The sequence below is a fragment of the Sinohyriopsis cumingii genome, chromosome 1 (assembly GCF_028554795.1).
Source record: "Sinohyriopsis cumingii isolate HCF-2022 chromosome 1, ASM2855479v2, whole genome shotgun sequence".
Classification (NCBI taxonomy): Eukaryota; Metazoa; Mollusca; class Bivalvia; order Unionida; family Unionidae; genus Sinohyriopsis; species Sinohyriopsis cumingii.
In genome coordinates this window covers 82,401,699-82,516,728 of record NC_142961.1, presented here as the reverse complement: position 1 = coordinate 82,516,728, position 115,030 = coordinate 82,401,699, and the positions used below count along the sequence as shown (strand labels likewise).

General features: G+C 35.5%; 1 protein-coding gene across 2 annotated transcripts; it reads right to left on the bottom strand.

The window, feature by feature from the left end:
* Positions 1–22,695: 22,695 nt before the first annotated feature.
* LOC149807240 (uncharacterized) lies at positions 22,696–105,171 on the bottom strand. 2 transcript variants are annotated; one of them, XM_089963945.1, is made up of 15 exons: positions 105,064–105,171; positions 98,762–99,018; positions 97,434–97,569; positions 90,220–90,407; positions 80,851–80,977; positions 74,050–74,194; positions 71,762–71,922; positions 64,350–64,491; positions 62,262–62,474; positions 54,636–54,837; positions 52,297–52,345; positions 48,432–48,580; positions 40,108–40,573; positions 37,242–37,354; positions 22,696–28,102 (listed from the first exon to the last, which is right to left on the bottom strand). In XM_089963945.1, exons 1-15 carry the CDS (start codon positions 105,125–105,127, stop codon positions 26,960–26,962), a joined length of 3,555 nt encoding a protein of 1,184 aa, XP_089820071.1. In that variant the 5' UTR covers positions 105,128–105,171; the 3' UTR covers positions 22,696–26,959. The 2 variants fall into 2 exon arrangements, with proteins under 2 accessions (XP_089820071.1, XP_089820074.1); XM_089963948.1 differs by having other exon boundaries at positions 54,636–54,780.
* Between the last annotated feature and the right edge of the window lie 9,859 nt (positions 105,172–115,030).

Below are 115,030 nucleotides of genomic sequence, written 5' to 3'. Positions count from 1 at the left end.
CACATATGGGATAAATCAAATGTTATGTAAGAACTAGGTCAAAGGTCAATGTACCAAATAGTGTGTACCTCTCCTACTTCAAAAAGTACAATTCACCTAAAATAAAGGACTTTATATTTGTTTGGTAGATGCAGAACTTAACATCAGAGACAGGTGGATATGACCCAGTCTTATTATAAAGTATAAGCTTTGAACACTTTACACTGTCTGCAGATACATGAGGTCACTAACCCCCAGTCCTCACACAAAGGTCTACCTACCCATCCTCTGTGTAACACAAATAGAAAGTTTCCCTCCTTTGTGTTGTGAATAAAATTGATGCAGTAAGCCAATCAGTCACCAAATATAGTAGATCACAGCTTCTAAGTGGTTATGTTGAATTGGGGGTGAAATCTGGAGAACAAAATACAGAAAAATGCCAAATTTAAACAATAAGTATAGTGAGTCAAATGGAGTTAAAAGCAGGAGGAAAGTGTTTATCTAAAAGGGAGATAAAGCTTATGATAAATGAATTAAAGGAGACAAAAGCAGCAATGAGAAAAATGAGAAGTGAAAGTTTGATGACCTTACCTTTGACAAATATATGGGTGCAGGCCCCATAGGTCCAAGGACAGTCCAAAGGCACCTGTAATATAGCATCCCTTACAGGTGCCAAAATTTCAGGTGAAGTAGTGTTCATTCCCATCTAATATGAAAGGGTGAATAATTTAGATAAGATAGATACATATAATGTATATTTCTTCTACATAAGAAATTAACAATAATGGGCTTAAGTTTGGCAGATAAATACCTAGACTAAACAAAAACATACTTTATCAGTTTTTAAACTTGTAAACTTTACTGTGAGAAATTATTGAATTGATTCTACTTACATTTGCATCAAGATTGAGGGCTAATAGTATAATTCACAAATCTCCTCTTTATTTTCATAACCAATCACTGAAAATGTGAGTTTTTATTTCTTGAAATGTTATGTCTGGTGTAAGGGAGTTAACTGAATGATATACATAAGGTGTGTTATTTTTATTTCCTCCAATATATTATCCATATATAATAGATGAGTTCATGAAATACATATATTAATTTCAGTGCAATTAAATTATCCAAAAATGCATTATTGATAAAGTGAGAACCTAACATTCAGACTTCTAGATGTAGTGGAGACCTCAAGAGTGATGAAATTTTGTTTTTCTGAGATGAGGTGGCTGTTTTATATCACATATATCAACTGGGCTTGTACAACTGGTACTGTGTTATACCATGTATAGAGACATGCAGAAAATAACAGAATTACATGTAGGACCACAAGGGGTCTTTATGAAAACAAATAAGAGTTTCCGTCCGTGAAAGAGGGCTGGTGGGATCCAACTTGCATTAGTGTTATATTGTTACAGGTTGGAAAACACCCCCAGCTGTCAATTCATTGATGTATACTCTTTAATTTTCTTGGTAATGAACCCCAGTGTGTAGGGATAATGGAAATCTGATTTTAATGAGACTGTCGGAAATCAGTGGTTTGAAATGGTGATGGGTCAGAAAGGACTGGTATGGAAAAGTCCTGGGTTAAAAAAGGCCCAGTCCTGACAGGCTGGTAACAGTTCAGAAAGTGCCAGGATGGAAAAGGCCTGGGTTAAGAAGATAATAATAATAAATGAATACAATTTTACAATTGTGACCTTGTTTTTAAAGAAGCGTCTAAGCACTTTTTATTTCCATTTTTTTAACTGTACCTGCAGTTGGTCCTGAGTTTTCAAAGCCATATTAGCAATCAGTAGTCAGTCATTTACCTTCTTCCAACACTTCCTTATCATGTTCTCCTTGTCATATTAATGAAAACTTTCCCATATCTATTCCCTTCTTAGTCCCTGCCATTTTTATATACATATATTGCTAAAACATCAGGCAGCAAAAAAAGAAGCATGGTCAGTGAGAATTAACACAAAGACTCAAACAGACCACTGATAGCAAACAGTAGACTTGTGCAGATTTTACAGATTGCAGTACTGGTGAAAGAAAAGTATTGGTGATCACATTTCACACTTCCTTCACCTGTTTTCTGTCTCAGAAATTTAATAATTCATGAAACTTCGATAGTCACAATTGAGACATGAATGCAAGTCTGTGCAATCACAACTCCTTCCCATTCCTACAGTCTCAACCATGCTTGATGTGTCATGCAATTTTAACAGTTTTTGTAGCGATTACTGAGACACTTCTGACTGAACTATCACAGGCGATTATTGGTTAACTTCAGATTTCGGTTTGAAACTGTTAACTCCAGTGGCATTCTTTGTTTAAAAAAGAGTACTCAAGAATCTTTCAATTCTAATGACAGGAACTCTGATTCTAGTGAGCAGTGAAAACATAACGCATTTTCTCCAGCTGAATCTGTTCTCTGAAATTTGTTGCTAAAGATAGACAGTGAATATTACAATTACACCTTTTCTTGTCTTTCTATCCCAACATAACAAAATATTTTAATAACCCTTTAAATCTCATCCATATGTATGGATGTGATGTATTGTGCAGTGATAAGTTAGTGCACATTATTCACAATAAAAAGTAAGGATTTTGATATTTATGTATTGTTTATTTTTTTTAGTGTACATGATCATAGTAATTAGTATTGCATACAGAAATGGGCCTTTTTGGACCGAGCCTTTTAAGTACTAGTCTGTTTTGACACTGGGCCTTTTTTGTACAGGTCTGTTTTGACCCTGAACCATTTCTATCTATCTATCTATCTATCTTATATCTAACTATCTATCTAAAATTGCTGTCAAAAGATATGTTGATTTTAAGAGGGAGGCAATAACTTCATGTGGAATACGAATAAATAATTCAGAATTATGAGCAGTGTTTGGACCATGACAGGTATATATTATAATTATCTGTGTGTGTGCACCTTATACAGGGCCCTGAGTGTCAGAGGGGTCCAAAGCACTATAAGTCTTTGCTGATAACTGCCATCTTACCTCACCTCTCTCTATGTGGGTTTGAGTATTGAACTTGGCCTATGTGGGTATGTGAAAAACTTGCCAATAGCTTCCAGTGGATTGGTGGTTCTACCTGTTTTTATCTGGGTTCTTCCTCTACAAGTTATACTGATTGCCATGTATAGCCTATCATTTGCATAATAATGTTGTTAAGCCTACAACAACAACAATAGCAACTTGTGAATCTCCACTGAGCTGAATTGTGAGATATCAAATGAACATGTACATGTAATTTTGTTGCCATGCCTCTCAACGTTTTATGAAGTACTCAGAAACTTTGAAGTCTTTTTGACATCAGGTGAATATGTGCATTTTGTTTTTGTCCTGCTTTGATTATTTTTCCATAGATTATACCCCATTTTCATATTATAAATACCTAATATTTTCATTATTCTGCATTACCAATCTCACAATTTTTTATGAATTTGTCTTAGGTTTTGCAGACATTGTAAAAATTTGGTGAACAATTTCTTTTTGATTTGTTGGCTTGCATCTGTGATTTTTGATTGAGTTATGTCCCTTTTTGGTGTCAGCATTATTGATATAACTATACCATGTATATTATTTTTATAGTAGTAATTTTTATAAGAGTCATTTCATTAATGACATTTTTGATTCTATCATTAATGACATTTTTGATTCTAAGATCCTATGAATATATTCCTGTACTGTTAGAACTGCGTGTGTGTGTGTGTGTGTGTGTGTGTGTTTGTACTGGTATATTCATTCATAAAAATTCCTCTAAGGTCAGTGTTCTGGAACAATGTAGTAAACCATTTATTGAAAGATATTCAGATATTAATAGCTGAATGGATTGTTGTGAGTTTATTAAAAGGACAGTTGGATTTTGCAGTAATGTTCAAAGAAGAATATTATATTGGATTGTACAGTGAATTCACATAAAGACTATATAGATTATTTGGAATTTACTGAGAATTCACATAAAGACATTTAGATTTAAAACAGTGACTTCTTCTGTACTGTTGACATAGCAGTCATCTGTTTATCACTTGAAATACATTTGGAACATGTTTGGTTTATATTGGATTTATTGGAATTGATAGAATATTTTAGGAAATAGAAATTCATACCATACTGTAAAGTATTATTATTTCTTTCACTTCGTAGTTTAGGGAAGTAAATTAATATTTTGAATTTTACAAAACTTGTTGGTTGTCACTCTCTCTTGTTACATAGTTTAAGCCCCTAGGTTATAACAGTTCATGTATATATTAAAATGTATCTGATAATTGCTGTGTGATCATGAGTTTCAGTGGTAAATGTGAAATGCCTTGAAATTTGGCATACATTAGCAACATTAAGTGAGCATGGGCATATGTTTTTGTTTTCACACCTTGATGATATATTTTTTCATCTAGAATTATTACCCTTTTTAGTGCTGAACATGTAAGTGAATTCTTGTGTGTAAAAAAACACATCTTTTGTTTAATTGCTTTGCTTAGTACATGATTGACATCAAATGAACGTTGGTATATGCTTTTATTGTCACATTGATGATTTTTTTGGGTGAGAATTATATCCTGACTTGTGTGGTGGCTGAGTGGTTTAGGCACATACCTTTATAGATTATTCACACTTCGAGTGAGTTTGAGTCTCAGCTCAACCTGCTGGTGTATATCTTAGCAAGCTTGCCATTCCTTCCCATAGGTCTGTGGGTCTTCACAGGTTCTTCCTTCACCAAACATATTCAGCTGCCATGTATAGCCTATCTTGTGCTGAAAAATGTCATTAAGCCCTGCAAAAGCAACCAAACCAATCCTTTTCCAACAGAGCTGAATAGAAGCATTCCTGTCCAGTGGACACATATCTAATTATTTTTCTCAATAATTTTGTGTATTCTTTGTTCTCTGACATTTTTGTATGAAGTGCTTTGTAAATTAAATATGGTTATAGCATGATTTGTACGTTTCAGGCTGCTCCATGGGACATGAATCTAAACTGTATCCAAAGTTCCAAAGTATAAATGCCCAGAATTGAATAAAATTTTTCGAAGCTGAAAAGCTGAAATCATTGTCTGACATGAATCTAGACAATTTTCACACTGTGCTTGTGTTTCTTCCTGTGGAACCACAAAAGGGAACCAATATGATGGCAGTAACAGATGTTAATTAAAAAAATGATCAGCTGTTATATTGATAAATTTGTTGTTGATCACCTAGACAGGTCTGCATGTAGCATGTCATAACATCATGCAAGGGAAAGGTATAATGGCCAAGGTATCCAAATGTATTTCAGAGTCATTTCAGTGTACTGTTGATTGGTTTGGTCAGATAAAGTCAGTACGGTACTTTTCATCATGTGGTAAACAGAAGCTTACATTTAAATAATTGGATAAGAACACTCATGTAAGAATATTCTATACAGTGTATATCTATATTATGGCTATACCAAGTTTTCACATCAATCCATTTCAAACTGAGAGATTTTTTACATTCAAACAATTGTGTTATTTTACATCAATCCAATTCAAACTGCCAGATTTGTTACATTCAAATGATTGTGTTATTTCTCATCAATCCATTTCAAACTGTAAGATTTGTTACATTCAAATGACTGTGTTATTTCACATCAATCCATTTCAAACTGCAAGATTTGTTACATTCCAATGATTGTGTTATTTCACATCAATCCACTTCAAACTTCAAGATTTGTTACATTCAAACGATTGTGTTATTTCAGATCAATCCATTTCAGACTGTGAGATTTTTTACATTCAAATGATTGTGTTATTTGACATCAATCCAATTCAAACTGCCAGATTTGTTACATTCAAATGATTGTGTTATTTGATATCAATCCATTCAAACTGTAAGATTTGTTACATTCCAATGATTGTGTTATTTCACATCAATCCAATTCAAACTGCAAGATTTGTTACATTCAAACAATTGTGTTATTTCACATCCATCCATTTCAAACTGCAAGATTTGTTACATTCCAATGATTGTGTTATTTCATATCAATCCATTTCAAACTGAGAGATTTGTTACATTCAAACGATTGTTTTATTTTACATCAATCCAATTCAAACTGCCAGATTTGTTACATTCAAATGATTGTGTTATTTCATATCAATCCATTCAAACTGTAAGATTTGTTACATTCAAATGATTGTGTTATTTCACATCAATCCATTTCAAACTGCAAGATTTGTTACATTCCAATGATTGTGTTATTTCACATCAATCCATTTCAAACTGACAGATTTGTTACATTCCAATGATTGTGTTATTTCACATCAATCCACATCAAAACTGCAAGATTTGTTACATTCAAACAATTGTGTTATTTCAGATCAATCCATTTCTGACTGCGAGATTTGTTACATTCAAATGATTGTGTTATTTCACATCAATCCATTTCAAACTGCAAGAATTGTTACATTCAAACAAATGTGTCTTTTCACATCAATCCATTTCAAACTGTGCGAGATTTGTTACATTTGAATGATTTTGCTATTTCACGTCAATCCTTTTCAGACTGTGAGATTTGTTACATTCAAATGATTGTGTTATTTCACATCAATCCATTTCAAACTGCAAGATTTGTTACATTCAAACAAATGTGTCTTTTCACATCAATCCATTTCAAACTGTGCGAGATTTGTTACATTTCAATGATTGTGTTATTTCACATCAATCCATTTCAAACTGCAGGATTTGTTACATTCAAAAGATTGTATTATTTCACATCTATCTATTTCAAACTGCAAGATTTGTTTCATTCAAACAAATATGTCTTTTCGCATCAATCCATTTCAAACTGTGCGAGATTTGTTACATTTCAAAATGATTGTGTTATTTCACATCAATCCATTTTAAACTGAGAGATTTGTTACATTCAAATGATTGTGTTATTTTACATCAATCCAATTCAAACTGCCAGATTTATTACTTTGAAATGATTGTTATTTCACATCAATCCATTTCAAACTGCAAGATTTGTTACATTTTAATGGTTGTGTTATTTCACATTAATCCATTTCAAAATGTGAGACATGTTACATTCAAATGATTGTGTTATTTCACATCAATCCATTTCAAACTGCAAGATTTGTTACATTTCAATGATTGTGTTATTTCACATTAATCCATTTCAAACTGTGAGATATTTTACATTCAAATGACTGTGTTATTTCACATCAATCCATTTCAAACTGCAAGATTTGTTTCATTCAAACAATTAGGTCTTTTCACATCAATCAATTTCAAACTGCAAGATCTGTTACATTTCAATGATTGTGTTATTTCATTTCAAACTGCGAGATCTGTTACATTCAACTGATTGTGGTATTTCACATCAATCCATTTCAAACTGCAATATTTGCTATATTCATACAGTTGTCTTTCCACATCAACCCATTTCAAACTGTGCGAGATTTGTTACATTCCAATGATTGTGTTATTTCACATCAATCCATTTCAAACTGGAAGATTTGTTACATTCAAACAATTGTGTCTTTTCACATCAATCCATTTCAAACTGTGCGAGATTTGTTACATTCCAATGATTGTGTGATACACAGCATCAAAAGTCTGAGTAAGAATATGAGACAAGCCATAAACAATCATTTTGAGAGTATAGTTTGTAAATAGTTTTTCAGGATAACCATACTGTTAACATAATTTTCATGGAAATCCAGATTAAAACCATTACTAGTTGTGATGCCATTATTGCACAATATATAAAACATCCAAACCCAATTCAAATAATGTAAAACTAAGAACTAATTTATTATTATGATTGTCAGTTTTCATGATTGTAATACTCAATTTTGCCTTATGGGTCAGGCATTCTATCATTTGGTACTCCTCCCAAAATAATAAATGACCGACTTTTTAAAAATACATGAATACATGCATGCTAACAAATTTTTGTCCAATGCATGAAGAACACTGACTGATAGACATATTTTATAAAATCATTTTGTATGAGATTTGCAAATTTAAAAATGTTAAGCAAGAAGATAGTCCTTAATTATATAAAATCAGAAGGAAGAGCACACAGTTGTAACAATATACACATAGAAGCACATTAACAAGGTGTAATAATATACACATAGAAATGCATTAACAAGGTGTACTATTATACACATAGATATGCATTAGCAAGGTGTAATAATATACACATAGAAATGCATTACCAAGGTGTAATAATATACATGTAGAAGTGCATTACCAAGGTGTAATAATATACATGTAGAAGTGCTTTAACAAGGTTTAATAATATACACTTAGAAATGCATTACCAAGGTGTAATAATATACACATAGAAATGCATTACCTAGTGCAATAATTCTTTTGCATATTTGATTTAATTTATATCTGATATAAATTCTTTGTAAGTTTTAAAATCTTTTTATTTTTTTATTTCATTATATATGTCAAAATAAGGTAGTTCTGTTTACTAGGAACTCATACTTTTGCCAGAAAATAGTTTGACCTTGACTGTTCATTTCTGTAAACATAAGGCTGACCTGGCTCCCAACCTTAATTCAAATTTAGTAACAGTCATGTCAACAAGTTCTTTGTTAAATTTATTTTTATTGTGGTAGTATTAAGAGTGAGATGTGGGTTGTATTGAATACATGACCCTAGGTTTGTAAATAGTTTTAGCAAAGTAAACATTTTTTTAAAAATTTTATTCTTAGAGTAAAATGATTGTTTTTTGTCAGGGCCATGCTGAGATTACGTGATGTAAATATGATCACATGACCCTCATAACGGTATGCATTCTGTGTCTCAAAATTACTGTATAACCATTGTTTTAGAGAAATAATCTCATTCCGAGCTTAAAAACACTTGATGTCAAGTCATTTCCTTCTGTTACTGTGAATTTTCGAGTTATATGTTAATTTTTCTTCAGAGTATTTGGATTTAAAGGGATTATTTTTTTTTTCCTGGAAATATACTCATAAAGAATTTTTGAACAAAGACATTTCTTAAAAAAATTGTTGGATTTCCAAAACCGGAGTGATATTTCCTTTATTACAAGGAACTGTAGACAACATTGAACAGGATACAGCATCCATCATCGCCTTCCATCTTGGATTCCGCGTCGGGACTAGAACATGAATTCATTGGAACATTTTATTATTAGGACTTCTAAAATTTGATTAGTGGATTATTCTTGGATTATTTTTGGATTTGATTCTTAAAACCGTAAGTTTTTATTTTGTCCATTTATACAGTTTTTTTCATGGAAATAAATTATTTGTTAAATTTTTCAAAGCTTGTTTTCTCTCCTTGTGTTGCTGTTTATTTGAGCCTAAACACATAACATAAGATAATATACACATAAAAATGTTTTACCAAGGTGTAATAATATACACATAGAAGTGCATTACCAAGGTGTAATATATTATATACACATTAGAAGTGCATTGTCTAGGTGTAATAATATGTACATAGAAGTGCATTACCAAGGTGTAAGAATATACACATTAGAGGTGCATTACCTAGGTGTAATAATATACACATAGAAGTGCATTAACAAGGTGTAATATATTATATACACATTAGAAGTGCATTGTCTAGGTGTAATAATATATACATAGAAGTGCATTACCAAGGTGTAAGAATATACACATTAGAGGTGCATTACCTAGGTGTAATAATATACACATAGAAGTGCATTAACAAGGTGTAATATATTATATACACATTAGAGGTGCATTACCTAGGTGTAATAATATACACATAGAAGTGCATTAACAAGGTGTAATATATTATATACACATTAGAAGTGCATTGTCTAGGTGTAATAATATATACATAGAAGTGCATTACCAAAGTGTAAGAATATACACATTAGAGGTGCATTACCTAGGTGTAATAATATACACATAGAAGTGCATTAACAAGGTGTAATATATTATATACACATTAAAAGTACATTACCTAGGTGTAGTAATATACACACAGAAGTGCATTACCAAGGTGTAATAATATACACATAGAAGTGCATTACCTAGGTGTAATAATATACACATAGAAGTGCATTACCAAGGTGTAATAATATATATTTTAGAAGTGCGTTATCAAGGTGAAACACTATACACACAAAAGTGCATTACCAAGGTGTAATAACATACACATAGAAGTGCATTACCAGAGTGGTTAAACCAATGTGAAGAATGAACTGCAAACTCTCTGTACAAAGAAAACAGGCTAGACAATTTTTTTTTAATTGTAGAAATCTAACAATCTATTGATATGTACATTTTATAATAATTATAACATGTAATAAATTTCACTCCAGTCAGTCTTAAACTGAAACACTGGTTGTGGTTAAAATTTTGTGACTTTATTATTGATGGATACATTGATAAAGGTAATAGTGACAGTAAGTGTTGGAAGTTTTGTGAATTTATTTATTTATGTGGCCGTTATGGTGTGGAACAGAGATCCTGTTCCAACTGAAATATCAATGTTCATTTAACTATTAAAGTTTCGGTTTGGGGTGACCAAAAATCAATCCATGAAAATTAGCACTAGTGTTGTTCTGATTAATTGAGTTACTCAAGCATTACTCATTCAACCAGTTTGATTGATTATTCAAGTACAACTTTTCTTGATCAAGTTTTCATAAAATACTGATAAATTTATTAAATTATTATTACAATTGAGTGGAAATGTACTCCAAAATATGTGAATATAATAATGCAGTAATAGAAATGATAGTATAGGCTATGCTAAATTAATGACAATATATGAAGAATATTGTATTTGATTCATGTTTGTTATCCAGCTTTGAAATATAATTTAGCCATGATATAAGTGACCCACTTTAAAAATGGCAGGCAAAAGTGAAAGTGTACATTTTGACTTTTCTGAAAAGAAGAAATGATCAAAAGTCTGGGCTTACTTTGGTTTGCAGAAATAGGGAGATATTCTGAGAAATAAAGACAGTCTAAAACTGACAAAAGTGATTTTCAGAATGTGCAAAAAAGAATGCACATTGAATGGTTAGTAAAAGAATTGTACATTATCTTGAATGACAGTGTTTTTATTTCGATTTTAAAACATCACTATATAGACAAATATTGTTTTGTATCATAATATAGGCCTAAAGGGTTAATCACCCTGCATTTACTTACATTTTTTAAAAAATGTTCTGCAGAAAATGTCAAAGAAAAATCATACAAATTGGAGTAATGGGAAGGTTTTGATATGTTTTATATTCATTTATGGTTTTAGTCTAGTGTTTCTTTCAAGAGAATATTCAGCCTTGCAGGCAATCTTATAAATTGGTTTCGGCTCAAACAAGAAAATGTGAATGTGATGGTGTTTCTCCTTAAGAATATGAAGTCGCACAGTCTAGCTCAGAATGTTGTTTGAATAACTCAGTTGTACCTATATATACTCTTGAAAAATATTTGTCTTATTATTATGATTATTATTACTGTCAACACGTATATAAACATGTATTTATAGCTCCTACGTGATTGTTTTTCTTCAATAGAGCCGAATTACGCACACAATTTATAACAAAAAATATTCTATACAGTTTACGACCATGAATAAAAATTACAAAATTAAATAAAATCATATACCAACCATAAGTTACAGAAAATATAGATATACATAGCAATATCATGTTATTTTTAAGTCCAAGAGACACGTGTCTAGTTCAGGTGTTTACCTGACAGGTACCCCTTGGGCAAATTATGCTTATGCCACTCAGTTGTTCAGCAATTTACAATCTACCACCCCAATACATTTCATGTCTGATGTAAAGGAGTAGGCCCAGTCATTTACATGTCATCTTCCTAAGTTTTGTCTGTCTAAAAAATAATAAAACATTAATTCTTTCCTTTCTGACAGTATTCAACATGATTTCCTTTCAATCTCATCCTCCTGCCAAATTGATTTATGCACTGTATGCCATTAATTACAAAATAATCCTCAAATGAGGATCTTTTTCAGAGATGAAAAATGGCACCTTACATGAAGCACACTTATTACAGTGGGAGTGGACTATTCTTTTGCGTTTGTGAATTTTACAGTCCTGGTTTGGTTGTTCTTACAAGTTGAGATAGAGTGTTTTTTTACATGGTTTTAGGAGTGGTATTTTTACATGGTTTTAGAAGTGGTTTTTTAAAATGGTTTTAAGAGTGGTTTTTTTTACATGGTTTTAGGAGTGGGTTTTTACATGGTTTTAGGAATGGGTTTTTTACATGGTTTTTAGGAAGGTTTTTTTTTACATGGTTGAGTGTTGTGCATGATTATGCAGATGTGTTGCTGAGGTCAGTGATCACCATGTGTAAACTGCAGAAAAACAATTAAGTTCTTACAACTGTCCTAAAATATGTAACTGTAAGAAAATGAACCCTAAAATTCAAGTCAATTCAACCATTTATTTGCTCCAATACAATAAGAAAGTTCAAAAGACACAACATTGTTAATTAAATCCAAAACTGTCCTATCACAAATATAAAAATATAGAATATTCTGAATGAATTCCAATAACATATGTCCTGATGTACCAAAATTATGCAATATTTGTCGCTGAATGAGATGACGTTAATCCAAAAGTCAATGAGCACTTTAGTAATTCTAATGAATCTTTTAAATAATTTCTCTTTACTTATATTTAACTGACTGATCTAAAACAGAAATTAATTATTTGATTATCAAATCCCAATTTGTATACATTTTCACTTGACCTGGATGTAATCATTCCAATGAAAAATTCAAGTCTAACTATAAATAAGACTAGGCCTAGAATTCTGAATGTTCAGAACTCAAATGCTATTTAGACATTCTATTTACAACTTACAGTCATGGACAAAAGTGAAGCAGTGAATAATAATAAATAGCAATTGGAAAAAGATCAAAGTGCCAGACTTTTCATCGATGTAAGTGATGATGCATAAATGAATATTGCTGGATAGAGCAGTGCCCTGCAGAATTATTTTCATTTGGGGAGGGAGCAGACCTATAGTGGACAGCTATTAGGTTTTACGGATTAGGTCAAAACATGTTTAGAGGTGAAATACGGGCACTTGCCCCCCGCGCTCCTATAAGGGAAGGGGTGGCAAGTGCCCCCCCTGCTCCCTTAATGAGGGTGGCAAGTGCCCCTATCCCCCACATCTATATGCAGGTGCCTATGGGATACCTGCAGCTGCTGTTCATAAAAGTGGTCCAATTCCACGTACAAAATGCGAGATTGGTGTGAAGGCTAAGTATGTGCTGTGTGGTGTTATTATTCATCTCTGTAATACCAGGAAGAACATTAGTAACAAATTGGTGAAAATTGCAGAATTAAAAATACTTTTCTTACTCATCATTGTTCTTTAAATTAGAGATATAGCAAGAACATATAAAAGTAACCAATATATGTATATTGACCTGATACAAATTTGGATGAATGTCAATTGATGAAGATAAAGCTTAGTTTCATACCGTTATGGGACAAAAAATTGCATATTGATAATGCACATAAATTACTTCATGATTACCGTATGTTGTTAAAAAGTATCAATATAGATTTCCAAAGACAATACTTGACCTGGATATACTTTTAAAAAATTGTAAATTTTGTTTACAATTACAGCTAATGCTTGGAAAGAACAGCACAATTTTCACACCAACTTTTAACTTTTAGATCTGTTTTGAAAAATCTATTTATAATCATCACCTTATGAGGCAGGGCTGGACATGATGGGCATAGTGGAAAACAGAATGTTCTGGTGTGATGCAGTGTATAACTTCGGTCATAGCTTGAGGAAGCCGTCAGGTCTGAAAGGTCCAATGGCCAGGTGTCATGTATACCTGCATATAACTACTTCACACTGAAAGCTTGTGGAAGCCGTCATGTCTGAAGGTTCAATGGCCAGGTGTCATGTATACCTGCAAATAACTACTGTCACACTGAAAGATTGTTGAAGCCAGTTTGTGTCTGAAGGTTCAATGGCCATGTGTCACGTATACCTGCATATACTACTGTCATACTGAAAGCTTGTGGAAGACAGTTTGTGTCTGAAGGTTCAATGGCCATGTGTCATGTATACCTGCATGTAACTACTGTCATACTGAAAGCTTGTGGAAGACAGTTTGTGTCTGAAGGTTCAATAGCATATGTCATGTATACCTGCATATACTACTGTCATACTGAAAGCTTGTGGAAGACAGTTTGTGTCTGAAGGTTCAATGGCCATGTGTCATGTATACCTGCATGTAACTACTGTCATACTGAAAGCTTGTGGAAGCCAGTTTGGGTCTGAAGGATCAATGGCCAGGTGTCATCGTGTTTGAAGGTTCAATAGCATGTGTCATGTACACCTGCATATACTACTGTCATACTGAAAGCTTGTGGAAGCCAGTTCGAGTCTGAAGGTTCAATGGCCATGTGTCATGTATACCTGCATATACTACTGTCATACTGAAAGCTTGTGGAAGCCAGTTCAAGTCTGAAGATTCAATGGCCAGGTGTCATGTATACCTGCATATAACTACAGTCATACTGAAAGCATGTGGAATCCAGTTTTAGTCTGAAGGTCCAATGGCCAGGTGTGATGTATACCTGCATAAAGCTACTGTCATACTGAAAGCTTGTGGAAGACAGTCTGTGTCTGAAGGTTCAATGGCCATGTGTCATGTATACCTGCATATAACTACTGGCATACTGAAAGCTTGTGGAAGCCAGTTCAGGTCTTAAGTTTCATTGGGCAGGTGATTGGCACTAAACAGTATATGCAAACTGAAATATACATAAATTCAATAAGTTATCAACCAAAAAAAATATCCCAAAGTTGTACACTTAAGATTATTATAGAATTACTGACATGATTTAAATTAGTTGTATAGAGTTACTGATATAAGATTTATATTTGTATATATATATAGAGCTACCAATCTAAGATTTATGTTGGTTTATACGTGTTATTGACACAAGACAGACTTTTGTAAATAAAATGTTATACTTATGATAAATCTTTGGTGTCTTTTTGATGAAAGATTAATTACTAAGAAAATCACAAGGATTTGCTTATTCAAGTTTAGTAATAAATATTAACATAACTCTAGAATGGTGTTTAATTTTTAAAATCTCAATTTATGGTTGACTTACTGTTGATCAGCCTGTGCTTCAATAGAATACTTTTACAAAGTTCAGAAATATATTTTCATACTGGATAATATTTTTGGTAATGTCATGCATAAATTTGTTCTTGATATTTTTCCAATTTAAACTGAATTTGCACTTTGGTCTTACGTTCATGTAACACAGCTTAATTGGGAAGGTTTTCTTTCCAGTTGTTTATTACCCATCCAGCAAAACTATGCTTCCTGACATTCTATATACATGTACAAGTTTTTTTTGGTACAACTTCTCTGACTGAATTCTTGTTCTGTCAGTGTTTGATGTTGAAAAGGTTTTATCACAATTCTGCTTAAAAGTATTTCTAACTATCCTGTAAATTTGAATTAACTCACTCGCATCTGTACTCCGATGTTAATCAAATTCTAGTTTTAAGTCTTGCACTGTTTGATAATCTGTACTCCTTTGTTGGTAATTCTAGTTTCAACTCTTGCACTATTTGATCCATTGTTTGGTAATTCTAGTTTCAACTCTTGCACTGATTGATCAAATATTGGTAATTATAGTTTCAACTCTTGCACTGATTAATCCAATATTGGTAATTCTAGCTTCAATTTTTGCACTGTTTGATCAAATGTTGGTAATTCTAGTTTCAACCCTTGCACTGTTTGATAATCATCTGAATATTTTTAAAAGTTTGTCTCTGCACATATTCAATTAGAATGTTATCTTCTTCCACAAAACTGGCTTGTATTTAGTATCTATGCTTGAAGAGCATGGTTCATTTTCATTAATATTAGTGTTTAAAAATGGGTGTCAAATTTGTTTTTTTATATAGTACAATAAGTAACAAATTCAGTAAATCCCAGCTAAACACACACACACACGCACTGGTTGTTGTTGTTGTTCTTGGGTTTAACGCCATTTTTCAGCATAAGATAGGCTATACATGGCAGCCAGTATAACTGGTGGAGGAAGAACCCTGGAAAACCCAGGGAAGAACCACCGACCCATGAGAAGCTACTGGCAGGCTTTCCCACGTACCCATGCTAGCCAAGCCTTGGACTCGAACCCATGCAGGCAGAGGTTAGATGGCAGTGATCCAGAACGGTGAGCACTTTAGACCACCGGGCCACTCGGGGCCCCCACATGCACTGGTGAGAAAAGCAAAAATATGTGACAATGAAATCTTGTTGTGAGCCTTGTATAGTACAAGTCACATGGGTCATGCATGAGCATTTACTCAATTTAAATTAAATTAAAATTCTTTTATAATCTAACACTACTTTTCATTAACCAAAGTCTATTCAATCCTGATTTTTGAATGATCTGCACCTTAACTGTCATCAAGAGACTTCCTGACAAAAATTATTGATCTCTACAGTTTTTTTTTACAATGGTGGCAATTTAATAAACTTGGGTCAAGAAAAGAGCACTTTGAGTGGAATCGTCACATTATAGGGTAGTACAGATTTGTCTACCAATATGCGTAGCATCCATTGTGACCTCACAGCACGTGACATTCAATCCGTATTGTACTGGATCACACCTTCAGGTTCATATCGTCTAAAAATGTATACATACTTTAACATTGATTTTGTCATATGCACTTTTCGGGGCGTGTAAATAATGACCTTCAAAAGGAATGTGGATGTATAAGAATCCAAATGAAGTGAATACTTGCCACTTAAAGGTATGGAGAATCAAATTCTATATAGTGACACTCATTATTGAAATAATTGGTGTTGAATGCATACATAACTTGTGTGACTCTTACTAGAGTTGTAATTTATTAATGCACATTGAAACTTTTCAAATTGCTTGTCTCTACCTCAAAGGACATAGGAGTAAAAATGCAGAAAAAGGGAAGAAATTGATAAGTGACTTTGGCATTGAAGATAAAACCTTGACCATTATGAATGAGATGTCATCAAATAAGGAAACACAGGTGTACTATGGTTCATCCTGGACCTCCAACACATTTTAAGCTCTGAAGCAGAAACAAAACATACCATTAAATATATACCTGTGACCTTGACCTTGAAGACTGGAGCACAACTGCAGAATGGAATGCATTCTCTAGTGGCAATATACAAGTCAGGCAAATTTAGTTATTTTTTCTTACACTGCAATTTATGATGCAGAATAGAATGGAACTGAAGATAATGATCCATTACCTTGCCACAGATGTGATCACACAATGTGATATATGACAAATATCCCTTAATCTCAAATGACTATTAAAGAATGTGTGTGTGTGTGTGATTTGGATTTTTAACATAGCTATAACAATTTTTCAGTCATATCGCTATGATGTCTGCAGTGTGGCAGTTTACAGTGATGTCTAGCACTGGGGCATCATGCCGCAGACATGTAGCATGATGTCACACCAAGTCACATCCTGACACCAGGTCAACCAGTCCAACACTAACCTCTTAATGCTGAGCACCTAGTGAGACAACTGTAAGTACCATTTTTAAAATAGTCTTTGGTATGACTCAGCCCAAGATTTCCTGCATCTGGGGCAGATGCTCTATCCACTAGACCACTGGAGCAGTCTATTAAAGAATGGAAGCAAGGGTGATTATTTAAGTTTTGTTTCATACTTTTCTTTCCGTCTATAAAAGGAAAACTTAAAATACTGACCCATGATTTTCACCTTGAGGATAAGACACACACACACCCCAGTGTGGTATGCTAATGATGTATATGTATACAAAGTGTTATGTATATCTATTGTTATGACTCTATGGTCTTGAACTAAATAACAGAAAAGACCAAAAACCAACAAATTTGGTAAAATTCTACAAGTAATTATTTCCCAAGAATACAAAGTGAAAATTTGAAAGGGAACTTACTGTATGGTGAATTAAATCCCAAATAGCCCTGAAAGTTCTATCACATGTCCAAAGGTATTGTGAATGAATTCCAGTGGTGTCGTGAATAAATTCTAATCTTGAATGTGCTGATGTAACAATAACCTGGAATAGTGTTAATGTGCTAACAGTCTTGATGTATCACAATGATATAATTCAAAATGTCCTTGAATGAATTCACAATAACCCCAACATAGTGATTTTATCTGAAAGTATTATTGATCACTTTGTAATTTCAGTGAATAATTTAAATAAATAAATAAATGAAACCCTCTCAACTGCACACAACTAAAATTGATTTCATTAAGACTTTTATTCAGATGTAGAATGAGTAATTCTAATATAATCAACCTTGATATAAAACCAAAGATACAATCTGAGCAACAGGATGAGGGTCATCTTAACAGAAATTTCCAATCAAACTGTAAATAAAATTTGTTTCTAGAAAATGCCAAGGTCAGAATCAAGGCCATAATGATTCTCACACCAGGCACACAAAAATCTAGATTTTTGGGGTCATTTCATGTATATCTCCCGATCTCATATTTCCTTTCTTTTTCAGAACTCCAAATTATTACATTATTCTATCGATTTTCATTTCTCCTAAAAAAAGAATTCCTACATAAATAGATATATATTGCCTAAATAGATATATATCGCAATCCACAGAGACCATGTTCTAGTTTATCACCTGTGAATATTGTTCTAATGAAATCTCACAATTACAAAGAATTTTTTCTTCAGTAAATAGAATGTTAATTTTAAACATTATTCACGTAAATTTGTGATGTTTTATTTTACCCTCCAACAATACTAAAATACAAAAAATGGACAACAATAAATAAACCACTTGTCAGCAATCAGTTTCAATCCTAAGAATGATCATAGTGAATGTTGTCTTATTTTCTCTACAAGCAATATAGCATATCCATTCCCACCAAAAAAACTTAACACGAGTAAACACCTGGCATTATTATACTGTATATATAAATGTTAATTACTGATTAAAAGAAATAATGACAAACATATCATGCGGCCCATGTGCCCTCAAAAACTAAAACCTTATGAGTTGACAATAAGGAAATAAGGTGGGATATAAAATATGGGAAAAATGGTTGTCACATGTACGGTTGCTTGAGACTGCTGATTATGAACTAAGTTTAATGTACACAGACACAAAATTAGTTGCAACAAAATAGGGCATTGTTTATTTACCAATCAGCTGCTGGTGCTTACATGCACACAATATAGAACACATTTTCTTTTAAGTATGTTGGAGGGGGAGTCCTTTTCAGATGATAATTACGATGATAAGAATGAAATGTTAGTCACACTGGCTTTTTTGCTTGTTTACTTGAGTCTAATCTTAACCTATTGTGCAGTTTGGCCACAGCTGACACTATGAATAGGGTGCACATCAAGAGAATAAAATAAGGCACATTACTGGCAGAAATAGTGCATCCTTTGAGAACTTCATCTGTATTGGAGCCAGAAGATTGGTAAATACTTAGTGAAAATGACACTTTAAAATGCAGCATATAACCTCCTGATTTTAGGTCCCAATCTGTTTTTTCATTCATTTTCACTACTAAGCTTCTTAAAAGCTGACTAGTATGCAAGGCTATATCTATAAACTTGGTAAACATGTCTACCCTACATAACATCAGGCATGTAGGCCCATGCTCCTACCCTCTATTGTGGACAAGTTCAATTAAAACAATATAAATTAAATATACATAACATATAATCATGGACAATAACCAGCATACAATACAAAGTAAATATACATAACACTATATTGTGTCTAAGTTTTGTCCATGATTATAGATTGTAGTGATCATTTATAAACAAGATATTACGTAGCTAATTTTTGTCCACAAGAACATTCCATTTTAAGATAGTTATAAATAGACCAAGCCAAGCTAATGAACCTGTTTACATTTTGGTGTGATGAGTATTACGACATAGATCATGTGATGATGTATTATGAAATGGATCAGTTGATAATATATTGCAGCATAAAGTTGTGGATATGTATATAACGAGAGATGTTAACAATTATTCCTATTTGTATTACTGTTCTTATTTTCAGCCTGTAGAAATATTTAATGTTGTGTTTATATTTAATTTGAGAGTAATAATTTATTTAAATTATGTCTTGGTAATACAAAGTGCTTATATGACTGTTTGGACAAAACTATTTTGGGAATATTGTAAATTAATTCCAAGGAGTTCTGGACAATGCCATAGTGATACACCAAGATTTGGCACTTCAGCACATTCAAAATCTGGAATTATTCAGAACACTATTCTTTTGGACTTGTGACAGAACTTTTAGGATTATTTTGGATTTAATTCACAATACTGTTAAGTTCCTCTTCAATTTTATGACTTTGAGAATTATTTAAATTTTACAAAACTTGTTAACTTTGCTTTTTCTGTTACCTAGTTTAAGACCATAGAGTTGTAACATAAACTTCATTCTTTAACCTGAAAAATGTTCAAATTATAGTGAAGAGGTGTGATGGAAAACTTGAACACCACCCATCAACACTGACCACAGCACAGTTGCCAATGATGATATAACAGTATGGCAGGTTTCATCCTTTAATATTAAACAGTTCTGAAGTTATAGCCTAGAATGGAGAGTATGATGGAAAACTGTAACAAAAATGAGATCATTACTCTGACCTTGAAGATATGATCTTAAATGTGGTTAGCAACACACCAAGTTTCATTCCTTAATCTTGAACAGTTTGTAACACAAAATACTGGAATGGAAAGTTTCATTCCCTAATCTGAAATGGGTTCAAAGTTATGGAATGGAGAGGATGATATACTAGTACACAAAATTTCATTCCTTAATCTTTAACAGCTCTTAAGTTATATAATGGAATGAAAAGCATGATGGAAATTTCAAAACAGTGAACCATGACCTTTACTTTCTAGTATAGTATGCAGCACACCTTCTAAAGGTACAAGTCTACCAAGTTTCATCCCTAACATCAACTAGTTTCAAAGTCATCGAGTGTATACGAAAGGGTGATGGATGGAAGGTACAAATGTAGTCAGCACAATAGTGACATTATGGTGCAAACTACTGGTAAAGTTATAAAAAATTCACAAAACCTTTAAACCTTTTAAAATAAATGATAACATAAAGTACAAAATAAAATATAAAATGTAAAGATCTTAACATACTGCAAAATGAATATAATATAATGATAAAAGTATACTCATTTCTTCTATTCTTGTGGGTTCCCTATTCTTGCAATATTGACTATTTCCATTCTAAATAGACACTTGCACCATATGCTGGTTGTTTATAATGGAAGTTTTGTTAACTAGATATGTTTGATCTTAACTAAAAACAAATACTTTCAACAATATTTCCTTTTCTGGAAATAAATAACAGTTAATCAACAGTTAACGAACCAAAGATACATTTTCCCTTTATTCTCTATAAAACCAAATCATGTTCTACTTGACTGAATGTCAACATGATGATAGTTTGCAATGTTACAGCAGAGTCACATGATTTACCTTGCTTACATAATGCCAAAATGGTCATTGTGAAAAACATGGCAGAGAATAGGTGTCATTGTACCTTTATGCCATTTTGGAATGTTGCAATTGCGTTTGACTTTATCAATCAAACTGATATGTCAAAATATGTACATGAAATTACACCAGTAATCCATATTAATTACTACATTATGAGAAAACCTGCAATTAATACATTGTATGCAATCCATTTTTATACTTTAAAGAAGGCACTAAAGAGATGAAAATAGAAGAGGGATGTTTCCAGAAGACATCCCAGCTTCCTTTAGAAAGTACAGGATTATTCCCTTGATAGCTTGTCCACAGATAGGCAAATAACAGTCAACCATATACTACAACAGGGAAAGCCAAATTGTGCAAAGAATGTTTTTCTTTTTGTTTTTTAAATATTTTGAAAATCCAAAACAGGTGATATTTGACAATAGCAATGTGTATAAGTTCAGAGGAGATCTGACAAAGTTGAAAGTTCTGATACCCAGGAGCTTATTAATTGCAAGAAGCCGATGATTGTAAATTAGGGAAAATGTGATGGACTTGCTATGATTAAAATTCAAGTATTACAGACAGAACATGTTTTCATGTGGCTGCACTATTTCTTTAGAGATAAATGAATATATAATTGCATAGACTCATAACAAATGTAAATATTTATGATTTTTAAAACTGTTATATTAAGTTTTCTACTGACCTCATGTTCATTTGATACCCTGTTTGGGCCCCTGTAAAGTGACCACATCATTTTGCTTTGATAATACGAGAATCTTGTTTTATATATATGTTCTGTTTGATGTTTATTACAAAACTGGCATCATTTGCAATTTTTCCTGAATACAGAACAGGAGATAAATGATAAATAAATAATAACAGCAACTTTCATTAGCCTGTAAATTATTGTCTTTTATTTGTGATTTGTTTCTTGTTTAGTACTGCAAAAATACAATACACCAGTGTAATAAATGCAATGTCCTTAAACCTATAAGATAGATGGATGGATAGATTGACAGACAGAAATGTGGAAACTATATCACCTGCTCTTTGCAGAAAGCTGAGGGATATTATAACATTCCTCAGGGATTGATGTTTTGAGAAACCAATATTAGCTGTAATTAGAATAATTAAATTTATCAATGACTTATGTAACAGTGATGGAGAGGTCTTTAAAACAGAGGTAAACAATGAAACACAAAAACATAAAATGATAGAGAAAAATAACAAAATGAACTTTATTTTTGCCAAGTCAATATAAATCAGTGAATATTTTTAGTTACAGAGATTTATGTGTCAAAGAAAATAAACATTTATGCAATACCAATTTCTTTCAAAGTACCATGATACTTCTTCACTGAAAGCCACTCATTTTACTCGCACATGCATCTAAATAGGTTTCCAAGAGTACTGAAACAAGCAAACAACTTGCAAACAAAATGGCAACTGTTGAAGTCTTAAACGAAAGATCTATGACATTTTGGCATTCATTAAATGGCACATAATACACCCTTTTCACTGCCAATGACCTTGATCACTACATGATAATTTGCTGACCTGGGTAAACTTGCATCAAAATATCAGTAGGACACAAACTGATAGCATAAATAAACAGTCCACTTCCTTACAGTATCCCTTTTGTGACCCTGATATTGAAGTTATGACTTTGAATGCATGAGACCCTGTCAAGTCCAGATATATAACAGGCAAAATATTCATTAAAACGTCTTCATTGGTTCAACAGTTTTACCAGTATATGGATAGGTTGTACTTTCTCTCTCTGTGACCTTGAACTTGACGCACGGGGCTTGGCTATGACAAGTTACACAATACCTAGTCATAATATATAACTGGGTAATGCTTATTAAAATGGTTCAAAAGATATACTCTGGAAAGTGATACAACTCACAAAATTACATTTTCCCTTGCTTTGACTTTCACCTTATGGCAGGGGTTAGCTAATGTGCACGACACACCACTAAGTCATAACATATACAAGCGCAATGTTTCATGAAAATCTCTCCAAACATTACAAAGTTATGGGCTAACTTAAGTTAATGAATGCTCATACAAACAGATGGATGCTGTAGTATAATACACATGACCTGAGATGGATATATAAAAATTATCAAAGAGTCCTTCAAAGGGGGCAACACTTTACTGTCTGAAAAGAATATCCAAAAATTCAAGATAAGACCATTTCTTCTTTTTAACTGCTTAGTACTGAAATAACCATATTCTTGAGCAACAATATTTTCAGATTAACCACTGTGGTAGCCATTATCAGATGTAAGATCATCACCACTTTGATTTAAGACCAACCAGACACAATTACAAGACTTAAGCTGACAACACATGTTGACATAAGCATCCATTCAGAAGAATTAATAAAAAGATTATCAATATATGTTCATTGTGGCAGCCATATTCGAGGTCAGACTGGCACCATTTTCACTTAGGACCAACAAGATATCAAAATTAGTCTTCTGGTGAAAACCCCATGTCAATATGGCTTTCGATTAAGGAGGAAAAGCAATAACAAGATTTTTTATGATGGATGCTATGGTGGCCATACTGGATGTCAGTAGCAGTCATACTGTATCAGTGCCATTTTCATTTAGGCAGCTAGACATGACACTACCACTTATGACCATCCATCTAGAAGGTGCAAGATTTTCAAGATGGCCAGTGCGATGGTCATATTAGATGTAAGATTGACACTAATTTCGTTTGCAACCAGAAAGACACCATAAAACGTCTTCTGGTGAAAATCCATGTCTTTTTCCATTCAGGAATAGCAATAACAAGACTTTCAAGATGGCTGCCATATTGGATCTCAGATCAACATCATTTTCATTTAGGACCACACAGACATCACAAAAATCTTTTATTGAAAACCACAACCACAAGTCAGTATGACCAACCATTCAGGTTGGGTAGCAATCTTATTTTCAAGAAGACCATATTTAATGTCTGAGGAAAACCTTGTGTTGATAAACCATCCAATTAGTATCAACAACAAGATTTCAAGATGGTTACTGTGACAGCCATAATGGATACCTGAATGGCAGCATTTACATTTAGGATCAACAAGACATCATAAAAAGTCTTCGGCACGTCAATATGACCTTCAATTTAGGAGTAGCGACAGAATGATATTCAAGATGGCTGCCATACTGGATGTCATATCAGCACCAATTTCATTCATGACCAACTAGATATCATAGAAAGTAGTTTAGTAAAAAACCCATGTTATAAGACCATCCATTCAAAAGAAACTTATAGCAAAATTTTTAAACAGCTCCAATTTCATTAAGGACCAGCTTGACGATGGGATGTATGTGTGTAAAGTTTCATGACAATCATCCAAGTCGTTGTGGAAGAATAGTGATAACTTGTGCAAACAAATGAACAAGGAATGGAAAAAAAGGATATCCCATAAGCTTTCCCTGGCCATGACCAGTAAAAGTACAGTAAACAAATCAGTGTCTAGTTACACAACCAATACCCAAAAACAGACAGATTACCTGTGATGGGAAATTGATGAAGACAAATTTATATTTTAAGCTACAATGCACTGTTTTGGGATAAGGTCTGTGTGCGTAACTAATTCAACATAACATATTCACATGAAATGTGTAATACTCGTACCTGAAGCGTGAATTTCAAATACTCTATATACAGTACATGCAAAATAAATTTTCTATGTGAACATTCTTTTGTTTATAATGAAACACATCTGTCTTCATGTGTCGATTAATAAGAAGCTGAAAATACTAGCATGGATTCCCATGCTGTGAGCTTAAAACCTCTGAGTGTAGACCCTCATGTGATCCCTGCAATATCTTTTTCAGTGTCTATAAACAAGCATCAAAATTTATTTAAAAAAAGAAGTCACAAAAAACAACAAAGCAAATAACTGATATGTGAAGAATACCTTCATTTTTTTTAAATCTGTAAAACTTTGCAAAAAACTTATAGGTCGAACATTTGAAACAAACGCTTGATAGTGATGACCACATTTTTCTTTTTCTACTGCTCTACATTTTCTAGTGATTTTCACTTTAACTCTATCAATGATTTTCTTTTCTGATAAAGAAACTGATTTAACTTTAGAAATATTCGCACTCCCACTGAAACATTCATTCTCAAATCTCCATGAAATATTTATGCATTGCATCCTACACCTTTGCTAAATAATCAAAATCATTCAAAACACGTAATACTGGATCACAGTTTTGCAAACAGAAGTTAAATTCTGGCTCAAATGAAGATTTTATAGCTGTTTTTGAGCTTTTTAATCTATGATGAAGAAAAATTAGAAGAAAAGAAGTCAAAATTAAATACAGAAACAACTTCTGTAAATGGATGACATGCTCAAGCTACCATCAAACAGTTCATTGAGATGCCATGAAAATGTTCACTGAGAAACCATCAAACAGTTCATTGAGATGCCATGAAAATGTTCAATGAGAAACCATCAAACAGTTCATTGAGATGCCATGAAAATGTTCACCGAGAAACCATCAAACAGTTCATTGAGATGCCATGAAAATGTTCACTGAGATGCCATCAAACATTTTTTCAAGATACCATCAAGCAGTTACATGAGACGCCACCAGTTTCATGAGATAATCAGTTAAATGAGATACCGCCAAACTTCCTCAAGATGCCATCAAAGAGTTCTTTGAGATACTATCAACAGTTCCTCTAAATGCCATCAAACAGTTCCTTGACATACTGTCAAACAGTTTTTTGAGATAACATCAAAACAGTTCCTTCAGATATGAATATAAAGTTCCTCGAGATGCCATGAAACAGTTCTCCATCTCAATAAAAAAAGTTTTATTCAATATGAACTGGATCATTTTCTGACAGAAATCTCATGTAAACACTGAACACAGGTGATGGATAAGAAAAAAAACCAAGATGTATAATGGATAATGGTTAACAAAATGTCCTAATGTATCTTCCATTAGTATGCCAATAAACAGAGAGTGAATTAGAAAAAAATTAAATCTAACTAAATTACTGTAAAGAGAATGAATGTATAAAAACAATCAAGAAAGGTAATCCGATGCTGAACTAATCTCTATTCCATGAAGTTACCAAATGTAGTACTGATGTACAGAACAGCTTTTCTCTGCTTAAAAGTACACAAATACTGTAGACAACTACATATAATCTTGGCTTTTTTGAACACAGGTAACAAGAATTGCACACCTGTACTAATAATATGCAATACACAGTATTATAATGTCAGCATTTTCTTTACTAAACATATGATGGATGAAGAAACTGTAAAAGAAGGGAAACTATCAAAACTGAAACTTGTTTACAACCATCTTTCCTGCAAATATCTAATTAGGAATTTTTGATTTTCATATCTGTAAAATATGTAACAGAAGATATGCAAAAGTTTGTCAACCCCATGTTACATGTCATCAACCTGAAGATGAGTATTATGGTGAAAACCTATTTATCTTTCACAGACTGTTTGTGATTTTTTCTAAACACAAGATTGGGAAAATCTTGCTCCATCATGCGTAGCAACTTCTTTTTTCCACGGTTACAGTCACGAATATGTCTCAGCACCCCTATGAAAGACAATTCACCATTCTCAACAAACTGTTTGCAATTCTGATAGGCCTGGTTCATCTCCCGTAGGATACCCGGGTAGGCAGAGTGATTGCTGTAGGAAAGCACGTTCGTAAAATGGTTCTTATACGTTTCCAGTAGTGCTGATCCCAGTTTCTCTTTAGCCTTGTTCAGCAATGCTTTGCAACTGTCAATGCTTCTGAAAAAGGAGAGATATATCTCTGGATCATCTGGGAACGTCTTCACCATCTGATCTGTGATTTCAGAGAACTGTTCCCCTTTAAGAATGTCTGATTCTGGTTTTTTGGACAAACAGCTAAACACCCATTTTAGATAGGAATTCACAGAAGAGTTGCTAATACTCCATTCTAACCTAGATGTTTTACCTTTCTTTTCAATCTCCAGCCTTTGCAATGCACGCAAAATGAGGCAGTGGACTTCTTTAGAGAACACATCTGGAGTAGTTGATACCCCCTCCTGCCTTCCATTTTCTAACTGGGCAACATATAACAAAGCTCGAGCAGTATAATTTGCAGCATTAGCACTAATTTTCTGGAGAGCTCCCATGTAACTTTCATCACCTGCTTCAAAAAATGTTAACAACTCACAGCTTTCTTCATCATGCATACAGTTGGACTCAAAGTATTTGAACAGCATCTGTACAAGATCTCTGGGTATGGCTGACTTAGTAAAGTGTTCTTTCATTTTCTCTGTTAAAACTTTCAGCTTGGTACCTGAAAAGAAGCGAGACAAATCGGCCCAGTGTGGCAGCACAAGTTTGAGGAATTTAATGTTGAGGTCACGGCTGAGAAGTAGAAGGAAATCAAGGATGCTTGAGGTAAGGAGCGAGAACTGTCGCCAAGACTGATCTTTGTTATACTGCCGTATGCAATGTAACAGGATGCGGGTGCACATAACCTTGTGGTTTTTAGAATTCAGCCGAAATTGGTTTGCCTCCAACACTTTGTACATCATGTACATGATGTCTGCATCAACTATTCTCTCAAGATGATACAGCAACTGAAACGAAAATGTAGAAATCCAGTGATGTGTTTTGTTACTTTGAGCAATAAACACCTACCCTATGATATATGTATCTCACCCTATATGAACGACTAAAACATGATTTTTTGGTGATATGGCGGTAGCCATGGTAGTATGGGCACTGGAATGTGCAGGCAGGCGATAGTTGTCTTATCTCGCATAAAGAGGTCCGAGGTTTGATACTAAGAAGAAACCCAGTATGGAACGAATTATTTAAATTGCTTGTTTAGTGCTAGGGTGTCAATATTTGTAGTAATCAAGGTCCCTAGATGCGTCAACCATAGGGATTTTAATATACATCCTCGTATAATAATAATTATATATATATATATATATATATATATATATATATATATATATATATATATATATATATATATATACATATATAGTCTTAAGAGTAATTCTCCTTAGGCCAGTGCTTGGAGTAATGTGATGTTACTCAATTATATAAATAAAACCTACACTGTGATAGGTGTATGTCACCCTACATGTCACACCTACCCTATGATATGTGCATGTCACCCTACATGTCACACCTAAACTATGATATGTGCATGTCACCCTACATGTCACACCTACCCTATGATATGGGTATGTCACCCTACATGTCACACCTACCCTATGATATGGGTATGTCACCCTACATGTCACACCTACCCTATGATATGGGTATGTCACCCTACAATATGTCACTGGGTACATATCAACTTATTTGAATATGCCACAGTAAAACATGTAAACACTTATACTAAATGATACTGGCAAAACAGTGTTCTTAAGAATCTAACACAAGTATCTTTCCACCAAAAATTCAGAAAAATTATATGATCAATAGTTAAATTTTGTGACAAGTAGTTAAATTATGTAACAAATAGTTAAATTATATGACAAATCTTTAAACACTATGCATATGCACAAATGAACTGAAAGATTATATGATTAGATTCTTACCAATTACTGATAATAACTAATATGCATAACTGAAACTGAAAGTTTAAACACATATCTTTTTTTAAAAAGTTTCATACATCCATGAGTATCCAATATCCAAAAGGAAAATTAACATTAATTCTTGCTTAGGTTCAGTGTTTCACAGATATCATCAAAAAGCTGAAGTTTCTATTTTTTACCAGCTCATATTGGCATACACAATGCAAATGAAGTAGGCAGATTCAATTTCTGAATGAAACTTTAGCAATCTTATTAGTTCCATATTTTGACATCTTCCACAATCCTCAAATTAAATTTGATCTTAAAATACTTTTTCGTTCTGGCAGTATCCAATTTGTCCCCTGATACAGCGTACACACCAATTTTGATAAGAAATATGACCGCTAGAGTGCTGACAAGAATTTTGATAAGAAATATGATCACTAGAGTGCTGACAATAATTTTGATAAGAAATATGGCCACTAGAGTGCTGACAACAATTTTGATAAGAAAAATGGCCACTAGAGTGCTGACAACAATTTTGATAAGAAATATGGCCACTAGAGTGCTGACAATAATTTTGATAAGAAATATGGCCACTAGAGTGCTGACAACAATTTTGATAAGAAATATGGCCACTAGAATGCTGACAATTTTGACAAGAAATATGGCCACTAGAGTGCTGACAACAATTCTCATAAGAAATATGGCCACTAGAGTGCTGACATCAACCAATCAGATGCAAGATCTCCTTAACATGTGTAATGTTGCTCACAATTAAACTCATCTGGGATACCAATCTAATCAAGATCAGATCAGAAATATGGCTTATAGAGTGTAAACAAGCCAAGCAAAACAGATATCAGAAATATGGCTTCTAGAGTGTAAACAAGCTCAGCCTAATATGTGCTATATGAGAAATGTGGCTTCTACAGTGCAAACAAGCTCAGCAAAACAGATGTTATATAAAAAAAAAATTGGCTTCCAGAGCACAAACAAGACCTCAGCCAAACAAATGCTACCTCACCTCATATATATGTTTGCATGTGGGTAATAATCAAACTTATCCCCGAGTCTGATGGCCCCTGGAGTGATTACAATAAGGTGCTGCCTGATGGAAAGATATAAATGGAGGAAGGAAACCAAACCATAAGCTCAGTTGCTCTTTGGCAAGGTAAACTAAAAGTTGGATGTTTACAATAAAATTTTGGCTGATGGACAGATGAAAGAAGTGAAGAAAGAAAGCCATACCACAAGCTCAGTTGCTCTTTGGCAAGGTGAGCTAAAACTTGAGTGTTTACAATAAAGCGCTGACTGTTGGTCAGACAAAAAGTGTAGAGGAAAGAGGCCATACCATAAGGTTAGCTGGCTATAAATGTTTGGTATGGCCTATTGTCTGACTATCAGTCAACACTTTTTCATGTATGGAACTATTCAAGAAATGTATGGTATGGCCTATAGTCTGACTATCAGTCAACACTTTTTCATGTATGGAACTATTCAAGAAATGTATGGTATGGCCTATTGTCTATCAGTCAACACCTTACCATGTATGGAACTATTCTAGAAAAGTATGGTATGGCCTATTGTCTGTCTATCAGTCAATACTTGACCATGTATGGAACTATTCTAGAAATATATGGTATGGCCTATTGTCTGTCTATCAGTCAATACTTGACCATGTATGGAACTATTCTAGAAATATATGGTATGGCCTATTGTCTGTCTATCAGTCAACACCTTACCATGTATGGAACTATTATACAAATGTATGGTATGGTCTATTGTCTATCAGTCAACACTTTACCATGTATGGAACTATTCTAGAAATGTATGGTATGGCCTATTGTCTATCAGTCAACACCTTACCATGTATGGAACTATTCTAGAAAAGTATGGTATGGCCTATTGTCTGTCTATCAGTCAATACTTGACCATGTATGGAACTATTCTAGAAATATATGGTATGGCCTATTGTCTGTATATTAGTCACCACTTTACCATGTATGGAACTATTCTAGAAATGTATGGTATGGCCTATTGTCTGTCTATCAGTCAACACCTTACCATGTATGGAACTATTATACAAATGTATGGCATGGCCTATTGTCTGTATATTAGTCACCATTTTACCATGTATGGAACTATTCTAGAAATGTATGGTATGACCTATTGTCTATCAGTCAACACCTTACCATGTATGGAACTATTCTACAAATGTATGGTATGGCCTATTGTCTATCAATCACCACTTTACCATGTATGGAACTATTCTAGAAATGTATGGTATGGCCTATTGTCTGTCTATCAGTCAACACCTTACCATGTATGGAACTATTCTAGAAATGTATGGTATGGTCTATTGTCTATCAGTCAACACTTTACCATGTATGGAACTATTCTATAAATGTATGGTATGGCCTATTGTCTGTCTATCAGTCAACACCTTACCATGTATGGAACTATTCTAGAAATGTATGGTATGGCCTATTGTCTATCAGTCAACACCTTACCATGTATGGAACTATTCTAGAAATGTATGGTATGGCCTATTGTCTATCAGTCAACACCTTACCATATATGGAACTATTCTAGAAAAGTATGGTATGGCCTATTGTCTGTCTATCAGTCACCACTTTACCATGTATGGAACTATTCTAGTGTGTGTGTGTGTGTGTTTTGGATTTTTAACATAGCTTTAACAATTTTTCAGTCATATCGCTATGATGTCTGCAGTGTGGCAGTTTATAATGATGTCTAGCACTGGGGCATCATACCGCAGACATGTAGCATGATGTCCCACCCAGTCACATTATCCTGACACCAGGCCAACCAGTCCTAACACTAACCTCTTAATGCTGAGCACCAAGCAAGGCAGCTGTTAGAACCATTTTTATAAGTATGGTTTGACTTGGAAAACCCCAGGAAGAAACATCAACCCACAAGAAGCTACTGGCAAGCTTTCTCACATACCCACATTGTCCGAGCCTGTGACTTGAACCCACACAGACAGAGGTGAGATGGCAGTGATCCATAACAGTGAGCACTTTAGACCACTCAGGGCCCCCATTTATCAATGTATGGAACTTCTATATTCAAGAAATGTATTTATCTATGTATGGAACTTCAAGATTCTAGATACGTATTTATCTATGTATGGAATTTAGAGATCCTAGAAATGTATTTATCTCTGTATGGAACTTCTAGATTCTAAGAATGTATTTATCTATGTATGGAACTTCTAGATTCTAGAATGTATTCCATCACAGTAAGGCAGTTGATGGTTTTCCCCTGTAAGTTTTGCCAGTTTTCAGTAATGTGTAACAAAATATCATAAACTGCTTTTGTAAAGCTGGAAAATTAAAAGTTCGGTATTCGGAAGGAGCAGCGATTATAAACATTATGTACAACTGAAAAGTCTGTAAAGTACGCATAGACTTTACCACTAGTTCGGTGCACAAATTTTAGTTCCAAACCCTATGCAGCTCAGTGGCTTGTTGCTGTCTCTCAACTTGACATAATTTCTGGAAATTCTTTTTCCATTTCACATGACGATGTCAATCATATTTCCCTCCACAAGTCATACTCAAATTGGCATGTGATGTCCAATAAACATAACTGTGTTCCTTCCAGCTTTTATTCACAAGAATCTGAATATTCCTTATTATTTTTCATGTGTTGATTATTAACACTTTTCAAGAGGCTTATTTTCCCTTTCGTCTTAAAGATGCATCGCTTGCTGGATGCCATTTGTAAAAAGAATTATATGATCAACAGTTTGATCATGCAGACGCTTTCCATGAACAAATAGGTGCAGATTAAAGGGTCTGATGTGCTGCTGTAAAGTTAGTCTGGTCCCCTGACCAATTTCACTACTTCTAATATAAAACCCAGACCCAAATCAAACATGGATGAACAAATTTTCCGGATTTTTCAGCAATGATCATTTTTCTGTAGTTTTGGCTTTTATGTCGTAAATTCGCATTATAAGGGTAATTTTTGTAAGACTTGTGCCAAAATTGTAAGATTTGGCAGGTCTGTTTATCTGTGTATGGAACATCTACATTCTAGAAATGTATCTATCTATGCATGAAACTTACAGATTCTAGATATGTATTTATGTATAGAACTTCTAGATTCTAGATATGTATTTATCTATGTATGGAATTTAGAGATTCTAGAAATGCATTTATCTATGTAAGGAACTTACAGATTCTAAAAATGTATTCATCTCTGTATGGAACTTATAAATAGATAAGAAAATTAAATATTCATACAGCTTTATTATTTTACAAGTGTTTCACACACACAAAATTTCTGAATATGGGTACATAGCAACAAAGAATTGCATTATTTTTAGAAGCATTTGGTACCCTTGAACAAATATGGCATCATTATAAAATGTGGCAAAGACTGTTCCATTTTGACTGCTCCGGTGGCCTAGTGGTTACAGCAGCCACCTCAGATACGGGAGGTTGTGGGTTTGATCCCCTGCCAACGCATAGCAAAGACATACATAAATGGTACTAACAGATGCCTCGCTTGGCGCTCAGCATTAAGAAGTTAGTGTTAGGACTGGTCGGCTTTGTGTCAGGATAATGTGACTGATGTCTGCGGCATGATGCCCCAGTGCTAGGCATCACTATAAACTGCCACACTGCAGACATTGTAGCGATATGACTGAAAAATTGTTAAAGCTACGTTAAAAATCCAAAACACACACACACTGTTCCATTGAAACATACATGGACAATTTTAAACATAACTAGTCCATATTTAAAACATACATGGTCCACAGCATAAACTATGGTCCCCATGCCTTTTTTAAGATAAATTTCCAGGTCATTTCCAGGAGTTTTTCCAGGATGAAATTAATTTTTTTCAAGGTTCACATATGACCATTACTGAATGGAATTAAAAAAACATTTAGCTTATAAAACATGCATTTTTTTAAAATCAAAAGATGTTTCAATTTCAAGACTCTCCCAAAACATCCAAGTCAAAAATGATGATCATGCACTAAACCACAACATGTATCACAGGAATTGTGTCTGAAAACTGCATATACCTATAAATTGGCATGCAATGACCTTTCAATTTATAGGATAAAAAGTCTAAGTTTATTTTGCTGACCTGCATTATGTTGGTTCAAGGAAACAACGTAATGACCATAAACTGACTTTGTTTCCTTCAAACCTTTAATTCTAAAGCAACCAAAATAATCAGTCGTAAATCAAAACAGCAATCTGTATGCATGTTATACAAACTAAACATTTCCTATCACAGTATGAAAAATTGATAAATTCAAACTATCAGAATCATATCTTGTAAAGAAAAAAGTTTAAACCCTGAAATAATTTGTGGCAATAAAACCTAAAATGAGAATTTTCAAACAACCTAAACTCCTTAAGACAATGTGGTTAAAAATACATCATTTAAAAAACCAACTTACAAAAGGGTTGATTTAAATTTTGACATATCTCCCATTTCTCTAGCACCCTGTTTAAGTTCTGAAACCAATACTTCAAGCTACATGTCACAGTGTAATAGTTTTTTTAACCAAAGTTCAGCTCAGTGATTCAACATTTTAGACTATAAATTTGACATAAAACAAATGGCATTCTGTTTCTAATCAGGGTTTCCGCTGAATATTCCCACCCTATTTTTCACATATGGGTATGTAGGTTGGGGTGTGGGGTTGGAGCTATTGCCTATTAAAAAACTGTAATTTACTATCACTATGCATTAGCAATATATGATAGTTGCTTATCAATAGGCCTAGCAAACTTAAACAATGATACACAGTCATACCTGCATGATATTTATAGGAAATGATTTATTTTCTCAGAAATGGCAATTATTATAATTATTATTTCTTTAAACTGCTGACAGACTATACAAAACTACAGCACAGATGAAACCTGACCAAGTACTCGCCATTTGCATTATTAATCATATGACTACACAAATCTCAAACTACAACACTGGAAATCATATACTAATGTGATATTAGCAACAAACTCCTTTCAAATGTTGTTGTACAAAAATTCTAATATAATAAATGAAAGTCAGATACCTTTTGTAAAAAAAAACAAAACAAAGAACATATAACTCTCAACATTTTTTTAACAAAAACAATGACCAAAAACCTGCCACTGTCACAGCAATCAGGAAAGTCAGCTTCATTAAGCAGAGAACACATGTTAACATGCTAGTCACATGGTACAACAAAACCTGGGTAATTCTTCTCTGAATAAATATACAGAGAATATTGTATTCCTTCATTTTTGTTTTTTATTACAAACAGTATAGGACTTTCATTTAATATCTTTTTTTCTACATTTGAAACAAGTTATTGATATCACATGACTACTGGACCTATGATGTCATAAACATGTGGGTGGCAAGGTTTGTGTACTCATGCAAACTAGCAATGCAACTGGCTAGTACCAGGTCAAATTTCATCAATGCCATAGATTCATCTCATCTTTCAGCAGATTAAAGAAATAACAATTATAACACTCACAGTTTCTGATAAAATTAATGCAGTTATGACTCAGAGTAAGAGCATTTAATTTTTTGCTAGGCCATCTGGTAAGCAGCTACACTTTGCAGCCACCATGTTGGCTTTTTGTGATACTAGACTGGTTTTCATACCTTCCATGTAAGAACGATAGAATTATCGAGCTCTCTGTGAAATAAACAGTCTACTAGATGAATCTAATTGACTGAGCATTTGAACTGACTGAACAAATATGATTATGGTAAGCACCTAAATGATCCGTACTGCAACCTCCAAATATTCTGATAAATTTAACTAGTGATCAGTTCAGTTCTGACTCAAATACATAATTGTTTCTGTCATCAAGTGGTGGTGTAAACATACATGGTCTACAGTTTAAGCATTAAAGTCCACAGTTAGAACACACAGGGCAGATAGTTTGAACATACATGGTCCACAGTTTAAGCATTAAGGTCCACAGTTAGAACACACGGGGCAGATAGTTTAAACATACATCGTCCACAGTTTAAGCATTAAGGTCCACAGTTACAACACACGGGGAAGATAGTTTAAACATACATGGTTCACAGTTTAAGTATTAAAGTCCACAGAACACACAGGGCAGATAGTATGAACATATATGGTCCAGTTTACGCATTAAGGTCCACAGTTAGAACACATAGGGCAGATAGTTTAAACATACATGGTCCACAGTTTAAGCATTAAGGTCCACAGTTACAACACACGGGGAAGATAGTTTAAACATACATGGTCCCTAAGGCAGCTGGATGATGTACTACATCCCCTTCTGGCAACTCCTTGGTCTGGAGAGGGATGGGCTCCGCCAGACAACTTTTGCCCAAGACACACTGATAATGCTGGACAAATCTGAGCTTACAATACTGGATCGGTTGTCGCCCGGGTCAACAAGGACCGCGCCTGCCATTGTCCACCAGGACGGAGGTGACAAGTGTACTAGTACTATGCATACAGTCAGAGCGAGAGACAACATTGCTATCGCCACCTGGAACATTAGAACTCTGGCGCAAATTGGAAGACTAAAAGAGTTGACACATGAGCTGGAACACTACACATGGCACATTCTGGGACTCTGTGAAGTTAGATGGAAATTCCTAGGAGAACACCAAACCGAAGATGGGCATATATTATACTATAGTGGAGAGTGTGACAAGTCCATAAATGGAGTAGGCTTCCTTGTAAACAAAGCCATCAAGGGATCTGTGCTTGAATGCTGCCCCATATCTAGCAGAATCATTTCCATTCGTCTGAAAGCATCTCCCTTTAACATCAAAATTATCCAAGTCTATGCTCCAACTACCGATCATGATGATGAAGAAACAGAGGAGTTTTACAACAAACTACAGGGTATTCTAAACATGGTCAGTAAGAAAGATATCCTCATTGTCCAAGGAGACTGGAATGCCAAAGTTGGCAAAGATGCTCTAAAAGACTGGGAAGTACATTGTGGACCTTCTTGCAATGAGCTTACCAACGAAAGAGGGAGACGGCTACCCAAGTGCAAACAAATTCACAAAGTTTGGTAAAGGTGGATGGTGTCAAACTATAGTGACTACGCAAAAACAAAAATGATAATAGATAGATGGAGAGATGTACAGATCAGATCTTCGACTAATATATAAAAACAGGATAGTATGTTACCTTCATCAGCATGCTTTCTTGAGTCTTGTTCACTCTTGAGAAGAACAAGTTCATGGTTTGTTCCAGGCAGGAAATCAAATTCTCAAAATGCTTCTGATACTCTGTGCGATATGCTGAAAAAAGGTCCAATGTTTAAAAACCTTAGATCCCAATATTTTGCAATATGCTTTAAAAAAAAGTCCAATGTTTAAAGACTGTACATCCAAAGTTTTTGCAATATGCTGAAAAAAATGTCCAGCATTCAAAGACCATACATCCCAATATTTTTCAATATGCTGAAAAAATATGTTCAATGTTCGAAGACCTTATATCCCAATAATTTGTAATATACTGAAAGAAATGTCCAATGCTCAAAGACCTTTTAGCAACTAAAACCATCTGACTGAAGCCATTATAATTATCTGCCTTTTTTGAGTTTTTTTTTCTTCCACCACCACCCTCCTCCCAAACCCCACCCCACCCTAAGGTATGTATCCAGGAAACAAACTTTTTAATGCCATCTACCCACCCTAGTAAAACCTCATACCAAATATAACCATCACCCTCAAGTGTGCAGATGGAGTTAAGATATTAAGGAGTCTATGTCATCTATTAAAATATGACATTTAACCTCACCACCCCTCCTCCCCTAGGGGCTCAATCTAGGCTCCAAAACCTCTGCTGTCATCTACTTACCCTAGTAAAACATACTGAATTTGATCACCCCCCTCATCTTTCAATCAGTGTTGATGGAGTTCAAGTTGCATACAAGGAAAAAAAAATCAAACCCAAATATTAGTCTGAATGACATGATGCCAGTTACTTGAAAAGATAAGTTTCATGTCCATATAATAAGTTTAATGAAGGACACCTGCATTCATAATTGATATTCACATAATCTATAACCAGAGTAAATAACTGATATTGCATAATCTATAACTGGAGTAAATAATTGAAACTTGCATAATCCACAGTACTTAACTGATATTCACATAAACCAGAGTTTAAAAACAGCTGGATAACTGTACTGCATATTTAATGAAGTTAGCCAGTCTGTAAATTGGTAAGATGCATATGACTCTTAGTTATATGATGCTACACTTTCAAAGGGCGATGAAAAGTACCTTCTTGTGACCTGGTCCAACTTTCATAAAACATCTAAATGCAAAATAAAATCTCAGTTAAGTTTTGCATGGTTATTATTGTAACCTGTCAAAATAAAGTGCATTAAGCATTTTGAAACAAGATAGGTTTTTTTAGGCCAACATTGAGATATTGGCCTTTAACTGGACTAGCAGAAGTATAGAATTTTTAGATGAGTACATACTCAAGTGGAGAAGTTACATGAAAGCTGGGCCACAATAAAGCATTTGTAATCTAAAACTGTAGTAAACTTTTCTAGATCATTTTCAACTGTATCTCTGCTAAAGTTCTGCATGAACCTATGAAAATTAAATTGCATTGCAAAGTTTTGTTAGTTTTAGACCAGACACTAAGTTACCAGGTCCTGAACATTTTGTTTCGGACTCTTTGTTCCAGGACCAATAGAATTGTACTGTCCACATCCACATAATTCAAGCAATGGTCCAAAAACAAAGTCTGTCATGCAAACATTTACTGCATCAACATAAGTTTTACACCACTGGACAAATTTATCAAATTAATGCAAACTGAAATTTCAAACACCTACACATTTTATGGTCGATTCAGTCATAAATAATTCATTATACCATTTGTTGCAATCAGTTTATGGAACTGATTATTATTTAACTCATTTTGTAAATTGCACATCGATAAACTTGTGTAATATCTTCTATGTGTATTTCTTGATTATACATTGTCTGAAAAATGATTTTAAAAATTGTTCAAGCATTGAAAGGCAAATGCAATAAACCAATTTTTTTTTAAATAATTAAATTGAGGATAGCTAAAGCATATTTTAAAGTCAAGCAGGTATATCTATGGTTTGTACATGTAGGTATTTCATTATAATTAGTATTCTGTCAAGTAGGTATATTTGTACAGTTTGTGCAATCAGCTAGGTACATCATTATTGTTTGTACACATTCAAGTAGATATACCTGTATATTTTGGATACAACAGTCAAATAGGTAAATGTGTATGGTTTGTACATAGTAGTAATATCTATATAATCAGTACACATTCAAGTAGATATATCTGTATAGTTTGGACACAGTCAAATAGGTAAATGTGTATGGTTTGTATATAGTAGTATTGTACATAGTAGGTATATCTATATAATCAGTACCCATTCAAGTAGAAATATCTGTATATTTTGGACACAGTCAAGTACATATATCTGTAGTTTCTTTAAAAAATCACTTCATCAAATTTAAATAACTACAAACCTTTTTAACAAGAGAGCTCAGTTATTCTGAATAGGTAAATGCATTTTAATTTTAGTCAGAAGTATGACTTTTGGCATATGCGTTGAAAATTCCTGCACAAATCATAACCATCATCACAAGTCAATGCTAATTTTATGGTAACAACTAATATTATTTAAAATTTAAAAGAATTTTCACTGATAAAAGGGATGAACCAAAATTTTAACAATGTATCTTTATTAGCCACAATGCCTTTTATAAAATTAACCACAATGACTTGCAAAAATGCTGATTTTTACATAGCTGTACATACTGGTGTGGTCTGCCACAAATCATACTTTTAACTAAAACTGAAATTAATTTACCTAAACTAAATAAGTAAGCTCTTGACTGATCAAGGTTTAGTAATCATTTTTAATTTGATCAAAGTTTGGTCAGAAAACTAGAAGGCATAACTACTCGACCATGTACAAACAGACTTCACTTTTGGCAACATACTCCGAAAGAATTGACAACAAGGCATATTGAATATGTCGTACTTAAATATGAGGTTATCTCTAGATGTCGAATTGTAAATGATCCAAATGGGTTTGTGGAGTGGCACATCATGTTGACACACAGCTGTAAGGCATTCTTATCCCCGTCAGGTGAGCATTTCACAAGTGCATACATCAAAACTACTGGGATTGCACCCTTGTAGAAGTCCAGGCCCTGACTAAGAAGCTGCGAGATAAACTTAGCACAGATCTTCTCTTTCTTTTCCATAGCTGTGACAGATAGACTGACTTCCTGAAGATATGTAACGAGCTGATTCTCAAGAGTTTGCAACCAACAATGCTCCTTGGCAGCGACTGTGTCAGGTGGAGCAATCAACCGATATCGACTCATCTCAAGGCCTTGTAGTGTCGCTGTTATTAGGACATACCAAGAGTATGCATCCATGTCAGATATTTTGCTGCTGTGCACAAGGTGGGAAACATAGAGAAGGGAGTACGCCATTTGTTCCTAAGAGATGAAAATAATGAAACAAACTTCAATGATGCAATCATTTTAGTAAATAGTTAGATATCAAATAATTAAGATATAATATAAGTATTTCAACATACATGTGAATGGAATTATTATGTTGATTTATGCAGTTTAGTCTGAAATACATCTGGGTACAAACTACGATATACAGTATTTATTTTTGCAAACGTTTCTGCTGAATACATGCACAAGATGTCTGACTCAAAAACTTTAACAAAATGGAAGGACTTGTCAACATTGCCTCCCCCCTCCAATGTGCGCCTGATGTTTTACAATTCACAGGCAAGACAAAAACAAAAGTCTTGCACAAACACAGATCATCTAACTGAAAGAAGAAAACTGATGCTAAGAAAAGTCCAAAGAGCACACAAAAACATAGAATGCTTAAAAAACAGGTTTCTGAATAATGCTGCGAGCATATATAAATAGAAGAATAGCTAATTTTTAATCTCGGCGAAGTCAATGATTTTTGTTATCATGGCATAAAGAGGTTTTTAAGGGATATTATCTAATGCAAGAATTGACAAAAGGGAAGGACATTATTTAAATCACAGAAGGGCCACATAAACCTTCTGAAGCACAGAATGTTAGGAGAAAATGTTTGACTTATAACATCTGCAGCAGCACTAAATCAATTCAACATTATACCACATCTGTAAACTGCACCCTCCCATTATCTCATATTTTTACAAGCTTTAACACAAAATCTTAAGACTGATAACAATGCTTATTTGTGTGCTTCAAAACAATGTACATGTGTGTTTTTGACTTTTAAAGTAGCTTTAACAATTTTTCAGTCATATCACTGCAATGTCCTCAATGTGGCAGTTTATAGTGATGTCTAGCACTGATGTGGCACCCTACAGTTTCGTATTTTGCATAGGGTTAGAATTTTAGAGAAAAAGAATTTCCCTGAGTTTCCTCACTGGTTATACTCGCTATTTAAAAAAGACCTTGTATATCTTAGGTATTGTTCAAAGAACCTTTAATTCCCTTTATTTTGGTGTATTGATGGGTATATGGGTTAAAGAGTATACACCTTGGCCTTACTCCAGATGTGCACTTTTCAAAAAAGTGCCAGCTCCACTTGGTCATTTTCACCTCCTGAACTTCCGAGGTAAATTGTAAAAAAAATGAAGCTGTTAACTTTTTTACATTTGATATATTTGGTAATTCATTCATTGCACTTCCAGAAGCTGGTATTGTCTAGTCTGGAAAAATTCATTTTCCCTATTTGAATAGCTACTAAGGATAGTGTACTTCAGACAAATTCAGGCTGATTTTGGAGCACAAGGGAGCAGTCATTTTAGTTAGCAGTGTGCTAAGATCATGTACAATTTCCAAAAGTACACTATTCAAAGTAATGTCAGCCATATTACATCAAAGTAGCATAGAGGTATGCCAACATTCTATCTAATGTGCATGTTTTAAATGCAAACAACTTCACCTTACATACGTCACTCTCTCAAAAGTACATAATAACTGGTGAGCGCCCCCTGAGGCATCATGCTGGAGTCATGTGGCATGATGTCCCACCAGTCACATTATCCTGACACCAGGATAACCAGTCCTAACAATAATCTCTTAATAATGAGCACCTAGTGAGGCAGCTGTTAGAACCATTATTATAAGTCTTTGGTATGACTCTTCAAATTAATGCATAGAACATTCTCTCCAAATTCTAAGATATCCATCTTGTTACAGTAAAATAGGACTGGAGAACATGGATTGGACCCATTTTTACAAGGGTTCTGTGGTACAAGGTGGCTCGCCTACAAACCATTAAATGATCTATCCCCCAGTATCTGAGTTACAGATATTCTGACACAAAACTGTGACATGTAATTTCGATATTCACGTGGCTCTCGCTGTCGTTGTGGGGTTTGACGCCATTTTGCAGCACATAATAGGATATGCATGGCGGTCAGTATTAATGGTGGAGGAAGAACCCAGGAAAACCCTGGAAAGAACCACTGACCCACGAGAAGCTACTGGCAAGCTTTCTCACATACCCATATTGGCCGAATCCTAGACTCGAATCCACGCAGGCAGAGGTGAGATGGCAGTGATCCATAACGGAGAGCACTTTAGACCACTCGGCCACTCGGGACCCTGACGCTCTCGCTGTGAAACTATAACATGTAATTTTAATGTTATGTGGCTGTCATTGTCAGAACTATATAACATCATTTTAATGTTCTCATCACTGTCACTGTCAAAACTATAACATGTAATTTTAATGTTCACATGGAGGTCACTGTCAAAACTATAACATAATTTTAATGTACATGCTGCTGTCACTGTCAAAACTGTAACATTTTACTGTTCACATGGCTGTTACTGTCAAAACTATAATATATAATTGTATTGTTCACATGGAGGTCACTGTCAAAACTAAAACATAATTTTAAAGTTCAAATGTCTGTTACTGTCACTGTCACAATGGTGACACATATACATATTTGTATATAGGTCAGATCCAACTGTACATTTTTATACATCCAGATCTACCATCACATAATGTTCAGGCCATCAGGGTCCACACAGTTTGCTAGGATCAATTAGTTGGACAAACAATATTGACACTGAACTGCTGGCACATTGTGCGATGATGAATTATCTCTGAGGACTACAGTTGTACTCGAATATGATGGCAGATGATAATCTCTGTTGACTGCAGTTGGACTCGATACAAATATATATAAATATATACAGTATGTATCAACCAATGTGAGTGGGCTAATAAAAACACTGGGGTAGAACATAATCAGTTTTCCTAAGATAGACCAATTTTCAGTAAGATGTAATGAAATATCTGACATTATTGACAAGGAAAACATACATTTACAAAACTCATAACGTACATTTACAAAACTCACAAGTGTGATCTGAGACATGCTGCAAAGGCAAATGTTATATTAACTAATATGTCAAGTACAATTAGACCTTAATTAGCTTCAGTAGTAAAAAAAAAAAAATAAAGCTGCAAACCCCAAGTGCTCAATAACTTCTTGTCTGATCTCTCAACTCTATTTAATCATTGGCTTTTTTTTCTCCAATTTCACATGACAATCACACTCACCTCTAACATGCAATAACATACTCCAATGAGCATGACATGATATACTCAAATGAGCAAGACATGATATACTCAAACGAGCAAGACATGATATACTCAAATGAACTTGGTATGATATACTCAAATGAACATAACATGATGTCCAATGAACAAGCCACAATATACTCATATGAACATGCAATGTTGTCCAATGAACATAACATACTCAAATGAACATTACATGATGTACTCAAGTAACATGCCATGATGTACTCAAGTAACATGCCATGATATACTCAAATGAACAGGGCATGATGTATCAAATAAATATGACATGATGTCCAATGAACATAACAGCTGCCTTTCCTGATTTTTCCACAACAATCTGACTTTTTTCTTTTACATCTGTGAAATTTAAACATTTGATCTATTATTTTCTTTTACACCAGGGGGCTTTCAACATTTTATCAATTATTTTCTTTTACATACGTGGGACTGAAACATTTTATGAGGCTCATTGTCCCTTTCACCTTTTTTGTTTGTTTGACACCATTTCTAGAAAATGCTATAAGCAACAGCTTGACCAAGCCAGTGCTTGGGGTAAATATAATGGGCAGTTTTATGCATCTGTGGTAATCCTGTAAAGTTAGTTTTATTCTCTGACCAACTTCATTGAACCTAACATGAAATCTGGATCCAAATCAAAGTAACTGGTTTTGACCACAATAAACATACTTTGTGATTTTTGCTATTATTCTGCAAGTCTGTAATTTCAAAGTCAATTCAGGAACACCTGCTGTCAATTGTAAGGGTTGGTAGGTCTGAGTACACACTGAGGAAGCCAACACCTTTTGGCCTGGGTGGGAATTAAACCTATAACAAGTGAATTGCAAGTCTCACACTAAACAAAATTAGCTACCATAAGCTTCAGCTTTGTTTCTTTTGCTTTCTGCCACCATTTTCTACTGTATTTTTCTCTGCTGGGTTCTCGCATCAACTATCTACACAAAAGAACTACTGCTGAAAACCAAAGTCTCAAGGAGACGGGCATTCAAGGCCCATAATTCTTTAAAACAATGAATGCTTGAAATGCAACTCATTGGCGGTTTTGTCAATTTAATGGTACATAGTAAATTTTGGCTGAAATGCAACTCACTCAAGGTCTTGTCAATCTAATGTTACACATTTAATCTGGCTGAAATGCAACCCATTGGCAGTCTTGTCAATCTAACGGTACATAGTAAATTTTGGCTGAAATGCAACTCATTCAAGGTCTTGTCCATCTAATGGTACATAATTAATCTGGCTGAAATGAAAAACATTCAAATTCTTGTCAATCTATTGGTACATAATTAATCTGGCTGAATTGCAACTCATTGAAGGTCTTGTTAATCTAATGGTACATAATTAATCTGGCTGAATTGCAACTCATTGAAGGTCTTGTTAATCTAATGGTACATAATTAATCTGGCTGAATTGCAACTCATTGAAGGTCTTGTTAATCTAATGGTACATAATTAATCTGGCTGAATTGCAACTCATTGAAGGTCTTGTTAATCTAATGGTACATAATTAATCTGGCTGAATTGCAACTCATTGAAGGTCTTGTTAATCTAATGGTACATAATTAATCTGGCTGAATTGCAACTCATTGAAGGTCTTGTTAATCTAATGGTACATAATTAATCTGGCTGAATTGCAACTCATTGAAGGTCTTGTTAATCTAATGGTACATAATTAATCTGGCTGAAATGCAAGTCATTGAAGGTCTTGTTAATTTAATGGTACATAATTAATCTGGCTGAATTGCAACTCATTGAAGGTCTTGTTAATCTAATGGTACATAATTAATGTGGCTGAATTGCGACTCATTGAAGGTCTTGTTAATCTAATGGTACATAATTAATGTGGCTGAATTGCAACTCATTGAAGGTCTTGTTAATCTAATGGTACATAATTAATCTGGCTGAAATGCAAGTCATTGAAGGTCTTGTTAATCTAATGGTACATAATTAATCTGGCTGAAATGCAAGTCATTGAAGGTCTTGTTAATCTAATGGTACATAATTAATCTGGCTGAATTGCAACTCATTGAAGGTCTTGTTAATCTAATGGTACATAATTAATGTGGCTGAATTGCAACTCATTCAAATTCATGTAAATCTAATGGTACATAATTAATCTGGCTGCAATGCAATATTCTTTAGTAAAGTTATACTACCTAGAGCAAGTGAGAAGGATCAGCAATCAGCGGCTATAACTCCTCTAAATGATAATGTAGAATACTTGCAAAATCTCATTCAAGCTCTCATCAGTAACTAGCCAAGTGCCAAACTTGGTTGAAAACTAACAACGGGTATTACATAGCTGCCAACCTTCCAGGCTCACAATCAGTGAAAATAGGGATAAAAAGTCGTGAATTTGGACATGAATTCGTGAAAAAAACCATGACAATAACTCCATCCACTCTGACCACTCCGACCGTCAATACTACACTATATCAAGTTCACAAAATAAATATAAAACACTACACATATGCAGAAATATTTATTTATCAAGACATTATACTGTGGCAGACTTGAACTTCCTCAACTGCTTGATCGTAAATTTGTTTTCTAAACAGTTCCGACTTATTGCCTGCAGGTTGATCTTGGGGACTAAAATTGCTGACAAATTTTCTGCAGCTAAGGAGGCCCTAAAGTCTGTCTTAATTTTCCTCACTAAAGAAAATATTCTTATGCTGTCACTGTTGCTGTGAGTAATGCACAGGAACTGCAGCATTTTCGGTTCTTCCACAGGAAAAAAAAGCGATTTTCGAGTCCGGGAACATTTGTCAGAACAAATGTTTAGCATGGTCTCCAGCTGATAAAGGTAGATTGCGTTCGACAAGAAAACTCACAAATAATGCTTCAGCGTTGGTAGCCTACAGGTCTGCCGCAAATGGTTTAAAATATTCCAGAGATGAAATCTGCGAATTCTTAATTTTCCCAACTTCTACGTGTTTTTTTGCAACCGACATTCTTCCTCACATCGTCTCTGCGATGACACACTGAGCGCAAGAAGCATAAAAGAATATCAATGTTTAATGGCAGAATGCACGGCCAATTTTTGATATATTCCAAATTAAACTTCACTTTTTGAGTAATACATTTCTTTTTCCTTGGTGGTGAAGACATTTTCAAAATCTTACATGCGAGGCAGAACAGTAACTCAAATCAGTGTTTTGACGCATGCGCGGAGCAAATTTCCGGTTAAGCCCCAGTTTCTCTCAAAAGCATTTGTAAAACTACTCTTATACATATAGATTAAAAGAGGCTAAAATGCTTGTTACTGGGCCAACTGTACTAATCGGCTGTAGATCTACTAATATTGTGACCAGCAGTACCGGACCGTTTCAGCAACTGCGACTATCATGACTAGCGCTTAATGGGAAATCGGTTATTTTATTAAAGATTTAAAATAATTGAGGATTGGAAAATTCGTGAATTTTTGGCTTACGGCGTGAATCTGTGAATCGCTGAAAAAGTCGTGAAATTCACACCAAATTCGTGAGGGTTGGCAGCTATGGTATTATAGTTATGCTTTAAAAACTAAAAAGGGAGGGCAATCAGGAGCCATAATCACTGTAAATCGTATTTTGAAGAGCTGGTTATTGAAGTCATGTATCTGAAATCATCTGCCAAACTTGGTTTTAATCTAACAAATTTTGATGTAATTAGCTCCAAGAAACCAAAATGAGGGTGATATAACTTCTAAATGTGACTAAACCCACGTAAGACACATAAGCTAGGCCTGTTACAAGTAATGTCCCATGTGAAGTTATAAAGTTAACAGTCCTGGGTCACAATTCTATCCAAACAGCTGACAAGAGAAAACCCACAGAAAAGAACTTCTCGGTTCCGAGTCCATATAAACACCAAACTGCATCTGAATATCAGAATGGTTCCTAAGCTATGTAGGTTACAAGATCTAATGGAGTGGAGATTTAACAGTGATAGGAAAAAGGGCCATAATAATTGGACCTGAAATGACCAAACTTTAGAAGGCACATCTATATATAATAAATATAATTGGCAGTTCATGGACTGGTGGAAAAGGTGATTACTATAGGGCAGATGAGTCTTGATGCAGGGCCCTGAACACATTTAAATAACTGCAAAACTTGATACAAGGAAATGTTCATAGGTACAATGAATTTACAATATTATAATATCAGGCAGTATTAACAAAAATTATTGACTGCAGAAACATGCTGCTACATACCAAGAGAAAGAACAATTTTGGCACCCATTATTTTAATAATTTTAAGGGAAAAGAGTGAAATGTTTCAAGAATAAGTTATGGATATCAGTTCTATTATCGTCCACACTATTGGCATTCTTTTTAAAGTCTATGCAACAAATTCATGATTTTGTAGAATCTGTCACAAGAGTTCAGAATTTCACATGCAACTTCAAAATGCTGAGCAGTCTGGAATTGTTGGTATTTCTAAAATTGCATTATTTAAAGAAATTTTGATAAATGTTGCAGCTTATAAGCTAGAGTAAAACAAAAACTCTCATGTAAGTGGTCTGAGGTTTCTGGTCTTATGGTTTTAAACCCATTTTTCAGCACATGACAGGCTAAACATATCAACACGTATATATTGTGGAGAAAGAACCCAGGAAAACCCTGTGAAGCCACTTAGACCACTCGGCCACCTGGGACCCTCTCACATAAGTGATAATCTTTATATTACCCTCCTGTATTTTAACAGCAAAAGAACCATCAACCAACCTTGGACATCCCCTCAGATCTCTCCTCTTCTATCTCTAATTGTGCTGAAGGTTCTAGACATTTCACCACCTCCATTTTTTTCTCCTTGTATCTTGTTCTCCTTCTTCTCTTCCTGGGTGGACCATCACAATATACATTTGATGGACCAGCTGTGCAAGCACATAAGATTTATTAGTTGAATATACAATGAAATTGTTTTTTAATTTAAAAACCACAAAAACAATTGAAGAGTTAAACCTTTTCGTTAAATGACATTTTTTGGATACAGTAAAATTGTCTTTATATCATTTGGACTCAAACTGTTATTTCCATCTATCTCAGAATTAGCTCAGCCGGAGTTTCTTGGATAATCTTCCATTAAGTATTTAACAGGAATATAACACTGTGAAATCAGCAGCTTTAGAATAAAGTTATATCACATTTTATTCCTCTATGTGTGTCTTCTGCTACAGTGTAAAAATGATTATGGAGATTACAGGTAATATCACACTTTAATCGTCTGCATCAAGAGCTTTAAGTACTGTTTAAACCTGCTGTTACAGTGTAACAGATTATAAGTATCAATGTAACATTTGGGCATTCACGTTTTATTCTTAGAAATCCATTTCCATTTATACAAATAAAAGTTGTGAAAATTAAAAGTCAATATATTTAAGTCTTCCAGAAACTTTAACTCTTTGCATGTCAACTAAATTGAATTTTCAAACAGTAATGGAACCAATCTGCCATTTTAAAGGAGTAAAAGAAATAGAGGCCCAAGTGGACTGAGATTGCACACTTGGCTGACAGCTGTCTGATAGCCAAATGCAAGAGCAATTGGCCAAAAAAAATCAGGTTGAGTAGGATGGTTTGTCTGAAAATCTTTTAAAATTCTGTTGACAGGTTCTGGGAAAAAGTTGTTTTTTCTTCATCTGTTATCTTCAGCCATATTTAATGGCATATCAACACCAAATGTAAACAAATGAAAGGCTTTCAGATCAGGATGCTTTCTGTTAAATTTGATCAAAATCCTATGTACAATTATTAATATGAATAGCTGAATTTTTTCCTAATTTTAGTAACTGCAATAGTACTGGACCAAGGATCAAAATCATCAGTGCAAATCTGGTCAACATGGAATTTTAAGTCTTTAATAAAGATTTGTCTGTATTAGTACAACTGTTGACACACTGAATAAAATCCAACTCATTTGAAAGCTTTTATGCCAGGATCCTTTCTGCCAAATATGGCTGAATCCTGTTTAGAATTTTCAGCAGTTCTTCAATTTTCACTAACTGCAATCATACTGGCACTCACACCAATATCTGCATAATATTGAAAAACCATGGCACAATACTTTTTGTCAGATCTCATGGCACAATACTTTTTGTCAAATCTGGTCAAATTCCAATTGATTTTCTACAAAGATGTTTCAGTTTAGCCATATTGTACATGATGGCCACTATTGCTTAACTGGCTTGAAGCAGCTGTTCCATTTTTGTGCTATTTTTCATGATATATGTGCTTGCTTCTGTCTTCATCTATGTTACTGTGTTCATCATGCACTGGCTGTTCAGTTCAAATGTGTTTCTTCATCTCCTTGTTTTGGAAATGAGAATTAGACTTTTTCTCAGCTGTCTTGCTCCACTGCTACAACGTCCTTTGTTGTTGAACAAACCACCATTAAGTGATACTCGCCAGTCCACCCGTTTATGCACCGATGGACCCTCATTAATCATGATGAAGAGTGCACCAAAGTCATGTGAACTTGATCCACTTCCAACATCACTGCTGTTTGAGTGCTTAGATCCAATATTGCCTTCACTAACTGATGTTATTAAGACCTCTCTCTCATCGGGGGAATTCCCATCATTTTTCTAAACTGCCATTGTAAAGCCTTTGCTGAAGAAAACAACACTTGACCATAATGATTTCAAGAACTATCGCCCAGTTGCTAATCTCCCATTCATACAAAAAATCTTAGAAAAAGTTGTTCTATACCAACTTGTATCTCAACTGAATTCAAGCAGTCTTTTTTGCAATGTAGTCAGCATATTGCCCTTGCCACAGTAGTGAAACTACACTTCTGAAAGTATTTAATGGCATTCTCTCTGCTTTGGATAGCGGGAAGATTACAGTCCTCACCTTCCTTGATTTGTCTGCAGCATTTGACACAATGCACCGTCTCCAGCATGTATTTGACATTCATGATACAGCCTTACTGTGGTTCAAGTCCTACTTGGTCAACAGGACACAAATTGTGCCTGCAAATGGAATACACTATAGCCCAGTTGATCTATGTTGTTGTCTTCCACAGGGGTCTGTTCTTGGACCTGTTCTCTTCATTCTATACACTCAGCCAGTCTCAAGTATCATAGACCATCATCCATTGTCTCACAATTGTATGCTGATGACACCCAAATATAAAAATCTAGCCACCCAACTGAAGCTGATGCTACCATCCAAGGTGTAGAAAGGTTTATTTCCGATATGAAATCATGGATGACATGTAACAAGCTCCAGATGAATCATGATAAAACTGAGGCCATTCTGATCAAAACAAGACTATCTCATTCACTTCCTTTACCTCAAACAACAAATATCAGCAATGCCAAAATTAAATTCACACAGTCAGTACAAAACCTAGGTGTTACTCTGGACAGTATTCTCACACTACACCAACATGTCATGAACATATACAAGGCTGCGTATTTTGAGCTGAGATGCATCAGCTCCATATGCAAATATCTTTCAGTTGATGCCACTAAAACACTTGTGAGTTCATTAGTACTTTCAAAACTGGACTATTGTAACTCAATTCTGTCTGGTTCATTTCAATATCTACTCCAGAAACTTCAAAAAAGTTAAAAAAAATAGTTGCTCAGATCATCCTTTGAGTACCATGATCACAGCACACCTCCCCCTGCTCTGTACCCTACACTAGCTATCCATTCAATCCAGAATCAAACATAAAATTTGTTCTCTGTGCTACATTTCATTGATGGACTCCAGTCCAACATACCTATCCGACCTCACCCATCTGTACACACCAGTAAGATACCTATGCTCCTCTTCTGACAATCGTATACTCATTATTTCCACTATGAAAACAAAGTCAAATGGACAATTTTTCTTTTGCATACTAGATCCCAGCAATGTGGAACGAATTGCCCACTGAACTTAGACACAAAGACAGTGATCTCATTCAAGAGTGCTCTTAAAACTCACCTATTTCAACTGCAAGAACAAACTTAAAGACCTAATAATGTTTCCCACCTTAAATATTTTCAGCATGTTTTTTGTTTTCTAATTTCATGGTGTTTGATTTTTGTAATAATATCATTATATATGTTTTTTATGTGATAGGTGTTGTCCAACATTGTAAAGCGCTCAGTTCTTCTAAAGATTAGGCGCTATACAAAGTCCTCATTATTATTATTACATATTGGATGGTGGATTTACATCACTTGCATAAACATCAAAGCCCTTCATATCAGGAAGCCTTTTTGCTAAGCCCTTTTTGAGAAGTTATTTGTTTTTCATTTAATCATTTTTCCATTTTTTGTCTCAGCCGTCACACTGAATGACCGATCAGCATCATACTGGATGACCAATTGGATTCATACTGGATGACCAATCAGCCGTCACACTGAATGACCGATTGGCATCATACTGGATGACCAATCAACAGCCATACTGGATGACCAACTGATAACATACTGGATGAACAATCAGCATCATACTGGATGACTAATCAGCAGCCATACAAGATGACCAGTTATCATCATGGCACAAGTTCACTTAGCTTTCTGCCACGCAAATTAAAGTGATGCTTGAAAAATCTGCATACAAAAGTCTATCTCTTCAAATCATTGCAAATGCTCACCTGATTCAGAGAAATATTTGTTTTCTTCCTTTTCATGCATGATGGAATGCTGAAAAGAACAAAAACTTCAGAATGAATTTCAATGAAATCTATTCAAATATGTGTTACATTTAATGGTGAAACTGTCACCAGAGTATTATGTATGAAGCCACATGACACAGAAAAGTACAAGTAATTACTTTCCTGATGTTCACTTGTCTTTTAACTTCAAATAGTTAATTTTTTCATTTGAGGTGTGCTCAGGTTACCTTGATGCTGAGCAGACATACTCAGGTCTGTCAACTTAACCTGAAATGTCCTCTAAAAATTGCAAGTTTCCACAATTTACTTACATTAGAATATACTTTTAACTGCATATACATATAACATGTTACACTGGTTCTGCTACAGCACACAAGACCAAATTTCAAAACAATTTTTGTGGGCAAAAATTTAGATATAACTACATGCTGGTCGCCCAAAAATCCAAACAAAGTTATTGATTCCTACATTATAAGTAATCGTAATGTTGAGCTATGTTGATGCACAGTAGACAAAAAGATATACTTTCATTCATCTATCTTCTGAGTAATATCACGCTGTTGGTATTAAAAATAAAATGAAAGTGGTGGACACAAAGTACAAGGCAAAAGATTAATACAATGTGGAGAGAAACCAGAGTACAAAATTCAAGTAAACAAGTACTGTTACACAAAAACTTAACTGAAACATACATGACAGACTTATGAAGCACATAACCTATCTACAATCTGAACTTGAAAACAAGCAAAGTCCTGGAAATGATGACCCCCACGTTTGGTTAGCCTCATCAGAGAAGCCCATAAAATCTGGCTGAAATACACAAATAATTACGGGAGTTGTTTCATGGAAGCAAAACTGACGGTGGATCTGGCAATCAAGTTCTATAACTCTACCACAGAAGCTATAACTGTTAAATGATGACAGAACACTGTCAAAGAATACTAACAACTGAGTTCAGCTGAGGTCTCATCGATATGTGGTTGTACAAGACATTTGGTTCAAATAAAAAATAAGGCTATAATTATGCAAGAAGATGATGCAGAATGCTGACAACTTAACTCTGCCAAGATCTAATCAATATCAAGCTGAATACCAAATTTAGCTGAAATCCAATAATAAAGGGATTTACTGCGCAGAAATGGAAGTGGGTGGCTCTGACAATAAGGGACTGTAACTGTTTCAACAATGACAAAGAATGCTGACAACTGAGCTCAACCATTTTCTTTTTCAATATCTAGCTGCACACCAAATCTGGTTGAAATCCAAATATAATTATGGGAGTTCTTGTGCAGAAACAAAAGTAGGTGGATCTGATATTCAGGGGCTTGGACTGTACTAAATGATAATGAAGAATATTGCCAATTGGCAGAGTCTCATCCATACTGGGGATAGGATACAGACTTTGAATGGAAGAGAACTGCAGAGGCAGCAGAAATCACTGAATAGCTGCATATCCTCTGTTGATCACACAAACCCAAGTGGCATCTTCTGTGAAGTGTGCCACAAACAGTTCATAGCACAAATTGGTTTGATCTGCCATTCAATTACTCAAAGAATCCAAAACAGTAATGTAATGCTCACTTTTGAAATTGAAAGGCTGAACAACAACAATGATCAACCTGATAAGGAATTACAAGTCATATATGGTTAATTATCTAGTCATATTAGTTAAACCTGGGTAAATGTGAAGGATGTGGGCCATACATGATATATATTATAGTAATTATACTATAATTATAGAACTTACTTAAAGCATGAGCTTGGGCCACAAAAATTGACCTGCAGGAATGTATTTGGACCACTTTGAGTTAGACAAAGCACAATCCAAGTTCATGTAAGAAGCATGTAGTTAAGAACAAGGGTCCAAAAACTATCATCATAAACAATAAACAATAATAACTGATCTGCAATGACTAAAAACTTACAATGTATTATACAATGTACAAATAATTTAGGGTCTACACACTTACGTATAAGTCAGATCCAACTGTAAACTGCAAAGACCCAGGTGTGCCATCACATAACAGACCAACAGATCTGGATCAATGTAGTTTGTTAGGCTGATCAGCAGAACAAATAAACACAGACCCCAATCTACTGGCACATTATGGAATGGCAGATCTGGCTCTATATCGCTTGCACCTGGTCCCAACTTACGGTATGTGGTAAATATGGTACAACAGCAAATATTGAATAATGTTTCTTACCTATGTTTTTTTACACATGAAAGATAACTGTATGAAAAGACAGAGACAATAAAACATCTTGTTAAATGTGAAAACAGTGTTAGCATGTGCTAATTTTGTGACATACATTACCTTCTTTGTGAGGCTTATGAGCTTGTGAAGGATGACTACACCCAGCTGACAGATTTGTCTCTTAACCTCTTTCAGGCTAGTCTTGTTCCACTGACGAATAGCTGCAAGCCTAAGCAGCATGACAGGCACAGGTTCACTGTATCCACTAGAATCAAAACATACTGTTGTTGATAGATTGTGCACATGGTCTGTTCCTTTTGATCTGTTTGTTTAGGCAAAGTAAAAATAGAAACTGGATATTTTTATAGAGGCTATACATGATACAGTGATGTAATGTTATAGCAAAAACAAGAGTCCCCTGAAGCTACTATACTCTACTGTCTGAAAAGTACATCTAGGTATTCAAGATAAAACCATTTCTTCCTTTTAACTGCTGAGTGTTTAAGGTATATTTGATATTATCTAGCAATAACAAGATTTTCAAATTATCTGCAGTGGCGGACATACTGGATATTAGATTGGCACTAACTTCATTTAGAAACAATGAGGCATCATTAGAAGTCTTTTGGGGGAGATATGTCAATATGACTATCTGTTCAGGTGACAAGATTTCCAAGAAAACCATCACAGCAGCCATAATCGATGTATAATTTTCAAGAAGGACCTTAAGAAGTCTACTGGTGAAAATCCCATGCGAATAAGGTCATCCATTTGAGATGAGTAGAGATGATAACATTTTCGAGATGACCACCTTGGTGGCCATACTGTGGGTCACTTTGTACCATTTTCATTTAAGACCAGCTAGATATTATCAAAACACTTCTGATGGAAACCCCATGTCAAAATGACTTTCCATTTAAGGGGATTACTAATAACAATACTTTCAAGATGGCCACTATGGGCATCATATTGGATAACAGATCAGCACCATTTTAATTAGAACCAACAAGACATGTTATAAGTCTTCTGGTGAAAACCCAATGCTGATGTGACATTCCATTTTGAAGGAATAACAGTTGTGGTGGCCATATCGCAAGTCAGATAGGCACCAATTTCATTAAGACCAACCAGACATTATAAGATGAGCAATGGATCATCCCAAAAGCTCTCCTGGTCTATGACCAGTAGAACTAACAAGTAAAAACCCAAAAGCTGATAATGACCATCCATCCAGGAAAAGTAGTGATAAGAAGCTTATTAAGATGGCCATAGTGGATGTCTGAGTGGCTCCATTTTCATTTATGACCAACCAAACACCACAAGAAGTTAATTTGACTTTCTGTTCATAAGAAGTAGTGATAAGATTGTCAAGATGGCAACTGCAACACAGTAGATGTCAGATCTAAACCATTTTAATTTTGGACTAACAAAACATCCTAACAAATCCCATTGTCTATAAGACTTTTCATTCAAGAGGACAACAAGATTTTCAAGGCATGTCCACAGTGGTGGCTATATTGGATTTGCATTTAAAAACTAGACCATGGGATGAATGTGTGTCAAGTTTCATGACAAGTAGTGTGCTAACCGATGAGCAATGGATCATCCCAAAAGCTCTCCTGGTCTATGACCAGTAGAACTAACAAGATCTCTATGAAATGCTATGACTTGCAGAAACCAATTTTTGGAGTAAAATCTGTTTCTTTAAAAATTCTGAATTGAGCATAATACCTTCAATTATGACCATTACCTTGCAAATTCAGCCCACCCAAGTTAAATTTTTAGCTAATTTGTCTGCCAACATACATGGGAATCAGAGTGATATCCCCTAAGATACATGGAATGGTGCCAAATCCCATCTCTGCTTCAGTTACTACTGAAGCAGAATGCACACTCTGTTAATAGGATGTGACTGCAGGAGGGTGGGAGGTTGTAATTATATTATGATCAGGTAAGTATTGTTAAGAAACATTTTACTCCAATTTTTTTTATCTTCTTAAATAAAATACTCGATCATAACACCTTTTGGTGGAATAGTTAAGTGGAGGGAGGAGTTACATCCCCTTACTCCATAAAAGCACCATCTCTTGTGCCCTTATATGCCTACATGTAGCTGTTAGAAAACAAATTTCCTCTGCAAATCCAGCAGAAATCATAGTGCTGCTTCACTAACAAGCAGCTGAACAATCCAGAAAGGTTGCACTGCTATAGATCCCATAAAGCCTTTTGAGATTAAAATCTTAGAGGTAAAATCTGACCTCAATTCCACAGCTTGTATACTATCGGTTTGGGAACACACTCGAATGCAATGCTAGTGGAAACTGCCCTAAAAGCAAATTCACAATAAATTCATTTTATCCTGGGTTAATTCTCTGTATGTAAGGCAAATAATCAGGATGATATATTTACCCTTCCTTCTTTCAAAGGTAAAAATAAACGAGATATCCCTCTTCATCCTGGCTCGGTTCATTTAAAGTACTACTTCAAAGTCCTCATGGGGTCCTGCAGATAACCCTGCGGCACAGGGTCCAACACAGAAAAAGGTTTCATTACAAAAGACTAATTGCCCATGAGTGGGAGCCTGTTCTTGGCAATGAAGGCAGGACAGTCGTAAATGAAATCAAATCCTCCCAACAGAACTGTAAATACAAGGCATGTATTTTTCTGATCCTGCCCATTAGCAGAATCCTGTTCTTAGCAATAAAGATGGTGGCCATCATGAATGAAATTGAGCCATCTTTATGGAACTGCTCTAGATAGCCAACAAGTCACTTATTTCACTGATCATGCCTGCTGTGGCTAGGATGAGTAGCAAGTAGGTCTTATACAAAGAATAAACCAATGCCGTGGGAGCAGTTCATATGGTGCCTTATTCAACCATTTGAGAACCCATGGTAGATTCCATTTCAGGGACAGAATCAAAGCCTACAGTCATGGTAAATCAAAGTTCACCAGAAGGTTGGAGAGGTCGTTGTTTTGTCCTGTATCCTCCACTTTGTGGTGATGCAACATGTCTGAAATCATGGAAGGGTATAAACTTGTGTGTGCTATCTTCTTCACCATGAAAAGTCACATTAGAAAGTTAACTATCTGGGGGGTATTGATGTCTTAAGTGGAGGAAAATATTCACACTTACACCACTATGAGAAAATTTTCCACTTTCCTTTACATGCTTTCAAATTGGTGTGCCTTCTCACCAGAGTGATTCTCTCAAATACTTGTCCTGAGAACTTTTGCCCCTAAGGGCTTGTTTGATATCATCTAGATGGACAGGTTCAATAGATCTGGGTTTGGATGACACTCCTGCCGTCAAAGTTGCTTGAGCAGGTAAGGAAAGGTCATAATTTTCCATGGAATTTCCACTGCCAGATTTAACAAGTCATTTATCCATGATTTTTCTCATTTGAAGGGAGCAATTAGGATAAGACAGCATTCCGATTTCTTGCTTTTTTTCAAGAATGTTGGAATCTGAGGTATTAGAGCCAAATGGTAGGTATCCAAACCATTCGAGCCTCTGGAAAAAGGGTCAACAGTCCAGGCCCTTTGATCTGTGAATGGAGAGAACAAAGGTTGGGTAATTTGCTTTCCACCATGTCACACACAGATCCACTAGTGGTCAATCCCAATGAGTACAGCTTTGGCTGAACACCAGGGGATGAAGCAACCATTCAGTTTGCATTAGTTGATTCCTTTGGAACAACAAGTCCATCAATACATGTAACCTGCCTGGAATGTGATGAACTTGCAAGTGGTTTTTTTGTTGATGATAACAAATTAGAAAATCTCAAACCTGAAGGAACGGGTCAGTGGGATTTGGTCCCTCCTTGACTTCTGGGATTATTAACAACAGTGTTGTTGTTGGATAAAATAAGTAGACCCTTTCCATAAAGGAACTCCTGCCACTAATGAAATGCTTTCAAATTGATCTTTATTAATAGGATTCTGATGTGCAATAGGAAACAATCTGTTAGAATCCTGAAACAATGGCAGGAGGTAAGACCCCACCCTACTCTACTTGTATTCATATGAATCATTACTCCTGGATGCTGGACCAGCAAGGGAACACCCACTGTAAATCAAGTGAGGCTTTTTACCAAGATGTCACTTTATATAATTAAAAAGAACCAAATACTGTTTGTTTCAATGGGCAAAGATTCAGTTATCATCGGGACAATGTTGTTGTTTTTGTAGGGTTTAATGCCATTTTTCAGCACACGATAAGCTATACATGGCAGCCAGTATTAACAGTGGTGGAAGAACCCGGGAAAACCCCGGAAAGAACCACCGACCCACGAGAAGCTATTGGCAAGTCTTCTCACATACACACATTAACCGAATCCGGGACTCGAACCCATGCAGGCAGAGGTGAGATTGCAGTGATCCATAACGGAGAGAGCTTTAGACCACTCGGCCACTTGGGGCCCCCATCATCGGGACAAAAGTATCATCTGTAATGGTCTCATGAACAAAGGAACAAGGAAGAGTAGATGTGGTGCCACACTAAGAAGACCAAATAGGCAAAGGAATTCACAGGCTAAGGAAGAACTGAAGCCACCATCAAAATGATTTTTAAAGCCATGAGAGAGACAAACTGTTCAGATGCAGTTTGAATTAAATTTCCAAATGAATGTAAGGTTATGATGAAAATGATACTGGATTTGTTCATCTGACAAGGAATCCAAGGCTGAGTAGGAGTAAAACAAGGGAATTCATATGTTAATTTAAATATATAATTCACCTGGTGCTTCCCTACTCTATAGTCATGCACCCAACGAGGTTCTTGACAATGACAGGGTAAAGATGACACGATTTCTTTCTGGAAGGAGTGTGTGTGTGTGTGTGTTTGTGATTTGGATTTTTAACATAACTTTAAAGTGTGGCAGTTAATATGCTGTCTAGTACTGGGGCATCATGCCACAGATATGAAGCACCATTTCCCACCCAGTCCCATTATCCTGACACCAGGATGACTAGCCTAACACTAACCTTTTAATGTTGAGTACCTAGTGAGGCACCTTTAAAAGGACCATTTTTATAAGTCTTTAGCATGAATTTGCACGAGTTCGAACCTGTGACCTCCCGCATCCGAGGTGGATGAACTAACCACTATGCCACCAGAGCAATCTTTCTGGATGGATTCTGGCATGCAGAAAAACTGGATGAAAATGATTCCCCTCTCTCTGCATTTTGTACATACTCATTCTTGTGAAATGTAGCTTTTAACATGTACAGAATCTGAGGGACTGTTTCCCCATTTGGCATTCCCTAGTGAGATCCTTTCTCCTCCTCTGATCCATACTTTGAAATGATCACTGAGGTCTCTGACACTGGAACTGAGGTAGATTTGTCTCTTTGTATACATGAAAACCCCAAGAGATGCACAAAGATAACCTTTGCTAATACAAGTTGCAAAAAAGCATAATCTGAGCATAAGAAGCATAATCATTATGTTACCATTACTAACATCAGTACCACTACATTGTTGAGGCTACAACAGCGTAATTTATTTTTTACTAGTAACCAGGATCTGCAGGTCAAAATACACAAATAGGCAAAATCCACCTGGCTGAGAACCAGAATACAAACACAAAACTTCATGAAAAATTATTTACATTCAGCACTCACCATTTGTTATCTACATGTCTATAACTTTTGCTAAATGATCAGATTCTGTCTTCAATCCAATTGCAGTTTTGCATCAATCGTGTTCTTTTTTAAAAATGTCTAAAACAGTGTTAAATTATCCTTTTTCTGATTGGATATGTGTAAAAAAGACCCATCTGCTCTAAGAATTTTCACCCACAAGTCAAACTGTAGAAGTCCATTTCACTTAATATCTGGTGCCATTTTCTTTAAAAGTACAGACCAGTCTGCTACCTCAATTCATTATCAATATAATGAATCAATGAGGCAAAGTTTCAAACTAAAGAAACCCTTCTGTTTTCTTGGAAATGGGTCATGTAGTTGCTATATATAGAAAACTAGGAAAGTACATGTAGCTTGATGATAGACAAATTAGCTCTTATGCTTTTCTTATGCAGCAGTCTTTCTTTTTAGAATGTTCTCAATTTCTCATGATGAGTGGAATTAAAGAGATGATGATATAAAATACAGTATATGTGTGTGATTTGGACTTTTAGTATAGTTACAACAAATGTTCAGTCATATCGCTACAATGTCTGCAGCGTGGCAGTTAATAGTGATGCCTAGTACTGGGGCATCATGCCACAGACATATTGCATGATGTCCCACCCAGTCACATTATCCTGACACCAGGCCAACCAGTCCTAACTAACTTCTTAATGTTGAGTGGATAGTGAGGAAGCTGTTAGTACCATTTTTATAAGTCTTTGGTATGACTTGGCTGTGGTTCGAACCCATGACCTCCTGCATCCGAGGTGGATGCTCTAACCACTAGGCCACTGGAACAGTCGATATAAATTACAAACACAACTTTTATTGCTTTTTTTTAAAAACATACTGGAAAAGCGTAATCCATATAAAGATGATCGTAAGATGTAATTCAGTGAAGAAAAAAAGCATAATGGTTGGCATGTATGTCTCTGGTGGCCCGTTTTTGTATTACCTCCATCTGGCCATTTAAGAGTAGGTCTGAGGACAATGGATGTGATCTATGTATGACCTTGTGATGCTCTAGACTTCCAGGAAGATGGAAGTGGTAAGTAACGCATCTCTTTCTGTGAGCTGTAAATTAACTGCTGCTTTTATAGAACTGGCCAGCATGTGATGTGCTTCCCCATTCAGCACATGTGCCATATGTGAAAGATTCCAACACATGTCCAATGAGCACATCGGCAGGCAAAGATAGCTGTGTTCTGCTTGCTGGAAATTGCCATTGATACCAGTTCTAGCACAAAACCTACAGCAATGACATTCTGGAGCAACTGTTGTACATTATCAAAGTGTTTACGGTCTATTCTTACATGAGGGTTTCAATATTACCAGGCCTGTTAAGTCCCTTTCAATGGATGGGACTTCTGTGCTGAAAAATGATACTAATCCAACAAAAAACACAAATCTGTGGTCAATTTTGGTCAAATCCAGCCCTGCACTATTCCTATTGTTTCAGACTTCAATCTGACAATTACTACCAGTTTCGTTCAAGACATTATGTGGAACAAATTAATCAATTATTAATAAATTATTTATCAAATTAGCAGCCTCTGATGACTGTCATAAAACTTCATCAGATTCCCACCAATACTTTTACCTACACCTGATAAAATTTCATCGGATTCCTGCCAATAGTTTTACCTACACTCGATCTAATTTCATCTGATTCCCAACACTACATTAACCTGCCAATAGTTTTACCTACACTCGATCTAATTTCATCTGATTCCCAACACTACATTAACCTACCCTTTATACAACCAAATTTTGTTGCCTATTATGAAATTTCATCCGATTTCCACCAATACTTCAACCTACACTTGTTACAACCAATTAGTGTTAATAACACATATAGATACAATGTCTGGATGTATTTAGTGAATCTGTATAACAAAGGAGGTTATATATATATATATATATATATATATATATATATATATATATATATATATATATATATATATATATATATATTCACACACACATCATGATTAGTATATAACAAATAGTGGATATTAAAGAGTAATTCTAGCTATCCTGACAAGTTAATTATAAACATCTTTCATTCTTTATAATTTATACCTGGCACAGAACAATTGCAGCAATCCTTACCCTTCTAATGGTGAGATTTTTCCTTCCAGTAACTCTCTGTATACAGTGGGTGGATCTGGCAACAATGAGGCACACAAAGTTTCATAAAATGGGGAGGTGGGTCGACTATTTATCACTTCTGACCCTGGTTCCTGGCAAGTGTGCATAACTGTCACAGAGGGGGCTTCAGCCCACTTGCTGTCCTTCTGGTATGTCACACTCAGAGAAGCATTTCTAATAAAAATAGATGTATACAGTCAATAATTAAATTTAAGAATCATTTAAGTTTCATGGACCTAGTAACATCAACATTTTTAACAAAAATACATTTTTGCATTTTGATGTTCAACAGAATTTATACTTGTAGGACATTTTATGATGGTCTTCACTGGTAATAAAACAAGAGTCCCTTGAAAGGACTGATGCTCAACTGATGAAAAGAATTTCCAGGAATACAAGATATGACCAATTCTTCCTTTTATCTGCTGAGCGTGGAAGTCATCTCTGTTCAGCAAAAACAAGATTTTCAAATTAGTTGCAGTGGTGGATATAATGCATGTCAGAATGGCACCATTTTTATTTAGGGTCAACCAGTCATCATATGAAGGTGGAGTAGTAATAACAAGTTCAAGATGGCTGCTATGCTGCCATACATATTGGACCTCAGATTAGCTCCATTTTCATTTAGGACCAACTAGATATCATAAGCAGTCTTTAACTGAAAAACCCCATGGCGATATGTAATACAATGATTTTAAACATGGCTTCTGTGGCCTAGATACTGGATGTTTAAACAAAACAAATTTTTCATTTGGGGCAAGTTTTGGATGAATAGTGATAACAAACGTATGTTAATGGTAAATATACCAACAGGTATCCAGGTACTCGCCTTTTGATAATAACCCAGGTAATACAATGAGCAATAGGGTATCTGTTTACCGTATACAAGTCTTTTGCCAGTGCTTGTTAAGGCAGCACTCATTTCGTTATCAAGTTGACAATCTCTTTGACTGAGCCCTGAATACATGTATTATTTCAGTGCCAAGCAGAGGTCTGACTCTGCCAGTAAATAACTGACAGTGGTAAGTATCAGAAGGTAGTTATTTGATCCTGCCATACAAATGACTGGTATTCAGTTGCAACCTTTAACAGATTTCACAAACTTTAAGATCAAAGTATTACTTAAAAAGCATCCATACATGACAGTGAGGCTAAGGAAAGGGAGTCAGACGATATTTACAATGATGACGATTTACTAGACAACAACAGAGGATTTCAGAACTTTATCAGACAATGATGAAGAATTCTTGGACTTTGTAGCAGATGACATTAGTGATATTTATTGGATACGGCAAATTTTTAAAAAAAATGTGGACTAACTTCAGGTTCATACACATGTTTGATGAGGTACCTAGATAACTGATCAAAAAGAATTGATGGGTAATTAGTAGAAGTTTTTGAAATTTTGACAGCTTTAGTTAACAGACAGACAGACGATAGACAACAGATTATCTTATAATTAAAAAATTATATTTTTGCAAATCCAGCTTCTTCGCTAATTCTGCTCAAAACCTTAGACCTGAATGTTTTGTAATTTTATTTACAGTGTGGGTTATCAAGTCCAGTACCTTCTTTAGAAGATTTGGTCAAAGAATGAATAATAAATTTGAAAAGCAAGGGCAGATTTCATTCTGATATCTGGCAAATCATCCTAGAACAGGGCTGGGAATCTCTTGATGTGGCTATGCAGACTCCTACAATTTTAAATGATGTACCATAAAAGAAAGCAGTCACTGATTTCAATAATTTTTTTTCCTTGAGACTGATATAAACAGTAAGTTCCTTGGCACACTGTTGAGGTAATTTAAAAAAAAATTCTCCAGCATTTCTTTCCTAAAGTAAATCTTACAATTATTAAAACAAATATATTTGATCTGATACATTATTCTTTGTAAATTGACCACTGATGAGAATTTGCCTTACTTCTTTACCTTCATAAGGCATTTTTAAAACTGTACCTTTTGTTGGGACCATACTCATTATTGTGCTGAGCTACTTCATACATACACGGGTCCTAAAAAGAATACTAGTATTATATGCCTACACTACCTGTTATGGTCTTGAGCAGCTTTAATCAATTTATCTCTGTTTTCCCCTTTGAAGAAAACAATGTAGCGTGACCACATCTTGCCGACTTCATGGAGAACACTTTTTAGTTTCCAGGCACCATAACCACCATTTCCTTCCATCACTGAAAATTAGTTAAAAGCACATCACTAAAAATTAGTTAAAAACATAAAACAATCTCTTATCTAATATTGAATTTTTAATGAAAACACTGGGATTCAACACTATTTGGTCAGACACGTATGATTTTACTTCATACATGCTTGTGCAAGCCCTGTCAAAAAGCAACAATACTTTTGGTTAAAAAAACCATCATAATGATCATCCATTCTGGGGCGTAGTGACAAAGGATTTTCATGACAGTCATCATGGCAGCCATATTAGAAGTACCACTGGCAACTTGTCCATATTGGACATGATTTTCAAGATGGCCACTGTGGTGACCATACTGGACATCAGACCAGCAGTATTTTCATCTTGGACCAACTGGACATCATAAGACTTAAAGTGACAACTCATGTGATATGAACATCCAATGTAGAGGCAGCAATAACAAGGTTTCCAAGATGGCCATATTGGACATCAGATCAGCACCATTTGCATTTAGGATTAACAGAATATCATAAGAAGTCATTTAGTGAAAACCCCATGCTGATAAGACTGTCCATTTAGGAAGAGTAGCAAAAACAAGATGGTCATGTGATGGTCATATTAGATGTGCGAGCAACACCATGTTTATCAGGGACCAACGAGACAATGGGATGAATGTATGTGTAGAGTTTCATGGCAATTTCCACCACTAGTTCAGGAGCAGCAATAACTTGTGCTAACAGGCAAACAGATAGATACTGGACAACAGACCATCCCATAAGCTCTTTTAGTCTATGACCAGTAGAGCTAAAAACCCAATTTAAGTTTATTCTTGTTAAAACAACTTTATACGGAACATGTAGTTTTTCGGGAGGGTGAAACTAGTTTTATTTATGTAATACTTACCTGCTACACGAATTAATACCATTTTCTTGGACACTAAATCCCAAATCTAAGTAAGCTAAATATTCACCCCTCCAATTAGTACATAGAGGACCAGATAAGAAAAGAACATGATCCCAATTAAATTCCTGTCATAACTAACATACAGACATATCTTCTTCTTGACACTACAGGTAATAAGGTGGGAAAAGGGAATTTTGCAATAGTAGCAGTAAGGTATTGCAAAATATTTCCACACCTCACCAAGGAAATTATAGCAGCTATTCATTACCTTTTATTATTACACTGCTGAATTTACCAGTTAGGAGAGAGGCTGATAACCTCAAAAACAAAACCTGATAAGAACAATTCACTTACCTTACTGAAGGAGTGTTCCCTACTGTAAGCTCATAGATGGCTTGGGTACATGTTGTGCTGTCACAATCGGACTCAACAAGTAGATGTCTTTGCTCTGGTGTATCAAATATCAAAGGTAAAAGGATGAAAAGGTAGACTGAGGCTGCTCTCATGACATCATCCAAAAAGGAGTGATTAAAGTAGGCCCAAGATGCACCAATAGCTCTAACCTTACCTTTCTGGAAGTGTGATATGAGGAAGGAAGGCACTAATGCAACCATTTCTTCTAGAAACTCACTGGAATCAACCAGAAATGGAAGGGCATCATCGCTCTGACCTACCTATCAAGACAAGACAGAACTATTCTTCATAATCTCCATCTCTGGAGAAGGAGTCACTAAAATGGGGTTTTAGTCATCCCATAATGACTCACAGTGGCAACTGAATTAACTCTTTCGAACTATACAAGGAAACAGGGAAGGAGGGGGATGCTAATCAAATCCCCTTCCCTACACGGGCAATCTAAGCCCGACTCCATTTCCCCATAGGGATTAAATGGTAACATGGGAGGAGGTCCTGATCATCAGTATCCAGCTGACTGAAGACTCTGTTTAGAGAACTAGCCTCAGCATCAGATCTATCTGAGCAAGAACACAACTCTTCCCTATCTTCATGAAGGAGCAAATCGCTCTCAACAGGCACTGGAATATTTCCTTCCTTGAAAGGGGCCAAAGATCTCTCCCTAACAGAAGCTGACAGCATCACTTTCCAAGGTCAGGCTATGACTCCTACCTAAGTATCAGCAGATGGTACTACCTGTGACTGTTGAATCTGTGTGGACTGCTACACCTTGCTTTCTCTGGAAAGTCCTTTCTGGTGGATCAGGCAGCTAGGCAAATTATTCTCATTCCCCAGCTATGAAGGCAGATGCAAGAACTTTGTTGACAGCACTGAGCACCAACTAATGACCATCCACTAAATCTGGACTTGTCTCCAAATGTCTCAACATTGTCATGCCACTGGTTTCAGACAGGTTTGGATGAGAGAGTGAAGGTGACTCTCCACAACTTTCCTTCACTTAAATCCAACTTACATGCAAGTCATATTATTTCCCTGACTCCATCTGATACATTCAAGTCCAGTGGTATTGGAGAAGTGGCAAAGCAGCAGGAGTGGATATACTGGGAAACTGCAACTGCATACCTGAACATAAGGTTGCTTTTCATTGGACTAATGTAGCAGTGGAATTCTGCTGTCCCTAGGTGACTGAGCAGCCCATTTTTGGATCACATTTCTCACTGTTGTAGCATTAGGAAGGGGCTAGAAAAGGTGCCCTAAACATTGCCTGCTTCACCTTAAACCTGTTCAGCATGTAACAGCTGATGGGTATCCCACCTTAGCAGCTGAAATCCTAACTTGAACTTCAAGGGGCCTGGAATATATGTACACTAATGGACAGTTCCTCAGCCGATAGACCAGAGAGAAGAACTGCTCACATTGGTAGAGAATTGGCCAGATTCAACATCCAGATGGCAGCCCTGAGTGAAACTTGCTTAACTGAGAAAGGACAACTCCGGAGTGGCCACAGAAAAGTTCAGTGATGTGAAGCTGTTGTTGAGTTTGCATCAAATCAATGCTAATCATTAAGCTCACAAATCTCCCAAAAGGAATAAATGACAGACTAATGCAAATTAGACTCCCACTTTCTGTAAAATGGATACATTTTATGAAGACTACTAGTCTCTTACTGCAGAGGCAAACAAGCTCATCATCTTGGGTGACTTCAATACTCGACTTGGCACTGATCAAGCAACAACAGTGGGCTCCTCCAGCTGAGAAAGTGTGATGACCATGAGCTTCTAATCAACAACACAGTCTTCCGTCTGCCAAACCACAACAAGACATCTTTGATACACCCACACTCCAAGCACTGGTATCTTACTATGTCAATGTCAGGAGAAGAGATAGATAGGATATCTGAGTGACTAAGGCCATGCTCACAATCTCCAAACTCAATATCCAGATTGCTAATGCAAAGTTAAGTGTGGCCTTTGACAGACTATGCACAAATATGTGGGAGCTCAGAGAAATCAGTCTATAAAGCTTTACAAAGTCATTGTGATGCCAACCCAGCAGTATACTTGCAAAACCTGGATGGTTTACCAATGCACATGCCAAGAAGCTGACCTAATTTCACAAAGGATGTCTGAGGAAACTAATCAAGGTAGGCTGGCAGGACAGCAAGACAGGGTACCATACAATGAAGTTATCCAATCATCCACATTCTGATGATAAAATCAGTTGAGATGGGCAGGCCACATGGATACCAGAAGAGCAACTACCAATGATCTTCTATGGCAAGATGACAGAGGGAAAGTGATCGCAGGGTGGTCAAAAGAACCTCTTCAAATATTCCCTCAAGTCATCCCTGAAACACTTTAACACTGACCCGGAGTCTTGGGGAGATCTTACAAAGGATTGCTCCACCTGGCACAGTCTCATCCATACTGGAGCTTTGAATCCAGGAGAACTGCAGAGGCAGTGCAGAAGCATCAGCAGTATAAATGCTAGAACTTCTGCACATTTTCTATTACCAAGAAAACCCATGTGGCATCTCCTGTCAAGTGTGTCACTGACAGTTCAGAACACAAACTGGCCTGACCAGCTCCTCAGATACCAAACCAGTAAGTGATGTAACGGTCATCTTCAAACTCAGAAGATTACCAACATGTGATTTCTGAACCATGCAAATTGCACCTGATCCCACCCTCATTTAAGGTGTTGACTTACCCAACACAGGAAAGTGACATAAACACCTCCTGGGAACAGATGGGTTATTCTAAGATGAAGAGGAAGAGAGACCCATCTTCATTCCTCTATAGGTGCATAACCATGCAAATTGCTCCTGATCCCACCCTCACTGAAGATGTTGACTTACCCAACACAGGAAAGTGACTTAAACACCTCCTGGGAACAGATGGGTCATTCTAAGATGAAGAAGAGACCCATCTTCCTTCCTCTATGGGTGCATAACTTTCCACCACATCTGGCACTGTCTTCCTACAGCTCAACTAAGATAAACATCTGTATATGTACCCTTAGTACCAGATATGAGTGTCCCATGAGGCCGTCTTATGCCTGCATTCGCCATCATCTTGTGACATAATAATAAACCGAGAGAAAGAAAAAAATAAAAAAATAAACCAAACCTAAACTAAAGAAGGGTAGAGGACACTTACCCAAAACAAGATGGGGCATAAATTTACAAATGAAAACCTTCCTAAGCAAGGCATAAAACCCTTCAAAAATAGCAGAAAGGGACACATATACACCAAAATAAAGCAAGGATGTGGGAAAAAAGGGCTAAAACTATACCCCAAAAGGACATGTTTGACCAAAATGAAGCCTAAAGAATGAAAGTGAATTTCTTTGAGCATCCGGATACGAATGTGAGCACACGAGTCTGGAATGATGTTTTTTTTTGGTCCTCCAATATCTAATTGGAGAAGAGAATCTTTAGCTTTGACTGGGGACTTTATGTCCTGGAAATGAGTATCAATGCACTAGTATGAGATAATGTATTACTGCTATTAAACAACAGATTTCTTGCAAACTGTGTTCTTAGTAGCTTATTATGAGTTGTTTGAGGCATTTCCTCCTGGAGGTTCCTCCTCAGCAATGTAGAAAAGACCTAATGTGCCCTTCTGCATGTCGTAAGAGGTGACTAATGGAAGATACTTCTTTAATATGCATCACATAATAATGTTCCAGGTGAGGTCTGTTTAAATGAGTGCAGTTTGTAAAAAAAATTTTACTCTGCAAAATCCAGCCAGGACTGCTGACATGCCATTAAATTCTGTACATATATTCATACATTATTTAGTCCTTCATGTGTATATTTATGTGTATTATTTTCATTATCATAGTTTCTCAGGGTCATTTAGTTAATATTATTTTAAATACTAGTTTGCTCTTTGATTGTAAAGATGAGTCATTCTTGTATAGTGTGTAAATTCATTCATAAAGTTCCAAGGTTCAAGTGTCCAATGAATCCAGGTAAACATCACATGATCAGATTTTCTGGACACGAGTTTCTGAAAGGCCAAGCTGAGCTAATTTTTGAGAGATGTTATATAAGAAATGTTTGCTTAAGAATTAAGCATTCCTAGTATTAATTTCAGTCTTGAAATATATTAGTTGCAGTGAACTGAAAGGATTCATTTATTTAATTCAATCATTTATTGGATTTATAAAGTGCTAGAACTATTTAGATCTTGGTATTATAGCTATTATGGAATTACTTTTAATTCATTTAAAGACATTATGAGATTATATCAGTGTGATTCATTCATTATTATTGGTACACCAGCACATTAGTGAACAATCTGAAATACCACTGAAACTCATTTGGATTACTGGATACTTTTGAACTAGACAGAACATTTAGGACTATTTAGGCTTTGTTGGTTTTTGCTCTTTTTTTAATTCAGTTTAAGACCAAAAAGTCGCAACACATATGATGTCACCTTCTTGGCAGCTCATTAAATCCATCACTGGATGTCACCTTCTTGCTGGTTCATTTAATACTGACCTGTGACAATGCACTGATTAACTTTAAGTACCTTCCCACATCAAGAGAAAGTTAAAAAAACTGGTCATTATTAGGCCAGAATAATGTCTGTAGCAACTTTTGTTAAATAAACGATGTTGTATCTGTTTGTTGTCATGGTGCATGCATTTACAAACAGATGCACAAGTTGTGGGAATTTGAATTTGGTATTAATGTCTCATTTCAATAAATATTTTAATTTCACCAGGACTTTTAACTATTGTGCACTCTGTACTAATTCTGGACTTCCTATGAGTTCTGAAAAATCACACAAATGTCATTGACTTACAGTACTATGAAATATTTTTAATGAACTTGCTTGCAGCTGTAACAATGCCAAATGAACACAAATGTCACTGACTTAAAAATATACATATGGGTTTGAGGAAACACATTTACAGACATCAGTAGTACAACTCATCATATTTAAGCAGGATATCCATGCTACAGAATAGAAAATTATGTCCTGAAAAAAGAAGCAGACCACTAATGCTACATTATAGTGCATTATGTCATGAATAGAAGCAGGCCACTAATGCTACATTATAGTGCATTATGTCATGAATAGAAGCAGGCCACTAATGCTACATTATAGTGCATTATGTCATGAATAGAAGCAGGCCACTAATGCTACATTATAGTGCACTATGTCTTGAAAAAGAAGCAGGCCACTAATGCTACATTATAGTGCACTATGTCTTGAAAAAGAAGCAGGCCACTAATGCTACATTATAGTGCATTATGTCATGAATAGAAGCAGGCCACTAATGCTACATTATAGTGCACTATGTCTTGAAAAAGAAGCTGGCCGCTAATGCTACATTATAGTGCACTATGTCATGAATAGAAGCAGGCCACTAATGCTACATTACAGTGCATTATGTCATGAATAGAAGCAGGCCACTAATGCTACATTATAGTGCATTATGTCTTAAAAAAAGAAGCTGGCTGCTAATGCTACATTATAGTGCATTATGTCTTAAAAAAAGAAGCAGGCCACTAATGCTACATTATAGTGCATTATGTCTTAAAAAAAGAAGCAGGCCACTAATGCTACATTATAGTGCACTATGTCTTGAAAAAGAAGCTGGCTGCTAATGCTACATTATAGTGCATTATGTCATGAATAGAAGCAGGCCACTAATGCTACATTATAGTGCATTATGTCTTAAAAAAAGAAGCAGGTCACTAATGCTACATTACAGTGCATTATGTCATGAATAGAAGCCGGCCACTAATGCTACATTATAGTGCATTATGTCCTGAAAAAAGAAGCAGGCCACTAATACTACCTTATAGTGCATTATTTCATGAAAAAAAGCAGCCTGTTCTGTATTTTTTACTGATGCATTTTATAGGTTTCAACTTCACATCAAAATGTCTAGTTTACTGTGTAGTACTTCCTCAGCGTTCTTCACACATAAAGCTCTAAGTATGGTTATGACTTTATACATACATTTGAATAAGGCAGTTCCAATGACATACAAGACTCTTCCAGCTGTCTCCACCTCCCCTGTCAAAACTAAGTCGACGACACGCTGAAGATAGTGCTTGTACATGCTGCTTTCAACACGTGCCCGTTCGTCATATGTGTCTGCAAAATCATGTAATGTTCCTCTGGAAAGAAAGTATGTCCATATTTGGAAAGTTCATTAAAAATATTTCAAAATGCTTAATGTACCAAAAAAACATTCTTAGTAAGAAAAAGCTTTCTGAGCATTTTTGGAAAAGAAAACTTGAAGAGTTTGAAAAATATTAAAACTTTATTAACGTACTGTTTTCTTTGTAATGAATGTACCAGATCTGACAAAAATAAATTGATGAAACATATGTATGACTTTGCCCATTTAAGGTGCAGAATGCTATTTCTTGCATTTTTCCCCCAGTAATTACTCCAAAATCCTACTGCTGACACTTAAGAAAAGTGGGTTACAATTACCTTGTTTTGGTGGCTGTGAATAATATTCTGAACAATAAATTCAGTCATTGTGTTAAGCTATTTAAAATTGGCAAAGAACAACTGAAAAAGAAATGTATAGTAGAACTCCTTATAAAAACTGAATTCAGTAAGTTTAATGACTGCATGCAAAAGTATTCAAGGCAATGACACTGATGCCAATGTATATTGGTACATATTTAAACCAAACACACTGATGCCAATGGCTATACTGGTACATATTTAAACCAAACACACTGATGCCAACAGAAATTTAAAAGGGAGCGTATTCTTAGCCCCTGAGAGCCCCTATAAATTCCCTAGAATGGTCTTTCCACTAGTTGGGCAAAGAAGAACAAAAAGCAGGCCTGCAGTGTTAAGTAATGTAGTTGAGAGCTTAAATTATAAGTGTAGGACAACCGCTAAATGAGTTATACTAAAACAACACTGAAATGCACTCAGCAACACAACACTAGTATACCAAGACATCACTGAAATGCACTCTGCACCACTACACCAGTTTTAAACATGGCTATTCTGATGCTGTTTACCAGATATTTACTTTTATGTGTTCAAGTACCAAGTGGACAATGGTTTGTAAATAACTAATGCCTCCTCCCATCTAAGGTGTGTTCATGAAGTGATGTGTCATTTTATGTTAAAACCACAAATCAGCTATTCACAGAATTAAATTCATAGTACTTATTTTACAGACCCTGAAACAGTTAATTTTACCAAATCTATTATTTGTTTTGCATTTCATCTGCACTGTTTGCATTCCATTCACATCTGCATTCCATCTATCCTGCCATTTTTTATTTATGGTCTCAAAAGAGCATTTAGATTTTGCATTTATTTCCTTCACCACTTGTTACCTTTCATTTTTACTCGCATGATATAGAAATGCATTTGACAAAGTTTGATTTTTCATGTTTCAGTGTTAAAGGGAGATAACTACAGTTTTCATCTGTCTTATTATAATAATACTTTAATGATAATGCAAATGCATAAAATGCAAATGTCAACACTAACTTCAAGTAAAAATTAGATTATAACCACATCTGTAACAGGTGAAAAATTAAAGTTGTAGAGTATCTGTCAACAAGTTTTGTTTAATATTTTATTCTGGTCAAATAAACATTGTACAGATAAACCAATTTATCATTTGTGGCTATTTAAATTTTCTTGTCTGTCTTAAAAGAACAATGTCTGGGTTTGTAAGGTGCGAAAAACTAACATATTCTGATTCAAGATTATTTTGTAAAGAGTTTTCAATGGGAACATTTGCTGGCAACTTAAAAACACAACAACAGAATTTCAAATTCAATCATGAAATGAATACATGTTTCATTCCATTTATTATTTGTGTTATTGTTCTGCATTTTGGATTTGTATTCTCCATTTTGTCAGCATTCATCATTTTATTTGTGTCCATTCTGCATTCCATTTACATACATTCTGCATTCCTTTTCTCTTCGGTAAAATTGCCAATTTCAAGGACTGGCTGTACTGTACATTCCACAGAAGTATCGGTTTTGGGGACTATATTGTACACTGCACATAAATATTGGTTCTAGTGACTGACTGTACAGTACAATGTACATTCCACATGATTATCAGTTTCAGGGACTGGCTATACAGTACACTGTAGATTCCAAAGAAGTATTGGTTTCATGGACTATACTGTACACTGCACAGAAATATTGGTTCCAGTGACTAACTGTACAGTTTATTGTATATTCCACAGAATTATCAGTTTCAGGGACTGGCTGTACAGTATTTTGTAAATTCCACAAGTATGAAATTACCCATATTTGAATTCGCTCATCAAGTTCTTCTCCATTTCATCCAAAGTCAGTTCCCAATGAGACTGGCCATCAAAATTTGTGCCAAATGTTGGATCTGGTGCTCCATGTGAGGCATTCTCAGCGGAAGACACATCACGAATCTGATCTGTACAGAGTAAAACAGAAATTTATGTGTAAAAAATATATAAGTACACTGAAGCTTCCCAAAATTGGTCTCTGTGCAACCTGTCTCCATCTGCATACTGGCCTAATGTCCTAATCAAAACCCCTTTATTCCATTCATCTGTATAAAATCACCAGCATTTTATATCCCAGCCATTTCCAAATAAGGTAAGTTTTACTCTATTTCATAAAACAAACTAAAATACCTTAAATACTCATTATTAAAAGTATTCTATCATTATTAAAAACCATTTTTGAGCCTTTAGTCATAATATCCTTAACATTTTGATCATAAAATCAACAAGTTTTGTTTTTAAATCATGTGTAAGCCATCCTGTATGGTCTGGGTCTTTGTAGTAGATCTGATATTTTTATGTGGAAACCATGTTTCTTCTTTCAGTCACAGTGACCTAGAACTCTGACCATAAATCTATAGGCTTCTTCTTTATCCAAAGCATAATCCATCTATAAAGTTTGATGTGATGTTGATGTGATGCTATTGTATGGACACCATTTTTCTTCCTTTTGTCACGGTAACTTTAACATTTGACCGTGTGATCCCAAAATTGAAAGGCTTCTTCCTTACCTTTTCTGCAAGCAGTCCAAAAAGTTTGGTCCAGGTAGGTGATGTAGAATTAGTGTTATTGTGCATTTTAGTCTTTTAGCCAGTGAACTTGATCTTTCTGACCCACAAATTGATGGAGAACTCAAGTTATTGTGCAGAACTATTTTCTTCTTTCAATCTGTGACAGTAACCTTTAACCTTTAGTCACCAAAATCAATAGGTTTCTTCCTTAAACAACATGCAAGCCATGCAAAAATTTTGTAACTGCTGGAAAACAAAAGTTATTGCATGGAAACCATTTTTCTTCTTTTAGTCAGTGACCTTGACCCAAAAATTGATGGGCTTGATCCTCACAATAAGTGCAAGCCATTACAGAAGTTGAGCTGTTGTGTGGAAACCATTTTTTTAAACACTGTGGTTTGACCTCAGCCCCACCCCCAACAAGCCATTAATTGTAGATGGTTGACAACTCAGTTAACTGTGCAGAAATGAAATTTGTAACAGATTGACTGACTGATGGATTGATGGATGGACAACATGACTTGCTCCAATATTTGAGGTGGGGACACAAAAGAGCGAAACTTTTTTTAAAACTAATACTACAAATTTAATGCATATGCCAATTCTTCCCCAAAATCTAAAATGGAGCATGGTTATAATTCTCCTAAAGCTTTAAATGCATATCCCTTGGTCAAGATCTACGCTGGTGCTTTGAGTGACAAAACTGATCAAAATTTCCTCAGTGACATTCATTTCAATAAAATGAACAGGTGGCTTCTCCTTTTGCTTGCCAGTTTCTTGCCTTATAGTGACTGAAACTCAGCAGTGAAATGTATTTTAAAGGTTGCATAAATGATCATGAGATTAATTTCTTAACAGAGACACACACACGAAAGTGTAACTTAGCAATAAATCAGCTTCTGTAAGTTTGAAAAGAAACATTTCAAATGAAGAGGGAATTAGGAATGAAAATACAAGGTGATAATGGATAGTCACTAAAGTTGAACAGAAACAAGATCCAGATCCTTGGTATAGTTCTTTTCAGGTACACTATATACTCTAATGTGCCAGTATTTTGCAGGTACACTATATACTCTAATGTGCCAGTATTTTTCAGGTACACTATATACTCTAATGTGCCAGTATTTTTCAGGTACACTATATACTCTAATGTGCCAGTATTTTTCAGGTACACTATATACTCTAATGTGCCAGTATTTTTCAGGTACACTATATACTCTAATGTGCCAGTATTTTTCAGGTACACTATATACTCTAATGTGCCAGTATTTTTCAGGTACACTATATACTCTAATGTGCCAGTATTTTTCATTACAAAAACTAATCACTACTAGGGAAATTTTTAGTGCCAAATAAAAAAGGGAGCCATACTTTATCACAAATGATTATCATTGCTACTCTTTTCTTCTTCTAGCAGTACTTACAACAGAGAGTGACTGGGCACAAAAAGTAGGCAAAGGGGCAGCATATCAATGAAGAAAAGCCTAAGAAAGTGAATGGTAAGCAAGATAAGGCCTTAAAAAAGGGCAATATTGCCCCTGAAATGGGCAGAGCACCTAACCAAAGTACATGGTGCTATGCCATGCTAAAAGTGGCTAGTGGAAACACTACAATCTATAAGAATGGTCCATCAAATTCCAATTAATTAAATCACATGCATTGCTAGTCATTCGCTGTTGATTCCATAGGTATGTGCAGATATGTAAAATATTTTTAAAGCTAAATTTAGCTGCAGATTCAGCATTAAAAAGTGCATGAAATATTTGATATTCATGGTTCACAGTTTTCTAAAGATAAATTTCAAAGTCATTTCCAAGGTTTTTCAAGACAAAATGAATTTTTTCAAGGTTTACATATGACCATTACTTTATGGAATTAAAGAACATTTTTGATTATAAAACATGCATTTTATGAATCTAAAGAGGTCTCTCTTTCAAGACTCTCCAAAACATCTAAGCCAGAAAAGATGATCATGTACAAAACCACAAAAAGTATCTCACGAAACAGGTTTGATTACATTCCTATAAATTGGCATATAAAGTCATTTCAATGTAGAAAATAAAAAATTATAACTTAACTTTGCTGTCCTACATTATGTTGCTATGTGAAAACAACATAATAACATAAATTAGTTTTGTTTCCTTTAATTCTATATATATAAACACAAATGTTATTCAAGGTAAACATTTCCTATCAACAAAAAAAAAACAATACAGGCAAAGTATGTGAATCTTATCAAAAAAGTTTAACCCTGAATTTATCTGTGCCATTAAAATCCCAAACACAAGATTTTTTTTAAACAACCTAAACTCCTTAAGATGAATTGGTTAAAAATCCATCATTTAAAAACATTTACAAAAGGGTTGATTTAAATTTCGACAAAAGACCTTCAAATGATACATTATTGTATAATGTATAAACAAGGACTGAATTTTCTTTAAAATCAACTTGTCTTCTTGTAATTCAATGAACCAGTCCCCAAACCTGTATATATACAGGGGTTCTTATCATTACTTAATATGTAATACAAGAGATTACGATTTCCCATTTATCTTGCATTCTATTTAAGATCTGAAACCAATTCTTCAAGCTACATGCCACCCCAAAGTTCAGCTCAGAGAATCAACATTTTAGACGACAAATTTGGCTCAAAATAATTAGCAGTCCATTGTCTAATCCAGGTTTCATCCAAATTTCCCACCCTATTTTTCACATTTGGATCTTTAGGTTGGAGTGTGGGGTCAGAGTAATTACATATAGAAAATTTGGAATTTGCCTCCACCATGTGGTAGCAGCATATAGTAGTCACTTATCAGCAGGCCTAGCAAATTTAAACTATTTTATATCAACTCATACCTGCATGAAATCGATAGGAAAATGATTTATTTTCTCAGAAATGGCAAGTATCATAACCATTATTCTTTAATCATCTGACAGACTAGACAAAACTACAGGATAGATGAAACCTGACCCGGTACTCACCATTTGCATTACTGGTCACATGACTTCACAAATCTCAAACAAAGATATCGGAAGTCCAATAGTTACGTGATATCAACAACAAACTCCATTTTAATGTTGTTGTACAAAAATTCAATTATATTAAATGAGTCATACACCTTTTGTGAAAAACAGAAAGAACATATAATTCTCTACATATTTATTTTGAGAACATCAAGAAACCTTTCACTGACAGAGCAATCTGACCAGTCTGATTCATCAAGCAGAGAGCACAATTCAATGTGGTAGTCACATGATCCAACAAAACTCCAGAAGTTGTCAGAATAAATATTTTGAGATTTTTGTGTTCTTTAAGTTTTGTATTTTTATTACAAGTATAAGACTTACATTCAATATTTTTTTCTTTCTTTTTCTACAACGTTTTAAAATGGGGGGTTGTGAGATATGTGTACTTGTGCGACTAGCAATGCAAATCACGAGTACCAGGTCAAATTTTTTTGTTTTATTTTGTGTTTCAGTAAATTAAAGACAAAATGATTTTAATACTAACAATTTCTGAGAAAATAAATAATTTTCATATCGACTTCATGCAGATATGACTTGATTTAACACCATTTATGTTTACTAGGCCATCTGATAAGCGGCTACGATTTGCCACCACCATGTTGGCCTCTAATGATGCTTGACTGGTTTTCATACCTTCCATGTAAGGAAAAATATGGATATCGTGCTCACTGTGAAAAAAATGTCTACTAAAGGAATCTAATCCACTGAATGTTTGGATTGACTCAACAAATATGTTTATAGCAAGCACCCAAATGATCCCATCTGCAACCTCCACATTTTCTGGTTATAACTTTATAAATTTAACTCATGATCAGTTCAGTTATGACTCAATTACTTATTTGTTTCAGGTGTCAAGCAGTAGTGGAAAATTCTCAGATTTTTTCCACAAAACTGCTCCAGGTGCAACTTATGATCATAAAATAAATATAATCATTTGAAAAATAAACTTACCAAAAATGTTCATCTTGACTTCAATAATTTCACAATATTTATAGTCACATGAATTTGTTCTCCAATACTATTGATGCTGAAGTTATTTCATGTGCATGTCAGTGTTCACATTGTAAATAAGTCACAATTATTGCTCAATTTTTGCAGCAAATATATTATACTTCTCTCTTTTCATAACAAATCTGTAAATTAAACACCCAAGTACATCTACTGTATACAAATAATCCCATATATTCACTTGTCTTTTTCTCCAATGGCCACAACCTGTTCATATGCCAGTGGAGCTCATTTTGGGGCTTTGGCAAGATTTCTTTAGCCTTTCTTTTTGTCACCACTGACTTTTTTGGCTCAATGTGCAATCGTTTCTTTTCCTTCTCAATGAGAGCCTTTTTCCTTTCAAATTGGTGCTCTTGTTGGCGACATGCAGTGAGCTTATTCTGACAGAGAGCTACATCTGTTCTCTCATGCAAGAAATCTTTCTTCTTACAGTAATTAATTGCACTTTTTCCAGATGCCTTCTGATCTTCAATTTTTCTGTATGCAGCTTCTTTTGTAAGTGCCGTTCCAAACTCTTCCAACTGTGGTTACCGTAATTCAGATCTTTATTACAGAGGTCACAAAATGCCAGTCCTATAGCGTTCAGTTTTCTTATAAACTGACCAACTAAATTTCCATCAACTTTTTGCTCCAGCCATTCCCATACATTTTTTAAACCTTTATCTAAACGTTTTGTGTCATGGTCTCTCTCAACAACTTGGGACACCATGTTTTGCAAGTATGCTTCTTCTTTCCATTGTTATCAGCATTCATTACACAAAGATTCAATGGATGAATTTAAACCTTTGACCAATTAGAATACTCTTTACAAGAGTTGTGTGCTAATATATGGAACAAATAATTTACACGGGTCTCTGGGGAATGGGAGTGGACAGACTGTTTTTTAAAAAAAACAGATTGGAGATGATATAAAAAAAACAGACTATATCAAGAAAAATCGGATTCAAGTCAGGAGTAAAATGGTATTCCGATTTAAAATGGAGAAAAATCATGTCTGTGAATTAAAAAGTTTAGTTCTTAATTTAAAGTTAAAGATCATTTGTGAATTAAATGTTTGTTTAGTTCCCGATTTAAATTTAATGGTCACATTGTGAACTAAAAGGTTCAGTTCTCGATTTTCATGTTTATAATCATTTAAAGTTAAAGGTCACCTTGTGAATCAACGGGTTGTTGAGGTCTTGATTTAAAGTTAAAGGTCACAATTTGAATTAAAAAGTTGTTTAGGTCTTGATTTAAGTTGAAGTTCACCTTGTGAATTAAAAGGTTGTTTAGGTCTTGACTTTCATAAATGCAATTATTCTGCCCACAAATACAGTCAATATATTTGCAAATGCTATTTTCATTGATATAAGAAGCCTTGTCTCTATACAGTGTACAAACACTTCTATGGACTGCATACAGTGTCTTATGAAATCAACTGTTTTAGGGCTTCTTAATTTTCTGCCTCTTCAGCCATGCTTTCACTGGATTAATACTGAAAGGCCTTTAGGCTAGAATGCTTTCTAGCCAATTTGGTTAAATCATGTTTTGTGCTTTTTAAGATAAATTAATTTAAAAGGTTTTCAACTTTAAATAGCAGCAACCATATTTCATGGCATATCAGAAATATCAGTATAAATTTGAAAGGTTTTACAGTCATAATGCTTTTCATCAAATTTAGTAAAATTTTGTTGAGTGGTTTTCGAAAAGTCATTCAAGGGTTTGTTTGTACTTTGACAGCGGATCAGCATCATTTGTATTAATCTGAAATGTCATGATGATCCCTGCCAATTAATCTGAAATTAATCTGAAATGTCACGATGATCCCTGCCAATTAATCTGAAATGTCACGATGATCCCGGCCAAGCTTAAAACTGGTCCAGTAATTACTTAGATGTTGAAAATAGTAATTTATGATGCCAATAATGCACAATGGATGATGGCAATATAAAAAGCTCAAATGCCCTTGGATCATGCGAGTTGACAAAAATACAAAGATATTGATTGTTCTAAGGAATAATAAAGATGGGCACACAGACCTATTCTCATGAAGACCTTTCCCAAAATTCCACTAGGATCTTCATTAATGGCATACTGCACAAGCTTTTGGAGCTGATCACGACTCAGTGTAGACAGAGTCTCTGTTACTGGTGCATGGACTGGAACCTGTTGAGAGATAATACTTTGAAATTTACCATAGTTTTGCCTTTGATAATGGTTTTCAACCTACAACGTTCATATCTGACCTTTTAATGCATGGATTTGTGTGTGTGTGTGATCTGGATTTTTAATGTAGCTTTTAAAAAAATTCAGTCATATCGCTATGATGTCTGCAGTGTGGCAGTTTATAGTGATGTCTAGCACTGGGGCATCATGCCTCAGACATGTATCATCATGTCCCACGTAGTCACATTATCCTGACACCAGGCCAGCCAGTCCTAATACTAACCTCTTAATGCTGAGTGCCAAGCGAAGCAGCTGTTAGAACCATTTTTTTTAAGTCTTTGGCATGACTCAGCTGGGTATCAAACCCACAACCTACAGCATCCAAGGCAGACGCTCTAACCACTAGGCCAACGAAGCGGTTTTAATGCATGGAACCTACCAGAATTTTCCAAAGTGTTCCCCAGGTAACATACTAGGTTGGATGACAATTCATGGCAAAAAACTGGAAATACAGCCATTTAAAAACATTTTTTTCATTCCCATGTGTGCATAATTGTTTTACAGTGTAGAATTCCAATATTTCTGTCATCACATAAATGCATTCTTCTATTACATGATTCTGATCATAGTGCACACAAACTCATCAATAACTCATCACCTAAACATTCTCTGACAAAAATCAGTAAAAACATTAACTGCAACACATTTACATATTTAACACGCAACAGCTAAAGTTAGTGTCGTGCAAACAGGAAATTTTGATCTGATCAACCAAGCAAAACCTCATGTCTAATGCTAAATTCTAACACTCAGGTGGATTAATTATGGAGTAAATGGCATACAGATGGCAAACAGATGCATGAGCATTTTTGCCCAATATTTCTTACCTTTTGCATAGTGTTAGAAGTGTAACATTAAGCAGATCTAAGTGAACTACATGTATGTATCAATTTGGGGAGGGGGCATCCTATTATTATTTGGTCCTAAAACTGATAACTTTTATTTCTGAATTTTCTAAAAATTACAATTCAACACACTTCCATTCCATACTCTTGTGATTTAGTATTGTTCTGTTAATCTTTTGTGAAACTTCTATTACGTAACAAGAGTACTGAAGAAGGTACATTATGTGTGTACCCTATTTTTAATTGTATTCTATGTAGGTAACTGAAAATTGTTTTGCAAAAACCATTATTCTTGGTTCAATCAATGATCTTGGCTTTGACCCCCAGATCAACAGCTTTCTTCTATGCCCTGAGTGCCAGCCATCTGCTTTAACTCTTTACCTTCTGCAAGTACTTGCTGCCCTGGCTACTAAACCTGATTAGCAGCCTGCCTTCTAGCTGCAGTTTGTAGGCTGAACCCCAGAGCATCATAATAGCTGCCTTAGTGAGAACTTCTTGAGTTATTTACATGCTGTCTACATTTTCTGTATCAATTTTGTCCCATGCAAACTATGTAATTTAATGAAAAATAAAATTTTAAACACTTACCAATGTTTTGTGCCACTCATTTCCACCAACAAGTACATATAATCCACATGAATCAATGTTTATATTCACATATTTATAATAAAAAAAATATATCTCAATATATGTTTAAAATGTATATTAGATTACTTTTCTCACCACTATTTTGCACACCAATGTGTCCACTATTTTATTGCAGATTTGGTAATTTTTTTATGACACTGCCTGAAGCACATAAAAGAAATCTATCTCCCTTGCATTTTCTTCTAAAATAAATGCTGGCCCTGAAACTGCTGTAAAGTCGTCTACATTTACCAGTCTCACTTGTTCCGACCAGATTTGATTGTCTCACGTTTCAGATCAATCTGAAATGTCAGGTGTCGAAACAGGACTTATACCAATGTCCAATCCTTCATCTTGAATCTGGTTAAAATCAATATCATCACTTTCAAATCCTTCAAAACTTCCATCAGAATCGTCGTCGGAATACATGAATGTTGACATTTTGTTTTACTGTCACCAGTGACCTCATTTTCAATAGAATTTCCCGCTTGTATGCTGTAAAACTACTAATAGAATACGTTCATCATTTTAGATAAGGACTATTTTCATTGGCTAAATGTTATAAAAATGAATGGATGTTTGTAATTTCATCCAATACAAAGCTTTAATATGAAACGTGTATATGCGTATCTGGGGTTTCCCAACCCTTGGCCGGAAACGCATGTATGAGCCAGCCAGGACAGATAGAGTATTATTAGCAGCTTGTATACGCGTTTCTGGGGTTACAAGGCTATTTTTATGGTCGCATATATGCGTTAGCAGAAGGTAAAGAGTTAAGTGGTAGGAGGGTGTCATGTAGAAATGTCATTCTGCAGAAGATATTTTTTTTCTTTGGACTCCAAATAGTCTTGTTTCAGATACCAACTGCAAGCCATTCCTAAAGTCTAGTAACTACATAAGATGGAGAACTGGGAGTTATTGCTTGGAAACCATTTATGTCTTCATTCAGTCATAACGACCTTAATTTTTTAATGCAACAAACACTTCCCCAAGTTGTTGATCAAAACAAAGCCAGCATGTAATTAGGTTCCACAGAAGTACTTGCGGGTTTCGATGTGACAGTCAATTGACTCTTTTCATGTTTTCATAGAACATAATATGTTGCGATTATAATGTACTAAGGGAATAGAATGTGACTTTCACAAAGATATTTAAAATATATTTTCTTTGGAAAAAAATTGAGAGCCATGCCAGACACCGCGTTATAAGCGGGATTGTCAGTTATCCGGGCGCGAGTTACTGAAAGAGTGGTGTATCATTCAGAAGGATTAGCAATAACGAGTATTTAAAGGATTGCCACGATGGCAGCCATATTGAACATCTGATCTGTACCATCTTCATTAGGACAAACTAGGCATGATAATAAGTCTTTTCATAAAACCTCATGCTGATATGACAATCCATTCTGGGGGAGTAACAAAAAGAGTTTGCAGAAGGATACCATGTTGGTCATACTGGACACAGGACTGGCACTATTTTCATTTAGGACCATCTAGACACTGTAAGAGGTCTATTAATGAAAATCCATTGTGGATATGACCATCCATTTAAAATGAGTAGCACTGTGGTGGCCATCTAAGATGTCTGAGCAATGCCATTTTCATCTAAGACCAACTAGACCAATGAAATAAGCATGTGTGTAAAATTTGAAGGCGGTACCTCCAAGGCCAGAGTTGTACTAATATATTACTATCCCATAGACTCTTCTGACAAGTACAGTTAACTCTTTACCTTCTGCAAGTACTTGCTGCCCTGGCTACTAAGCCTGAAAAGCAGCCTGCCTTCTAGCAGCTGTGTTTAGGCTGAACCTCAGAGCACCATAATGGCTGCCTGAGTGAGAGCTTCTTGAGTTAGTGCACATGCTGTCTACATTTTTTATATCAATCTCGTCCCATGCAAACTATGTAATTTAATGAAAAATAAAATTTTAAACACTTACTGATGTTTTGTGCCACTCATTTCCACCAACAAGTACATATAATCCAAGGAATCAATGGTTATATTCACATATTTATAATAACAAAATATGCCTCAATATATCTGTGTTTATAATGTACATTAGATTACTTTTCTCACCACTATTTTGCACAACGTGTCCATTATTTTATTGCAGATATGGTAATTTTTTATGATACTGCCTGAAGCACGTAAAAAGAAATCTATCTCCCTTGCATTTTCTTCTAAAATATATGTTGGCCCTGGAACTGCTGTAAAGTTGTCACATTTACCGGTCTCAAGTGTTCCAACCAGATTTGATCGCATTTCATCCTTAGATTCAGATAAACCTGAAATGTCAGGCATCAAAACAGGACTTATACTAATGTCCAATCCTTCATCTTGAATCTGTTTAAAATCAATATCATTTGCAATGTCATCACTTTCAAATCCTTCAAAACTTTCATCAGAATTGTCGTTGGAATACATAAATGTTGCCATTTTGTTTTACTGTCACAAATGACCACACTTTCAATAGAATTTCCTGCTTATATGCTGTAAAACTACTAATAGAATACATTCGTCATTTTATGTAAGGACTATTTTCATTGGCTATAATATTTTAAAAAAGAATGTTTGTAATTTCATCCAATACAAAGCTTTAATATGAAACATCTATATGCATATCTTGGGTTTCCCAACCCTTGTTTGGAAACGCATGTATGAGCCAGCTGGGACAGAGAGAGTATTAGTAGCAGCTTGAATATGCATCTCTGGGGTTACAAGGCTATTTTTATGGTCGCATACATGCATCAGCAGACGGTAAAGAGTTAAAAATCTTCCTGGTTATCATGCAAGTTTAAATGGAACAGCCCTTGAGAGGTTTTTGTACATTCCATTGCAGTAGCTATATTTTATTCTTTGAACGGCAGGCATCATTCGTAGAAACTTGAAAGTCTTTATTAACAGGGCGGATTCTGTCAAAGCTGGTTACACTGTTTTTATTAACAGTAGCCATATTGGCATCATTTGTACAAACTGTAATAACCTTCACTCCAGGGTGACTTTCATCAAATTTAGCAAGATTCTGTTAAGTATTTATGGAGATGCTGCTTAAGTTTGTTTTTTTCCTTTATAATGGCAGCTATATTTGATATCAGAGAAAAATTTATTAAAATCTGAAAAGATTATGTCGAATTTAATCAAATGTTGTTTGGTATCTGGCAGAATATTTAATAGTTTGTCTCTTTATAAAAACAGTGGTCATATTTAATGGCAGACTTGGTTTATTTTTACAAAACAGAACATCATTCATGCCTAGGTACTTTCTGTCAATTCAGGTCAATTCCGAAGGATGTTTCTTAGAATAAGATTTTATTAAAACTTTTGTATCTTTAGGGTCCATGCTTGACAAGATTATTTTGTACAAACTTGTATGTCCTCATGCCAGTTTTTTGTTTCAGACAAAGTCTGTTTGTTGAGTTTTTGAGCTGTAAAAAGGTTTTCCATTTTTAGTAATGGCAACCATATCTGACAATGGATCAGCATCACTTGTAAAAATCTGAACTACCTTCTAGCCACAGTGCTTTCACTATATTTTTAATCACTTACCTACCATCCTGCCAGTACTTTCGGTTACATTTACAATAATTTGAATGACCTTCCTGCCACAGTGCTTTCTATTACATTTGTAAAAACTTAACTACCTTCCTGCTCATGCTTTCTGTTACCTTTGTAAAAACATAAATACCTTCCTGCCATTGTTTTCTATCGCATTTGAAAAAACTTGAACTACGCTCCTGACAAAGTATTTTCTATCACATTTGTAAGAATATCAACTACCTTTCTGCCAGTGCTTTCTTTTACATTCGTAACAACCTGAACTACCTTCCTGTCAGTTCTTTCTATTATATTTGAAAAATCCTGTATAGTGACTTTTAAAAAAAGTAGCTTATTACAGGTTGATCTATTTTTAGTAATATGGGGGCACATTTGATGATAGATATGCATCGATTGTAAAATTTCATGCATACTGCCGAATTTGGACATAATTTATCCACTGTAACTTTTCAGAGAAAAAAGTATTGACAGAGGACAAAATGGCACACACGAAATGAAAGCTGAAGGTGTATGGTAAACTCCTTTGGCCTTAAGGTTTGGAAAGTTAAACATTTTTAAAAGTTGTTCCAATCCAAACATTATTTTATAGTATGCTGCTAACCTGACAAGAATCCCTCAAATGACCTGATCCTTTAAAAGGCCAAAATGATTTCTCAGGAATTCAAGATAAGACTCATTTCTTATCTTAAATTGCTGAGTGTTGAAACCATGTCTGATACTTTTGTGCAAAAAAAAAGAAAGAGTTTCAAATTATCCTATGTGGCAGCCAGTTTTATTAGCTAGTGCCATATTCATGTAGATGAACCAGACATTCTAAGAAGTCTTTCTGGTGAAACATCATTTCAATATGATAATCCATTCAGGAGAAGAAACAATAACAAGTTTTTCAAGATGGCAGCCACTTGTCAAATCAGTAACATTTTCATTTAAGACCAACCAAACATAAACAGAAGTCATTTCATGACAAAACCGTTACTGACATGACCACCTATCCAAAAGGAATAGCAATAACAAGATTTAAAAATGACCACAATGGTGATCATATTGAAAGTCAGATCAGCACCATTTAAATTTAAAAAGACATCTGGTAGAAAATATATATCTATATGACTTGTTGTAGCCACACTGGATGCCCGATCATCACATTTCTTTATTTAGGACCAACTTATCACCATAAACCTTCTGGTGAAAACCCCATGCTGACACCACTTTCCCATAAGGAGGTGTAACAATAACAAGATTTTCAAGATGGCTGCTGTGGTGGCCATATTGGACATTGAATTAGCACCCTTTACTTTTAGAACCAACTAGATGTCATAATAACTCTATTAATGTAAACCCCATGTCAACATAATTTTTATTCAGTAAAAGAAACAACAAGATTTTTCAAGATGAATGCTGCAACTGCCATAATGGATATCCGGATATCACCATTTTCATTTAGGACAAACTAGAATGTCATAAGACGTAAGATAAGATTTATTTTAACATTGGCATGATTTAAAACAACAATTCAACATAAGCTCTAATGAGCTTTTAACCGACATTACAAAACAAATGAGGCATTACAACAAGCATGGTTAGCAAGATGTCCAAACATCTCCTGGTACAAGCCCATGTCAATAAGACTTTCCATTCAGAAGTAGTGATTTTCAAGATGGCCACTGTGGCAGCCGTTTTAATTTAGAAAGAACTAGACCATGGTAAGAACTTGTGTGTAAAGTTTCAAGGCAAAACATCAATTAGTTTCTGACTAACCCACTAACTAATTGTGCTAACAGATAGACAACAGAAAACAGACCATCCCAGTAAGATCTTATGGTCTATTACCAGTACAGCTAAAAACAGAAACCATCAGTTTTAAATTAAATCAGTATGATTTTGGGATTCAATTTCCTGTTAATCAGAACAGAGATGATTAACATCTTGTACACTACCTGATGTTTAGAATCCCAATCTCACCACCCCAAAAATCACAGACCTAAAACTGAGTACCTATTATCCTCCAATGTCACGTTGCCTGCCCTCGATTATATAAGTCAAGAACAAAGGAATTAGTTAGAAGCCATGTATATGTTAGACCCCAAGGCTATAGTGGTCCTGTTTTTAATTGTTACGAGAGCCAGCTTTGTTGGGTGTCAAAAATCACATGCGGACGTTGAAAGCTTTGTTCAAGAACAAAGGACCCTTACTGTCGTTGTAAATCTCACCACACTGACAGACTGCCAGAGCACTGTCTGCTAAGTTTAATAGAACAGGGTAGAATCGATATCCAATCAGAATTGAGAGATGATGTCGATCGTTGCAGAATATTACGGCATTGTAATTGTAATTATGTGCAGGGTGTATACTTCATTACTAGAATCGTTAGTACATAAAATTACCTTTGTAGTGTTTAATTTACATGCGTATTTGAGAAATGAGCTATGATTATGCAAAGAATTATGTAGATTGCTAGCTTGTGGTTAGAATTAATATTGTAATTCGCTACTTGGTTACTTCATAGTAAACTAGTGCATTTATTCATGTGATATTCTAGATTTTGCAACTGTTGAATTGAATTGTAACTTTGGAAAATGGTTGCGGTGTGTAAAATTAGAATATCTGTGTACACTTGTGGAAGTGTAATGTACAGAAATGCATCTGATTGCTGTGCTATTGTTCAGTATAATGAGATTAAGAATATATATACTGATGAGATGCAATTTATTGATGTCTGTATGATAAATAGTTGATACCATGCTTTTATTACGACATGGTTTACCATACAAGAGCGTACAGGTATTTTGATGTGCATGAATGCGTGACCGAACAAATTTAATAGCCCTTTATCTGATGACTGATTGTTGGTTTAGTGTGAGACGAGATGGCTAAGGAAATATGCTAACGTCCTTGTGTTTTCACAGGAAGCTTTTCGGGGACAGACTTCTGGTGTGGTTTAGTCCCGACTCTCTAGGAAAGAGATGGAATACAGACTAATGGAGGAGTCAATTCTGAATCAAAGGCTAGTTGGAGAGCAGAGTCAAGGAGGAGGAGGAAAAGGAATCGAGGAGGATGAATTGGAGAAGGAGCAGTCTAGAAGAAGAAGAAGTTAGGGGGAAATCGGAAGGAGAGAAGAAATTGGCGGGATATAAGAGCTACATATGAGTAGAAAACAAGGACAGGTGGAAAAGCGATCTCACACTATAAATCACAGGATACAACAGGCTATCACTTGGTTGAGAGGAAGAAGAGTGATTGGGAAATTATCATTTAAATATTGAATTTTGAATTTCACCTTTTGTGTTCTCAATAATTTAACTGTCGGCATTGCTGACTGGGGGCTCCAAGCCTTACTTCACTCTATCACTAATTTCACTCCCTACAAAATCAAGCCCAGGGTGGGAATTCTGTGGTAATTTAAATAATATATTGGGAGCACCCCTCCCCAACCCTACCAAATGCCACACCCAGTTTACCTTGTTCTATGCAATACATTCTTTTTATCCTATCTTGATACACAAATCCATTATTCAAAACATATTACAAAAGTTTGTTCCTGACTGTACTGACAGTAGTATTTAAAAACAATAAGTTTATCTGGAAAAGGCATGATACCTGAAAAAAATGGCAGGATGTCTGTTGTGCAAATGAAACTGGGGCAGGCAACTATTAGGGAAAGAAATATGGGTGAGGTACTCTTACACTGAAGGCTGGATGTCACATCAATAAACACGCCTTGCAAAGAGACTGATCACCACAGGCCCCTTATCTTGCATGCCTTTGTGCCACACTCCAGTAAACATGCATCTCTTAGACATTCACAACTGTTGGCCCCTTATCTTGTATGTCTTTGTGCCACACTCCAATAAACATGCATCACTTAGACACTGACAACTGTAGGCCCCTTATCTTGCATGTCTTCATGCCACACTCCAATAAACATGCATTCCTTAGACACTGACAACTGTAGGCCCCTTACCTTGTGTGTCTTTGCATTGGTGAAAATACTACTTATTTTCTGTAATATTAAGGATATATTTGGTAAATTTTTCCTGATGAATCATTCAAGAAATGATACTACAACAGTGCTTTTATTTAAACTGCAAATCAACTAATAGCTGACTTAAAAATCTAGCCAATAAATGCTTTATATATTATTTCGGGCAATCTCACCTTTTTGGGATAGATAATTCTGTAGATGACAGTGGCAATGATATGAGGACACCACACTTGGTTTTGGCACACTGTACAGGAACTGGATGTGATGCGCTGTTTCTCAAATGTAATGGACACCTTCTGTTCTATCTCATCCAACTGACCCCTTCCAGACTTTGTGCATATGACAGAGGTCACCATAAACCCTGAAGAATATCCATTTTATGTATAAAAGTGTTGGAAATATCAGAATTTATTACTATAAACTTGTCCTACATGGAAATTCTTCCAGATATTTATCCACCTAAATACACCAGGATTACAACTCCCAAAAAATCAGATGTCCCATAATACATGTTTAGGATGTCTTTTGAAATGTTTTATTATTTTATGCTCATTTTTTCCTCCATTACCTTTTCTTAGTCAGAATTGTGCAGTATTTTACAATATTTAACTCACACGCACAATTCATATTATACTCATAAAGGAACTACTTTCTATTGTAAACAAACAATGGACACAGATGCCAGCACTTTTGATTTGTAAACAAATCATGTAGACTCACGTAGTAGACCATTCAAAAGTTTTGTTGATTAACTTTGTTTCTGAATGAACCAACGCAGATGTTTCGTGGACTTCCACATACCAGCTACTTTGCAACATTCCGCTGTCAAGGAATTGTATAAATCCTTTAATTTATTAAATACACGTACTTGTGTTTCATTTTTGTTGTGTACAACGATACCCTTCAAAAATTTCGAAATAGTGAGTTTGGTTCATTAAATGCCGCATGTGTGAAGTTCTTTTGATGGGAAGAACCAAATACTTCCAGCACACATATGATGTATTGTGGCATCATATGTGTATAAATGCTTCATCGTAAGACTAAATCTTTAATTACAGAACATCTTGTCTGTAGGCGGTCTACTTTAAGGACTTGCACATCTTCAGCTGTAGAGGTATCTAAGTTATTAATTTCTTGGGCATAAGTTATAACTATTGTACTACCACGTTTATTTCTGTATATTTTCTATGTATCTTCGGCTTACGTAGTATCATGCAAATATTTTCTATTCTTGTTTGTGACTTAGCAAGAGATTTATATTAGCAATATATAAAGTTGCATTTTTAAGAAGCATTTAGTAATGTAGGATTCTTGTTGGGCATGATTAGGTTCACTTATGAACTTGTGTATTGTTTTTTAATTATTATGCTGGTAATTTAATCTGTCTAGCTTACTGTATACAATGTCATTACATTTTATCATATATGCCATGTCATGCATAGTACACCATGTTAGATGCATTTTCAGCTGACAAGAGTGACCAGAGTGATCGGTTTCGCAGCTGTATAGCTGACCAGAGTGATCAGAGTTATTGGAATGATCAGAGTCGACACGGTACAAGCTGCATAGCTAACCACAGAAGTTGACCATAGCAGCTGTGAAGTTGAACCATCGCAGCCATACAGCTGACTAAACAGCATTGCTGGTCGAATAGCAGGTGTTCAGGCATTGCTGACCAAGATTGGTGGACACTGATTGCTTGATTGACCAACCTGGAAAACTGACTGCTTGACTGACCAGTGTGACTGGTAGCCAAGTGTGCTGGTGATTGAGTGAGTAACTCCATACAAGTAATCTTTTAGACATGGGTTAATCTTTGGGGTTTGTAATACCCAGTGTTTTTTGGGGACTGTAATGATATTTTGTACATCCATCCCTTTGTTTTCATCATTTTTACTACATGAGTTAAATACCAGTTTCACTATCTGAGATCATTCTTTTGTTGTGTAATCACTGTGAATAATTCACCCCTTGTCCTTGTACTATGGAAGGTCATTTGTATTTTCATTTTTTAGTTCATGCAGATTATGTTAACTGATCCAATATTTGGATATAATACACATAAAGTAATCATAATTCTTTTCCCATTCAAGTCATTCGTCATTAAACATTGTACACCGCTCCCTTGATAACTCGCGCCCGGATAACTCGCGATCCTGCTTATAATGCGGTGTCCATCTTGGCTCCCGATTTTTTCCAGAGAAAATGTATTTAAAATATCTTTAAAATATGCTGAACATGAAAAAATTACGATAAGAATTGATAAATTAAACCTTGATACATTGCTCGTTTTATCATCGAAAATGGTGATTAATGCCCGTAAAAATATAATCCATATTTTGAAATTTGCAAATTCTAAAGAAGAATTAATTTCAGAGATCTCGAAAACGCTTAATTACACGTATTTGGACGCCAATTTTTGATCTGGGACGCAGAAAATCACTGAGGCAGGAGTCCTCCGTACGCATGTAATAGGTGCACGGGAAAATTCAAAGATTTGCCTGTCCTGTTTCAGCCACCTGCTTTATGGGAAAATGTGTTGATCAGTTAACTGTGCTGATATTTACAATGACAGAATTCAGTGACTGAAAGACTCTTTGATGTACTGTTGCCATTTTATAAGAGTACATTAAAAAAAAAAAGAACATGATGCAACAGCTAGGTGGCTAGTTCAAAGGCTTTGACTGGCGGCCGGGTGAGAAAATGTACTGATATTTAGTGATTGAATTCAGAGGCAGAAAGACCCAGTTTTAAAATCCTAGCGAGCCCTTTGTTTAAAGATATCATATATTATGTAAGTTTTTATGATAAATTGTTGTCAGTATACTGTAAATAAACAGTCTGGTGAAATAGCGATCAATGAAAACTTCTAGTTAATGCTAACAGGTGGCAACAGAGAATGAAATAAACACCAATTAAACATCTTCCTGTGTGAAAGTCATGTTCTAATCCTTTAATTCCGTTTCAGTGTAAACATTATAATCACAATATATTCCGTTCATTGAAAACATGAAAAGAGTCAATCGACCGTCACATCGAAACCCATGAGTACTTCTGTGAGAACCTAATTACATGCCGGCTTTGTTTTGATCAACAACTTGGAGAAGTGTTTGTTGCATTAAAAAAAAAAATCGATTACAAGAGACCTGGGGTGCTGGATTAAGGGTCTTGGAGCTGCTTTGACGTAAAGCAAAACAGTAAGAGAGACAGCGACGATGATAGTGACTTCAGAGGTTTCAGTGAAACTGATGTCATTAATGCCAAGGCTGTTTGGGAGAAATTCGTACAGACTCATGGTCCTGAGATGGGTGTTTCTCTTGATGATATGGAGGAGTGGATTTGTGCTGACAATGATTGCCCCACAGCCGAATACATGTCACATGAAACTATCATTAATTCTATAACGAACAAATTTGCAGCAGAAGACGATTCTAACTGGAATAACAAAAGTGTTGAAAATGATGCAGACACAGATGTTGCACCCCCCCCCACCCCTCTGCACAGGAAGCAATAAAATATTTTGATATTGCCATAAGGCGGCTGGAGACCCAAAATGTTGACTACGTAAAGCTCATGCAGTTGAGAAATCTGAGGGATTTTGCTCGGTGGCAGAGAAACCACAGAGTAACACACACACAAAAAATTAACTGATTTTTTCAAAAAGTGAATTGATATTTGTCAAGCGTGGCACAAACGGCAAGTATTAACTTGTTCTAATTTACGTTGTTTTAAATTTGTAGACCAATTAAATATGTTAGTACTGATTAACCCTTGTTTTTTTTTTGTTTTCCATTTTACTTCTATCGCATTCAAATCTATCGTTCGATCGACACTGTTTCTCAAAAAGAGTCAATCTTTTGTATATAAAAAAACGTCTAATTTGGATCAAACAATAAAACTAGAATGTATCCAATTCAACATAAAAATTAGTGACGTAGTACACAATGTGTGAAGTGGTACACATGTTAAGTGAACGGAAACCACGTGGAATAATGTTTTCGATGATCGCCTCAATATACTGTAATTTATCCTGAAATTAATGTTGCCCTATGAGGAAATAATAAAGTACACCGTTATGAAGAGATATTTATTCACAGTTAATCTCAGAACGATTATAAAGTGAGTATTCAACACTATTATCTGCCTACCCCCCCCCCTTATTTTTCCGTTATGTCGTCAATCACTTTATTGGTTTTGGGCTTATTTTATAGGTTCCTCGATAACTCGCGCCTCACTTATAGTGCGGTCGACGTTTCTGGACCTCGATGTGCGCGAGTTATCGAGGGAGTGGTGTATCTGTATCACCATCAAAAGTGTTCTGTTGCAAATATGAAATCCCACCCGGTTATCTTGTTACATCCAAGTTCACTTTTTGGTACAATGTTTAGGATTTAGTTGGGCCATATATGCCAGATTTCATAAAATTGTTGGGTACCTACAAATAAAATGCAAGTGACAAGACATAAACTGTCTCATTTAGCCAGTAATAAGAATGGAAACAAATTTATCCTTACAGCTATATATCGTACATTTCCTCGAAATGTACTTTCTTAGTTCTGCAAATCTGAATTACATGAGCCATGTCATGGGTTCTCAAGCTTGATTACACATTTCGAAATTGTACTGTAATTTTGACTATATTCCAAGTGCAATTACACCATCCTTACTGCACTCAAATGAAATAAACATTAAATTCCATAGCATCTTTTTCACAATTGCAATTGAAAGGCTTCGTATTTTTCTCACATTAAGATTTCAAATATTCAATGACAGAACAGAAACACACTTGTAGATGTCAACATGCTTCTCCCTTGCTGCTTCAATCGGATGTATTTCACGCAGAATTTGCACAGATGAATCCAGTCCATAATTATGAAATTTCGAAGAATAAACAAAAATACCAAAAACTTTTCATTCCAAATCAAATGGAAAAGTTGTTGCAATGTGCATTCATTCACAATATGACTCAAAATTTCAATCTGAAGTAGACAAATACGCCATTTTCTTTTGAAAGTTATGTCTAGAGCATGACTAAGTTCAAATTTATCTGGGCAGAGTTACTTGTGCATTTAGTTTGGAATATGGCATACATTCAGTTACATTGTTTCTTGTAGTGCATTTTATTTATATAATTAAGCCTTAAGTAGAATAAGAAAAATGAACATATAATAAAAAGGTTACTGCATTTGTATGGAAAAATACAAACTCGTTTTGTCTGATGGATAACTGCACTCCCAAGGTCATGCAGTATTCCATCCAAAAAAAACCTCATTCATATTTTCCCATACAAATGCAGTAACCTGTAAGTACTGTATAAAATTAAATACCATGTAGTCATTGGTGCTTTGGGCTGAAATGCTTATTATAACGCCAAATCTTTCTGGTTTATCTTGTTATGTGACTTCTGCTCAAGCATGCCTGATTATTCCAGTTGCATCTTTTGCATGAAAGTGGTAAGTTCAAGTTTCCTCTCACCTTTCCCAAACTGCATTAGATATATGGACAGTTATATTGGAGTGGAAGCTCACAATGCACCCCCTATTAATTAAATTGAATCTGCCAAAACCATGTCATAGTGAAATTAGTAAGATAAATTTACACAAGAGCTAGCATAATTAAACAACCTTGTATTTAAAAGTTCATCCGTAAAATCAATAAAAAGACTCAGACATAATAATTAAAATGTAGTTTGCAAATTTAATAAGCTAACATACTAATATAGAGTTTTATAAATAAATTATTTCCTGTGATTCAGCATTGCTAGATTCGTCAAATACGGTAGGCTATATATTCAAACACAACTAAATTATCGTCAACTTTTTCCATACATATACCATATGCACTCATTTATAAGTTAAGTCAAACTGAAAACCACAAAGATCTTGATCTGTAGTAGCCTGTAGGGTCTATGCTATTTGTTCTACTGATTACTCCTAACAAACCGCACAGACACAGATCTTCTGGTGCTTTATGCAACGGCAGATCTGGGTCTTTGCCATTTGCAGTTGGGCTCAACTTGTAAGTGAGCATATATGGTTCTATTTCCCAAACAGGACTGTTCAACCTCTGACATCATGGAAAATGTACATAACAAGATTTGGGATCAAAAGACAAAGAATTGTAAGGAATGACCACATATGACACCAATTTGTAAACAATAAAGTCTGGGCTCAAGTGATGGCCTATTCAAGATATACCAGTATGTAAACAACACAAGTCTGGGCTCAAGTGATGGCCTATTAAAAAGATGCCAGCATAAAAACAACACAAGTCTGGGCTTAAGTGATGGTCTATTAAAGATATGTCAGTATGTAAACAACACAAGTCTGGGCTCATGTGATGGCCTATTAAAGATATGCCAGTATGTAAACAATAAAAGTCTGGGCTCATGTGATGGCCTATTAAAGATATGCCAGTATGTAAACAACACAAGTCTGGGCTCAAGTAATGGCCTATTAAATAGATGCCAGCATAAAAACAACACAAGTCTGGGCTCAGGTGATGGCCTATTAAAGATATGCCAGCATGTAAACAATGCAAGTCTGGGCTCATGTGATGGCCTATTCAAGATATGCCAGTATGTAAACAACACAAGTCTGGGCTCAAGTAATGGCCTATTAAATAGATGCCAGCATGTAAACAATGCAAGTCTGGGCTCAGGTGATGGCCTATTCAAGATATGCCAGCATGTAAACAATGCAAGTCGTGGGTTCATGTGATGGTCTATTAAAGATATGCCAGCATGTAAACAATGCAAGTCGTGGGCTCATGTGATGGCCTATTAAAGGTAAGCCAGGATGTAAACAATAAAAGCCTGGGCTCATGTGATGGCCTATTCAAGATATGCCAGTATGTAAACAATACAAGTCTGGGTTCATATGCTGGTTTATTAGTTGTGACCTTGACTTTTGTGCTTGGTACCCAAACCTATAGGTATATTTCTCACATTTTCCTTACCCCAAGTGCAAGCTGTCCACAAGTGTGACCTAGCACTTAAGTTATTGTACCAAAACCTCTACTCTGTCAGTGACCATGACCCCAACAGCCATAGGATTCTTCCTTAACAATGTGCAAGCATCCACAAAGCTTGGTCAAAATATCATGGTCCAAAAAAAAAAATATGCAAAAACTATTTTTTCTATTTCTGTCTCACTGACAGTGATGTATGACCTTTTAACCCCACAATCAGTGGGTTTCCTTCTTACTCAGGTGCAAGTTATCAAAAAAGTTTAATCAAGTTATATAGTCTGCAATTAAAGTTATGTGCGTCAATTCCAAGAAGCACTATGGACTGAAAGACCCTGCATGATAATGTTACAATTTACAGCAGATATGTACAGGTTGTGTAAACCTGATACCTGGTTGCAAAGCATTACTGCAGACTTACCAACTTGTCTTACATCTCGAACTCTGCCTTCTTTCACAAGGCGTTCACCCTTCTTCCACTCCTCATCAGACTTCGAGCTAAGGCTGGCAAACAGCTTCATCAGCTCCAGGTCTTGAGGAAAGGCCCAATAGGCCACCTGAAAACAAGGGTATTTTGATACCATCATAAGGGTTCACTTCTAGAATATTTTCAAAATAAGTAAAACCTTACATTTATAAAGATTAACTCATTTTTATTTTTATATAGATGATGTTAACACTATATATATATATATATATATATATATATATATATATATATATATGTCTTTTCCCTTTGTCATATACTGGGTACTAGGTTCTGACCACCAGTCTGAGGTAAGTGAACAGTTTGATATCCCCCCCTTGCCTTTTTCACTGAGTTTTGATCACCCATCTTGAAACAGGGATAGGATCAACACCTCTCTTGATGTTCCTATTTAACCCTTACTGGGTTTGGGGAATTCCATTATCTGGCAGTGAGTCGGCTATGTTCCCTTACCGTACGATGATACCATGAATGACGGCCATGGTTCCACGAGTCAGTGGACTGGGCATGACATGGATTATCCCATGTTATTTCACTTGAAAGATTTTTAGAACCATCTTAATTCACTTGAAATGAAGGAACTCTGGTAACCAAGTTAATTCAAATGAATGACTTTTTGCACTATATTAAAATCACTTGAAATGAAAGAGTTCTGGTACATTGTTTATTAACTTGAATTATTTCTGGTACCATGTTAATTCACTTGAAGGAAATTTGGTACGATGTTAATTTACTTGAATTAAAAGAATTCTGGTACCATGTTAATTCATTTCAACAAAATCTGGTATCAAGTTAATGCACTTGAAATGAAAGAATTCTGGTACATCGTTAATTCACTTGATGCAAAGGAAATCCGGTACCCATGTTAATCCATTTGAAGGAATTCAGAAGCCGATGTTATTTCACCTGAAAAGAGTGAATTCTGGTGCCAATGTTAATTCACCTGAAATGGGTGAATTCTGGTGACCATGTTAATTCACCTGAAATGAAAGGATAACTGGTGACCTCATTTATGCACCTGAAATGAAGGAATTCTTTCTACCAAGAGAAGTGTTTGGTTAATCATGCTAACAAGATTTTGCTTTGTCAATAAAGTCTAAGTTCATAAATTGATAAAGATGTGTGAAATATAAAAAAAATTATGGGACTGACCTGAAAATCTGATGTGGTCATCTACATAGTCATACATACCATTCTCTCTTTTCATTCTAACATTCCTTAAATCAAATTTAACCATTCTCAGTAATTATTCTTCTCATTACCATTATCAGCATATTTTCATCCAGTGGTGGAATATGACTCTCCAGGGTTGCACAGGAAGTGACTTGTGCTGTGACCTCAGAAGCCCGATCAAGGAGCAATCTTACAACTCCAGGCTCTGCGGCATCCTCCTTCTTGTACAGGCTGTCTGTTGCTGTATCCATCTTATCAATGGTCTGCCAGGATGGAAGGATGGATGAAATGCTCAGGTTATCATCATCACTATCATCAGTGCCCAATGACGACGAATCGTCAAAATCTGTAATATTAAAGAAACATCATGCTCAAGTGAGCCCGAGATCACTCACCTGGATGTCTGCCGAGCAGCCAAATGCAAGAGCATCTCAGCCAGAAATCTGGGTCTGTGGGTTGCTTTCAGTTGAAAATTTGTCAAATGCTGCTGATTGCAGATGTTATGAAATAGAATGTTTTAAGGTTTCTTTATTTTCTGCATCTTTATCCATATATGACAGTACACTGGCATCGTGATGGCACATTTGCATCATTTACCCAAAATGAAGAGCATTTATGAAAGGATGATCTTAAAGTTGGTAAACTCACTGAATAGCTTTGAAGATAAAGTTGTCTGAATATTGTTCTACACTGAGTTAGGGTGGATATATTTGTTGGTAGATGTGCATAAGTTGTGTAAATCTGAAAGGCCATCAAGACAAGACGTTTTCTATCTGATTTAGTCAAGCACATCCCATTGACAGTATTTCATAAGAAGTTGATCATATATACTTCCTTAAGACAAGTCCAACTGCAAACTGCACAGACCCAGATCTGCCGACACATAATGTGCCAGCAGATCTGGATATGTGCAATTTGTTAGGAGTAATCAGTAGAACAAACACCATGAACCCTGATCTGCATGCATATTATGCTACATCATATCAGGATCTTTGTTGTTTGAAGTCTTTTAAAGGACACTTTTTTTAAAGGAATGGTTGCATTATTTGATGGATGTTCAGCATTATTTGTAAGTCAAATTTTGCCAGAATGCCTTACTTGTAAATTTTCTCTAATTCTGTTTATCAGGATTTTTCATTAAAAAAAAGAAGTCATTTCAAGTTTTTCTACTTTTAGAACATGTGACTATACATCATGCAGGATCGACATCACTGGTACAAATTGTAAGCCCTCCATGCCAGGATGCTCTCTGCCAAACTGAGCTCAAATCAGTGCAGTGGTCTTTGAGAAGATGAAAATAGCAAATATCGATAGACAAGGGATGCACATGGGGTGGATATTGCCAGACACAGGGCTTTACCATAAGACAACATGACCTTATTGGCAGACAAGCACACATGAAGCCCATGTGGACTTCAGATCTACCTACTTGTTGTTGTTGTTGTTGTGGGGTTTAACGCCATTTTTCAGCACATGATAGGCAATGCATGGCGGCCAGTATTAATGGTGGAGGAAGAACCCAGGAAAACCCCGGAAGAACCACCGACCCATGAGAAGCTACTGGCAAGCTTTCTCACATACCCACATTGGGATCTACCTACTGGATAACATCTAAGAGACAAGTACAAAGTCAAGAAATCCAGGTCAGCAGGATGCTTTTTGTTGAAATTTATCTATTTGCTGTTGATTCTACATATTTTGAAAATAAATGTCCCATTCTTCTCTGCAATTTGTATCTTCACCCATATCTGACTGCATGTAAGGATGCTTTGTCCAATTTTGAAAGACCCCTTTGAAAAGATGCTTTGTGTCAAAGTTGGTAAAATTCTGTTGAGAAATTTTTATACTGTGTAAACATTTTTCTACCTTTAGTAACAGCAGTTATATTCAATGCTAGGAAGGCGTCTTTTGTATCACTCAAATATATCTGGTGAAGAAAGAACATGGGGAAAACCCACAGAAGAACCACTCACCCAAGAGAAGCTATTAGCAAGCCTTCTTACATTCCCACATTGGCTGAGACCACGATTCAAATTCCACCAGATCATAACTATTTGCATACCATTAATGTGAAAGGTCTTCATGTTAGGATTCTTTCTATTAACTTTGGTAAAATCCTGTTTAGTGGTTTTAGAGAAGAAATTGTTCCAAGTTCTTTTTCTATTCTTAACAAATGTGGCTACATATGATAGTGGATTTGTAAACATCTGAAAGGTCAACATGAAACAGCAATTGCTGACAGACAATGAACAGGTTTTTCTGCTCTGGTCATATGTGATGGTGAATCAAAATGCTAGCATAAAGATCTTCATGATGGGATGATTTCTGTCAAATATGATCCAAGACTGTTTATCTGTTTGAAGAAGTAATTTCAAGGTTTTTCTATTTTTAGTGTGTGTGTCAATTTGGATTTTTAATGTAGCTTTAACAATTTTTCAGTCTTATCGCTATGATGTCTGCAGTGTGGCAGTTTATAGTGATGTCTAGCACTGAGGCATCATGCAGCAGACATGTAAAATGATGTCCCACCCAGTCACATTGTCCTGACACCAGCCTCTTAATGCTGATTGTCAAGCGAGGCAGCTGTTAGTACCATTTATGGAAGTCTCTGGTATGACTCAGCCGGGTATCGAACCCATGACCTCCCACATCTGAGATGGACGCTCTAACCACTAGGCCACTGGAGCGGTTTCTATTTTTAGTAATGATGGCCATATTTGACTGCAGATTGCATCTTTTGCACAACTTGAAAGGCCTTTATATCAGACTGCTCTATACCAAATTTGGCTGAAATTGCTCCAGCAGTTTTTGAGAACTTGAAAATAGCAATTGTTGATGGATGCAAGATGGATGACAGACAATGGATGAAGGACCACAACACAAGCTCACATGGCCTGGGGAGCTAAAAATGTGAATGATTTATTTTATACGCTTGTTCACTTAAAACTCCAGGTGGTTTGTCAGAGGTCATGCAGTTTTTCCCAAGTTCTTAGCTGGATAAGTGTCATGTGAATCTGGCACACAAATTATATGGGATAATGAATTTCTTTGACTAAATCCTTGGTAATAGAAAACAAGAAAATAAAAAGTGAACATACTGAACTTCCTTTAATTTGATCCTTGGAAATTAAAAGACAATTCTTGAGTTGTTATGGAGCCTGTTAAGTTCATTTCAAAAGCCACTTTTCCACAGGGTAAGAACTCTTTGAAGGCCCTGGAAGTCACTATTACAACCATAACCCAGTGAAGGCCCTGTGAGTTGCAATTAGAACCATCACTCTGGCGAAAGCCCTGGGAGTTACTATTACAACCATTAAACTGGTGAATGTCCTGCAAGTTGCTTTTACAACCATCACCCTGTTGAAGGCTATGGGAGCCGTGATTACAACCATCACCCTGGGGATGGCTCTGAGAACTGCTCTTAAAACCATCACCCTGGTGAATGATCTGTGAGTCACTATAACAACCATCACCGTTGGCAAAGGCTCTGGAAGCCACTATTACAACCATCACACCAGTGAAGGTTGTAGAAGCAAAAACTAGGCCAAACAAAAGAACTAGAAACTGCAAAACAAAATGGCAAACACTTTAATTGTGCTGGAAAAATGCAGATAGGAGAACACATCATATAGATCTATGGAGATTGCCCAGTGGTTCATCCTAATGGCATTCCTGACTTAAAAGAATGTCTCCTTCATGGTTTTTCCCTAAGAAATTCTACTGTCTCTTAGGTCAAGTTAATTAGGATATGTTAGATGTGGTAAACGTTTATTCACTCCTGTTTTTATATCAGTTTTTGGGAATCTATTTAAATTATTCACTAGAATTACAAAGTGCTCATTTACCTTTTGGATTTATAGTCACTACCTTGAAATCACTATGATATTCATTCAAAGACATTCTTGATTGCATCATTGTGTTATATCATTACATTCAAGACTATCAGAATTCATTCAGAACTTGTGATAGAATATTAGGATTATTTGGGATTTAATTCACAATATTGTGTTTCTTTTGAATTTTCACTTTGTATTCTAGAGAAATAAATTGTTGGTTGAATTTTACAAAACCTGTTGGTTTCACTTCTTTTCTGTTACATAGTTTAAGATTATAACGTCATAACACAAGAGAGTGTGGACAAGGATGATTACATTCCTCTGTAGGGAAAGGGAGGAGTCCATATAAGGAGTTTTAAACTGACTGATGTTTTAGGTTTAATGCCATTTTTCAATTGGGCTACACAATAAGCCAGTATATCTGGTTGAGGAAGAACCCGGAAAAGTTCCAGGAAGAACCATCTACTTATGGGAAGCTACTAGCAAGCTTCCTCTCATACCCACACTGGCGGAGTTTTAATCTGGACATGATGGTTACTTTGGTTACCCAGTTTAAAACATTTTGAAGGGGGAGATGTGAGCCAACCTGGATGGAGGCAGTTGTCCGCTGGTGTAGCTGGAACAAGTAGTGCAAGCTGGGATTAGTGTTGTCTAGCACCATGGATATATGTCTTGGCAAAGGTCTCTAACAATCTCTCAATACAGCCAAAAATGTAGAGTTATCCTTCAAAAGATTGAAAAAGGCAATGTAAAAAGATCAGCATATTAGTCTACATTAACAAGTGTCCACATCTTCAGTTCCAAAACCACGAGAACCTTGGTGAGCCCCAAGTATCTGCCAAAATTCACATCTAGGAAGTGCCAAGTCCAATGTGTGTTTGGGTGGGGTGCACTTATGGAGCCAAGTGGACAAACAGACTGCATCTGGAAGCAAAAACCATGGATTGAAGAGTAGAATAGGGCACAGATCACCTTTCTGCTGTCTGGCTGCCTCCTGGCATTGAGACAACTTCTGAGTCTGCTCCCACTATTGCAGGTGAGGGAATAGAAGATCCCATATTGGCTGTGCCATGAAGAACCTCTCCAAACTGGACCCAATCCCATCACCTGATAATCCAGAGGAATTTACCACTTTATCAAAAGTCACAACCTCCATGGCTGTTACCCTACCATTAAGATGATATGAGACCCTGGATGAAACGGTTTCTTATGGGAATGTTCCTGTGTCCACACAAATACATTCCTGTGTCCACAAAACAAAACCCTTATGGAAGTTAGTCACTTAATACTAGTAAGCGATTTGGATTTGATTTTAACTTATTTTTAACAATCTTTCAGTCATATCGCTACGATGTCTACAGTGTAAAGTGACGTTGAGCACTGGAGCATCACGCCACAGACACGTAACATCATGTCCCACCCAGTCACATTATTATGACACCAGACTGACTAGTCCTAACACTAACCTCTTAATGCCGAGTGTCTAGCGAGGCTGCTGTTAGTACCATTTTGTCTTTGTTATGACTCTGCCTGGGTTCGAACCTGCAACCTCTCGCATCCAAGGCAGATGCTCAAGCTACTAGGCCACCTGAGCGGTCTTATTGATTGCTAAGACTGGGCTAGATGTGCAAACATGTCCTCATTGGTCATAACATAGGAAGACCTATGGATTTCTTTAGAACACAGTTTGCACATGAACCTGTTATTAGTGCTGGACTGTACCCATATATAATAAAGATAAGGATGTATGCCACCAGCTTTGCTTCCCTTTGGTAGACTCATATCAGGAGATAATTATTCTTTACACCATTTTGCACTCACAATTTTCTGGGATTAATCCAAAATTCTGATAGCTCCTGCCATGTACTACACAAATTCATCTGGTTTTATTGCTAAATGCACTGAGAATGATGTATCAATTCATTGTCAACATGGGAATGGTAGTTTACATCAGTATGGGATTCACCTCTTCTGATATGTCTGTTTCCAGTAATTAATGGTAAATGCAGTTATAGAATATAAATACTATACAACACATCAAGCTCCCGTGATATCATAAGGAGGGTGGGGACTTCTCCTGAAACCACCCTCCTTTCTCAAATTCTTTGAGATTACAATAAAGCAGGTGAATATGAAAACTACTCTGCTAGTAATTTCACACGTTGCTGCTGCTGTGCTCACTCTCTATGTCGTATCTATTACGTTTATAAAAAGTAAGGGGGGGGGGGCTATGTTCTCCCTACCCCACCCCCTTTCTCAAATTCTTGTCTGTAGTGACATTAGTGACACTGAAGTTTGTATACATACGCTGCCCATGAACATATACTTCTAATTATAATATTAATACTGACGGAGCAACCACACTTGCTGAAAAGCCATGAGCAACTTCAGCTACCGAATGATTCAAACAAACAAATTTGATACTCGTTTGTTTCTTGCTTAGAAATTGGAATACCTTACAAGTTCCTCAGTTACACTGATGATACAACCTCCTAACGAGGCTATGACCCTAACAAAACATGCAGACATTTCAGTATTTGTTCATCATCGTATACCATCATAATAATAACGCCGTCTACTTCGCCGTCGCATCAGAAATTCAGCCATTACAAGTTCCATTTTCTGTCGCAAAGCTCTTCTCCATTACGGGAAAACTCGCGGGAGATGTACGAAACTAAAACCGAAGACACCACACGAGTTCCAGAACCAAACACTCTAAACCCTCGTAAAAATATGTCATTTTATGTCGAGTTATATATTTTGTCAAAATTAAGAAACCTATCGATTTATTTGAAAGCTATAAATTAATAGCCAAACTAACATTATGGGTAGCTGCGGCTATGGATGGTTTCGAATGACGCTAGACGCACTCGATTCGGTCCCTATTGTAAACAAAGATATTCATTCTAGTTCTTGGTGCCATACGACATATAGTCTATTTATATGATAAGCAAATAAAAGATATGGTAGGTTGCGTAAATTAAGATACATACGAGATAATGCATACTGGATTGATTTAATATAAATGTTTTTAGTTTATTTTGATCAGATATTTCAGCACATAGGAACTGTCAAAAACAATTTTCCGCGCAGACTCATTATTTAAAAGACGAAAGCCTGTAAGAGAACTTAATGATATTAACTGAAAACCAACAGCATAACGGAAATGAACGTGTTAAATTGGGATCCTCATGTGGCAACTAATCACACACACACACACACACCCGGGCGACTATCCAACAACTGCTTTTTTAATTACACTCCAAAGAACAAACCAATAATCAGCAACCGCTTTTTTATTACACTCCAAACACACACAACTATCCAGCATCCGCTTAAAAAATAACATTCCAAACACACTTCACTATTTATCAACTGAGTTTTGACTACACTGTAAACACACATACCCTATCCAGCAGCCGCTTTCTGATTATGCTCCAAACACACACCCCTACTATCCATCAACAAGTTTTTCTTTTATATTACAATCCATACACGAATACACTCCACAATTCAGACCCCGATTTTTACACTATCCAAACATACACACCTCCTATATAACAAATGGTAGGAAGGTATATTTACCTTATATTTACTCTATACTTAGATAACACACAAACATAATATAACACTCAAGAGTAGGAGTGCTTATACACACACTCTGTAATTACATACAAACATACTAACACCCAAGGGGGTAGGATGTAAAATAAGGGAGATGAAATAGACAATACCTCTCATGCAATGATATGAGTCTTTATTGACGTGTTACTCTAAGATACATACAAGTATACTATCCAATGAAAAGGGTAGGAGTATTTATTGACGTGCTATACTTACATGCATACAAGCATACTCTCACACAAATGTAGGGGTGTTTATATAGATGTAATACCCTCAACCAAACAATTTCATTTCAATAGTCCGAAAGTTCATTTGTCCGAAGGTTCTATCGTGCAAAAGAAATGTTCACTGTTGCGAAAGTTCATCGATTCGAGTGATCAGTCTGCAAAAGGGATCCAATGGCTCTAAGTCTGAGTGATCCAAAGGTGTGTTAATGGTTTATTGGTCCCAAAGAAGGGTTAAAGTTCAACGTTCAGAAGCTTCAGTATTTCAATGTTCGAAATGTTCAGTCGTCCGAAGTTGTATTATTCCGAAGATTCATTGGTCCAAAAAGAAGAATTCATAAGTCGAAGGTTCAGTGGTCCGAACTTGCGTTTGGTATTCGAAATATTGATCGAAACAATTATGTGCGGTGGATAGACAATTGGAAAGTTTTGAGATCTGTGGTCTTGCATTTATTAGAGTAAATATATTGATAGAATGGACACGTTGGCGTTTCTAATTTACAACAGAAGTTGTATGAAAGTCTTTGGAATTAAAGGAAACTTATGACTTCTAGCGGAATTGTGCCAGGGTCTGACATCGCTCGGTCAAGTAAAACCCCCATATTGTTACAATAGTATTGCATGTTAGGGACTATTTTTTACTGTAAATAAATAACGTACGCTTATGGAGCAGACGCCAGAGATTTTAGTTTATTAGATTTGTCTGTGGATGAACTAAAGATGCTGTTTGGCCCATTTGAAAGTAGAGATGATACAGTTGACGATGTGGAGGAGTTCACTGAGTCACAAAAATAACTGGTAACTAAACAAATAAATGAACATTAGTAGTTAGCGTAAAGGGGGTATCTAAGCCAAACACCTTTTTTGTATTACGACGACAGCATCATTACCCCGTGAGCCCCCCCCCCCCCCCATGTTAGTCTTAACAAAATACGAAAACAATTTTGTTGAGGAAAGAGCGTCTGTTTATTATTGATTACAAAATAGGGTTGGCTTAGATACACCCCTTTTAAGCTAACTAATGCTATTTTTACTTTAAATCGCTAACTATTTATATTTATAATTCACTTAAATTACTATACTTAAAATTAACATAAAATTTCAATCCGCTATTAATACTCGCTGAGATTTACAGGCAACACGTCTGACTGTTAAATGCCTGCGTGCTATTAATAACTCGCTGGGACTTGCAGTGATAAACAAATCGATAACTGCATATTTCAGAACAGATGCTCTAAACAGATCAGTGTTTGTAATATATTTAAATTTCATCTGTACACCTGTAAGAAGAGCTCGTTGGTCAAAGTGGTAAGGCGTACAGACAAACGTTGGATTCGACAAGGGGAAACGACTTCATGAGAGAGTCTTTATCGCCGGTGAGAGAGTCTATCGGAAATAGATATGCTGTTGATAGCAAGTTAATGTCATTACTGTTATCTACTATTTCTAACATCCGTCTTTTTATCATAATAGTCCACACCGAGTACACAAAATACTAGACGTTTAGCAAATGTGTCCTTGAGATTACGATTTTTAAGAAACTTGTGTTTCCTTGTTTCATCTAGTTTGTCAAGCTCGTCGTGAATCTTCTTTAGTCGCTCTTGTTCTGGTTTCTTACCATCAAGAAATTTCCTCGCAGTCACTTACAGGACAGTATTTGCTAATTATGTCAAAGTCTCTGATCGCGTATCTCAGTTGGAGGGTTTCTCATTCCTGAATCTCTAGTAAAATCGTCACTGTTATGTTAAACCGGACGAGTCTAGAGTTAATTTTTTAATTCGAGCAATTATATTTATCGCTCTTGCCTCCTCAACACTTTGTGGATCTAGCTGATTAACATCAGCTATTTCAATCTCCGTTTTCGGGTTTAGTAAAGAATTATACAACACTTTTGCGACGCTGATCGATGGAGGATCAATAGACATTATAGATTACAATTACATTAAATCACAGCCTGCTAGCACGGGAGACCTATATTAGGTCATCGAGTGTATATGTCTGAAACATCGATAAACCTGGGAAATGATCTTCTGCTCTGGAAACATAAATCCGGAAATACGAGTACTTGTTCGTGGATGCTGAAGGATCAAGTATATAACGCTGAGAAGTATTTCAAAAACAATTAATATACTTTACAGCGTAGTCTATGTCGAATCATCATTCCATCCTTCTAATTTCCAGGTAAAAATGTATCCAAAATTATAATTCGATCGACCTCGTAGTTGAAATTTATATTATGCTACGGCAGCTAGACACTTTATTTTAATCCAAAAGTCACTTGTTACCCCTTATGTGACCCACATCAGATAGAGGTATGTTAAACGCAAACGCATAACTTGGATTATTTTCACACAAAAAATAACTTGACGCAGATGCAACAAAACCTCAGCGATTACTAACAACATCAGCGCAATGTGGAATATGACCGATATTACTTTTTCCTCGTTTTGTACTACCACAATCGCTTACGATATGGAAACACCATCCGTATACTGTTTATTGACTAAATCAAATAAGAAATGGGCTCATACGTGGAAGTTATCTTATTGTCAGCTATATCGATCGCACCTGTAACTGTGCCTCCACATTGTAAGACAATTGGCATCTGCAAAGGTAATTATACTCGCTGGTGCTGCACTTCTCTCAGCGTCAACATATAATTTATTTGAAAGCTCAAATGGGGCGACTGGATTATAAGTCGTTGTTATTTTATTTGAGCCCATGTTTAACATATCTGCTATCGTATCACCGAATTTCGCTACTCGTGATGCAATATTCCCTGCTATCATATAGTCAACGTAATTTGTATTTGTTAAATCTGATACCGCTGATGGAATTGCTGTAGTTTTTATCATGTTCGAACCCATGTATAGATTTCCCACCAAAGTGTCGCCGGATTTTATTACAAAGTTGTCATTGACAAACTTTACATTTGTCAATAAATCGTTACTGGTTAAAGTTGTGTTATCAAGCTGAGTATTAAATACTAATTTCCCGCCCATATCAATATTTCGAGCCATCATCTCACCAGCTAGTGGCAACTTAGTATTATCTACCGCGCTAAATTGTGCGTAACTTACCGCTTGTGAGTTATTTATGTTAGCCGGGGGTATTCAGTTTCAAGATTTACACTCTTTTTGCTCATCTTGATATGTCCGGTCATTTTTCCACCTGAAAACAATAACTCACCATTACTGACCACACTAATTTGTGCAAAACTTACTGCTTCTGCGTCAATAGGTGGATATGTTGTCTCAACGTCTAGCACTCGCTGACTTGACATAGTTAAGTTACCGGTCATCTTTCCACGTGACAACGATAATCTAACATTAATAACCGCATTAAGTTGTGCAAAACGTACTGCCTGCAAGTTATCTGCGTTGATTGGTGGATATGCTGTTTTAAGGTCTAGCACTCACTGACCTGACATACTTAAGTTACCCGTCATTGTATCCCCATATTTTTATAGACAGTTTGTTAAATATACACCAGTAGCAGTGGCTGTAGTTTTATCTTCTGTTCAGCTGTCAACTAACGTACCAAATTTTGTGTCATAGGTCATTCTTATTATTATTGCGAGATAAACGTTTGTGATTACTTGGTATACAATGAGCATAATCAACCTTGACACGGAGCGATTAATCAAACATCAGCATAACTGGAACTTACCGGACTGTCATTATCTGATAGATGGACGAACTGGATCAGGCACAACCAATCTTCTTATGATTCTGTTATTTAGCGACCTCTTCAACTACGATAGAGCTTATATCTACAAGATCAATCCACAGCAGGATAAATACGATTTACTCAGAGAATACAACGAAAAACTGAAAAAATGAATTTGGCGTAAGGGATGATACATTTATCGTACAACAAACTAAAGATTTAATTCCCGCTGCTGGGCTAGATTCTGACGAGAATAAAATGATCGTCTTTGATGACATTCCGCTAATCAATGCAGAGATGAATAAGATAAAATCTTATTTTTCATTATCACGCAACAGAAAATACAATACAGTTTACCTAGCTCAAGGATTTTATAACGTGGATCAAATTGATCAGGCGAAATACAGGCTGTTTCATAATATTCGCTGGACTAGACAATATCGACATCCAAACTATAGCCCTAGAACAGTGCTGGGATGTATTTAAAGACAAATTTGCTGAACATAATTATGAAGCTACTGGTGATGGCGGACACATTTCTTTTTTATTTGATAAGCTAGCAAGAGATCGAAATTGTATGTTCAGATGTGGAAAAGACAGGTTTTTGGACTGTGAAAATTAATCTAACGGTAAACATCTGAAAATTAGTCTAATGGCTAAAATCTAAATCTAATATATTTTTTTTAAATGGACGCAAAACGAATAGAGATTCCAAGGAAATCATTTGCAGCTAGAGCAGCGTTCAAAAAAGAAAAGGTTGAGCAGGAACATAAAGGTCTATACCAAACTGCAGAAGAATCTACTTGACCTTTAAGGCCAGTGATCTAGGCTGTAATTGGCAAACAGCCAGATATTTCTGCGGTATCACCGGAAGATCTTTAAAAAAATTATCAGAGAAACGACTACGATGTTTTCTTGAAGAGGAACATAAAAAAAGTTTCTGAACAAATTATAAAGCAAGTAGGAGATCCAGCTGTACGATAATCTGTGGTATTACAAAAAATTGAAGAACATGTTAAGGGTAATGAATAAAATGTGGTTTTGTTACAGGAAGCGATCAATAGATGAATAAGAGAAGCTAAATATCAAACAGATATTACCGAGTCAAAAGATTTTAAGGAAACAGTTTTAGCAAGAACAAAACGACAGTCGAGGATGTAAAAAATATGAGTAATGATAAGGTAGATAATTACATTGAACAACCAAGAATTGTGAGAAAAAATAACGAAATGGCTTTTGATTAGAAAGAATCTACTAATTACATTGACGCAAAAATATTGTGATCAAAACCGAGAAAGCATTATTGCTGATTTTTATGATATTTTACTTTATAACATAAAAAGGAAAACAAAAGGTTTTAATTGCAAAGTATCGTTACTAGAAAACTTAGCTAAAATTACTTGACGAAGAAAGAATAAAAAAGAAAGCAGCCTATGATGTGAAGATCTATGTCTCGACCACTGAAATAGTTGACCGGTTGATGCTATTGATAGCATCAAAGGAAGCCGAAAATACGAGCACGGAAATCGAGAACGAAATTGTTGAAATTTTAGATATTCTAAAATCAAACGGTTATATAACTTCTGAGGAATATTGTATTTTACACAATGATCGGATTCGTTAACCGAAAAAGCACAAACTGCTAGCAGTTCAGTTTTATCTATAAGATAAAATAGGAATATTATCAACTACATCATTGCTTGATTTATAACAGACTATGGAGGACAGTGCAAACGTTTCTGTTATTTATAATCGACCAGTCGAGCTGGACTCAGTAACGCAGTACGAAACATGACTAGTATTAGCTACTCCTTCGCACGCTATGGCAAATATCAGAACTAATTTGAATGACGATTTTACATTTCAATCTATCCAGCCTGTTGGCTGGGCTTGGATTTCTTTCAAGATACCGCAGGGTGCTTATAACGTTACAGATCTAAATAAAGCTATAAAGTTATTGATTGAAACTAAAGTTGAATCAGCATCAAACACTTTTGAGCTCATTACAAACTGTAACACACTGCGTGTCAGAATCATTTGAAAAACGGTTTTATCGATTATTTCAGTAATCCACGAATAACATCGGACCATTATTAGGATTTGCGCAAAAACAATACGGTTCTGAATCACAAAATGCTTGAATTTCATACGATGGCGAGTCACACGTGGATACAATAGAAGTAAATTTGGTTTTAATAAACTGCTCTATTGCCAGATTGTCGTTTACAGCACGTGGTAGCCAAGGTCAAACTATTTATTCTTTTAGTCCAGATTCATTATTGCAAGTAAATCCAAAACATATAATCTACTATCCTGTTGGAAATCAAATATCTTCTATCACGATGGCACGGACTGATCAATCCGGCCGGCTGCTGAATCTCAAGAAAGTAATTGTAACACATTATCTGCACTTGAGGTCACAGTGACTCTGCTCAGTCAGATAAGCTAATAACAGTGAGCTAGCTCACCACAATTAGTTAGCTAATCACGGTCAATTTTATCTGGCAGTTTTGTATAACAAAATGAAGCAATGACAAGTTAAACGCATCAAGAGCTTTTGCCACGTCATCCTCATCTGCGGAAGGTTCAACTGTTGGACAGAAGATTGTTGATACAGTTAAGGGCGTATCAGTTAAGTGGTCTTCCAACGGCGTTGGTGCCAAGCGATAGAGATATAAAACAAGCGATTTCTGAAATATCACCAACATCAGAACCTACTAAGGTGTTCATAAAAACGACAAAAAACTGCTATCTCCACCAGGCGGAGAAATTATTAGACAATTTGTAACTAAAACTAGACCTCAGAGTTCTAGCATTTGATCAGATATTGCGGTGTTCTAATTTTTATCTAACAATAACAGACAAAGGTCATCTGTCAAAAATTACATTGATCTGACCGAGGAAATACTAACAAATGACTCATCAACAAAACTTTAAAAATTTGAGTATCTCGATGAAAATTCAAACGAACCAAAAAAACAGAAATACGAACTTTTGATACAAGAGATGAGGACGTGTTTTGGCTACCACATAAAGCTGTACTTGAAGTACGAGGAAGTGCAAAAACATCAGCTGGTGGAGATATTGCAGCTAATACACAAGTGACACTTGTTAATAACGGTGGCAGTTTGTTCAGAAGCAAAATATATGAGCTCGCCAATCAAACCGTAGAAGATATTTATATGCACTTGCTATCTGCAAGTACTATTCTTAGCATAGTTTCGTTCAGCGACGATTATTCGAGATCTGTTGCAACAAATATGATTTGGCTAAAAGATACTGGAACTGGCACAGATGCAGTAGCTGATATACAGAGAGTTGCTACAGCACCAGTTGCTGGTGTTGACGACGCTGGGACTGGTACTAATATTAACACATGTTTAGCCCCACTTCATGTTCAATATGGAACAGTGCCATCAGCTGATAGTGCAGTGGATAATGTCAGAACACTATAATAGCTTCTTGCAATACGATAGGAACTATTACTCCACCAGGTGCTTCAGCTGACGCAGCTGCGATGCTAGCAAAAGCTCAGTATATCGTTCCATAATTAGAGATCAACCTTACAACGAAAGTTATGTGAAACGACAAGCGTTCACAGATAAGTCACATCAGATCAGAATGATACTTCCGCTTAGCACAATATTCGGATTTCGCTAAGACTACAATAAGATATTTCGTGGGATAAAACATCCACGTTTACTTGACCGAGCTGATCATAGTGGTTGTATGATGCATGCTGAAGGTATCGCCGATGCACAATTTGTAATTTCATGATTGGCGTTGTGGATACCAAGTGAAGTCCCGTCGAGCGATAAATCAAGAGAAATTGAGACAATGCTAATATCATTTACAAACAAAATACATTTTATACAGAGTTTATCAAACCGCAATACCAAATTTGATCTATAACATTTGGCAGATAACAACATAGCCAAGTGAGCAGTTACCATGGTCTGTATTTATTTTGTTTCAACGACAGGATAAACGTGGAAGTCAGCTTAAAACAAGTCTGTACTTGATGGTCCAGGTGTCAGACGTATATTTTTCGGAATAAATTCTAAACGGTATCCAGAAAGATCGATCGAATGTAATTTTTCAGCTAATGTTAATTGATGACATATGGATAATATATCTAGCTGATATGTCAAATAGTAAACGGCAGAATGACAATAATAGGTACCTAATGATTGTAGTTGATATTTTTAACAAATACGCGTTTAGTGTATCTGTCTCTGTTAAAACAGGGAAAGCTATAACTGATGCGATGCAAGGTATTTTTGTCAACACAGAACAAAAACCGAATAAGGCATGTGAAGATCACGGAGCAGAATCTTTTAATAAAGAATTCGAGCAGTTTCTGGAACAAAATAACATCACCAAATACGACACCGGGAATGAGAGAAAAAGTGTCATCCTCGAGAGATTTAGTCGTACGCTGAAAGAAAAGATTTACAAGCAACTTACAGCCAAAAAGACTAACAGGCATGTTGAAGATCTGCTAAAGACTATATCAGATTACAATAACACAAAATATGAAACACTTGCAATGTCACTAAATGAAGATGTCAAAGATCCAGTTTTAGCAAACAATAATATGTACCGAAGCGATAAGGTTAGCGTGAGTGATAGAGTTAGAATTTCGTAAGTGAAGAAAACGTTTGAAAAAGGATCATTCCGAATTGGTCCGAGGAAGTAATCGTTGTGGATAAAATTTTAACGGCAATACCTGTGACGTATAAGCGTAAAAACTCAGCAGAAGAAATTATTGGAAGTTTCTATGAACAGGAGCTGCAGCGGATAGAACAGGATATATTTATCATCGAGCGAGTGATCATAAGAAAAGGTAAGAGAAGACTGGTTAAATGGAGAGGTTACGGTGACAGCTGGAATAGCTGGATACCAACTAGTGAAATAAAAATCTTTGATTGGATGGCAAGCGATCCGATCACAGGGTGTTCTACACCTTTTACCGCGATTTTGCTGCTACATATACTTGTTCATC

Bases quoted from the DNA above. Each gene is read 5' to 3' on its own strand.
- LOC149807240 (XM_089963945.1), bottom strand. From the start codon at position 105,127: ATGGAACTTGTAATGGCTGAATTTCTGATGCGACGGCGAAGTAGACGG. The intron at 71,923-74,049 runs GTAATTTCATAC...CTTTCTTTCCAG, and splicing joins ATGAGCGAATTCAAATATGG to AGGAACATTACATGATTTTG. The intron at 40,574-48,431 runs GTTGGTTGATGG...TTCATCTCTTAG, and splicing joins GATCTGAGGGGATGTCCAAG to GAACAAATGGCGTACTCCCT.